This window comes from Calypte anna, chromosome 14 (assembly GCF_003957555.1).
Source record: "Calypte anna isolate BGI_N300 chromosome 14, bCalAnn1_v1.p, whole genome shotgun sequence".
Lineage (NCBI taxonomy): Eukaryota > Metazoa > Chordata > Aves > Apodiformes > Trochilidae > Calypte > Calypte anna.
Window position 1 is genome coordinate 7,445,096 of NC_044260.1, and position 122,676 is coordinate 7,567,771.

The 122,676-nt window shown below is 41.5% G+C and overlaps 4 protein-coding genes across 9 annotated transcripts; 2 read left to right on the forward strand and 2 right to left on the reverse strand.

Moving 5' to 3' along the window:
• The first annotated feature begins 996 nt into the window (after positions 1–996).
• On the forward strand, positions 997–48,283 carry ABAT (4-aminobutyrate aminotransferase). 2 transcript variants are annotated; one of them, XM_030459713.1, is made up of 16 exons: positions 997–1,141; positions 20,919–21,047; positions 29,117–29,217; positions 30,028–30,057; positions 30,503–30,620; positions 34,762–34,811; positions 37,691–37,771; positions 38,263–38,355; positions 38,668–38,730; positions 39,658–39,721; positions 40,417–40,565; positions 41,959–42,096; positions 43,325–43,492; positions 44,205–44,351; positions 45,499–45,610; positions 46,106–48,283. In XM_030459713.1, the coding sequence occupies exons 4-16, from the start codon at positions 30,034–30,036 to the stop codon at positions 46,225–46,227; spliced, it is 1,329 nt and encodes a 442-aa protein (XP_030315573.1). In that variant the 5' UTR covers positions 997–1,141; positions 20,919–21,047; positions 29,117–29,217; positions 30,028–30,033; the 3' UTR covers positions 46,228–48,283. The 2 variants fall into 2 exon arrangements, with proteins under 2 accessions (XP_030315573.1, XP_030315574.1); XM_030459714.1 differs by lacking the exon at positions 20,919–21,047 and having other exon boundaries at positions 1,041–1,141.
• Positions 48,284–48,614: 331 nt separating this feature from the next.
• Positions 48,615–51,716, reverse strand: TMEM186 (transmembrane protein 186). Its single transcript, XM_030459661.1, has 2 exons — positions 51,636–51,716; positions 48,615–50,777 (listed from the first exon to the last, which is right to left on the reverse strand). The coding sequence occupies exons 1-2, from the start codon at positions 51,636–51,638 to the stop codon at positions 50,031–50,033; spliced, it is 750 nt and encodes a 249-aa protein (XP_030315521.1). The 5' UTR covers positions 51,639–51,716; the 3' UTR covers positions 48,615–50,030.
• Positions 51,430–59,408, forward strand: PMM2 (phosphomannomutase 2). 4 transcript variants are annotated; one of them, XM_030459659.1, is made up of 8 exons: positions 51,722–51,852; positions 52,302–52,413; positions 53,469–53,545; positions 54,390–54,481; positions 54,999–55,098; positions 55,923–55,998; positions 57,089–57,204; positions 58,570–59,408. In XM_030459659.1, the coding sequence occupies exons 1-8, from the start codon at positions 51,784–51,786 to the stop codon at positions 58,672–58,674; spliced, it is 747 nt and encodes a 248-aa protein (XP_030315519.1). In that variant the 5' UTR covers positions 51,722–51,783; the 3' UTR covers positions 58,675–59,408. The 4 variants fall into 4 exon arrangements, with proteins under 4 accessions (XP_030315518.1, XP_030315517.1, XP_030315519.1 ...); XM_030459660.1 differs by having other exon boundaries at positions 53,499–53,545; XM_030459658.1 differs by lacking the exon at positions 52,302–52,413 and having other exon boundaries at positions 51,430–51,852; positions 53,499–53,545.
• Positions 59,409–60,475: 1,067 nt separating this feature from the next.
• Positions 60,476–90,364, reverse strand: CARHSP1 (calcium regulated heat stable protein 1). 2 transcript variants are annotated; one of them, XM_030460141.1, is made up of 4 exons: positions 90,217–90,364; positions 71,493–71,685; positions 69,424–69,546; positions 60,476–62,224 (listed from the first exon to the last, which is right to left on the reverse strand). In XM_030460141.1, the coding sequence occupies exons 2-4, from the start codon at positions 71,663–71,665 to the stop codon at positions 62,062–62,064; spliced, it is 459 nt and encodes a 152-aa protein (XP_030316001.1). In that variant the 5' UTR covers positions 71,666–71,685; positions 90,217–90,364; the 3' UTR covers positions 60,476–62,061. The 2 variants fall into 2 exon arrangements, with proteins under 2 accessions (XP_030316001.1, XP_030316000.1); XM_030460140.1 differs by lacking the exon at positions 90,217–90,364 and adding an exon at positions 88,898–89,014.
• Between the last annotated feature and the right edge of the window lie 32,312 nt (positions 90,365–122,676).

Consider the following 122,676-nt stretch of genomic DNA (forward strand, 5'->3'; position numbering starts at 1 on the left):
TCTGTATGTCACTGTCATGTGCATTGCTTCTGGCTGCTACAATCTACAAAAAAAAGTGAAAACTTGGATTTTAAGCTTAGCTTGACATCAGTACTAGGTGTATTTTGGGTTTCTTATGTGTGTTAAAAGCCCAGATGACTTTCCCTGTTGCTGTGTTTGCTAAATTAAATATGTGCCAAGGGACTGCAGGTAAATATTTAAAATCAGTGAAAGAACAGCAGATCTTTGTGAAGCTGTAATAAAATTCCCATCATGGTTAGCAAACAGGCTCCCCTGTCCTGCACTCAGGTGCATCCTGACCCACCGAGCTGAAAGCAACAGGGCGGTCCAAGAGAATCCCAGAATGCTTCTGGTTGGAAAAGACCTTTAAGGTCATCAAGTCCAACCATTAACACAACTCTGCTGAGTCCAGTGCTAAAACGTGTGGCACTAGTAAAATCTTAACACAAATCCTAAAAAAAAAAAAAAATAAATCCGAACACACTCTCTTAATCAACCAGAGTGGTATTGTCTGCATCTGCAGCGCAGCACAGACGGACGCCCTGGGGGCAGAAGGGATGGCGGCTGCGTGTTCCCGAGGGACAGCACCAGGTTTCTGGTTTCTCGTTTTCCCTGCCAGAGGTGCTGGGGAGCCGTGCCGGGCGATCTCTGCTGTGACGGGAAGCGCTGTCACCCCGGTTACCGCCCGGGCCCGCCTGCAGCCCTGTGTCGAGCCGCCAGCACGGTTCAGGCAGGGCCTGTCCTCGGGAGAAGGCCGTCACTGCCGGCAGCGAGGACAGGCCGCAGCCCTCAGCCCCTCTCGCAGCTTTTGAGCCCCGTCGGGGCCCCTGCTCCGCACGCTGCTGGCTCCGGGGGCGATGGACGGACCCGTCCCCACCGCCCGGCCCGGCCCGGCCCGCGAGGGCGAGCCCGAGGCGCGCGCCCCTATTGGCCTCGCGGAGCGGCGCGCGGCGGCGCGGATTGGCTGAGGCGCGGATTGGCTGAGGCGCGCGGAGCAGGCTGAGAGAGGCGACGGGGCCGCCCGCGCGGGGTCTGCGGCGGCGGAGGCGGTGGCAACAACCCGGCCCGGCCCGGCCCCGCTCGGCCCAGCCCGGCACAACGGAGCGCGGAGGCGGGAGGAGAGGCAGCCCCGCACCTCCTGGTGAGCGGCGGGACCGCGCTTGGCCGCCGGCCGCGACGCCGGCTGCCCGGGGTGGGGGGCTTGCGGGATCCCGCCGGCGCTCCCCTCACGGGCACCCGCTCCTGCCCGGCTCGTGCCCCCTCAGACCCCTCAGACCGGCCCGCGCGCCTCCATCCCCGCAGGCGGCGGGGCCTCTCCTCGCCGGGGCTGCGAGGGGCAGCTCCATCGCTGCTGAGGGGGTGACGGGCGGCCCGTGTCTTGTGTCCCCTTGGCTGCCGCCTACGTGTGGGCAGCGGAGCCGGTGCCTCAGGGGGTATCCCGGGCCCCGCTGCTCTCTGGGGATGCTGACATCCTCGGGGAGCCCTTTCTGGGGTTTTATGGAGTGTGTCAGACCTGAGCGTGGTCCCGGACCCCAGAAGTGCAGCCGTTCCCCCTGGGCTTGGGGGAGCATCCTGAACAGGAGGGTCGTGAGGCGTCTGCGGTGCGGGTGTTTGCCCCGGGCTGCTCTGCGGGATCCGGTCAGAGCAGCAGCTGGACCCGGGCGCAGGTCTGCGGGAAAGGGGAAAGAAGGGAGCGAGAAGGCACAAAATCCTTGAGAAAATAATTGCATACTGTGGGGAAAACACGACTGGATTTGCATATAGCTCTCCGCTTCTTAATGCGTGGCAGCCTCTGAGTGGAAATCTTCAGTGCTGGTGTTTATGGCGCTCTGCTGCTGCACTGGCAGCTGAGATTCACCAGGGCTTTTCAGTGTCCTGTTCTCTAGCTAAGGCTTCTGGAACAAAACCCTGACCTCAGGCTTTGCCTTGGGACCTCCCTGGCTTCACTTCCCTTACCCTCATTTGAACTTTATTAATAGAGTGGGGCTGTTTAGCCAGAGCTTTGCTTTTACCTGCCTTAGCTTTTGCCACCCTGATTTCCATTGTGTTTATAGCATCATAGAATCATAGATGCTTAGAATGGTTTGGGTTGGAAGGGGCCTTAAAGATCCTTTAATTCCAACTTCCCTGCATGGGCAGGACATCTCCCATATTATATAAAATATATAAAGTAAATAAATATATAAATAAAATATAGTGGAAAGAATGATATGCAACTAATGTGGGAGATTTCCAGGTAGTTTTGTAATCAGTAACGAATGTTCAGGCTTACAAATATCGGATTTTGCTCTGTGGGTTCAAAGGCATGGTTTGTAGGTGGGGGCTCTTAAAACTTTGCTCCTAGAGTCTGAGGCAAAGAAATCTGTAAAGAAGGAAAGCCAACAGGTATAAAAGGAGGGTATTAGTAGGGTTGCCTCCTGGAAGCTCTGCAGTAAGGAAATCACTTATTGAATCTTGTTATAGTCTGATTATTATATTGTAAATAGAAGATATTTTTTGCAGCTGTTTCTGAATTATTTTTTTACTGTAACTGATCTTCCTGTGAACGTGAATACTGTGAGTGTACAAATTGTGTGTGTGGTCAGCTTGTCTGACTGGAGTTACATGTGGAGACCTTGAGGTCAGAGATTCTCGTGCCAGGTCACAGCTCACAGTACTGACATGCAGCATATACAAGGATAATATCTGGATGCCATAGTGCTTCTCATCCTTAGTGTTTAAAGCATGTCACAAATGAGATAAACATCACTGGTCTGACTGTACTGATAGGGAAGCTGAGGTAGATACAGGGAAAGCAAGTTGTTATTGCAGGTAACCTGCTGGGTAGCCTTTTGGACACAGGATCTGTGTTCAGGTCTTCTGTGTCTGCAGTCAGCCAGTGCTCTACAATTACACTGTGTTGTACCTCTTGGACAGTCTGGAGTGCAACAGACTGATGCAGCCATCCCCACATAATGGAGACCCAAGACTCTGATATCAGTCTTCCAAAAGGCATCAGAGGGGGAAATGCAACAGAACTAATTTCTCCATGGCCTTTGATCCTTTGGGAATTAATGGTCTTAGAGGCATCCTGTACAGTGAGATGTCTTGTGCAGTCAGATAAAAATTAAACTAAATGCCTGAAATGGGATGTTTATGCCCAAGAGGCAGCAAGCAAGCACAGCATAAATACCAGGCAAATCAGTAGGTGTCCTGCTGGCAGATGAGCTGTCATTGGAAAAGGAAAATGTCCTGGTTTGGATTCTTTCAGAAGCAGAGAGGAATTAAGCCACTCACAATCCATGTGTGTATACATCCAAACCAGTTCTTGCTGCACCTACCAGCATCTTAGATGTCTCCAGGCAGTTCCCTTTGCTCTGTCTTGTTTGTTTGGTGCCTAACAGTGAAGCAGCAGAACAGTTTGTATTAAGCCTTGTACACCCTGCAGCTGTATCCATCACCCATCAGCAACAGCTGCCTTGTGTTTTTAGGTACAACTACACAGACCTTAGCTGGGCTGGGTGTGCTGATGGATCACTCCTGCCCTTGGAGGTGTAACTTTGGCTGCAGAGTACTTCTCCTGGTCTGTGCTCTGATCACTGGGCCTGAATTAAAGCAGCTTAAGTTATCTCCTGACATATACCTGTCCTGCTCCTTAACTTTACACTTGCAGTGATGATAATGTCAAGGGTCACAGAATTAGAAGATACCGCAGCTGATCCAAGACAAACAATCTGATTCTTGGCTGTCCAGCTCTGGTTTTGTGACCTCTAGGACTGAGAGTCCATTACAGAAAAAAATTTTAAATTTTTTTGCTGATTCTAGTACAAATTCAGATTCCTTTACTTTCTTACTAAAATGGAAACAATCTGTGGAAATGTCCTGGAAAAGAAGGCCTATTTAGTGGTGGTACATGTTTGTCCTGTATGGATAATAAAGCATTTATTGTTGTAGTGGGTTTTTATAAGAAAAAACCCCACAATACTGTTGTATTGTAAAATCTTATTGTATTGGCTGTATACCAGAAATTTTTAAGCAAATGATGACTTTGGGAAGTTGGATGAATTTCCTTTGCTTTTGGCTTTGGCTCTGTGAAATAGAGAAGTGAGAAGAAAGGGGTGTGTCTTGGTGGGGTGATTGTTAGTTATCATGTAAGACATTTCTCCTCCTTATTGTTTTCAAAAGAACATTTGATTCCTTCTTGTACATTGCAAATTATCAACCTGTGTGCCCCATTTTTATTCAAGTGGGCTTTTTCAGTAGTGCCTACTCTTCTTTCACAGTTCTTTATAAACTCTTTAAGAGTTTTTTGAGTATTTCGAGTTTGTCTGAATCAAACAGTGGAGGTTTCTGATCCCATATGAAAAGGTCAGTGAGAAAATATCTGGATTCTATCAGAAGGAGAGCAGCCAGTACTGATGTGTAGGAAGCTGTGAAAGTGTGGATAATAAATGCAAAAATGACATATTGGGAGCACTGGAACTTAAATAAACTTACACAGATAATTATCAATGTGGGCTTATAGCTATGGAAGTATGGCTAATACTTTAAAACTTATGTAACAGATTTATCTTTCAGGTGGCTGAAAAGACCCTCTTGCTTCAAACTGATCTGCTTTTAAATGCTTTTTTTTTTTCATGAACAGAAGAGGATGTGCTGGGGCTTGGAGCTGCTACCAACTTAAAGTAGATAATTCTACCAGCCACTCTTCTGTGTCTTGAAAGCCATGTGTCTGTTCCTTCTTTGTTTTTGAATTTTGTGATGTTTTACCAGATCACAGTTCTGTTTTCTGAAATGACGGCTATGGGCCAGGAAAACAGAGAAAGTGATATTTGTTAGCCATATGGTGTTTGTGCAAAAATAACAGTATTCTGGGGTTTTTCCAAAGCATGCAAACTGTATAAAACAGACTACAGTCCTCAAGTGTTTATGTGGGTTTCAGACTTCTGATCTGTGGGAGTAGGGTTGTGTACTGTGTCCTTGTATTAAATTGTTTGTCTCTTCTTTTTAAAAATATTTTACTTTTCATTTCCCATCTCCTAGCCAGATACTAGAAATACAGCAGAATTGTGTTTTGTTCATGGCAGCTTCTTGCAGTTGTAAATTCTGCAGGGGAAATGAATACATGGTCTAGCTTGGGCTAGATAGTAATTTAATTATTTTACTGAGCCAGCTAGCAGCTGATCTCTCTAGCTGCCTTTGTGAAGGTATATTGCAGTTCTGAAGCTGTCCTGTAAGCCTGACACCTGCAGTGTCTGCCCTAGTGATGAACTTACCTTTTAAAAAATAATAAAGCTGCACTGTGCTGCTTAATGTGGGAGAGCACTAAAACCATTCAACTAAAAGTACTGCCCTCAGTAAGCCAATGCTGCCAGCTTGAATAAAGGGGCCAGGAGTGTGAACTTAGTTGTTAAGCATTATGTGATTCCCCTTTGTCCACTGCCATTATTTTAGTGAATCTCTTTCAGTTTTAATGCAGGAAAAAAGCATTTGTGTAGATGAACGCTTAGGGTATTCTGCACTGAACTCTTTTTTTGGCCTCTGGATGAAAGGCTGTCTACTATATTACTCTTTCACTGGCAAAGTACAAGACACTTTAAAGACAATAAATCTTCAGACTTGGCCAGTTTCCCATTAAGATTTTATGATTTCACTCTGATATACAACTCTACATTGGCAGGGTGTAGAGCTCTCAAAGAAATGTTTATCTTCTTGTGAAATTCAGTAGTTCAGAAATTAAACTCTAATTCTGATGGTGTTTCTGGGGGCAGTTTAGAGTATGGCAGCCTGCTAAAGATTTCATGTAAAAAGTCAGTAAGTCTCAAGTACACTCAGAGTGACAGGGTGAAGTTCCAAGCTACTGGTTTAGCTATACAGCTGTCATTTTGAGAATAAATCAACTTCTAAGCCTGTCTTCAGCTTTGCTTATGTCAGACACTTAGAAGTATTACTTATTTCAGATAGAATTTTCCAGATAGAATAGAGTTTGAAACCTGGCTCTAAAAACAAATGGACTAGAAGACCATTATAGCTCTGTAGAAGGTTTAGCAGAACATGTGCTGGCCTATTGGGTAGAAGACCCACTCGTATGGAACAGGAAGCTGCAAGGGTGGACAGGGTAAACTGAAAGAAAAATGGAGGAGAGGTGCTGTCCTGCCAGTGATCTTTGCAGGCTTCTCAGCCTGGAGTACACAGGTTGCTTGGGTGTCAGTTGGAAGTATTTTAGGCCAGGTTGGATGAGGTCTTGTGCAACCTGGTCTAATGGGAGGTGTCCCTGCCCATCTTGATGATCTTTAAGTTCCCTTCCAACCCTAACCATTCTAGGTTCTTATGAAGACTAGAAAGCAGTGTGTGACATAGAATCATAGAATCATAGAATTGGCTGGGTTGGAAGGGACCTCAGAGATCATCGAGTTCAACCCTTGAACCACCGTTGCGGTTGCTAGACTATGGCACTGAGTGCCACATCCAGTCTCTTTTTAAATATCTCAGTGTTACCAAGGAGTTGGTTTCCAGCACAAGGTTTTCATTCCAGTTTGTTGAGGTGGTTTTTTTGAGGGCTTTTATTTTTTTCCTCCATTTGTAACCTTAGTTTCATCACTGTTTTTTTAACAGAACAAAACAGTGGGTGTTGGCAGAAGGAATGAATTAGTGATGATGTTTGCATGATGTCCTATTTTTGATGTTTGGCTCAATTTTGAAGTATCCAGCTTCTATCTGTAAGCCTAGTACCATGCAGAGCACAAGGCAGCAAGCTCTTCATGGAAATCTGTACCCTGTTGCTAGATTTCATGCTAGCTTTCTTGCCTGTAATCTTGGTATTAAATCACCCCTTCTTCTTTCTCCTTCCTATCCATCAAATGAACATTCCTACAGACTTTTTCACAAGAGATGTCACCTCTTGCCCTCCACCACTTTTCCTTTCTGAATGAAGCAATGCAACAATATAGGCTTGCAGAAGCCACTGAGGAAAATGAGGAGGGGGAAAAAATGTAGTTTGCAGGGAAAGGAAAGAATAATATCCCTCATTTGTATTTGTATAGCATCAAGCTCAGTCTTGATTAAAGCCTTTGAACAAAACATCAGCATGCCAATTTTGGCTTCCTTTTTAGCAAAGGATAGAGTGCGCGGATGTTCTTGGCAGTAAACACAACCAAAATCAACTTGCATGTTTTAAATTGGAGTGGAATTTGAACAAGTAATGTACATACCATAAAATTTAATTATTTTAAGTAAGCTTAGTGTAACTTATTAGCAGTCATATTTTTTGTTTGTACAGCGTTTCCTCTAAATCTGTTAGGCTTTCTTCATGTTGGATGCCAAATAACAGGAACCAGCCACCCTATTCTTCTCTGTCACCTCCCTTTCTGCATTTGGTATAAAGGGCACATTTTTTGTCAGGGGCTTACTTAATAGTAGAGTTGTGATGTACACTATAAAAAATTAGGGCCCTGGGAGTAGGACTGAGGGAATGAATTTGTATTGAAGCATTTTTAATAGCTCACTCTAAATATCTGATGATATAAATGATTGCCTCAGTGGGAATTGGGGAATACAGCAGGTTAAAAGCTGTTTAGAAACAAAACAAACTGGTCTGGCATGACAGGACCAATTTCAGGAATAAGATGCTTTCTGGCAACAGGCCAGAGTGTGATCCAACCAGAGTGCTGCAGACAGGCTGGCAGCCCTGACTTCCAGATTCTCACTGATTTCATCACTCCAGGAAAGCAGGTGCTGAGCATGCTGGCAGTGAGGGTTGGTCCCCAGACATGAGGGGTGTGTTTTACCTCTGGACCATGCTGCCCTCCACCTCACTGTTCTCTAACCCCAGCTCCAATGTAAAGGAAAACTTGTTATTGCTCCACGGCTGTAACTGCAATGCAGCTTCCTAGAAAGGGAAGTAGGATTACACAATCAAGAGTGTGCTGATGGAAGTAGGAAAGCTGAGGGTGAGCTGATGAACCCCACTCTCCTTGTTTGCAGTGCATTTTTCCAAGGTAATGGAGTTACAGGGCTGAAAATCTTTGGTTTGTTCCAAGTTTTGGGCATCGGACATTGTAAGGGGTTGACGTAACTGATGTGAGCAGCTGAAGAAATATGTAAAAAGGGCCAGCTTGTGTTATTGAGAGAGAGTAGAGGCAAATGGAGGTAATGACAAACAGTGCTAGAGGCTGAATTCATGATGTTATAAGCCTCTGACTGGGAAAAAATTCCATGATCCGAGCAACCATCTGTGTGTTGCAGTAACTGTATCTAAAAAATCTTTTTGTGCTCTTTTTCTCCTGATTATGAAATCTAAAATGCCGGCTCTTTTAGAAGTGCCTTTTAGCAACAGCAGGAGATCAGTGATTGTTTGCTTAAATTCTTGTCATTAATCTTTCCTTTTTCTTGGCCAGTAAGGTGATTAGAAAATAGTCCTTCTGATGCAACCTGTAAGATTCCTGGTGTTAATCTGGTTGTAAAAATTGGACCATTACATGATGATGATGAATGAGTTCAGAGTTTGTTGTTTTGTTTCTCTGTAGATTTTGATGTAGTGGGACTTCGTTCAGTTAAAATGATAGGACTCAAGATGAACATGGCTCCATGGGTAGATGATGTTTCAACAGTGAGTGAAGGGTGCTGGCTGCTCTGCACCTCTTGTTCCTCATACTGCTTGGTTGTTCTGTTTCATTAGTATACCTCATTTTTTTCTGAGCTGAACTAGTGACTACACTGAATGATGTGAAGGGTTTGGTGGTGTTCCTTCTCTACACTGGGAATCTTTCTGGTGTGGATGTGAGGCTGAGCCATGCAGGTGACAGGAGAGCAAGATGAAAGTGGGGCTGCTCAGAAAAGAGGCTAAGAAGATGCTTCTAGCCTTGCAAACCCAAGTTTAGTTGGATGACACCATACATCATTTCTAGATGCAACACTTGCATAAAATGTGTTTTCTTTGCAGAAAATGTGCAATGAAAATCATGTTCCAGATTGATCTGATAAGGAACCAGCTCATGTGTCAGGTTTTATTGTTCTGAATCGAAAAGGGAGGAGAAAGGGACTGTTTGTTACATCTGGTCAAAATCCATATGCAGCTTTGCATAACAGTTCCTCTGCTCTGGCTGGTAAGCAAGCTTACAGCTGCATTCCTCTCATCTGTTGTGAAACTTCAGACTCTTTCAGCTATTGTCACTGGTTAACAGCAAAACCAAAGGGGCAGATTGAGTTAATACTGACACAGTGCTTCAAAAGGTTAACAAAGCATGTGATACAGTAACTTCTGTGAAGAATTATCTGATTACTGATAAGTTCTGTAGTTCCATCCATTTGTTGAGCCCCTGGTTTTATGAAGGAGAAGACAAATTTGCCTCCTTTTTTTGGTTGTTTTTCAGAGGTGCTATGACAGTGTTTTCTTGGGGCCTACGGAGAGGGAGAGGTTAAGTACCACTGGAGGAGGATGGAGGACAGCACTTGGAAGTACTCCACTGTGCTAGTACTATTTATTTGCATGAGATACCTTTAGAAAGATAAATATTTTACTTAAGATTTTTTTGTTAAATAAATAAGCAGGCTTTTAAACTTAACTACTAGCTCTGTATTCCATACAGACTGTATTAATCCTGGAGTAACTTGTGGGAGCTTCTTAAAATTACACTGGCAATAGATTTACCGTCATCTCTTTTTGGTGCCACTGTCATTGCTCGTGTTTATTTGTGCCTTCATGGCTATATTGTAGTTCCAGGCTGATTTGTCTGACAGTGCAGAAAGGAAGGATAACTGCTGCCCTGTGCCTCTGGAGAGCTTACATTCAGATGCTTTTTTCTGTCTTGTGACATTTTTGTGGTACTTGACAGAGGGCACAGCGTCCTACCCATCCCACCACACTCAGGCTAGTGGCATTGCCAGCTGATATGCTACTTAATATTCAGCATTTTCCATAAAACCCAAAACATCCTTTATACCAATCTTGTGCTTTTTCTTGCGGACCAGCCTGGCCAGAATCTGATCTCCATTTTCCCCTGTATGATCCTATTATATTTCAGAAGGATATATGTAATATTGATACATTAAAAATATAGGTAATAGTGGAAAGACGTGCTTTTGATTCTGCTAGAGTGGGAGATTATTTTTTATCAGTGAAGGATTGTGTAATGAGTCTTCCTGGGAAAACTGCCTGTCAGTGCAGGTTTCTGCACTTACTTTCTTACTGTGGGTGCTTTGTCATTGGAAAGGACATGGACAACTATTTGACTAGATGTCATTACTGATGTTCTCTTGATTAAATCAAATGGAAATTCATAGCTTTCTTGTTACAACCCACAGATTTGTGAACTGTACTTTTTAAATACATCCTAAAGAGGAGCTTAGCAGTTATAGTTGCTTCTGATCACTGACGTAAGAATGACTGGGACTTGCACATTCCTTGCCCTGTGATAGGTCTTCCACAAATCACTGTCATCCTCTCTGTGCATCCAGCCTGTCAGGAAGGGTAATAATGGATATGGGGGCTGTGCTGAGGGTGAAGGGGCTGGAAGTAGCCATATGTAGCAGCAAGTACTTACAGCCTACCTAGGAAGTGGTAGTTCAGTGTTCAGCCATTTGATGCAAGGCTTAAAACAAACAAACAAACAAAAATCCACTACAGATAAAAGTCTGTTACTTCCTCTCTGGAGGATGTTTCCCAGCAGTTGGACACAACATGACTTAGCACAATGGGGTGTGTTGCTGACTGCAATCTCTAGATGATTTTGTCATACAAATTGGTACCACCACTGTGGCACTTTACAATAAGAAGTACTGTTCATCCAAGACAATTTTGTTTAATGAGTTTAGCATCACATCATGTAAGATAGCATTCAGCAGAGTCACAAGAATTTCTTTGTCATATCTTAATTTTCTTGAAGTGAACTCCCTTAGGAGATGTAATCCTGATTATTCACTGAATAAATTTAGTAAAATTAATAAAAAGCATTGCCTTTTAATCCAATGGGTTTTATGTGGTGAGTGCAAGTACCTATGTTTCTCAGTCCTTCTCCCTCTAGTTTGTGATGTGCCCTTGTGTTAGTTGTCTCTCTGAACAGGAATATTGCAATTTCTGTGGTGGATTATCTAGCTAACAAGTTAATTTACAGTCAGCACTTTGTTCTAATGTCTGGCAACCAGTACAGACCAGTTTAAATATGTCATTTACAGCCTGTGTAGTTAATACATAGGAGATTCTGAATATCAGTTATGAATGTGAGGCTTCAGTTTCAGTCTGTAATTTGGATCAGATCAACAGGAGTAGTATGGTATCTGTCTATAAATGAGTGCTGGTTTTGGCTCCTTTCTTGACAGCTGCTAGTACTCACCTAGGATCCCAGGCCATAGTTAGCCACAGCCGATTCCCTTCCTTATTGGTGTGTTAGAGGTGTTATCATTAGCAGTATGTCTGGATGTTAATCAATTACCCATTTTGTGTCAAAGAGCTGTGGAAAGCAACATGTCTATAAACCACGTACTTCTGCAATGGATATAAACTTCTTATGTGGATGCTGACATCGTATCTGTTGGTGTGTAAATTACCTGTGCCAGAATAATTTTAAAGTGGAGAGAGACTGCAGAGGGTGTCGGTCTCCCTGAACGACTTTCTGTTCCTGTGTTAGTGCAGTAATCACCTCAACACCCACCCCAACCAAACAAATACTGCTGCACTGAGAGGAGGTGGAAGAATGAAGTGTGGTGCAGCCCAGACTGGAGTCACTAAATTTCCAGGGACCTCATCTGCTTCCTATAAGCATTACTCCCTCTATCTGGTTGTTTCTGATCCCTGTCCTTCCCTCTGTCTGTCTCAGGCACGGCACTGTGCCTGTGCCGAGCCAAGGCAGCACAGTTCTCGGGATTGTTCTGGTTCGCCGAGGACCGGGCTGCTCCCTCGTCCCTCTCCGTGCAGCACGTGGGTGCGGGCGGTTCGGCGGCAGCCCTCGGGCCGGTTTCAAGCCCTGATCTTAGGGAAGCGTCCTGCCCAAATGTCGCAACTTGCAGCTAGGATCTGGCCCCTGGCTCCCTGCTGCAGTGCAGCCCTGCCTGCTGGGGGCATGGAGCAGCTCCGGTCGTTTTAATGCCCTGATTACTGAGGTGGGTAAGTCACCATCTTGTAATAATCACAGATTTCCTCTGTGATTTTTTCAGTCGTCGGTTGTCACAGCAACGGTGCAGTGGCTCGGCCAAAACACTGTCACAGGGATTGAAAGCTGAAGCGGTTCAGCCTTTTCCTGCACTCTGGCGCATCTTTCCTTTCCCCCCCGCCGGCACCATGGCAACCCGGGCGATGGCACCCCTGGCTCGGCGCTGGCACCCTGCGCTCACCCTCTCTGCATCTTTGGGCCTGAAGGGATGCTCAGTTATTCTTCGTGCTTATCCACGGCTCTCCCGTTCCCTGTCTCGAGCAGTGCACAGCGGGAAGGGACGTTAGGATATGTGCTGGTGTTGTACTGCCTGTGCACGACCAGGACGAGCAGAACTGAGCCAAGGTTACTTTATGACTGTTGTGTGCCTGAGTGTCACCCTCGGGATTTTTGCAAACCAGAGGGTTTTGAGTAAAATGAAGGGTTTTAAGGACAAAACCTATTATTCAGCTTTTGCAGTTCTTGAAAACTGATGGCACCATTTCAAACGTTAATAGAGTCTGGCTCTGCATCTCAGGAATTTATTTTCAGAAACATGCCGAGGGGGCGTTCAGGTGAACTCAGACTCCCAGGGGTCCGAGCTGATGGGCTACACCCACTTGCCAGAGGTACTGGAGTAGACTGGCAGCTGATCTCAGTTTGAGGCGAGTTGGGTATTACTCCCTGCTGGGTTTGGCTGTAGGAGGTGGTTTCATTAACCTTCATTAACTGGGGCAATCCCCCAGGCAAACCGCAGGGTCGCAGTCGGGCTGTCTCTGGGTGATGCTTCTCCTCGCTGTCGGCAGTCGCGAGTGGCTGCTGGAGGAGCTGACAGCAATGGCATTTCTCACGAATGCAGCTGGCAGCAGCCCGCTCTGAAGTGAAGGAGAGCGCGACGATTTCAACCAGCAAGCTGGCTCTGAGGGGGTTTCATCCAAGTCGTGTAAGTGCCTTTGCCTCCTGCCTGCGTGCAGTCGGGATTAGTGCAGACGCCGGCCGAGCCTGCCAGGGCTGCGCTCTGTTCAGAGGTGACTGCGTGTCTGTATGTACGTATGGGCATGTGTGATGTGAAATGTCCCTGTCATGCATGTGCATGGTTCTCTGCTCCCCGGTTTGTCTGCTGGACCCCTTGTAAAAGAAATCTCCTGCATGTGTCTGCTTTTCTGTTTTCCGCTGAAATGGGGGTCACCTTGAGAAGCCAGAGCTGCCGTTTAAGACGTTTCCTTTGGCTTGCTGCTGCAGGCTGCCTCCAAGTGAGCTATTTTATGACTTCAGGAGGCAGAAGAATAAATTGTGCTTTTACAGTACATTTTATTTGTTGTTACTTCTCTATCTATTTTCATGACCTCTGAGGTGGCAGTGGTAGGATGCTGAGGAATAAAATCTTTCAAGGAATATAACTGAATTTACTTGGAGGAATCTCCACTTGAGGGTATTCTGCTATACTTTAATTTTTCCAAAACTACAGAATGCTTGTGGAGCATCTAGTCTGAAAAGGGTGGCTGTGTTTAACCTGATATCGGGACAGTTTTGTGTGGAAAATGTGTGGATATTAACAGGCATCATTTGGATATGTCATTGCCATCTGCATGTAAAATCATGGATTAAAAATATACAATCTTAAAGAGAGTTTCTTATGGGTAGCTCACTAGGAAACTTCACTGAAATATCAAAGTGCATTTTTTTTTTCAGTGGGAACTACTAAGGAATGACAAACTAAGAATATTTTTTTTCAGCTAAGATTAGTTGTCCATAGTTTTTACCAATATTTATGTGTAGTTGTGCCATTTATGTGGGTATTTTTAGCTGAGGATCATGGAATTTGTGGAATTTCTAACAGATGCTTTTTAGACCCCGTTCTTTCCTTTCCTTAGACAATGTATTTCTTTCACGGGGAAGATGTGACCTTAGCTCTTCCAGTAGTTCTTGAATCAAAAATGAGCTGCATAGAAGTTTGGTGGGTCACTGAATCCCAGTGTGCTATAATCTTGATATTCCCACCTGTTCTTGTTCATTGGACTGTGGGTCTTACCTTCATCCACTATTTATTAAGAGAGAGGGTAAACAAAGGTGAGGGCAGAAAGATCTAAAGAAGAATGGAAAAGACCTATTCATATCCAACCATCAAACCCTGCTTAGAATACATCCAGAGAGAAGAACCTGGACACATGAGTGTAATGACACTTCTGAGTGTAGATAAGTTTTGAAACTTGATGGAAGATCTGAAGGTTTCTGTTCTAGATTTGCTCCTGGTTGAACTCTGATCTAATTGTTGCTGTCATTAGGCAGGTGGGTATTGCCATGTCATGATGGATACTATAGAGTAGTTTCAAGCTATAGACACGAGGCTTTTGTCTTGTGTGTCTTTTGCTGCAGTTTTCAGAACAGACTGACTTGAATGCCAGCTGCATGTGGACATAAGGTAGCTGTGCAAAAGCCAGTGTATTAGGGAAGACTGGGTGCAATATTTACTGTTTTGTCAAGACTTGAAAAGCAAAACCAGTCTCCCCATTTCTGTACTTCTGAGCAGTAACAGGAATGTTTGATCCTGTTGGTGTCAATAAATACATAAGCAACCATGAATAACAGACACTCGAGCTTTCCTTGTAACTATGACAACTGTGTCCTTGACAACTTAAGGACAATCATAGTGTTTTCCATTACATCCTGTTCTACACAAAGCCGTTAAGGTTATTAGAGGAATAAGCAGCAAAATCAACTGCCAGCTTCTGAAGGGTTTTCTGGCAAAGCCCATTCTGGTGGTAGATACACATTTCCATTTGCAGGTAGCTGTCACTTGTTGGGGTGTTGCTTGGTGGGAAATGCCTCAGTGAGCCACAGCCTGCAAGGATGAACTTTCTGTTCCTTGGTGAGAGGCATTCTTTGCTCCTGTTTTTTTGGCTGCTGCCTGTGCTGGATAAGTGTTGAGCTTCAGAGTGCTCAGGGGGCTCTTTTCTGATGTGAGGTTTGTCCTGTAGACCCATCAGACCTCTTCCATAGCAGCAGAAGATCATTGTAGTGATCCTGATACATGGCTTTGGTGTTGTGTGGTTGCATGTCACCACCTTTGCTTTTGAAGTAAGAGGCTGTAGTCTCTGGATGACCAAACTGAGTGAGAAATAGCTGGTTTTCTTTTCTGTGCCATCTCATAAGGATGATGCTAGGTTCTGTTCTTCCTAAAGCTGAGGTTTTCAGCTCTGTTTTGTGCTGGAAGGAAAGTCTAATGCCGGCCTAGAAAATGAACACTAGATGTGAATTTTTTTGCAACTACCTCCTAACAGGGCTTTCCTATTCCCACGATGGCTTGAGATAGCCTTAGTCTATCTGCCAGTAGAAATTCTTGGTGTTCATCTAAAAAATTTCTTTAAAATGCTCTTTTAAGCTAATTAATTTTTGTTCAGACCTATGCCTTTGGAAAACAACAAAATAAAAAATGCTAGAAGTAAAAGGACTGGTTGTATTTCATTGTGTGCACTCAGTCTTACATAAATAACTAACGGTCTACACTGAACTCACCTTGGCTTTTGGGACCAATTGAATTGCAGTTAAATAAATCAGTGCGCTGGGAGGCTTATTTGTTTATTTACTTACTTTGTTGTTCATATATTTAAGTGGCTAAAGCAGCAAGCCAGGATTTCTAATGTCACCCTGCACTCTGTCAATAACAACTGGTTAAGTCATTCAATTTTTTTCCTGCTTTGATCTGTTGGATGTGGATGTTCCTATTCTCCCCAAGGGAGAGTAGGGAGGTGCTCAGTGACTGCAGTGCCGTGTCAGCGACGGCTGTTTGATCAGATCTTTTTATGTAGGTAACACCATGCCATTAGGATTCCCTGTTCTCCCTCAGATACAAACTAAGGAAGGACATGATTACGTTTAATGGATGACAGACTTAACTGTCTTCCATCTCACCCATACTTATATTTCTTCTTGAAATTGCAGGGATATTTTGTACTCCAGCATCTCCTTCATCTGTATTTAGAAGTAAAATTCTTGAGCTGTATCACCTGAGTCATGAAACTTGCTTGTTTATGACCACTGCAAACCAGGAGACTTACCCTCCCTCCCCTTTAAAAATCCAAGGCTGCTTGTTACGTTTTTAAGATACAGCCCTTAAACTTTGTTTTGTGGACCCCAGGCACAGAACATTATCTGCCAGAAGTTGGTGAAAATAATAAAAATCAGTAACAAGGGACTTTCAGGAGCTTATGGGGTGCAGAATGTAGAAGGACTAGTTAAGATTCTTCCCTCTAACTTGTCACGCTGTTACAGAGTAAGTGAAGATAGGGCCTGGGCAGCATGAATGAGGAAGCAACTTTTAATTCCAAAGGAAAATCAACTTTGCAGTGCTTTCCCGCTTTCAGCACACCTGTACTGCCAGGCTTTTCAACATTATTCTGTTGTTTTGTTTGTTTTGTGACCTGACCTGTCAATTTGCAGTTTCTTCCACTGTTAAAAAATAGGTGCGGAAAATGCAGTGTCAAGGGGTGCTGAGCTGTGAACTGAAGAGAGCCTTTTCACCCTCTTGCAAGATCACCAGCAGCTCAGCTCCTGATTGCCAGGGCAGGCTGGGGTGTGGAAAAGGTGGATTTGCTTTCAGGCTCAGTGCTGGTGGTGCCTGTGGGCTCCCAGCAGAGATGGGAAGTGTCCCCCATGTCTGTGGGATGGCAAAGCTGCGCCCTGCACCCGCCAGCAAAGCAAATCAGCCTTGTGCTGCTTCCACCTTGTCAGGGATCCAAGCAAACAGGAGAAAACATAGTTTGAGCTTTTTTACGTTTCACAACAATTGAGATGTAGCATGCTGATCCCTCACCGCTGTGCATCACAGAAAAGTCAAACAAAGGGCAAAAAACAAGGAATTATTTTGCCTTTACCTCCCTGCTCCCCTGCCCCCCACGTACATATTGTGAAGACTTGAGCAGTAATTGCAGTGTGCAGCTTGTGCTGCTGTTTCTAAACCACTTAATTGTTCTGGTTAAATGGGTTCGGAGCAGCTGAGGGACAGATGAATGTGCCCCCATGAATTTAAAACAGGCTTCTGTAGTTGTAGCATGAGAAAGATACAAATCTGCAGCACTTACTTCTGATCCCTATCTTGCATTGTTTGTTTCACCTTTTACCTTTGCATCTACCCCCAGGATGCTTTTGCAAGGAAAGCAGGAAGGATTTTGCAAGGTGCAGTCTGAAATGCGGCCGTCATGCTGCATTAGCTTTGCTCCTAGCAAGAATGTTACACCAGTTTGTATATTTTCACTCATGTATCTGGACCAAACTCCCCTGAATTCTGGGGTCCCTCTCTAATTTTTCTTAATTTTTTGAGAAGTTCTCTCTTTAGAACTATAATCTTGATAGCTCACAGAAAAAGTGCATCTCTATATATTCACAATAGGCTGCTGCTGTTGCTGAATTACTTTTGTCATTCCTAGTTACTAATTTTGCCTGTCAGAAATAATCACTCAGTACAGAATCTGCAGAGCTGTTGCTCAAAAAAAAAAAAAAAAACGCATTCAATTTCACATTGTGTGCATTTAAAATACTCTTGTATCATTGTGTTTCATGCACTCAATACACTGTGCTGAACTTCCTCTTTGAAAATAGTTTTTCTTACTAAAAGAAGGCAGTGACTGTGACTTAAACTGTATGTGCCAGTGCATGTGTTCATGTAATGCAAAATTACATACTAAGATATATGCAAATATGGCTCTTTGGTGCAGTTATCTGTAATGATGGCCTTCACCAGTTGCCATTAGAGAAAAAATGCTTAGAGAAGAGTATTATTAATCTCTTTTTCTGGAAAAGCCTCATTTCTTTGAGGTCTAAGGTAATTTAATCACAAATATAGCCAAAATATTGTCCTTCATCCCCTTTACACTCTGATATCTGAAGCTGATGGGTGTATTTTGCCTTGGTTTTAAAGAAGCTGAAGCTGTAGGCAGCTGCTCCAAAGCAGCAGTGGTGATGGTGTGTGTGTGGTTTTGCTGCTGTTTTGACGTGTGCAGGAGAGCTGATTTCTGCTGCCTTGCAAGCTGTGCTGCTGCTGCTTGCAGTGCTAGAAGAAGCCAGGCCTGTGGGAATTGATGAAAAGCTGGATTATGGAGGCAAAATTCAATTGGTTATGATGATGACCAAATAATATGTGCTTAGACAAATACACCAATCACATCAGCTGATCTCCTGAGAAAATCTGTGTGCGAAGAGAGATGGAAAAGTTGATTTTACTTATACTCAGATGTGGTATTTACATGATCTATTATGACTTCAGGCTAGAAATGGTAAAACTTTATATAACAACTGTCAAGGAAGATTAGAACTAAGCTACTTTATTTTTAAACCTCTTGCAATATTTTTTCTGTATTTCAGTAAGCCAATACCATTTCTAAATATATTTTTGAACCTTTTATGAATATTATAAGTAAAAGATAAAACTCAGGAAGCAAAACCAGGAGTGGTTGACCAAGGGAAGGAAGACTAGATGCAGGGAAACCTGGGCACTGGTTGGTGCAAGTATGTAGTGTGTCTCAATTTGATTTGTATGTGAAGAGGTATCTCATATTTTTGCGGAAGGTAGACAAGTCAGTTTGTTGCAAAATGCCCACTGAAGGGGACTAGAAAGACAAAGGAAACCTCAGTGGGTTGTTTTAGCCTTCTGTCCTAGGTACATTTGCACTGCTCCATTTGTTCATTCCTCCAAAGCCATGTTGACCTTAGCTTTTAGCAGGCTCCTAGAGACTTTAAAAAAGAATGTTTTGCAGGGCAGACTTACAGAGGGAACTGCAGCCTGCAAAAGTACAGACAAGATGAATAGCTCTGAGCAGAGGACATCAATCAAGGAGGTTAATTATTGTGAGAGGTGCTGTGCTGATTCACCCTTTAAGAGTGGCAGTCTCACTGACAGAGACCTGCATTTGTTTTTTTCCTGGAGGATGGCCATGAGAACATATTTATAGTATTGGGATATTTCTTTTCACATTATGCAAAACTTATCATAACTAAAGAAAGGAGTGGACAGTTAAATTAATGAATGAATTATGTTAATCTGGTCTTATAAATGAAGTTACTCTTCTCTTTACAAAAATCAGATACTTCCCTCTACACTTCTCACCCAAAATCTTATGAAGCTAATCTAGGTTTTTCCTGTGTGTGCACTAATGTTGTGTGTTTGCTCACCTTGGCAGATTTCAAAATAGCTTGAATTGTAATTTGAACTCAGAACAAACCAATTGAAAACAAACGCTGTGTTGATTATCTGGGAAGACACAGGGACTTTTTTGTACCTGACTATTAACAGATCTGTGAATTAATAAATCTCTGTATGCAACAAGTTTTTTGTTTTCTTTTGCCAATTTTGAAAAAGCTCAAGCATGAAGGAAAGCAAATGGCATTTTTGCTAAAGACAATACAGAAATTAAATTTCTGATATACAAGTGATGGTTAAGAGATACTTCCCATCATGGATACTTCCCATCATGGTAGATCAACTGCTTCCCTGCATCTAGCCATCAACATCCATCTACATATTTTATTGATGATATAGAAATGACGGAAGCAGTAAGCTGTAACCTGGTTCTGCTGGAAGATCAGCACTGTTCTCAGAGTGTATTTGTTAAACAGAGTTCTTTGCAGGAGATTTATTGTGTAACAGTGACATTTCACTTGGACTGCAAGTCTCAGTCCATTGCTACCAGATGATCGACACCCAGGGGGGGTGAAGGGACATCCAGTGAGGTGAAAAATGGTCTCTGTACCAGTTTGGTCTCTGTACAGGCAAAAAAATGTCTCTAGTGTCCTACATAGAGCACAGGGTACCACACTTCAATGTGTAAAGTTTGAATTTAACCTGTATCCTGGTTAATAATTCAATGATCTGTTTTATCTATTTATGACTTGCAGCTAGGCTTTCTACACAGGTGATCCAGAGTGAAAGAGGAGTCATATTTTCATTCATGCTATTTGACTTTACAAGGTCATTTATCTTTAATGAGCTGAGGTAGAACCACACAACAGGTGAGGTTGAGAGGGACCTCTGGAGGTCATTGGGTCCAGTCCTCTACTCAAGAAGTGTCACCTAAAGGCTTCTTGTCCAGCTGGGTGACTCCATGTATAGTGACTCCACACCCTCTCTGGATGATCTGTCTGGGGTTTCTCTGCACTTAGATGGGTCTTACAGTATTTCAGCTTGTGCCCGTTCCCTCTTATTCAGTCACTGGACACCACTAAGAAGATCCTGTCTCTTTTACTCCCTCCCATCAGGTGTTTATTACACATTGATTAGATGCAACCTGAGCCTTTTTTAGGCTGAGCAATCACAGCTCTTACAGTCTCTCTTCAGAGAGATGTGATTAATTGGTAGAAACTGTTTTTTTTTTTTTTTCAGGGGATTGATTTGATTTTATTTCCTAGTGCATCTTCTGCTGTCTTTTTGTATTAGATGAGATTTTTCTCATAAACCTAGGCTGAATCAAAATAACAGTTTGGGTTGAGAAACTGACTGGAAATGATTTCTTAAAAGTTCAAACATAGATAAAGAAAGTAGAGAAAAAGAGCAAGGGAAAACAGATAATGATCTTTACCCCCTACCCCCACTACAACTGGGAGATCCAGATTTAGCTTAGAAGTTATTGCCTCAACCAGATCTAGCATCAGCCTTGGGTCTCAATCCTGAGACTGCTCTGAACATCAGCAGTGATCCATCAAAGCATTATTTCAGTTTCTTTGCATTGAAATTAGTGAAAGGGGAAATAGAAATGAATGGCCCAGTAATAGTTGCTGCATCTATAAGAACATGAGTGTTTGCTTTGCTTTTTTTTTTTTCAGAAAATCACGCAGAAAGAAATCTCTCAAGATTGAGTATTTTTGAGTAAAGAAAAGATAAAATGGCGTCAATGTTGCTCAGTCGACAGCTGACCTGCTGTCTGCAGCATAACTCCAGGCTGCTTGTATTTGGTAAGTATTTGGGGTTTTAAATTTTCTTGGTTTGTGCTCACTTCATGCTGGGGAGAAAACTCCAGTGTCAGCTTTGCTGGGGTCTGGTGTTGAGTCTTTCAAAACTTGAAGAATGCAAGGTCTACATCTTAGATAATGATGCAGTTGTACTCCAGAAATGGTTCACAAAGGTGCTCTGGGGTTTTTGTTGTGTCTTTTTTATTCTGCAAACAATGACTCTTTTAGTTAATAATTTGTGCTTTGAACTTCCTAACTGAAATAAAGCTCCTCAGCCTCTGGAACTCTGATCTTACACAGCTACTTTCTGACGCTACATGGTGCAGAGATGAAGCAATCATTCATCAAAATTAGCCTGTTCTGTGTTTGTGCTATGTAGCATGACCCTGCCTGTCTTCCCTTATGGGGAGGTTTTGTGTGACTGACATGAAGAGGAGGCTCTCAATGGGGATGTGTGCTTCTGCCTGTAGTGAGCTCTAGTATGAAATAAAAATCCACAACACAGTGTCAAGTTACTTTCTCCCCAGTCCATAACAAGCTGTTCCTAGACCCCAGCTTGTAATTTATATTAGGCCTGCAATCTCTGTGAAATAGATATAAAACATAGATTTATCATGGCTTTGCTAGAAAAAGCAGTGTGGAATGTACTATCTAGCATCCATTTCATGTGCTTTCATACTGAATGCAGTAAGGTTGGATGGATGTTTCTGTGACAGAGTAAATGTTAATTTTTCTTATCTCCTCCAGCCTTTCCTTCTGCAGTGCCACTGTGCTCCTTCTGCCACTGCCAGGCAAACACAGAATCCTTCTGTTTGCTCAGAAACTTAAACACAAATGATTTATTTCTAAATAATACACTTGGAGAGCAACTGACCTTTGGGCTAAAGAAAACAAAGTTTGGCCTTGTAACTATTGGAAAAAGTGTTAGGTCAGTGTTTCAGAACAGGATGCTCCTCTGGTTATGGGAGTAACGTGCTGGTTATCTGTGTGGTGCAAGAGCAATGATTGTTTGGTTGATAGTGAATGATGGAAAGTGTTTGCAGCAACCAGGCCTTGGTAACTGTCAGTCCTTTCAGCTAACCTGACATCTCAGTACCATTTAATGCTTCCTGTCCCTTGCAGTGTTTTGCATACTTTTATGCTGTTTCCTAACCACAAAGACAAATATATTGCAGTTGTACAAGATACTTGATGTCACTGAAAGGCAGAACTGCTAACTCACGCTGTTCCTTTCTCACTGTTGCAGTGAGGGGGTGTAGGTCTTCAATATGAAAGAGAAAAGCAACTCCAGGCTCCATGAATCAATCCTTGCTTTTAGGAAGCTTCTAAGTGGGAAAGCCTGCTAAAATATTGAAGAAAAAAATAGAGGGCCTTGGCTGCAGGTTGTAGAACAGATCTGTGGCCTTTGGGACTGAATGTTTGTGTGTGTGTTTAGAGATTAGAAAAAGATGGAGCAAGAGGAGAACCCCCTCACCTGAAGGAGCTGTATCCTTACAGTTTTCTAGCCTGCAACATTCCTGGCTGACAGGATAGTCAGGAGCTTTGATGCTCATAGCAAAAATCAGAGCTTCAGGCCAATTTTCTGGTGAGTCACAGCTGAAGTTGCAGTGCTGCTGGCCTCTGAAATGCTGAGAAATTCAGAGAAAGGCTGAGGGTGACACCCAGGAGCTCTCTTGCCCCAGTATGGTCTCCTCCCAGGTATTTTTGAGCACTCAAATTCAGAGCTTGACAGACTGAAAAAGGGACTTGTGCAGCCACAAAAATCCTGCAGTGCCATTTGGTCTGCTCATTTTTTCCTGTGGATACAAAATGACAGGTCTTGCAAAAGGGGGGTGAAGGTGGAGAGAACAAGATAATAGATTGCCTCTTGGTAAAAGTCTCTTACGTCTGTGGGCTGCTGTGTTCCAGTTGTGTGTGTGCATGAAGTGCAGAAATTCTGTTCAGCTTGAATCTAGGGTAAATTTAAGGAATGTGAAGCAAGAGGTAAGTGTCTGGTTGGAGAATCGTTTTTACTAAACATTGTTTTGCTCAGTTCTCATTGCAAACAGTGCCAGCCCATGACAGGGAAACGCTAACTAGACAGGGAAAATGAAAATCATAAGTTGATCAAAAAGCAAAAGCTAAGCAAACATATGAAGGTAGTAAGTTTGCATTTCCCCAAAATTGCAAAACCTGTAAGTACTTCGAGTCCTTATCCCTTCCTTAAAAGCAAGCCTTAACCAGGGAATGTTTTTTTATTTCTGTATGTATTCAATGTACTCGATAGTTTGGCTGCAAAGGTGAAGTTCAGTATAACTGAAGGATGGGCAGAACATGACAACAGATGAGTAGCTGGCCTAATCTTTTCTTACAAAGACCCATGTGTAGTGGCTATCAGTACAGTAGCCCAGGCAAAGCTGGGAGAGCTGGAGAAGTGGTGATACATCCCTGCGTTAGGCCTCCCGTGTACTGAGTTTTCAGTGTTGCTGTCAGCCCCTGTGCAGACAAGTGATTCTTGAATATAAATCTCACTCCACTTGGGTGCCAACTCTGTTTTATTGCCTGTGCCACAGTGGTAGGAAAGCTGTTTCATTTCCAAGCTTTGGAGGCAGATGAAGATGCGGTCAGTTGTTAGCTGGTAGGAAAGTACCCATAACTATGAAGACAGGCTGAGACTCCAGAGATACAGGTTCAGTTTCCTATCCATTTACCCCAGGGGATAAAAGTTGTCTTTGACTCTTGAATTGTAAAAGCATGCCAAAAAGTCAGTTTTCTGCCTTAAGGTACCACCAGGTTGCATTAGTGCATGCACATGCTCTTTGGGATGTTCTTCAAGGTCCCCAGCATTTGCAGCTTCTGCAGCCTTCAGAGGCAATTTGCTGTATTGCTGAGCTGACTTCAACTTTAAAACTTTGTTCTAATATTTAACCTAAGTTTCAAAACATAAGAAAACCTTAAATCCTTAGTGTCTTGTCCTGCACTCAAAGGACCTGGCAGCTGGAATGCTTTATTTGCAACGCCTTTACATATTGAAACCATTACCCTCTCCCTTTTTTCTCAGCTGGCTGCACGCTCCTACCAGGGCATTTCTGTGGCTGTTCATCTGTAGAGGTGTCCTGAAGAGCTTTTACTCTGTAATAGCAGCTGTTACTCTGGCCTGTTGTGCTGCAAATGAGGAACAATGTTATGACGGATTTGTATCACAAGATTCACAAGAAAACTATTCAGTTGGATTGCTCCTGCTGACTCTGCTGAAGAGTTTGATTTGGGTTTATGCTCTGGTGGGTGGAAACTGTTTCTTACTCTTCCCTACCAGAGTTTCCACTTCTGTAATCTGCTTGGTACCAGATTTTTAGTTCCTCTTTGGAGAATACTGTTCCAATAAAATCCCCAATGTGTATGTGGGAGTACCAAAACACATAAAATCTCATGCTGAACAGCTTCTAAACTTACAGAGTAAGCATTCTGTAAATGGCAGTCTAAGTTTTCACAATATTATGCAATAGTGATGTTCATTTTCCAAACATCTCTAGATAGCCTGGCCTTTTGCCATTCCGTTTCAAGATCTGTTAGTAACAGATTCTACTTGCAACACCTAAAAGAGGACTTGAGGGAAATCACAGTCCTCCTACTTTTGGCTGTCAGAGCCTCCACATTCTAAAAATTCTGTCTGGAAGGTCGTTTGATAGACTTGACAATTCAAGTGGAAGTTGCAGGCAAGTACAGGAGATTGCCTTTCTGTGCTTGCACAGGGCAGCAGTGATATGGCACACGTAATGTGACTTCCTGGGGGCTGGGGAGCTTTCACTTTACACTCTTTCACATCAAAACACTTTGATTTGAGAGATGTGGTGTGCCAGCACCTATTTTCACCTGTTTTCTGGTTTTTTTCCTTGGAGGTAGTTCCTCCTCTTAATTGCACTTCTGTAATTTCAGTGCCCCCACTAACAATATCCACATAACACCCAGTTGTTCTACACTCAGGAAATAATATATGTGTTACTTAATATACATATTTTTATGTTTAAGCACTTTCTTTGCCTAGCTCTTGTTAGTGAAGATCACAGCTTAAAATAGAGAGCTGCTACCAGGAGCGCTTTTTTGTGGCTACCAACATCACAAAACGTTTGCAGGGTTTTACTTATGTTTAATTATGTTGCTATAGCAATGTGGTACTTTAAAAATTGCTGAGACACCAAGGGAGTGATAAGGGCAGCATAGAAAAGAGAGGTTGAAAATGAACTTTTCTGTCTTCTAGCAAATGCTGGCATCCTGTTAGATGAAGGATATGATAATTTGCTGATATTACTCAGGTATTTAGAAAGATTGTGTGTTGCACAGACCTTTAAGGAGTCTGCAGGAAGCAAGAGAAGTGGAATTTAACTTACTGAACCCTCTTTTAAATGGGATAGGTGTAAAATTCTCTGCAATCATTCAGCCAATTATACTTTCTGATAACTAGGCTCATTAATAGTGCATATATATTTGTTTTCTTACTTTTGCCATAACGTGAAGAGATAGCTTTGTTTACCAGGAAAAAGAGGGTTCTTGGTCATATTAGCTAGATGTACTTTGGGAGCTTTCCTAACACTTCTTCAGAGATGGGCACTGCTGTAGCCCTAGCCCATTACTTCCACACACTTTTAAGATGAAAGCTGAGGTCATGTCATTTGATCCTGTTCTGAAGTTAAACTAATATAACACAAGAAACCCTTTTTCTGATGCAGTTTTATCACAGACCTAAGAGAAGGTCAGTGGATTGACTTTGTCAGCAGGCTCAAGAGCATAACTTCAGATAAACATCTAGGTACTGATAAACAAACATACATATTGTGGAGATTTGTCGGAGAGCTTCTGCTCCCCAGGTTGAGGAAAACCAGGTCTCACTTGTCCCTGGTGACATTTCTGAATTCTAGGCCCTTTATTACAAAGGTAATGCTGTTAGTTCATTGAAGGACAAGCTACCAGGGATTCTTAATTCCTGAAAATACTGTTCTTGGAGATAATAAGAATCTTGGTCTTTATCTGTTCCATTTCTGCTGTCTTTGGAGAGGTGAGTGCAGTTTTCAAGACCTGAAGTGTGGAAGTCTAAACTCATCACTATCAAATTGCAGTAGCTTGAGTTACAGGGTGACTCCAGGGTTTCTGTTGCAGAGTAAAATGATATTAAGTCAAACAGGAATACTTTGGGCTAAGTTGTGAAGTACATTGAGTACCACTCAAGATAGAAATGCCAGCTGAGCAGAGCACACTGCGGTTTACTTGGGGATGAAACAGTACAGGGAGTGATCTGATTTCCTTCCATCATTAGGAGAATGCAATAATTATACTTGGAGTGGGAGGGGAGCAAAAGAGATGGAGCATGGCATCCAGGCTGAAATCCTTCTCAAGGCACAGCAAAGCGGGTCTTGTTGTGGCTGCCACAGTGCCCAAGTGCTTGGAAAAGCCTTTGCAGGAGAGTGAGCTGCCTCTGGAGCTGTGCTGTGCGTGCAGGGCCTAGGGCAGCAGGAAGCAAGAGGCATCCCCTGTGTTCTGCGGTTATTTGGGGCCTCAAGAACAAAGTGTTACAGAGTACCCAGAGCGAGGAGTGCCAAAAAGCTGCCAAGTTGAGTTTTCAGGCAGGAGGTGGTCGGGTCATCCTTCACCAGGGCTCTGGCATCTGTGCTTTTGAGAGCCAGCCTGAGGTCCAAGCTTTGCCTGTACAATAGAGGCAGCCCGTGAGACCATAGTGACCTGGCCATCTGAAGGGGATGGGGCTGTGCCAGTACCTCTGCTCCTTAAACTCAGCAGCATCAAGCTGACCAGGAGTCCTTCACTAATAAAAGCTGTGGTTCTGCTTTTCATTTAATTTTCACAAGCATTTGGACAGTACTACACAAAAGAGGCTGTGGCAGAAACAGTAGCAAAAATTTGATGCTGATGATTTATGAAGTGGGCTGACCAGTTTTGAGCTTTGTTTGTTACACAGCCTACCTAATGGAAGCAACCTCTTCTTGATTTGAAACAAGTTAGGACAACACTAAATATTTTTACAATGAATACCTGTTGTACATCTGTAAATGTGTGTTTTCATAGGGGGAGACTGTTCCCTTTGCAATATCCACAACAGAACTTTCTTAGAGAAATAATTAAATTTGTGTTTAATTTTAGAATCCTCAACTGTTAAAATAATTTACATCCTGTCCTTTAGGCACATGGAAGAGGGAAAACGTTATCCACACTCAACAGGTGATGGCCAGCAAATCTGTGAGAGTTGGTCTCTGTTTCAGAGTCTTGTGGTCAAGCATCTTGCATGTTGATAGTAGCTTGGTTGTTAACAGAAGAGAAAATCTTTAATCACTGTCCAAAAAAGTGCATTTTTTTGAGAACTCAGTTAAAAAGACTGAGGAAGACAATGTGCCTGTGCGAGCTGCTGACCCAGATGGGATGACCCTGGGAGATGGATGTGGCTGCGTGTGGGGGGTCTGTGTGTGGTGGCAGAGCAGCAGGCAGGGCTGGGGAGGAGGAGGACTGTGCAAGCCAGTTGTAGATACCTGTCTTAAATTCACAGACATATTAAACAATTCAAAGTATGCTACTGGTTTTCCATTTCTTTCTTCCTACTGCTGACTACCGAAACTGGTCTTTATATGCTGTACCTCTCTTGGTGCTTCCTCTTTATCATATCAAGTGGCGCCCTGATCCTGGGGGCAAGGAGAGACACAGGAGAAGGAGAAACGTTTTGCCAATGGTTTGTGTGAGACAAACCATCAGAGGAGGAGAAGAGGGCACAAAGGGTTAATGTTCTCTTTTCCCCTTTTGATACTTCCCAGTCTACTAAATCTTCAGCTTTATTGGCTATGAATTTGCTTTTGATCCTTTATACACAGTAGCTTTTTTCCCAATGGAGCAGCTGTCATGTGGTCTCCAATTTACATGAATGCCAAACAGAATGACACAAAAATGAAGCGGTGTTGCTGTAACAAAACCTATTAATAGCATTGCAGAGGCACTGGCACATCTCAGAGATAACGCTTGGAATTAAATCTGAGGAGAATGATCATCTTTGTAGATTAAGTTTTCCCAAAATGAGCAGCAAGTTTAAGTACTTAGAGATGCTTTGAAAGGGCTGTGATTTTTTAAATAAAATTTCTCAGTTGGGCTTGCTTGAGACATCTCAACTAGGTCTGACATAAATCAAGCCAAATGGCTGTGTTCAAAACACTGCCAAGCACTATCTATACCTTCTGTTTCCCTCAGTAAATATTTGGTTTCTTTGACACCTGTTGTTTCCAAATGAAAAAAAAAAAAACAACAACACAAAGAATCCCAACAAAACAATCAAACAAAAACCAACCAAGAAACAAAAACTCCTAAAAAACCCAAAACTCAAAACAAACAAACAAATCCCAAAAAAACAAACACCAAACCCCCAGATCTAACACTTTGCTGATCAAGCACAGATCATTTTTCACCTTTTGGTTTCATTAGGATGCCGAGTGTATAATGGTTCCTCAGTGAAAACATAAAGAACAGCAAAGTCAGAGGAAGGATGAAAGGAAAACTGTCACTATTTTTGACCTAGATTTCCGTGGTGCAGTGTAAGATGCTGGATTCACATAAGATTTTTAATTCATTCTAAGCATGGCCATTTACTTTTGAGACATTAATCTTTCCCAAGTGGTGTTCTTTCAGCTCCTGCAGCATATCACAATGGTTTTTACCTGTGGATTCCTTGGATTTTTTTGGTTATCACAATAGCAAGCAAAACAATCTCTGCATGAGAAGTGGGGAATCATGGCAAAGTCTTGCTCAAGACATAATGGCAGACTGAGATGGAAACAGATGTGCCATTAGTCCTCCTTTACAGTAGGATTTGCCTGTTTCTCTAGAGTTGCCCTGTAATTTCACTTGATTTATATTTTTTTTAAACCACCGCACTGGTATTGGTTTTATTTTAACACTTGTCAAAAATGAGATATTTAATTCACTTCAGACAATACAATGTAGTTGGTCTCAACTGTCAAGTGCTCTCAAGTAAAGCATGGATATTTATTCTGAGATGAGAGCACAGGAAATACAGTCTGTATTCAGGTTTTCATTATGTTTAACAGGACACAGATATATCAGTCAAAGCTGCAGCTAAAATTGATGTGGATTTTGATTTATGATGGACCACTAATGAAGACAGAAGTTCCTGGACCAAAGATCTAGAGTAAGCATAATGGCTTGGTGTTTGGGGTTTTCTTTGTTTGTTTTTTTTCCTTTATCTGTGTTTAACTTGCTAAAAAAGCAAACTTCACTTGAAACTTAATCTATTACAAATAAGTGTAACTTCACAACAGTCTAGTCCACTTTTAACAAGATGCTGAGAATTAGAAGCTTATGAATGAAATGCCCCTGCTCAGAAAAGGACAAAACCCAATTTCTTAGAAGTCCAACGTAATCCACGTACTTAGGGCAGGTGGAGAAGGGCAAGGGAAAATAGATAATGATCTTTACCACCTGGCCACACTGAGGCTGGGAGGTACAGAGTTAGCCTAGAAATTACTTGCCTCAACCAGACACAGAAATAATGCTTTGATTTTGAAATGAAACAGTTCCAATTTGATGAACACAGTTTTACTCTGGCAGAGTCAATATTTATATATATGGTGTTTTGGTTTTTGGTTTTTTGTTTTGGTTGTTTTTTTTTTAAAAAGGAGTTGTCTTTCTGGAACCAATGTACCAGTATCCCTTCTGTATGTCTCTGATTTCTCTTACTTGTCTCTTGTTTTCTCGGTTCAGTTGATTAATGTAGAAGAGGCAGCTTTCTTTTTTGAAGCTTTACAATTAAGCTGTGTATGTAGCCCATGAAACTCTGTGTGTCACTGTTAATAATTTTTACTGTCATGCACTATGAGAGTTGCCTGGTAAGCACACAGGCCTGCAAGATCTGCATCTGATTTCTGTGATGATTAAAAAGAAACATATATTCTTCTTTATTATTTTGTAATTGCATACTTTGATGTCTGTTTTTCTACAGGAATTAATGAAGCAATTGAATGGAATTCAGGTAATTTTTCACATTTTCTGAATATGAGGAATGTTAATACTGTGATTTCAGATGGTATACATGTGCATTTGAATAAAATATTTTTAGTATATTTTGAATACTGCAGAATTATTTTTCTAGGATCATTGATTTTTCTTTAAACACTATGTGTGCCTTTTGTGTTGTTAGGAAGTGGCAGGTCTATTTGAGCTTGAAAGTATGTCAAACTGAGTGTGTGCTGCATTCCCAAGAATTCCTCAGTCTGTGCTTCACGTCTATAGAAAAATGGCATTTGCCTTTTTAACAGTCTCTCTTTATAAAATCAGCTGTACAGTTAATTCCTATGCAATAAATGTCTCTTTGCATATATCATTAGATACTGTTACCAGATTTTGCTGTATTGGTGTATTTTGCACCTTTGTACACACTCCTGCTTTTTAAAGCATTAATTGTTTTTTCCTTTAAGAATGCAGAAGGTGTACACTTCTTTTGCAATTATGAAGAGAGCCGAGGGAACTACCTTGTAGATGTAGATGGCAATCGCATGCTGGATCTCTACTCTCAGATTTCATCCATCCCAATAGGTAGGAAACAGTTGTACTAATTTTTTTTATTTTGTCATCAAGCTGTTGTTTTCTTATCTCAGCCACTACCAGAGAAGTTGGTTGATTAACTATAAAACCCAAAGTTGATGTGATGTATGCTTTGTTGTGATCAGGGTACACCTCACTGCTGTGTATTATGTACCGGTGTTCTTGGTATCTGAAGAAACTATAAATTCAGTAATTAGAGCTCACTTTAAGTACATAGTGGTGTTAGAATCTGTAATATTAATCTTAGTTTGAATATGCAAATTCCACAATTTAGGTTATTTTTGTTTGCTTGGATTTGTATACTTTGCAATTCTGTAACAGTATGTTCCTGTTTTAAACATTAACAAACATAACTTAAACATTTTAGCATTAAATAAAGTGCTTTTGTTAATATTTCTGTCTCAAATGGACTGAAAAAAGGAGTTGTCTATGTGAACTCTACTAGGATAAGACAAGACCAGTCAGCTGTGGTGCTGAGTGAAGGCCAATTGATGAGGGACCAAACCATGGACTTCTCAAGTGATTGGGAAAGTCAGTTGATTTTTTTTTTTTGTGAAGCATTTCAAGATGGAAAAGCAACAAGACAGAGATTTAGGCCCCAACTGCAAAGACTACAGGTTTCAGTAGTTCGGTTTGTTTCTTCTAGTTGCTTAAAAATACATTTCTGCAGAAGTGTTGGGTAATTTAAAAGGTAGATGTTGTGTTTTGTATAGAAACTGCCTGATACATTCACTCTACCATCCTGTCTCATATTAAGGCATGGGACAGTGGTGATTTTCAGAGTTTGAAAGGAGTGGAAAATTGCATAAACAAAGTTCATGTCTTTGCAGTAATTGTTCTAGGCTATTTATCTAGCTGTGTGAGTTTATTTTTCTTAAAGCCTGTGATTTAAAATAGGATTTTGACAGTTCTCTTTTAGTTCAGTTCATTCCCTCACAATGATAGCTAAACTTTTGTCAAAGCAAATACTCAAGAAGTAAAATGCAACCTGGAGAGGGAAATCTATTTGAAATACATTCTGGATGCTGACAGGTAGGAAGGGACATTCTCAGGAATGCAATATGCAGTCTTGTCAGCTGCTGATGATAATATAATGTAACTTAAAAGTGAAATTAGAATTGGAGAAGAGATGCTTTATGCTATATGATGAAACACTTGCAACCTTTGCTTACAGTGTAAGTGCAGCATTGACAGCAAAACTGCAATTCCTGCTAACATTTGCTTAAGCTGTGAATCAGAGAGAAGCTGAATTTGTAGTGTGCATACATTCATTCCCAGACAGCTCTTCCCAAGCCATGACAATAGGAATGCAGTTATTACTTTATAATGCTGATTTCAGTGAGTTTCAAAAGCATATAAATGTGTAGTGAAATGAGGCAACCAGGTGCCACTAATTACCAGGCAGTGGGCATGAGCTTGTGTTAAGCTCACCTGTGCCTGATTAGGGTGGGCCCCCACTGTGCATGAGCAGGATTAGGGGGACAATAAGAGCCCCCCCCCCCTTCCCCCCTTCCCCCCCTGCAGTTGGGGCCCGCTGTAATCAGGCACAGGTGGGCTTAACACAAGCTCATGCCCACTGCCTGGTAATTAGTGGCACCTGGTTGCCTCATTTCACTACATAAATGTATTGCCTGTGAGATAGAACAGAACCTTTAAACATTTAAATTGAACCTGCAACCCATTCCATGTGTGGCAATGCCTTCTTGAGGATAAACTGTATTTTCTGTCCTCCAGGACATGTTCCTCAGTCACGAAGGAACTAGTGTACAATGCTTAATGCAGCCTCTCAGATAATGGCTGTATGATGTGTAGAAATAAGAAGGAAATGGAAATTTCATACTTACGTGCTGACCTAAATCTAACTGAACATACAGCATTAATTTGTTTTTTTAAGTTGTACTGAATGACAAGGCTGACCATCTGAAACTGCAGACATTACTACTAATTTCCCTCTTGGCAACAGTTAGGTTCTAGACTGGGACACCAAAACAAGATCACAAGGTGGTTGCTAGTTATCTGTTGTTGTCTCTCTGATAGTAGATGCAATAAAACCTTTTATGAATCTCTCAGGACTTCCTAAGATTTAAAAACAGTGTGCTACTCTAGAATACACTTATGAGCAGAGGTTTAGATGTAGTAAGTACCTGTGTGGAAAGATAAGAACTAAAATATAAAAAATCACTAAGCAAAGATGTTCTGGCCTATTTCTTGCTGAAAAACAAAACTAAAACTCATTTTTAACACATTTGTTTTGGGAAGTTGTAGCACAATATACTCCTTTAAACCTATATCTAACAGAGAAACTCCATGAAACCAAATGCAAAAGGGGATTCTATTGATGTGTTTACTAGCACACATCCTGGAAGAGCAAATGGAACAAAAATCTGTTTTTCAGTGCTAGGAAGGTCTGCTTTTGTTTGGGGAGATGCAGAGAGCTGTAGTTTGGTGATACAGCAGCCTGCTACTCAGTTCAAATGGATTCTTTGGGATTTCTCCATCTCATCATTTGAGAAGCCTTCAGGCTTTTTTGATTTTGCAGACAAAAGAAATTCATGAGCCTGGAGGACTTATACTTTCCTGTCATGTTGATCTAGACACACAGCAAGAGTGATGAAGCAGGTGCCCTTTTCTTAAGAGCCAGTCCTGTCATTTCTTAAAGGAATGTGTTTTAGAGTGGATTCATAAAGCTACAAACCCTTGTGCTGGTCATGACAATGACACAAGTTACTGCCTATTTGCCATCTCAGCCTCGAGCTTTTTGGCTTTGTGTACCACAGTTATGTAACTGTTATTTAACCATTTAGTTCTTTCCTGGTGTTTGTTTTATGACTATGAACACATGGACCAGTTCAGTGTCTTTCTGCACACAGACCAACTCTTTCAGAAAGAGTCAAGATTTAAGGATTCGCTCTTATTTTACTGGGACCTGTGTGAGGATGCATCAGTGGAATAGGGAGCACCAGGAGGAAGACAGGGCCACATGGCCTATAGTGGATAAATGGTAGAGACATCTTGTGTAAGTTGGAAAGGAGAACTTCTGGGAACAGAAGCTTTAAATTTGTTACAGAAGAGAAGATGCAAAGACCTCTGTGTTCTTCACATGTCTTAACACCAGCAACATAATGACACCTTTTTACAAACAATACCTGAGTGAATAGTTAAGCTTTCTAAGCAATAGTAGCTATTGATGTAAAAACTTGAGTAAGGTTTAGTTTAGAGACTTTTAAAACAATATATATACTCTTAAAGGTGCTGTTAGTGACACAGCTTTCAACTGTGTCATTCCCTCTAGCCTAACAATTCTTCCCATGACAGCAGATGCAATGCAGATTTTGTTGTCTGTGTCCTAAGTAACCACTTGTATTATCTTAATAATAATTTTAACAGATTCTTTGAGGCATGACATGCAGTTAAAACTGGATATTTTCTTGTTTTGAACTAAAATATTCAAACCAAAATTTATATTTGATTTGTTAATGCAGGAGCCTGGTGCTCCATTGCTCTGACAGGATCATCAGTGCTATTGTCATTCAACAAGAAAGAGTTTAGAGGCATGAAAGGCTTTTGTAATGAAATCAGAGCAGTTGGACTTCTTGAGCGGTAGGGAAGATGAGTTTTCCAACTGTTTCTTCAAGGGGATAGAAAAGATGTTGCTAATATCTGGCTTTGGTACTTCATACATTTGAAATCAAGCTTAAAATGAAATTCTCTGGGCTCCTTTGGTGCAGATTTTTTTTTATCAGATATGGTTTTTTATCAGGAAGCAGGCAACTTTTTCCATAGAACATCAATGGGTATAAATTAAGCACTTTTGTTGTGTTACACCTGAAGCATCCTTAGTACCTTGATATTTCTGAGTAAAAAGGACACATTTGGGTTTTTTTTTCTAACTACAAGTTTTTCAAAGTAAAGAAAGTTGGAAGAAAAAAACAAAAAACAACTGGTCATGAGAGAGACTGAGAAGGAAAGATTTCCAGACAGATGTCTTGGAAGTTCTATTGTTAACATTTAAAACATACACAAGTTACAGAGAAGCAGTAACACATTCAGTTAAGGTCTGGATTATGCTTTATGTTAGTTTATTGAAGCCAGATAGAAGAAACTGTCTTCTGTCTTTGTTCTTTTTAATTAGGTTACAGCCATCCCTCCCTGATAAAACTTCTGCAGCAGCCACAGAACTTGGTAAGTGAATGAAAACATAAAGTACTTGAAAGAGTCATCTTCCTCCTTGTGGCAGTCTTTCTTATTTTTTATTAAACTGATAATGAATGCTTAATGACTCAATTTAAAGTATGGTAGGATCTGCTTTCTTTATTTCTGACTAGATAGAAAGAGAGCTCTGCAGTGTTTAAGAAGACGCCAAAACCTCTGTGAAGCTTTACAAGAAGGAAACATTTGGGTGATGCAAGCACTTGATATGTTTGCAGCCATCTATAACTGATAGTTCAAGCACAGTGTTTCCAAGTAATCATTTTAGCAATATTCTTGAAGAGGAACCCAAAAGCAAGCAAAAGTCCAAGAGAAAGGATACAGTATTTTGAATACAAAAATGGTGTCCTAATATGGAATGTTGTTGGTGGTTGGATTTTGGGGGGGCAGGTGGGTAGTGGTTGGTTCCCATACTAAGAACTAGGTTAACTAAGCCACTGACATGTTCGTGAAAAAATCATTACACTGGACAAAAGGATTTTTTCAAAACAGAATAACTGCTTTTTAAACAAAGGATGGATTAAATAATGAAAGTTGCTGAAATGAAGTTGCATCCTATTTCAAGCTTCATTTTTTCACTCCTTGGACAAAAATTGTGGATTCCATAATGATTTTGTGGAGTTTTAAAAACTGTAACTTGTATGGGCAAAGACACTTATATGTACAGTATGTGGATAAACTGAGCTCACTGGCTTTGGACTGCATACCAGTAGCTCCCTTGTGTACTGAATTTAGTGACTGAGCTCCTGGTTCTGCAAACCAGTAATGGGTGTCCATGCTGCCTGCAAGGGTAGGGCTTAACTGTGGGCCAGGTCCCTCTCATACCCGTGTTTCCCTTCCTAAAGAGTGTGCTGGCTCACTCCAGCAGAAAAATTCTGAGCCAGCATGGCAAAATAGTGCAGACCTTTGAGTTCTGTGCCCTAATTTGCTTTATGGAGTTCTCATTTTGTCAGGATGAAAAATTCCTTCCCCAGAACAAAAATACATCAGTTTTTTCAAAAAACATCAGAGCTAGAAATGCTGGAGTTATCAAAAGAAGATGCAGGTATCAGGAAAGCATTTATATTTCTAAATACCTATATTAATTCATAAAAATTATTTCCGAGGCGACAATAATACTTTCATTGTAATGCAACAACAGACAAAGTCAAATTTAAAAGCCAACCAATCAACCCCCCCCCAAAAAACAAACTAAAACCAAAAACAACAAACTTAAGAAAACCTGTTTTATGGCAGCAGTTGCTGATTTGTCAAGGGAAAAGGATGTTAACAGGCTGCCCACTAGAAGTCTGCAGCAAGAGCACCTGCCCCAGAAGTTCAGAATTACTGGTGTAACCAGGACTCCTCTCTCTCACACAGAAGCATCAAAGGTGTTATTGGTGCCTTGTTCCCATTTCTGAAACCTGTGCTAATTCAGCAGAAAGGGTGGCATTAAACCTGTTTGTGCATGACTGTGCCCTTAGGGTTTCTGGCAGGCTTCAGCCTGGGCACAGCACAGGCAGCGCGTGCCAAAGCAGAACTGTGCAAACCTCACTGCAGACCTCGCCAGGGTCTGACTGTAAAGTGACAGCTATATTGTGGAAGTTGGTTTTTTTTTGTTTTGTTGGGGTTTTTTTGGTTTTTTTTTTTTTTTTGTGTGTGTGGTTTTTTTTTTTGTTATTTTTGTTTTTGTTTTTTTGAGTAATGGACAGGGAGGGCTCTTTTTTAATGTTAACAGAGATTGGTGTTCTCTTCTAGGGCATTTTTGATTGTAATGCTCCATGAGTCCTCCTTATAGCCAGATACAAAGGACAGAATATGCATCTGTTCATTTGAGACCATAGCAGCTTGATGTCAGTGTTCTGCTGAGCATCTCATTAACCACAAAAGAAAAATAAACTTTCCTGTTTAATGGGAAATGTTGTCAGTTGACTGTAGCAGCCTATAAACAAATTTACAACAAATTTATGGACTCATATTGAGATAAAAAGTCCAGTGATGTTTCTTATACCTACTGAACAAAAACTTTCTGTTAATCTATAACATCCTTGCTTAGTTCTTAGGTTTTTTTGGTAATCTTGAACATGTTGAAACAAATATTGTTTTGGAAGTCATGCACTTGTACAAGTTATAAACTCCTAGCTCATTCTTTGTTATATCTTGTATGATACTTAAATTTTGATTAAGTGTTCTTACAAAGTACAGTGTCATCATTCACATCTCCTGCTGTGGTCCACACACCTGAATAAATGACTACTTATATTGAGGAAAAAGATTGAAAGATGCTGGTAAATGTGCAAGTTTGAGTTGCACTGAAAATATTAATATTTTGGGGGAGGCAGTCTCCCCTCTGGAGACTCATAAAGACAAGTCATTAAAGCTCAGCCTTTAATTTCAATGATGTCTTATTATAACAAGAAAAGTAACAAACAAAAAGGGGCAAATAATGATGCTTTGCAGTTGGCAGATTTATTAAGCATGTCCTTTTCTGAGCAAATTTAATTTTAAAAGTAGCACATGATGAATCAAACAAGATTACCTACAAAGGCAAAGAACAATGATAAATCAAATTTAATCCATGACACACTTAATTTAAATTAATTGCTTAAATATGACAGATTCATCTCCATTAGTAGACTGTAGAGATCAAGGGGAGATGGAGGGAGGGTCATCAAGAGCTGCTTTTCAGAAACACCTGTTTGGGCAGCAGGCTCAGCTTTCCTGGGTTTAAAACTCTTTGCACCATGACTACAGATTTCTGATGGGTATTAAAAATTAGTAATTTGTAGTTAGAATAAAATGTAACTGCCTTGATTACACAATACTTTTCATTTGAGTAAAGCCTAAAGATTTCTCTTCCTTTGTCTCTGTAGAGCACTTTTATCAACAGACCTGCCCTAGGGATTTTACCTCCTGAGAACTTTGCAGATAAGCTGAAGGAATCTTTGTTATCAGTAAGTCTTGAAACATAGGTGGTAAGTTACCATGTTCTATGTTTGAGAAATGGGCATATCAAGGGATGCTGTGGATTTTAGTAGCGAACACCTGCCTTCTGCTGCAAGTCAATGAGATTGAACTTTTGTCCCTGATGTAACAGCTGAATATAAGAGGGTGATGGGTCTGCTCTGCACAGATACTTCCTCTTTCATTATGGATTCAAGAACTAATGAGAAAACACTGTCAATAACTTCTGTTCACTGTGCTTTCATAAGAGACAGTGGAGTAAGTGGCATCTATTTGTCTTAAACTGGAAGATCCTTGGGACTGAAACTGAGCTGAGCCCTCTCAGCTGCAGTTGCAGTTGGCTTTCCTCATGGAAGGCATGGCTGCTATCCCTTTACACTGAAGCTCCTGATATTAAGGACTGATCAGTGTTAAAGTGATGACACTTTGCACTATATTTGTGCTTAATATTTTGGAGTAATTTTTCTCTCTTCATTGACAGGTAGCTCCTAAGGGCCTGTCACAGGTGGTGACCATGTCTTGCGGATCCTGCTCCAATGAAAATGCCTTTAAAGCAATATTTATGTGGTACAGAGTGAGTAAAATATTAAGTTGGGGTTTTTTGTAGGATTTTGTAGACTTGAGTATTTATTCATCATCAGAACTGTTACTGTAAAATAAAGTAAGGCTTGAGGGTTCTATTGTTCATGATGTTGTTTATATTCAGCTTAGTATAAAATCTTCATTTAAAAGTTTTCATCTATGATTTCACTTTATATTGACAGAACTTTGGAAATTATGAAGAAAATAAGAAAAATACAGATTGCAATTGGTATGCAAGAACCACAGTCAGTGTCTCCATTGGCTCCAGTTGTTTTTTTGTGTTTTGATTTATTTTTTTTTACAGAACAAGGAGAGAGGCCATAATAACGTCACAAAAGAGGAACTGGAATCTTGCATGATTAACCAGGTAATATTTGTTCTTTACCACAAGTACAGATGTGTCACTGGCTTGGGCTTATAAAGGAAGATTGGAAGCAAAAGCTTCATGTTGTAAGGTGACCAAAGATTCATAAAACAGATGATAATTTTTTGTCCAAGTTTATCTATCTAAACATGAAGATTCTTGTTTGATCTAACTGTTGTAGTTCTCTTTGCTGTTGGGGGAGTTGTGTGGGGATGGATTTTAAGTAGGCAACTCATCCCTCTTTTGGGAACCAGGGTGCTTCAGCATCCAGTTACAAATATTGTAACCTGAACCTTGTAGCAGAGTATGTGTTACAGGACTAAAGGTGTAAATGGAAGGTGTGAGTGGTGATTATCTTCTCACTTGCATAAGAGAGAAGGAAGAGATTTTGTATTTTTAGAGGGGCCAGGGGGCTATCCCAGTCCTTTTATTCAATTCCAGATAGCATATAGTTTGCATATCTTGTGTCTAGGTTCCTTCTTATCCTTGGCACAGCAGCTTATCAGGAATGCATGGGGCAGCACCAGCCCCTCCTTGCAGAGCCCCCGATGCTACACCTGGGCATGGCCACTCTGTGCCCACATGCTTCTAGTTCCTCCAAAGAGAGGCTCATTGTACTGAATGTTCAGTCTGTATGTGAGCTCATGAGTGAAGCGATACACAGTGTAAATGGCCAAGCACTCATCAGTATTAATGATGCAATTTAGGAAGTCAGGCAGTTTTTAGGAGACAATCAATGTACTTTTTTAAATGGGTAAATATAATGATTCACTGTACCCAATGACTGAAGGGGAAACAGCTCAGCATGCAATGAGGGGCAACAGCTTGGACCCAGCCCTCCCGCAGTGCAGTGGCCACGGGCTGTGTCTGGCTGCAGCAGGGCCACCTGCCTGGCACTGCTCGCTGACCACTGCTCTGCTCTGCTTGCAGCCCCCCGGCTGCCCTGACTACGCCATGCTCTCCTTCATGGGCGGCTTCCACGGAAGGACCATGGGTAAGCAAAACACTGCAGCAACACCTCCCTTTCCCCTCAGCCCTGCAGTAAGCTGCCATCCCACTGCCATTTCTGAAAAGGGTTTTTTTCCTTAATCAGATGTTACCAGTGGAGAAGCTGTAGGGCTATTGAAGGTTTGCCTGGGAAACCCCACCGAGTACTGAAAGAGGGTATTTGAGTTACAGTGGGAATTAATTGTCTATTTTTTTAAAATTTATTTCCAGGTGGTCTTACTTTCATTCTGAATTCAAGGTTTCCTGTCTATTCTAGTAAAAAGCTAACTCTTGGGGTAAAGTACAATACACAAATGAGATGTCACCCATTTTTACCTTTATATATCGGCTCAATACCTGGTCTAAGCAGGTTACACAAGAGTGCTCTAATTCTGAGCTTTGCAAGCAGTTGTCTTTGGACAGGTGAAACCATCTGGGCAAACCATCTCATCTGTGTTCAGATTGACAACAATCAATCTTCTGGAACACTGCATGTGGAAAATGAGGCTTAAAAGCTAGAGCAATCCACTGAAGCTTGACTAAATCAAATTACCCACTATTTCAGAAAAAGAAGTAAAAATATGGAGCAGTTAAGAGAATTCTACAGTTCTGGTGTCAGACAATTTTTCACCTCTTGGTAGCTTTTTTCCTATATTGTTTGTAGACCAGGTATTAATTTAATTTTTGCTTTTCTGGCTTTAGGTTGCTTAGCTACAACTCACTCTAAAGCAATTCACAAGTTGGACATTCCATCGCTGGACTGGCCTATTGCTCCATTTCCAAGGCTAAAGTATCCTCTGGAAGACTTTGTGAAAGAGAATCAACAGGAAGAAGCCCGTTGTTTAGAGGAGGTAAAAAACTCTGGCAGCTTTCCTCTGGCAGCGTTTGGGTGTTTTTGTTTTGAAGTAACGAATAGCAGTAGTAGGATTAGCTGTTTTCACTAAAAGAATGTTTCAGGAATTGGAACAGCATGTGACTAACATAGCATTCACTGTTGTTGGTTAGAAGTTTGTCCCTGCCTTTCAAAAGAAAGAGGTCTTTCTCAAGAACTCCAGCTCTACATGCATGGTGCCAAAATGAAATTTCACATGCAGAACATTGCTACATCACAGACAACTTGTCTACTAGATCTTGCTAAGGCACTTGGGCTGAGGAAAAGTGGGCAGAACAGTGTCTAAGGGAGGCAAATAGTCTCCAGGCACTGGAACCATGGGGTTTGCTGCTGGTCTCACTGGAATCCAGGAGATGTCACTTGCAAGAGCTCACTCTTGAGTGCAGAATTACAGAATCCCAGAATCATCCAGGTTGGAAAGGACCTCAAGGATCATCAAGTCCAACCCTTGATCCACTTCCACCGTGGTTACCAGAGCATGGCACTGAGTGCCACATCCAGTCTCTTCTTAAAAACCTCCAGGGACAGAGAATCTACCACCTCCCTGGGCAGCCCATTCCAATGCCCTCTGCTGAGAATTTCTTTCTGGAAGTGTGAGTGCCAGCTCAGTGTGGCCTGTGACTGGAAATGGAGTAGTGCACAGTCTGTAGCACCATAACCAGAGAAAGAGGAGGGGGCTCTGGTGTGCTGAAGGGAGCACAGCAGCACTCTGGATGGTTGTGGGGTGCTGGATCCAACCAAACTCTTATTCAAACTGACAAACTTGAGAGAAAATGGGAAGGGTAGCAACTTGTGTTTGCTCCACAACAGGGTGGGAGTGGGGATTGTGATACAAAAATCAGTCTGCAGGCTTGAAGCTGTTCTTTAAAAAAACAAATTTAAAAGCCCAACACTTTCTTTGCAAATCTGAGGGTTGGTTTACTGGCATCCTTGGGAAACCATTGCTTTACACAGCCTACACAGGCTGTAAGGGGTATTTCAAGTACAAATGAGAGTATTAATGCAGCAACTAGCACTATAAAGTTAATTAAAACTTCTCTGTAAGCTCCTGATTAGCAGCAGGATTTCTGCAGTATTTAATCTGATTAATTTTCATGTATGTGAAGTGGATGGTTAGAAAAAGCAAATTTACCAGATTACCTTCTTTATTACACTAGCTGAGTTTTGGTTTTTGACACAAAATCTATTTACTTCTATATTGCCTAGATGGAGTAACAGCAATGGCATAGCAAGCTACAGTGGCTTGCGATGTCTATGAAATGTTTAAGTTCTGTTTCTGAGCTTTCATTTTTCTGTGAGGAAGTGTGCAAATGTCCTGAAAGAAAAATGTGCCATAAATGTTTGATTTCCAGGTGGAAGACCTGATTGTGAAGTACAGGAAAAAGAAGAAGATTGTGGCTGGAATTATTGTAGAACCAATACAGTCAGAGGGTGGGGACAATCATGCTTCAGATGACTTCTTCAGAAAGCTACGAGATATTGCCAGAAAGGTAATGAAATATTTCACTCTTCACTCAGTGTTAGCTAAATATGCACATACTTGTTGGTGTATCCCCTGTCCCAGGCACTTTGAGCTTCACAGGCCTCCCTAGTAGCAACTGGGGTAGTTATGTACATGTGTACACCCCTTGTCAGTACAGTATTTCTCTTGCATTTGCTGCACATTTAGTGGTTTCCTTACTGCAATAAATTTTCTTCTAATACCTGAGATAGAAATTACTCCAATTCATTAACAGTGCATTTTGCAGTAATGTTCTCTAAATCATAATGCCTATTTACTGAGGGAGTTGAAACCATTTCAGAAGAGGTATGTTTGAAAAAGTAATTATTTGTTGACACACTTGTTTTTAATTGCAAAAAAAATGGATACACAAATTAAGTTGCAATAAAACAATGAAAAGGACAGATGTCTTGATATTTGGAATGTGAAGTTACCTGTTTAGAAGTGATGACTCTTAATAAGACCTACTCCTTTTTCACCCTCAGAGCATTTGTGCTTAGAGAAGAACACAGGTGATGTTTGAAAAATTCTTTTCTCCCATAAGAAAGCAGCTTTCCCTATTGTTAACAGCTGCTCATGCCAGGGTGATACAGTGAACATGATGGAAGTTTGCCTTGTCTAAAACAAGATGCTGACAAAAGTATTTGCCAATAATTTTTAAATAGAATATGATTATATAGCTTGATCTCCCTGTCCCAAAGTTTCAACAAATAATCTTTTACATAAAAAGACATGTTTACAGCTAAAATTAGTGGCTCTTTTGGCAGACTCATCTGAAGTCAGCTCTTCGGGGGCATTTTAGCCCCTGGACCAAACAGATCATTTTGCTGGTATTGTCTTTGTCCCATAAATGTCTGACTCAGATCAGAAGCAGAGACTTCTTTTTTAAAACAAACAAAAGTCCTAGAAGTGATGCTTTGCTTCCCTTGGAGGCTTCGAAAATGCTACCCAGGCTCCTAGCTGATGTTTTCAGGTATCCTTTAGAAATGTTCAAGACTATATAAAAACATGTACTTTATTTGTGAATTTAGGTGGAAAATATTTTTCTAGTACCTTTCTGGAAAAAAACCCGAATTTGTAAAATCTAACGCACAGTGGGTTGCACTGCTATGGGGGAATGTTGCATGTACCTGGCTTGTATTTACCAGTTCACTAAGGGAAGTATTTTTTGTTTGGATGTGTGCACTCACATTCCTTGTTCTTTGATCTCTCTGCAGCATGGCTGTGCGTTCTTGGTGGATGAGGTGCAGACAGGAGGTGGCTGCACAGGAAAATTCTGGGCACATGAACACTGGGGCCTGGATGACCCAGCTGATGTGGTAACGTTCAGTAAGAAGATGATGACAGGAGGATTTTTCTCCAAAGAAGAGTTCAGGCCAAATGCTGTAAGATTTTCAGTGAAACATGAATTCTGTGCTAGTTGGCCCATTCATGAATAATGGAAGAGATAAGATTTCCTCCAGTAATGCAGATTTGGCTAACTGGAGCTGCTCTTTCATACATACTTTGTGCTTACAGAAAAGTTGTCACTTCTTCACTTTGATTCCAGTTGCTGTCAGTCACAAAGGTCATAAATGTGCTGGGCGGGAGTGAAGAACTGGGTTTATCCTAATGAACCAACTCTCAGTATAAAATCCAACCACAAACTGTCACCTTTTTTCTGTAGGGAAACTTGGTGTCTTCAGAGCTTGTGTGTCAGCATTATGATTCTGTCTGAAAAATGTCTTCATTGCACTAATGACATTTTAGATGTAATAAATGAAAAAAAATTAGAGTTAAGGGGGAAAACATAAAGCCTGAATGTAAAACCCGTATAGATAAGGCCAACTTCCATGTCATCCATAGCTATGTTTCAGTGAGATGTCAGAGCAGCAAGACAGAATGTGCTCTACTTGGAGCATAAAGTAGTTGCCTTTTGTTTCTACTCAGCTGGATAGCTGTTACTTTGCTCTTACAAGAAAAAGGGGGTTGCTGAGGTTAGTGCATGCTTTTTCATACACCAGATGTTTGCATTACCAGTTTAGTAGCTTGCTTGTCTTTATTATGGTGATTTGCCTGCTAATATGTTCCACAACTCTCTTTCCACCTTTTCCCAAGCCCTTTCGGATTTTTAATACCTGGCTTGGAGACCCATCCAAGAACCTGATGCTTGCTGAGGTCATTAAGGTTATTAAAACAGAAGACCTTCTAAACAATGCAACCCACGCTGGGAAGGCACTACTGACCGGGCTGTTGGATTTACAGGTAAACATCTAGAAAGATTATTCATAAGGAGGAGAAACTTGCTGATCATGTAGGATCTGACATCATCCAGTTTAAACACTTGGATTAAGGAACTCCAGCTGAGAACTAAACCATAATTATAACTTGCTGGTTTAGATACTTCAATACAAGCCTGAATAACTGTGTCCCATTTTGAACTGAAGTAAACTTTAACTGTCTTCAGGATGCTGGTTTGATATAGCTTCATTCAAAATTAATAGTGAACCCAAAGATATCTGAAGGTATGAACTGCAGCTAGTGAAATTTAAATTATTTTGCTAGAAGTCTCTGTTATCACAAGAAACTAGCATTTCCTTGTCCCCAAAGCTCTTTTTAAAAGAAAATGCCTTCATATTTTGTTAAGAGTTTGGTTGGGCTGTTAAAACAAGAAAACTGTAACTTTCCTGCCTTGACTAAGGGCAATCCCTTCACAGCTTCAGCTGTGGTGTCCCAGATGAGAAGGAATATCAGCCAGGCATTAAAAGGCAGGCTTGGAAATGCTTACTTCTCAAAAGGCAGTTTGTGTGCCAGTAGCACTGGGTAAGCCCAAACAGTCTGCTCTCTTCACAATTTCAAAGCATAGCAGGCAGGAGACTACAAAAAAAATTATCATCATACTTTAGACAACCAAGTACAACTACTGCTATCCAAAAAAAGGTTATTCTTATAAAAGATGGAGATTGCAGCTGGTAGTAAGTAAAGCAGTTAACACTAGCAAGGTTGTCTTTATGCAGCATGAACTGGTTTCTAGCCCCATTCCAGGTAATTTATGCTCAGGTTTTCCCAGAGTGCATTTTATATGTAATGTACTTTATGCTCACTTCAGGAGGCTCCAAGTAAGATTTCACTTGACTCAGCTCTGGGGTGCAAATTCATTCTTGCTTCCTTCTCAGATGTTTATTTCCTTTGCAAGGAGAGAACCTGCCTTCTCAGCTGTTCAGCACGTTGTCAGGAAGGGGCAAAGGGGACTCAAGGTTGCTCAGAAATCCAGCAGGTGCAGCTCCACCAGCAGGGAGGAGGCACAGGGGCTTCCATGTGGCAGAAGACCCAGCAGGGCAGAGCAGAGCTTGCCACTAGGTGCCTTCTGTTGCAGCAGCTGCCATGCATCCTGCCTCACCTCTTTTTGCAGGCTCGTTATCCCCACCTTATCAGCAGAGTGAGAGGAAGAGGAACATTCTGTTCGTTTGACACTCCAAATGATGCGACTAGAAACAAGTTAATTACAATAGCCAGAAACAAAGGTAAGAATGTTTGTGTGTGGATTAGCTTCAAATGACAAACAGTCATATGTAAGCATATGTAATGCTTTACATTGCCCCTTTTTGTGTGGTCTATGTGTACTACAGTATCAGAGTACAGAAGTGAAATAATGAGCAAAGCTGTATTTAGACTGTTCTGGAGATACTTGTATTTTCAGAGACATCAGACCAGTCCATTCCAAGGTGTATGCATTTACTTTTCTCTAGAGGTCCAGTATTTCTGGAAGAGATCTATATAAGGCATAAGTTTTTGTGATATCACTTTCCTATTCCTCTGCAGTAACGTTAGGTGCACCTAGGGATAGCTTACTTCTAGAAATTGATCAGGAAAATTAGATCAAAGTTAACAGTTAAAAAGTTCCCAGGTAACACTGGGAGAAAAAATGATGTATTTCATGGAATACCTAATTATGAAATATAATGACTTGCCTACAATGACTGGAAATGACTGAAAAGTCTGTCCTCTTCTCATTTTAGGTGTTGTGCTGGGAGGCTGTGGTGACAGATCAATTCGCTTTCGTCCAACGCTGATCTTCAAGGATCATCATGCACACCTCTTTCTGAACATTTTCAGTGACATCTTAGCAAACTTCAAGTAAAAAGGAGTTCCCTCACACTGAACAGCTGATTATGAAATTAGTTTGCATTAATTCATGTCTTCTCTACTTACAAGATTAGTGTAAAGTCATAAACTAAAGTTTGTGTTCTGTCTGTAATCCTGCCCAAGGCAAGCTGCTCCATGCAAATTCAACCCAGGCAGAGCATTGGTACCAGCAGGTTCATGCTGCTGTCCCACACTGTGCATTGGTAGAAGCTATGGCCCTCCATCTTCTGGCTTGGGTTCTTTAATTGCAGAGTCCTCTCTACATGCATGGTCCTGACTATCTGGTTGTCCAAATATAAACTGGTACAGCCCCTGTTCACAGGTAATCCCAGTAGATAGATATACTCTTGCATCTAGAGACAGCAACATGTATGGCACGACACTCAAGAGCCACACGCCTGCCATACAGAAAGTGCCATTCTTTCATGGTAGCTTGAAAATAAGAGGAGTTTCAAGGAAAGCTCTGCTTTCCAACACTGCCAACTACGGTATTTTTAGAGAATAATTTCCAGCTTCATCTCCCTGAATACAGACATCTGCCACTCCCACTGGATTAAGAACCATCAGCTATACATTCCCAGGCTCCAGCCTGCTCATACTGCTTCAGAGGCACTAGTGCACTCAGCCACACGTGCAGCACTGTATGTGGAACTGATGTACTTTTTTTCCTCATCCTGGATTTTAACACTTTTGACTTCTCTTACAATCAGACTTGTACAATGAAAACTATACCCTTAAGTATGTAATTTTACAAATCTTACTAAATCATGTGAAGCACATTATTTCAATCTTTCAGCAACCTAGAATGATTTGAGATTATTTTACCATTTTCCCCTAACACTGTAGCCATGAATTTATCTATTAAGGCTCTACATGACTACTTGAGATATTTTGTACAACTACAGCAGAACTGCTTGACCTTAGCTGTTACCTGACATCAGAAACACTACAGTGAAGGCCTAGTCCTAATTGCACATTTATAATGCAAAGTAATTCTATTTTAGTTCTACTAGTTAAGTCTTAGTCATTTATACTTCAGAGATCTTTTAGTAAGCCACAGCATCAGAAAGTGCCAACAGTTCGTTAATTTGTTTCCCTTAGAGAATTGTTTTGGGTGTCTCTTTACTATGTACTCTACTGTTTGCTTGAGGCTGACTTGAACTGGGTCTCCTGCCCTTTTTTCCTTGGCTACCAAGAATCTGGATTTTGTTTATAAAGTTTAACTCTATTGTGCACCAAAAAACAGGGACCACAGTGGACTTTCCTGTTGCCCTATTAGGATCTGACCACAGTTTTAAAGTACCCAGTAAGAGAGCAGTTAAAAGATTTACGTGTTTATTAAAACCACCAAAATGTACAAGTTCTCTTACCTGCTTTGAGAAGTGTTAATCATGGTTTGTCCATTTTGTTTTCTGAATGCTGGTACTGGGAAACTCAAGTACACTCAATTCTAGCTTAAAAAGAGATTTCTGGAAACCTCTGCAGAAACCAGTATTCTGATACCATCTGGTCCAAATCTGAGCAGGTTTTTGAACAGAGGTTGTAGAAATCTAGAGGAAGGACTGGTGAATTGGTGTTGAAGAAAAACCTCATTGTCATCACTGTCCTCATAAGCCTATTATCAACAAGTGGAAAGTCACAACAAGAACTGTATTTTACAGCATTTTGAGAATTAGTCTGTTCAACATATCAGTGCAGTAGTTTTAGTAAATGTCTCTAGCAAGTCTTGTACTTTTACAGAAGCAAAGGTCCAGTATTACCACATGGTCACTTTTATTATGAATACTCTAGATGTTTTTATAATTTTTACTGACACTCAGTAACTGTAATTGTGTACATGTTGATGAAATCATGTTAGAGAGTACATAGAAAGCACTGCAGCTGAAGCATATAAAGTTAATATTGTTTACAGCATACTGTGGACAGTGCCAAATAAATGTTTAAACAAATACTTAACTACACTTCATGGTGTAACTAGTAACTGTACACAGATTCATTAAAAATGACATCTCATGTAATCAATATTCTTAAATAAAATATTTATAATTGAACTTCTCCATGGATTTTTATTTTACACCTAGTACAAACTGAATCATTAGTAGCCATGAATCATTAGTAGGCAGTTAAGCCTCCAAAAAACATGCTCCATGCATAGTCTGCGGTACCTCATTGCCATGATGTTTAAATGCAGGTACATTTTTCTTTCTCTTTCGATAATTATCTACCAGCCAAAATTTAACATAAGGGACACAAATAAATATTTGTTCAACACAAATAAATTAGGGTTGGCCTGTGCACTTAAACAGCAGCTTTACTTACCTGCATCTGCCAATCCATCAAGAAACCCGAGGAAGAAACAGGGAAAAGAACACTTCAGAGATGTCAGCTGGTGAGGGTCAGTTTATTTGCCATTACAAATGAAGTAACAGCTAGAAGAGCTGTGTAAGGAGTTCACTTTCTCCTGACAATTAAAAAGAAAGCTCTACAAGTTATAAGTGACCAGGTTTTCCTTTTTTGGAAAACTTAAAACCTGCCCCTCATTCCTGCTGAGGATGAGGAAACACACTAACACCACAGAATTTAATACTGCCCTTCAGGGACACAGGTTCTTAAGTGATCAGCCCTACAAATTCAACAGAATACACAGTAGATACATTGTCACCCTTTAGGTGTCTTACCTCTTCCTTTTCATTTCAGGTAAAGCCCAGACTGGGGCAGTAGGGAGCAGACAGGCTACTTGGCAACAGAGTTCTGGATACTGAAATATGCTCAAATCAGTAAACACAACAGTACAGACCACTTGCTTCCCAGACTATAGTAATCTTCACATAAGACTGCTTAATTAAAACACTCTTAAGATAATTTTTGGTAATATTTACTGGCTTTTTTTTCAACTCAAGTGTTACAGCATTGATTAAATGTCATTCATACATACAAGACAAACGTAAACATGAATATATGCAAATACAGACAAGCAGTTCCAAATTCTCACGTGCTCACTGGGATCCAAACTCAACAAAGGATCCCTGACTGTCCCTGTAACTTGCAGCATCATAGTTTAGGTATATTTCTCCTTTATTTTGATGGGAAAGCAATTTCTATGGGAGGCTACTGACATGCTGCCCAGCCTTAACTCACCCTGACAGCTTAACTGCCAATGTGTCCTGCAACCCACATCCCTTTTTTGCCCAGTGAAGTTCACATCCTGGAAGGCATTGCCAAGAGATCCCTCCAGGATTGCTCTTCACAGCTATTTTGATTTAATTAATGCATGAGCCTGTGTCGCTCTGGCATCCAGCATTATTTACCATACATACTTATGAGACAAAACTAAGTTTCGAGACACTTCTCAGCCAACCTCAGGCTCACTAAAAGAAATGATGAATCTGTAGTGAAGATGCTCTGGCAGAGTTACTGCATTTCACATCAAGAGTTTTTCCTGTTTCAAAACAATCTAAGAACAATCTAAGCTGAAAGAACCTGGGTCTGCATCAGTAATTCAGTGTCCTTCCACATGTTGGAAGCAGGACAGTTTAAACTGAGAACTGCTGGTAACAGTGCACTATGCACACACTGTAACCAGCACGGAAGAGATGCTGCTCACACTGCACACCTAGACAACCTGCAGAGACATTTCTTCCAGACGACTGTTCTTCACCATTTCTACTTTCTACACTGAGTGCACTCACCACCAGGCTTTGTGTAGGAAAATGACAGAAGTGTGTCAGTTTGGTAAACTATTTAAACCTCACAGAACAGTAAACATGATGAACGTGCAGCAAGGAAAGTCACTGGAAATCACCTGTTTTGTGACTCAATTTCTCCAAATATTTGAGCAAACTTCTGTCTATCTACAATCTGGCCAAACCTAATCGTAAAATATAAAATATCTGTAGTATTATAGCGTTTGAACTGGAGAAGTAGCTCCCCCTTGCTATCTCCAACTTCATCCAAAGTCATCACTGTCTCCAAGGGACAGTAAATGTCATTCCGTCTTCCCCAGAATGTCAAGTGGGCCACTCTGACAGTGTGGCTGTTTTCACTTAAGTAGATGAATCCAATAATGCGTCTGAAAAAGTAGCTCATACCATACAACATTGCACCAGCAAAGAGGGTAACACCAGTGGTATACAAAAGGACATTCTGAGAAACTTGATCTTGCAGATAGAGGTGGTAGATGGGAGGCAGCATAACCAGGGTGGTAGCAGTCTGTAACAGCTTCAGTCGGGACAGCACCCTGCAGTACTTAATCCCAGGAAACCTGTAGACCAGTTTGAACTCTTCTTTTTTCTCATTCCCTGCCTTCTGTGGGACCACAGCAGCAGGGGTGGGATGGTACAGACACACAGATGGCTTTTGCTGTCTCACAAGACAATTAACACCACTAACTTGCCAGTTTTGTGGCTGCAAACACTTCCATGTACCAAAAGAACTGAGTGTGTGAGAATCCTCCTTTTTCCATGACCTTGTCCAGAACTTGTTTTGTTGACATCTCCCAAAAGACGGTGCCATGTAGAAGCTAGTCCTAATTCTGCAGAGCATTGCCTATAAGTAAATATTCCCACCAATCATCGTTTGATTCTTCTTTGCAACCAAATGACATTTAGCTCAGCAGTTATTCCTTAGGCACCTGAAGACAGCCCACAATAAGCCTCCCCACCCCATCTCGCTGTAACCCTGCATATAAAACCAGTGCTATGTTACACCAGTATTTGTGTGTGCCCACCTCCCGCTACCCACTGAAAACACCAATACCACGGGCTGCTTCTAAGCAAAGTGGGTAAGAGAACCTGTGGCTGCCGGCCAGTAAATCAGCAGCGTGTTAAATAGCAATGCCAGGGAAAAAAAGAAAACGTGGACTAAGCAGCATAAAGCGGAGGAGGAGCAGGGGTGACACCGAAGGAGGGACCAGACGTTAGGGAGGTGCGGGACAACAGATACACGTAAGACAGGGAACAAACAGCACTCCTGCCCTCCCGATCCGCGCACACGTGGCGTTCGTCCCCCCACAAGGACGCGTCATTCGCGGACAGCAGCGCTCCCAGCCTCAGGCCAGGGGAGCTCCCGGAGCTGCCTCCCGCGGTGCCCATCGGCAGAGCCCCCGGGGTGCCCCCTGCCCGGCCCCGCCGCCAGCACCCACCCGAGAGCTCCCCAGGGCCGTGACGCTGCCCCGAGGACCGTTGGGCGCCGCGCGTGCTCCTGCCCTGGGCAGCGCCGTGGCCGTTGGGCTCCGCGTGCCGGCGCCTCACACTCCTCCCTGAGGCGGCCGCACCCCCCCCCCCCGCCCAGACGCGCTGCCGGAAGGGAAAGATGGAACAACCGGTGTCACGGCGGAATCACCGCACCCCTCCCCGGGGGCAGAGCCTCCTCGAACCCCCTCGGACCCCTTCTTCCCCCGCTCACCATCGCCTCAGCTCCGCCGTTCTGGAGAGCGGCTGCGCCACAACCTCCAACCGCCGCGTGCGTCGTCACGAGGGGGCGGTGCCTCCCCTTTCCCAGCGTGCCCCGCGGTGGGGGCGCGTGGCCTCCGTCACGTGCTCTGTCGCCCGCTATGGCGCCGCCGCAGCCCGGCGCTCTCTGCCTCTTCGATGTGGACGGAACCATCACCGCCCCGCGGCAGGCGAGTCCCGGCGGGCAGGGGCAGGGACGGGGATAGGGTTAGGGTTAGGGTTAGGGACGGGGGCCGCCTGCCTTTGCTCTCCCTTGCGCCATGCCGGGGTGCAGGCTGGGCTGTCCGGCGCGCAGCTGCGGGCTCCCCGCGGGCTGGGCTCCTGGCCCGGGAGTGGTTGGTGCTGTCAGCCCGAGCTCTGGCCTCAGGCTGCTGTTCGAGGGCTGTAGCCCCGAGGGGACAGAATGAAGCTGTTTGGGCTCCTGCATTCGTCTCCGTGGTGCTTGGCGTGCCAGCTTACTTTGCCGTTTAAAGCAAAACCAGTCCGGTTTTGTTTTGTTTTGTTTTTTTCTTAACGCTCTGCACAGGTTTGTAGGTTTTTAGTGATTACTGCGAAATAGAGATGCGGGTCTGGTGATAAAAATACTGACAAATCTAAGTCTTTTTATTTTGGAACCCAGAAAATCACGGCAGAGATGGCTGCGTTTCTGCAGCAATTGCGTCAGAAGGTGAAAGTTGGAGTCGTGGGTGGTTCAGATTTTGAAAAGATTAAGGAACAGCTTGGCGATGACGGTGAGGATAGTGCCTGAGGCAATTCCTTACACTGATTTGCTTATAAGGAAGTTGTGAAGGTTAAATGGAGGTTAAACCCTTTTCGTTCTTCTTCCTTCTAACACTTTCCACCTGTGTGGTCTTGCACTCAATGCAGAGCTGTTACAGGCATTTAGAAACCACACTCTGTGCTCGCATTTTACAGCTCTTATAGTGTCTTGTTCATAAAATCATAGAATCATATTAGCACATTATCTATCATATGTTATATTATTGTATTATTAAACGATAGAGAGTAATGGTGAAACCCTGATTTTGTGACAGTAGTTCAGGGCAATTTGATCTTGTCTTTTTAAATATAAGGATGTTTAAATGAAAGCAAGTTAAATTATATATTATCTTCTAAAAACAGAATTATGTGCCTATCATACATGTGTGCAGGCTGCTCATCCATGAAGCATCTGACTTGAAGTGTGGGATTACAATGCAGAGATGAGCTTTTGCTTTAGTCCTTTGGGAGAGATTTCCTTTTCTATACCAAAGGCTATCTTGAATGCTCTTTACTTAATTGGAGCCACTGATGCCCTTCTGTTAATGCCCAAATGAAACATTCAGAATTTGTTTGGCTTACAGATGGATTATAGTAATCCATATCATCCTGCATTGTAGTAAGATGGTCACAACCCAGGACATCTATTCAAGATTAGTTAAGAGAAAACAAACCTGAAATAGTAGGATTTGATTTGTTCCCCAGCCCATCTCAGTGCTAGGGTTTTGTAATAAGTGGTGTTCAGTCACTCCTTGCATTTATTGCAAAGAGATGTTTGCAGGAAAAGAAGAGCCCCTAAGCAAAAATGTGGGTAACTGAACTGAAAGACTTGATGTGATTTGAGGGATATAATAGTGTTGGGGAGAAATGAGTGTGATTTTGATCTTGTGCTCAACGTTGCGCTGTTGAATCTTTCATGGTTTATGATCTAATATTTGCTATGTATTAGCCTATTTTATGTGTGCAATAATTCTTCTTTAAATACACAGGGGAAATTATAACTTACTGTCTTCTTGTTTGATTGTAGTGGTTGAAAGATTTGACTATGTTTTTCCAGAAAATGGTCTTGTAGCTTACAAAGATGGGAAATTACTGAGCAGGCAGGTAAGTGTGAAATTTCCTTTAACATGAAAGAGGTAAGATCTTGCTTTGTTGATAGAGTACAGTCCTCTATACTCATCCTTCCAACTAAGGCCAAAGTTGCTGCTATTTTCACATGTTATTTCTGTAACAGATCATTCATCTGGCACTCTGATTGATGTAATGACAATCTACACCTTTGGAGTATTCTCAGCCCCGAGGGCTGTTGAGGTCTGGAGTGTCTTATCGAATAAGAACAGTGAAAATCACAACCCAGCCTTTCTTTCCCTCAGTTTATCTGTAGGGCATGTTTCTTGTAGCTGCTTTGTAGTATTAATTTAGAGTGCACATTCTTACGTGTTCCATATCAGCTAGAAGGTAAATACTCTAAATGAACATAAACGTGCAGCTGATTATAGAGACCTCAATCACCTTCATCAGTTCAACATGAGTAACGGAGGTGAAAAATTGAAGAGATCCAGGCTGAAGTTGCTGACTGGAGCAGGATTTTCCAATTTCCTGCTCTAACAATCTGTTTCTTCACACTTGGCTACAGCACATGTAAGCTGCAACTTTTTGTTGAGGTCTGCTCTCTTTGTCCCACTTTATTTCCTTCTAAAGTAAGAAGTGGTAGGGAGCATATTAAAGGAGAGTTTGGTGTTAAGGTTTGAAAAACACAAATTAATCAAAAAGAAAAACCAGATGCTTTAGATAGGACCATGTGTGCATCAACTGAGAGTTATTATTGAAGGCATGTTTCTTTGTGGTATGAACCATGCCTGATTATCCAATGTTTGTGTTTTCCATGTGACTTGTTTTTAGAAGCTCAAATTCTGGACCCCTGGTTGAATGGTATTTATTTTGTTAGAACATTCAGGGTCACCTGGGTGAGGACATACTTCAAGATCTAATCAACTACTGCCTGAGTTATATTGCAAAGATTAAACTCCCAAAGAAAAGGTATGTCCATACACATGTCTCAGTGTCACCATATTCTTCATGTTATAGTGGTGAGCATAAATATGTAAAGCAGTGTGCTCAGCAAAAAAATGAATTTGTGGTTTAGGAGCACTGTGCATGAAATAGAGCTTAAGCATTTTTGTTTAGGAGGGAAGGTGAGGCTGGCTAGAGACACTGCCAGGATTGCTTGAAATTTTGCCACTTCACCCCAAAGCTGACAAGACTGGCCTCTCAGGGTCTGAGAATTGCATTGACACAATGCTCCAGTCATACTGGAGCAAATCAAAACAAAATCATACTTTTAAAAGTCAGTAAGGATGATGTTGGGGTTTCCAGATTTCAGTATATTTCAAATGGACTTGATGATGCCAGAGGTATTGGTTTTTATTGCCAGAGGCATTGTTTTTTATGCATACAATGAGAGACTGAAGGAGACATCTGATTCCATTGTCTCCAGAAAGTTCTTTATGATCAATTTTTCATTTCTTTTGTGTCTCATTAATCAATTATTTTTCAGGGGCACTTTCATTGAGTTTCGAAATGGGATGTTAAATGTGTCCCCTATTGGAAGAAGCTGCAGCCAGGAAGAACGAATTGAGTTCTATGAACTTGATAAAGTGAGTTACAACTCTTGAAAAATATCAAGTTCTTCTGGGAGAGGCAGGTTATGATGTTAAAAAGCTTTTATAGTCTGTGAAATCTTTTTCATTTTAATCCTTTCCATGTGGTTTAACTAACTTCTTAGTTCAGACTTCAGGAAATACACAAGGTATATTTTTTTTCAAATCCTTAAAGCCATTCCTTTTCTTTTTAACTCATTAAAAACTTTAAAAGCAGAATTCAAAAGCTGAGGTCAAACTATTCACCTCATATTTGCCTTTGTACACAGCTAAACGTGTGAGGATGAAAGGAATCTGAGCCTGATATCAGAGTTCTGTTCCCTGCTACACCATAACCACTGTTTCTGACCTAATACAGAAACTGAAATCTAATGCCTCAGAAGCAGTTCTTTGCCTGTGACTCAGTTAATGGATGCTGAAAGAAATCTAAGCCTAAGGCATTCTGAAAATACCCTTTTTGGAGTATCAGACCAGTACCAGTTTTGAGACTCCCGTGCCTCAAATCTCATTTCTAAAGCTTTACCAGGAGTTCAATAGAATACTTGCATGCTTCCCTGGTATTCTAAGATTTTGAAATAGAAAAGCAAGTATCATAGCATCTATGTGAAGTTTTTCTCTTATTTTCTACAAATTGGTAGCAGATTAAAGTGGAAAGATTCTCTGCATGCCTTCAGTGAGGAAAAAACAGCTGTATTACACTAGTCCTGGTACTCAGACCCTTGGATATTTTCGGGGTGATTTTTTTGTGTTACCCTTGTTGATGAATTTTAACACAGCATGTAACTGATGTTTGGTTTGGTTTTGTTTTTTCTTTTAAACAGAAAGAACATATAAGAGAGAAATTTGTAGCTGATTTACGAAGAGAATTTGCAGGAAAAGGCCTCACATTTTCTATAGGTATCATATTTAAAATAATTTAAAACAATTTAATTTAAATTTCACTGAATTCATATCCTCTTACAGATATGACATCTGATCTCATTTGTATGACAGTTATCTCTGGGGGTGGCTGCAAGCATTGCATGCAGGACAGCCTCTTCTTCCTCTTAGGCTTTCACTTGGTACATTTTAATTAAAATCCATCAAAGAGAACTCATTGTCATCAGTTCATTGTCTTTTAATGTCAGTCGTGTGACTGATTCTGCTCATTTTGAAACATACTACCTGCATGTTTAGTCAGAGTTGTTGCTGTCAATCAATTTTGATGAGAAATACATCAGTACCCTGTTCCAGTAGTCCTTGGTTCTTCAGTTCTGTAGCTGCATTGTGTGGGAGGAAGGAGAGGAAATAAAAATCCAAAAGCAAGTGCAAGCTTGAAGAGAAAACTGATAAGGGGGAACTAATTCTCCATGCGTTTTTTCTTTTTTCCCCTCTTCCCAAATGTATTGCCATATGATTATTTTTCAGTTATAAAAAATATATGGTTTCCATTACTGTGGTAATAAACACTAAGGCAGAAAGGAACTGCCAATATAGGTCTCCTAAAGCATGTTGTAAATACCTTTTACACACCTGCTTCAACTGGGAACTGTGCTTTTATTCATGCTTTTATTCATTGGTAAAATCCAAGGGTTTTGGAACTGGAACAATATTATCCTTTTAGGTTGTGTTGCACTGATTTCCTCCTTTTTCAGTTCAGAAAGCTTAGAAAGTCTCTTCTCTAAGACTTTACAGCTCTACATACACAGATGGCTATACTAATTCGTGTTGTTTCTTTCTAAAAATGAAAAGATTAAATGTAAATTTTAAAAAGGTTCAGTGAGAGCAGTCAGTGTTTGGCAACATGCTAAGACTTTCATATTTGTTTAATGGGTAAATAATTGTAAATCACAATAGTTACCATATAAAACACTTTTAAGACTTTACCCCAGCACCTCAGCATTTCTGTGACTACTGCAGTGTTTCCTCAAAAAAAATCTTTAGTTTTTCCTCACTCTCCCCTCAGAAATGTGTTCTTATAATAAAACAAAGTTTGCTTCTGTCCTAGGTGGCCAGATAAGCTTCGATGTGTTCCCAGATGGCTGGGATAAGAGGTACTGCTTGGGAATCATTGCTAATGATGGATACAAGACTATTTATTTCTTTGGAGATAAGACAATGCCAGTGAGTATATTGTTTTGTAGCTACATTTCAGAGCTGCTGCTTTAAGCCACAAGCACTGTAGGTTCCAACCAACTACTTTATGCCTGACAAGAATTTAGTCAGAGTATGTGTCCACAGTTAATTGGCTGTGCAGTATGGTCAGCATAATGCTGGGAGATGGCTATGAGCAGAGATTTTTCTTCTGCAGTGAACACAGTGTTCTTGGCTGACTTAATACTGCAATATGTTTTTAAATTGAACTTCTATAATTTCGTTAAAACCCTAGGTGACATGGCTATATAAAACTGATTGTCCTGTTTGATTGCTGTAGATAGTTGCTTTTTGTTGGCTGGTGATTATTACACATATTTATTTTCCATTTAATTTAATGCTGTTCCTTTGCTATCCACTCCACCCTGTCTTTACACTGAGGAGCTGAAATTAAATATAATCCCTGTCCCTAGTCATTGGGGAGAGGCAAACAGCTCCACAGGGGGATTCAGATGCTTTTGAAAATACTGAGCAGAGACCCACCTAGAGCTAGTGAAAGCAACAGTAAACACAAGGACTTGGATGAAATAAAGGCTGTCTGACAACATTAGGTTAAGTTTTATAAGAAAAGGCTTAGTTCTGTAAGAATTTAGATTTACAGACTCTATATGACTTTTATAAACTTTTAAAAGGCCCCATTTTATAAGAAAAAGACAATAAAAGGGGTTTTTTGTGTGTAATGCACCAAGCTGCAGCTTTCAGGGTTCTCTGCCCATGCAGGTGGTAGTGCTGGTGTCCCCTGAGCCAGATGTGAAGGGGCTTTTCAGTGCTCAGGTGATCAGAACTCAGTTACAAATGTCACATTAGACCAGTAGGTAGGAATAAGGTACTGCATGAGGGGAGGATTAATAGTGTTAATGATTTAACTAGAAGGAAAAGAAATTGTTGGAAGGAAGAGGGCAAATAAGTAAGTTACAAATCCTGTGTGTACACTGTTCTGTAAAAAGCTTTGCACCTTAGTAAGTAAGCATTTTGAGAAGTCAATACTGGATTGCTATACCAAACCAGAAACATGGCTGAACTTACACTGAGTCTCTTACTTTTTCATTACCAATCCCAATCTGCAGGTCAGGAAGTTCTTACCCAAGTGTTTATGGCGGTCAGCACAAGTTTCAGCATAGGAGTGTTGTAAGCACATGATGTAAAACCTCAAAATCATGGTTTGCTGGTTTTTAGCCTTCTGGAAGACATCTCAGACATGACTATGTTACATCCCTTCTTTTCCATAATTTTCTTTATGTGTCCCTGTCTTACCCCCAAGGCTATGATTACACATTAAGCTAAGTAATATTAAGTCCTTGGATGCTGGTTTCCTTTTCCTTTTTTTTTTTACAGGGAGGGAATGACTATGAAATTTTCACAGACTCCAGAACACAAGGTCACACTGTCACATCCCCACAGGATACAAGGAGAATCTGTGAAGATCTGTTTTTTAAATAAGAGACTTTTAGAATTTACACTTAAAAACAGTTAAGACAGCTTCATTCTGTATTGTTCATGGTAATTGGACACTCATTACAGAAGGGAAGCTGCAACTTACAGGATGAATATTTTAGAGGGGTTTTTTTTAATCCTAACTTATGTTATAAAGACTAATTACAAGGCAGTTGAGATTATCTTTTAAAAAGGGAAGATGAGTAAAAGAGACAGATTTTATTTTTTTCTGGAAGTGGAAAGGCAGAACTGAAGCAGAATTCCCTGACCTCACACATGTTCCAGATGTGTTGAGCCAACCACCACTGGAAAGGCCAGACTGGTGCTAAAATTACCTCCTCAGTGCAGTTGTGCTTATGCACAGTACAGTTCATGTTACCTACACTTTCTGCAGACTGTTTTTAAATCTAAAACAAATTAAAAAAAGAAATTAATTAAAACAATTTAAGCATAGTAGCAAAATATATTTGTCATTAATTACATTTCTTATTTTCCTGGTAAGACATTAAGAGTAGATGAGATCTTTAGTATTAAGGAAAAGGACCTAAACTATGTTCCTATCAAAATTTAATTTGAAGCATGACAATCAGAGTAACTGCTAATATTGCTTTTCTCACTGGCATAAGGAAAGTAATCTTCTGTATGAACAGTGTAATTCAGTAAAGGAAAATAAAATTGTTTTATCGTGAAGAATTACTATTTTCATTTGTCATTTTGGTCAATAAAGTATGCAAAGCAGACCTGTTGTATGCTGCCTGTCTGTACAAAGAAATTATTTATTTGAATCTTTCCAAGTTTATATGATACTTACACATTAAAAAAGGGGAGAGTACCAGTGCAAGCCAAAATCCCCAAAAGGACTGACAAAAAAAGGAGAGGAAGCTGGTCTCCTCATTTATCAGAACTACCTAACACCCTTCTCCATAGGAAAATTCAAACTCAGCTGCTTTAATGGGAGCTGAATTTGGGCCAGAAGTGTCTGCCTTGCAGGGAGGCTCTTTTAATAGCTGCTGCTTTATGTACACACATACACAGTGTATCTCATTATTTGGTTACTTAGTGCCTGGTTGTTTCCTGTATTTGCAGAAAGTTACCTATGCAACACATCCTGTGCAGGACCCAAAACCAGATTTGTTTTCAGCCTCAAATATAACCATCTCTGCACATACCTGTATGTGTTCAGATCCTAAAAGTCAGCATGCTGTCAGTCTGGTGCAGCCACTGCTAATAGTACCAGCAGGGTGGAAGCCAACAGCCTGTATCTGTGGGAGAAGTGACAGAATGCAAAACAAAGCAACCCCCCAATGCTGAGTCCCTTGTTCCCAAGTGACTTTAAACAAGGCAGCATCCTTCCTGCTTTCAGCAGGCCCTGCCTGGGTTCTTCCCCCGAAGCCAGGCTAAAGCTTTACTGAAAAGTTTTTGGATGCTGGCTGCTCTGTCTTAGGAACCCCTTCTGAAATGTTATGGCCTTCCTCCAAGTTTCAGCTGGAAGGAGTAGGCTATCTTACACCTCCCATTACCCCATGCTATATTTTAGTATAAACAATAGCTAAATTAAATCCATAATGAAAATAAGTGTATTCAGAGGTAATAGTATATATTGTATGCTAACCTATTAAGCAGCTAGAAAACTTGCTAAATTACTACTTAATCTGGTAATACCAGTCAGGTAATACTACAGCACTTTTCAAAAAACCTTTAAATGTCACCATACAGGTATCAATATGCAGGCATCTGCATTCTCCTCTCTCTTTACTGCTAATCATTAACACTGACTATGCACAGAGCAGACTGAAGGCACATCAGGGCAGGATGATGGTCACATTTATTGTGAAGGAAGCAGTGTGTCACACCCCAACAAGCTGGATAGTGTTAAACCCATCACAACCAAGTCTCATGATTAATAAAAAATAAAATCCCAGAACTCTAGACTGGTCATTACCATGCACTGTAGTGTAATACAGGTACAACTAAGGTAAAACAAGCCATGGCAATGGTTACTGACCTTGTATCTGCTCTCCACTGAGCAGACCTCAGAACAGATCATTTGCTGGGAAAAAGTCTAAGATGTTCCAGAACAGCCAGCACATATTGATAAAACTGCCAATAGGCAACTGAAGTTTTACTGTCTCACAACTAACAGCAGAGTATCATATCAGGGTTTTTTGGTTTGTTTTTTTTTAAAATTTTTTTATTTGCAAAGTCAATAAAAATCCACTGTTAGGAACATAACAGAGAAAAATGCTTCATTTGAAAAAATGTGGAAGTAGTAACAGAACTAATTTAGTTACACTACATGGAATCTTGCAGGCAGAGGAGTTGGGGCAAGGGTGACCATATCACATCCTACCAAGCAAGTTTTCTGGGGAAAGAGCTGCAGAATCTACTTCACAGAGACAGCTGAGCCTATTAAGTAACTCATGCAGTATTTCATACACAGTCACCCGAACAGCATGGAACTTGCTTTTCAGAAGTACAGCAATTCTGCCTGCCCAGTGAAATACTGTGGCAGACATTCAGCTATATGCAATGATGAAGGTGATCTTCAGCTTTGTCTAAATTCAGAGGCTATGAAGTATCTGCTACTCTACAGCTTTCTACCACTTACCTTGAAGCAATTTTTTAAAATTTTGGTTTGATTTTTTGTTTGGTCAGGGTTGTTTTTTTTAATACTGGCCTATAAACTATGTTGCTGATCAACCAACAAGGCACGTAAGTAAATTCACAAGCAAGGCTTATTTAAAACCACAATATTCCACACATAAGCATTTGCAAATGGTGCATTTGAAGGGCACCCAGCCTTGCCCATCGGAGTGTAACCTCCAGATGGAGATTTTCCACCTGGCAGAAGCTGCTGTGTTTGTGAACTTCCTTCCATGAGGAAAAGAACTGCAGCAATGAACATCTCTCTCTCTCTTTCTCAAGCCAAGGCATCCAGGCACTGCTACCAGCTGTAAGTGTAACTCCAGCCCCTACAGAAGGGCATCTCAAGGGAACACAGTGCTCAGGCACTTCTAGAGCCTCAGAGTAGTGCCTCTGCTAAGGCTGTCTGCACTAGAAAAGCTCTTCTTCAAACCTCTCCTTGATTCCCCTGGGCATTTACTGGGATTAGTTCATATGATAAAAGAAAAACCAAACCTCCCCCCCTCCACCAAGCACACAAAATAGGTCTCTTCAAAATACCTTTTTTTGTAAACACATTACGCTAGATTTTTATCATTAGTATTTGAATTCTTTTTTTTTCCAGGCCAGCTATAAAAACTGTGATTTTGGCCTGCTTCTGCTTTATGAAGAGTGCAGTATTTCCTCCTGCACAACAGATAGAATATTCTTAGGACAGGTCCCCTGCAGCAATGGCCATGCAGGCAGTGGCTCTGCTCCCTCCAGAACACCTCAGGAGCTGACAACGTGCCCTGACCAGGTCTCGTGCTTGGTTCCAGGAGCCAGGTGGGTGATCACCACCTCCACTGCCTGAAGCTTCTCATTCTTTGGAGGGATGGTGCACATCTTGTAGGTGACCTCGTCGCCTGCCACAGGAACGTACTCGCCTTCGATACTGTGGAGGGGAAGCTTCAGTTAATCCTAAGTGACATAAACACTCTTACTCTTTTGCAGTTTATTTAAATTTCCATCATAATGATAAGATATTTCAGGATTTTTTAAAGAGCCCATCAGCCAAAGCTTGAGGTTTACTGTCTTGTAGCAAAATCCCATTAAAACATTATAAACAGAACCACCACCACAAGACAAACAAACAAACCTAATAAGCTTCCACACTTTAATATGCCTTAAAAAAATAATTAACTGAGTGTGACTTAAGACAACAGTCCTGTGAACCATGAAACTACTTCTTACTTGCTAGCAGCACTAGAGGGCAGGACTGGCACTGTTTGGAGGTTGTTTTTTTAAATTATAGGAAACTGATGGGTTTTTTAAAAATTTTTTTCCTCATCTCACATTTTTTAAGCTTTTTTTTGCCCCCCCCCCCTTTTTTTTTTATAGGATTGTATGATGCCAGCCATTGATACTACATTCAGGTTGCTCCACCATAACACTGTTCATCTGAGATACAAAATTAAAAAAAGGAAAAAAAAAAAAAAGACCCCAAGTAAGACAAAAAAGGGCTGTCACCTTCTGTCCAGATCTACGTACTGATGAAAGAGAGCTGCCAACAATAACAGCCTTCCTCACTTCTACTGCTGTGTTCAAGATTAGAGCTTTTTAATAAAGATCCCAGCATGAAGACAAGAGAGGTTCCTTCCAATCTGCATTACCTTGATTCTCTGTCCTTTCTTTTAATGTACCTACAGGATCCCATGCTAAGGTGCCCCTTCTCTGACAACCCAGGCTTTATATTTCTTGTCTGAGGGGTTTTGTTTTTCACTGTTTCTCAGGAACTCTTGTATTTGTGAACAGATAAACACCACTGAGTTTGTTATTTGCCTTCCCTGACAGCATACTGAAAACATACTCGTACCACCCAGGAATTTTACCCCACAGATGTTTCTATTACTGTAGGGAACCACGAGGTTGATTACTCCTGTTCCTTCTTCTAAACAGATCGTATTAGCCCCAATATCTGGACAGCCCTGAGAATTACCCAGAAAGATAACTTTTCTACTCTAGAAAGCACAGGACCAAGCACTATGCTCATAGCATCACATCCTTTATTGGATTTTTTCCTTATCCAAATTGACACTACAAGAGGCAGAGCCTTGTGATAAAACCTTGTTCAACCCCACAGCTTCTCCTTATCCCCTAGTTTGTCTTACTTATTTCTTGCTTGTTGAGGTGAGCTTATCTCATTAAGATCAGGCCTGTCTTTTGTACAGGTCTGTAAAAATGTTGCAGCCACACAAAGTGCTCAAATTTTTACTTTTGCCTTCAAAGTTGTCTCCCACAGATCAGATATTCTTTTATTTCCTGCAGCTTTCTGATAACCCATTACTCTTGGTGCCTATTGAGTATGAGATTTTTAACTCATTGCCCCCAGTGCACATGAAAAGCAAGGTAACAAAGCTTTTAGTTTGCAGCCTGAGCAAACCTGTTTGAACACTGCTCACAGCACAGTATTGTTCACCAAATGCTGCTTCTGGGACACATGTAGACTTACACCAGCATTGTTCTTGCTATGTGATGCTTAGAAGCAGGAACAAACAACATTCTGATTGTGCAGTACTACTGTGAGTATAAAGAAAGAACAAAAGAATGGCACTTGAAAGGTGATGAGATCTTGTTGCATTGCAGGGAGAGCCTCACACAAAGCTGCAGGAGAAGATTCTCTGTTTGGAAGCAATTGCCTTAAGCACTGGGAGGGAAATGAATTGGGGAAGACAAGAGAAAGGAAATAGAAATCTTGGAAAAGATTCAGCCTGCAACAGTCACTCTATATACATCATAAATTACTTGGAAAATTTGGTAGGGGAAGTTAAACAAGGAGTTTTTTGATGCCATCTATTGATTAAATATTTTTAGATCTGTATTTTTTACTTTTACCCTAGCTGTATGTTAAATGTTGATCTAGAGGAAAACAGGTTTTCACTGCTATTTAAGAGATTGGTATGAATGCTCTATTCAAAATAATGGGCATCTATGTAACCAGCATCTTTGAGACACTTCAATAAATTAAACTAGAATAGGAAATGCCTTCCTGGTGCTAGTGTCAGTGTCAGTGTCAGAAGAGAGTGAGTTTTAGATTATCCAGCAATTCCCATTTCCCAGTTCAGCGCCAGTCTGGTATGGTGAAGCATTTTATCCTGCACTATTTTTAGGGAAGTGGGAGGTTATTAGGAAATTACCTAAATAAGGAATGTTCTAGTTCTTTCTCACAGCTGCTATTCATATTTCAGGGCTCTAGTTAAACCTCTTGGGACAAAGACTAACTCACACAGAAACATTTTCAATCGAGTTTTCAGTGAATTCAGAGTCTTGCTGGTCAATAAGAGTGCCACAGATCACACCACACACCCACTTCCCATGGATAAAAAGACCAGATTATTTTGTAGCCTTCCTAAAGCTGATTTAACACCTCAAAACACCTCCCAGGAAGCATGTATTCTGGGAAGGTTTTGCCTTCCAGTGACCACAGGAAGTTGATTCTCCTCACAGATCAGTGCCATCTGAGATTTCTAAGCCAATCAGGGAATGTGGGGAACACTTAGGGAAACGCTATCCATGTCCTATTCATTTCCAGATTTTTCTTTAGTAAGATCTGGTATTCTGCTGCCTCTCCTCCCCACCACAGTTAATCTACTTCAGAAACTTCAACAGATGCAACAAGGCACTAGAAAGGGAGCATGTCAGGAAAGGAAGAGTGCAGACCAAAGCAATTAAGTCATCAAGTGCCTTAAATATTTTAAAGGAGATCAGAAAGCTCAGATACCCCAACAGCCCCAAAGCAGTCCGCTGCAGCCAGCAGAAACTGTTTTGCTGCTAATTCACAGAAAAAGCAGAGAAATCAGAAAGGTTCATTCTCTCAGCACAGATTCAGCTCTGTTTGTTTCTAATTATCAGTTAATTTCCAGCCCATATTGCTATACCTCATCAGGTGAGCAGCATTACAGAAGAGCCTGAAGGAGAGATGTGGCATTAATGGTTTGCATTAAACATGGTGATCTGGCAGATAATCAGAGGAAAGAAAGGAGCATGAAAAGATGATCTCTCAATGGACATGAAAAGTTCCAAGTCAGCTTGCTCCTCAATGCAGCAGAGAAGCAGCTGGGTTCCTCCCTGCAAGAAGATGTGGCTGACGGTAGAGCTACAGTGTAGGGTCCAGTGTAGCCAGAAACGGAGCTGCAACAGCAGAATGGGACTGTATCATCACTTGGGAGACCACTGAAAGATAATTTCTGTGCTCTTCAGTACTCCTGAGCTGGAGGCATTATATGCACAGTCTCCTGACATCATAACAATACACAAGCAAAGTGCCGTAAACGCAGAATCTCTACAGGGACCCAAGGGTACTGTGTGTCAATGTCCCATGGGAAGTACAAAGTCAGTTCTCCAAAGACATCACTACGCATGGGGTCAGGAATCCAGCCTGAAGGACAGCCTGAAGTCCTCTCTGCAATGCAGCATTTTCCCTTTCAGAGCTAAGCACTAACAAACAGCAGAAAACCCACAAGCACTGCACATTTCTTTCTGCTCCATTAAACCAGATGCTTTTGCAAAATAAAATCTTTAAAAAACCAAGAATGTGGTCATTCATTGGTCACTGTTCTCTGGTGAACTACCTCCTTGCTTTGTCCTTGCAGGTATGTAGGCTTCAGTCCAAATCCCAGTCAAATGCAAAGGCCCAGAATATGCTGGGAAAATAGAAGAGTGGGATTCTTATGCAGTGCTCTAAAGCACGTCATCTGGTCTGTGACTAAGATACCATTCCATCTCCTCCCACTCCCCTTGCTCCATGCCCTTGGAACCCACCTTTGGAAGACAAGCTGATACGAACAGGCAGCCCCAACCTCAGCACAAGGTGTGGGCCACAACAGCCAACACTGCAAGGATTGCTGGTCTGCTCCCTGGAAATGAGCCACATTTACAGGAAGAGTGGCAAGAGTGACACCAAAGCCACCACAGCTGTTCAGTTTCAGTAACCAAACTGGCTCATATCTGTGAGAGCTGATTTACTCCCACCACAAAAAAACAAACAATCAACAGAGGAGATGAAGATATCACATAGGATACAGTTCTCAGCACTGATGATACAATAACACCATCAATTTGGTGACAGTGGATCATGATAGAGGCTGGTGGAAATGAAAGCATGAACAGTACATGTCACTACTAAAAACATAATTAAAGGCTTTTTTAAATTTTCACTTGAGGCAAATGAGTTTGCCTTTTCTTCCAGCTTTTCAGAGACATTATCTTGAATTACCATCTCAGCAACTCCTCCATCCCCACACTTGTCAGCTAGGGTACACGTACTACTAGCAAGAACATTTTGTTTTCTGTTCTGGAGAAAGGTAAAGACTTAAATGGAGAAAAACAACATCTCGCCAAACTCAACAGCCATAACATTTTCCTAGCACAATTGTTTATACCAACTGGAGTAGTGTTTCCACTAAACACAAGGAAGCAGGACTCACTGTGCAAAAGGCAGCAGTGAGGCCATGGCTGGCTGGTAGGGGTGCAGCAGGTTTCTTGCTTCACCAAACCACCAGTCTGCAGGCTGAGCAGCTGCTCAGGTCAGTGTGCAGCAGCTGGCTCTAATCTGTTCATCTCAAGCACAGTAGTTGTGGCACAGGGTTTCAGCTGCAGACACTTTACCCCCAGACTGTCCCAAGAAGGTTCTGTCATGAAATGCTCTTCCAGGAAGCTACTGCCACCAGAGCAATCACCATGCCTCTATCTGCTGCAGAAGGATGGCTCTAAAAGGAAATGCTACCACCTGTGAATGATGTCAGCATTTCCAGAGAACTCAAGGCTGCTGTGGTTAACTGTCCAGTTTGGTATATTTTTACCTAATCAGTTAATAGATGGAAAACTATAGGATACAGACATCCCATTTCATGGAAGACATTTTCATTGATGCGTAACCCTACAGTTCCCCAAAGCTTAAGGAAGAAAAAAGTTTAACTCCTCAAATTTATTTTTTATGTTTAGAAATATATTCATCTGCACAAGCTGGTCCCAATGATCAAATCCTTCATTAGCCATCACATCTCAGTGATGAACACAGAGGAACAGTATCTTGCTGAATCCAAACTGGCATACCATTTTTTCCACATTCCTGAAAACCTAGCTGTCAGGAAAAATTGATTCAGAAGAAACAATCCTTTTTCATTTCACAAGTAGATGCCTAAACTGCACTGAGACAGTGAACAGATTGATGTCTCACACTCACATTTAGCTGGGTAAAACTGGTAGAAAAAAAGTCATATGGTAAACATAACCAATATCTGAAACTCATTAGGCAAACCAGAGTCCTTGGAGTCCCCTCCAATGCCAGTAACAGATGGTTACAGAATGCTGCTGTAATAAGCAATTCCCATTAGTAAAGAACAATGTTTCTAACTCACTGTAAAACAAACTGAAAAAAGGCATTATTAACTTGCCTTTCCAGTGCTGCCTTGCATCAGAGTTAAGACAGTGATACCACCACACTCTAGCAGTAAAAGCCATTTCCAACAATTCAAATACACTCAGAGTAATTAAAGAACACAATGTGCTGAAACCTTCAGTACTTCAATAATAGCACTTTTTACTCAGAGGTTGAGGCAGAAACATCAGCTATTTTTTACTGAGACAATATCTGCATTAGAAACAAAGTGAGCCAGTCCTATTTCAACAGAAAAAAAAATTCTGCTGGCTTCGAAGGAACAGAATTGAGCCTAGAAAAGTGGCATAAAGCACACACTTCAGTCTTGTAACTAGACCTTTGATCAGTAACTGTAGAGGTCAGATTAGATGTTCACAGTAAAATTTTAAAGCTGATATAATGATATAAAAAAACCCTATTTTTAAGTTATTAAAGAAATATGGAGAAAATGTGCATTTGCATGAGATGAAAGAAAGAGAAGATATAAATAACATTTCCTTGGTTTGAACACTTAAACCAGATCACTCAGCCTATTTCCACTTACAAGTCCTAAAAAGCATTGGCAAACCAATGCCCATTGTGCAGTAAGACTTCAGAAAAGTTCAAGAAGGTCAATATGCTCCTTCTCCAAGGACACGTGCTATACACACAAGCAGGAAAGATGGCTGTGGCAATGGGAGTAGCTGTGCTAAGACTTTTGTTGACTTACCACTGAATAACCACTCCAAGCAATTAAAGATTATACTGCTTCAACAACACAAACAGTATGTATACTGAAAACTGGTGATAGTTAAAAGATGTTATTGAAGAATAAATATTGAGTAATTTGAATACACACCCTTACAGATTAGTCAAGGGATAAATAAAGAAGACAATGCAGTAAATGAGCATAATCTGGATCCTCTGGCAGGCAGGGCCTGTTCGAGTAAGATGTGCTGCAGTACAATCAAATATGAAGTCATCCATCTAGGAACAAGGAATGCAAACACTGCTGTTGGAGATGTCAGGCTCTGTCTGGGACTGCACCAAACTAACTGACTCTGTAAAGGATGCTGAGGTTAGAGCAGATAACTCAGCAAAAGACTAGGGATGGGAGGGCTAATGTGATTATGGGATGTACAGAGAGAGAAAGAGAAAAAGCCTGGAGGAAATTTTATCTCCATATATTGAAAGTATGAGTACAGTGTAAATACTGATTTAGACTGGAGAAAAAGTACTCGGTGAGAGACTGGAAAAGCTTAATCTCTTCAACAAAGTGGAGGTACTAATGAACAGAGAAAGCTTTAGCTCAAAAAGAAAGCTAGGCAAATTCAAGGAAGAAAAAGTATGATTTTTCTTAACAATAAACGTAAATAACCTTTAGCTAATAATAGTACAAGCAGTGTAAAGTAAAAGTAGTGAATTCTCAGTGTTATAAATCTTTAAATTAAATACACCATAGTTATCTGCTTCAGGCAAATGCAAGTCTCTGGGTGAAACTGCATCTTAGTCTAAGATATTTGACAGGATCATCTTCTAGTTTTTAACTCAATAGATTTATAATATTACAGGAAAAAATAGCCTAATCTACACTGCAAGTAACATCTGCAGGACTCCTCTCTGCTGAGGTAAATTTGACAAATTATAAAACATTATTCTATCTGAAAAGTCAAAAAGCACTCAGTAATTAAGGCAAACCAAATCTCCACCCTTCCTCAGCCACCTAGATGACTCACTCAGAGATGTGTACGAAGATGTCAGGCCCTCCATCTGCAGGGGTAATGAAGCCATGGCCTTTGGAGCGACAGAAGCATTTGCAGACTCCTTTGTAGATGGGACCCTCTGATGCTCTCACAGTTCTGTGAAAGAAAGCACAAGAGTGGTCATTGCTGAGCAGAGATACAACAGCTTCCAGGTGTCAGCCACAGCACAGTGGCAGATTTAGGTAATAGCCCAAATACTCATTCCTAGTGACTATACTCTGTAACAACTGTTCCAATAGTGTGTTACACTGCATGCATTTTCCTGTAGCCTTTTTAAAGGAGATAATGATGTTTGCTAGCATTATAAATCCAACAGTTGCCACCTTGAATCCATCTCCTGTATCACCGTGACAAATTTTCTTTTAGACACTATACTAAACATAAGGCACTTTGTACCTTCAATGAATTCAGGAGTTCCAATGTGCACCTAGGTGTTGTATGTGCTTTCACAAACTTAACACCATGTGCATACATGTAGTATTGAAAAAATGCAGTGAACACAGACATGTATAAATGTGTACCCTTCTGCATGAAGCCATAGAATTATTTAGATTGGAAAAGAGCTTTAATATCTGTCTATATCCTGTCAGACTAGGAGCCAGTGAAGTCAGTATTTCACTTCCAAATGACTCCACCAGGCTGAAAAGCATAACTGGAATGCATAACACCAAGGCTCAAGACTGATTTCCTCCTCCACTATCATGGGACCTGTATTTTAAAATGAGACAGATTTGAAGACAAACCTTTCAGGTGACTTACTGCCATCAAGAAAAGTGACTTGCATGAACTATTACCCATCCTGAAAACTGAGTGACTGAATTATTTTCCTCATCAAATATGCTGAGATGAATCTCCAGGGACACAAAATCACTTTCATTAATGAAACCAACTGTTTTAGACATCTTAATGTGGTTAACGCAGACACGTTACTAGATCAGGAGCTTCTCATGCCATGACTACCCAGTAGGTAGCTTCTCTGTTACGAGGACTTTAGTGTGATTCTTCAGACTCAGTGATTTTGTTGCCATTTGGTTACATGTTTCATGGCAACTTTGGCATAATTTTCCCAAATGTTTAAAATTTACTGAAGTCTGAAAAAAAATCACTAAAAATGTGATAAAAGCTTTGCACCTTAAGTCAAACTAACACTAAAGAAATTTAGTTGAATGTGTTAAAGAAAGAAGAAATCTTCATTAAATCACTTAGTTTCCAGCTCTGTAAAGCTTATGATTACACAGGAAAGCACTCATTGCCCTAAGTAAGCTGTCAGAGTTCAGCTGCATCTTTCAAAGAGATAAAGCACTGTGGGGGATAAGGCCCAACACTTGCAATGAACCAAAATTAAATGATGTCACTGAATAATAAAAGCACTGCTTGTCTCATTCATCTTTCCCACACAACTGTGAAGCCAGAGGTCATAAAGAGTTCCTCTTGTTTAAAGAGAATACTAAAAAAAAGTAACAAAAATTTAGAGCTATTTTGGTTTTCAGGGCAAATTAATACAGCAATCCCAATTATCAAGTAAATTATGTTCCTTCTAGCAATGTATTTCCTTTACAAAATTTAAGGCATTTGAAGGCTTACGGAACTAATATAAATTTTTCTGCTGCTGTTCTTTTTTTTCTTCATGGCAAGGGTTGAAAGAGACCTTAAACTGGGAACTAGATGACAAGGACAAGGACACCTACCACTAGACCTGGTTGCTCAAAGCCTCCCTTCCAGGGAAGGGACATCCACAACTTTGCTGGGCAACCTGTTTCACTGTTTCATCACTCTCAAAATAAATAATTTTCTCCTAATATCTAATCTAAATCTCCCCTCTTCAAGATTTAAACCATTGCCCCTTGTCCTCGTGCCTTTTGCACACCTGTGCAAAAAATCCTACTCCAGCTTTCTTGTAGGCCCCCTTCAGTTACTGGAAGGCTGCTTCTTCCAGATACAACCATCGCCCTAACTCCCTTCATCTCAGCATGGGAATGAACATTCTGTCCAAAGGCAATGACTTGGTTGTGTCTCTGAACTGCAGGTTTCCCAGTACTCACGCTGAAAATGTCCTGGTCCGTCGGGTGGGCAGAGGACTGGGGATGAGGTACCCTCTCATGGGTGATGGGGAGCGATCTCTCCCCCTGTGGTTTTCAGGCAGATGGAGAGAACTGGGTGAGGGTGGAGAGGTGGGAGACTGCTGGGAGGCAGATGAAGCGGGTTCAGAAGACATTCCTGATGCCTGAGGAAAACCTAGAGAGAGGAAGAGATCCGGATTAGCCCAAAATGGGAACTGTCATAAAAGTCACAAACTCTTCCACTGTTGATTTTGTACGAATATGACTCACTTCCCACAGACATACACACGGACACAGTTGCACGAAATGCTCCTGCTTTGTATGAGTGAGGTGGGGTTTTTTTGTTTTGGTTTGGTTTTTGGTTTTTTGTTTTGGTTTTGTTTTTTTAAGTTTGTTTTTTAAAACTTCACAGCTTTTGTAAGCTGTACTAAGAAGCTCCACTGAAAACAGATTTCTCTACAGCTAACATGTATTTGCTTATTCCTGCCTTACAGGCTCCTGAAACAGAACTCAGTCTCAACACTCGATTCTGGTGTGCCCCCTGCAGCTCCCAGATAGATGGAATTGGGCCACAGAGCAGCTTCCTGCATCTGCACACAAACATACATTACAAGAAAGAAACACCAGAACAAGAAATGCTGAAATAAAGGCTGTGCCTCCACTGCTGGAGGTTAATTTTGCTGTGCAATCACCAATACTAAGTTCATTGCTGTGGCTCAACTATTGGCAAGGCTCTATCAGAGGTCAGTCATACCACGTTCACCTTGGCTGCAAGAAGAATGAGTGCTACTTAATTCACTTCAGGCAGAGGCAGACAGTTTATTTTCTCTGCCAACAAAAAAAGCCGGGAGGCAGTGGCTGACTGTGAGGAGGTGACCTCTGCAGCTTGGGGAGACCTGGCAGACCCAGCTGTCCCCTTTGGTAGGGCTGAGTCTGCTACAATCTTCCAGCAATGAGGAAGCCAATAATCCACATTTGCATTTAGAACCCCAGCAGTCCATGTCAGATTTGTTCCTATACATGACACACAGCAGAGGAGGGAGAAGGCCCCTTTCTCAACACACCAACAGCAATACAGGTCTTATAACACAACAAGCAAAACTCCCAAAATACATTGAAAGAAGGCTGATAAAAAACAGCAACACTTCTCCATACAAGAATGCATGGCTTACAGGTACAGAAGTGGCAGAAAGAAGATAAATCAGTCAGCACTGCTCTGGTATTATTGTGCAAGTCCTCACCTGCATTGGAAGGGGAGTAAGTGGTATAGAAATAATCAGTAATACACCACACTTTTACTTAAGAAAATCTAGAAATATCAGATATCTGGATGAGTTAGTGAGGAGTATGGCTATCTGGCTCAAGAAAATATGAAGGTAAAAAAAGAAAGCTACCTCTAAGGCCAATAATTTCATTGAACTGAAATCTCTCATATCTATTACACACCCTCCTTTTAACACCTACATTCCTCAACCCATGAATTATGGAGTGGATCCTTCACATACACCCTTCTTGTCAATGACAAATTCCTATTATTTCTTCCTGAAATTAGGGACTAAAATTAAAAAGGCCTCTTAAGAATCAAGTCACCAGAGAATAAAGGCTTTTGTGTTTAATTGCTCAGGTTGCTGAGCGGATAAAAGTGGATAATCATGTTCCCTCCTGTACCAGTTTGAGCTTTCAACACTATTCTCAAGAGTAACAGTTCAGCTGAAAACAAAACCACAGGTTTACAGATTGTGTTTCAATAATACAGATAATGTTTGCCACCCACAGGATAATGCCCTGCCCACCAGCGTTGCATGTCCAGCTGAGACTGAGATGGTAACACCAAAGGGACAGGATTTTCTCTTCCTCCAAAGAGATCTGCTGTGATGGTTGGTACAGAGGAAGCCTCCCCAGATTTGGAAGACCTCTCCTTTGGGTGCCTTGCTTTCAGGGAAAGCATGTTTAACATAGCAGGACTATAGCTCAAATAAGTCACACGAAAAATAAGAGCAAACAATTAAAATCTTATTTTGATAACTCAGCACATACGAGCTGGTCTTTGCCCAAGTGAAAATGCAGCTTTCAGAGCTGCACATTTTCTCTCCTAATCTAAATATATACCAGCTTGTCAGGTGACAATGAAAATGCAGAGCTACTCATCCACCTACAGCAATACAATAGAACCACAAAGTAGTGCCTATCTTCTTCCTCAAACAAGGGTAGAGAGACAGTAGAATTTTCCCTTTCTTTAAAGCACAGATGAACCACAAAGCAAGAAGGCTAAATGGAGTTAGACATGTGCTAACGTATGCTATGATTCCCATTTATGTTACTTTTGTGCTTTCAGCTCCGTAAACCTAAAATAAAACAGTAATGTAGAACATTCAGTGCCATTTCACTGTACAAATCCCCTTTTTATTCTCTGCCTATAGCCAAAGTAGATGAATGGCCTCGACTCTCATAATTTCTATTACACGAGTTCTAAATCATGATCAGAGCTCAGTGAGAGCTGATACACAAAAGCACACAGCCGGAGGCACCCAGGAGCTGCTATGCTGCTATGCTCCACTTCACCCCCACTGCAGCAAACCAGTACAGCTCAGAAGAGGAGTGGATACAAGTAAACAGCAATAGGAAGCCTGTGGCTACACTACAGCTCAGCAACCCCTATACTGCATGTGTGTTGTGCCACTGCACATGCAAGTGCATCAGCACATCTGTTTGCCTCTTGGTCTTCTCCAGCAATCATAAAACTTGGATTCAGTGAAAAGGATTGGACACTGAATTACCAAGTTTTACCATGTGCACTGCATAAAGTGGAATGACAGCAGCTCCTGCCTCTTAAGAACCCCATCTCAGCTTGCCCAGGGCAGAAGGGCACTTCATCTGAACATTTTCTAAGGCAAAGGTGGAGCTTAGCTATTTCAGTTTGTTCTGGTGTGGCCACTGTCTTGACATTGTACAAAGATTAGTTCATCTACCCTGGCAGCACCCTGAAAGCAGTAGAAACTCTATCCCCACCTGGAGGCACAGCTGGAAGCACTCTGAGGCTGGGCAGTGTTTACACAGGAAACCTCCAGCAAACAAACTGAAACCCCACACCCCCACCCGTGCCCTCCCACTCTTCCCCTTCACAGAAGTTTTACCTTCCAAGTGCAGTTAATGGCAGTCTTCAAAGACGCTTTCCAGATGTTATCCTGGGTTCTGAACTGATTCTCTGCAAATCGAGTCACCTCTGGGACTCAGACAACTACCTACTGTCCCTTCCTCAGCAGCCATGAAGATCTTCCCCTCTACAAACCTACTCTCTTACATCTCTCATAAGCCCACCGCCTCACATCCTGTCACTCCAGTCCAGCCACCACTCTCCACTTTCCCATGGCAAGGAGGATGCCACATGAACCCTAAGCAGTGCTAATGGAGCACTCTGCCTGAGCTCCCCATGAGTGTCCTGCTTGCTCTGCCTTGGGAGGGCAGCCAGTATTTCATAGCAGCAAACCATAGCTACAAAAAGCCCAGCAGCATGAGATTCCAGGTATGACAGAGATGAGATACAATACAGACAGTATCTCTCTCCTGCTTGAGCCAGCAAAATATTTGCCTTTAGGTATTCTCAGGCTCTTAAGGAAACTCCAACCACATGCCACTCTTAAATCTCCCCTTACATCAACATGCATCATTTATCTTCCATCAACATGATTTATTTAATTTGTATGTATGCACCAAACTAAAATACAAATAAAGCACAGGAGTATCATTGAAACAATATAAAAAATTAACATTTTTATATTAGCACAATTAGCAAAGAAAATTTTATATGAAGCAAAAATATTTTATCATACCTTTTCCGTAACCATTGTCCAATGTATACAAAAAGAGACCACAAAATGTCATTTGTAACAGGTGGCCTACAAAGCACAGTGTGTAATACATTCTGGAGAAACTTCTAAAATTCTCCATAAAACACTAAAAAAAAAACTATCGAAGTAATTAACGTTGGGGTTATGTAAGTGCCACCATCATTTCTCTATATCCGTGCATTCTTCTTCTAGTAAATCTACCCCATACCTCTAAAAATGCCTTAAAAATAACTGGTTTGGGGAAGTTACCCATTCTGACCAGCAAAACACTACCACAGAAACTGAGTCTCAATTTTAATTAAAGGAAATGCCTAGAAAAAAGCCAGAACGGATAGGGCAGGGTGACAGACTGCAGGAAATCTCCCATCTGAACAGTTTCTTTTGCACACAACAGATGCTGGAACAGCTCCAGCAGGCACAGCACTCATCTGCAGGAAGCATCCCTCTGCTTGCTTTGTGCTCCAGCACAGAGAAAAAGCTCTTTCTGACCTCCTTAGTCTGGACATGACACTGTTTGGAGGAGCCACTTTGAGAATGTGCCATGATGGTCTACAAACTGGGGAGCACTGAACACATACACTTGGAAAGCCAGGACTTTCCTCAAAAAGAGAGCAAGGTATCTGTACCCCAAGAGCAGCTGCTTTGAGCTGGAAGCGATCTCTTTCATTTTAACCTCTTAGAGGACTGCTGACATCTGAAAATTTGTTTTCTGGGCTATCCTTGGATTTAGAAACAATGTCAAGAACTCTTTTTAATTGATTTACTTTTAAATGTTCTGGTTTACAAACTTATTCCATGTAGTTGCATTTCTTTCAGTCTCTAAGGAAACTGCAGAAACAAACCCTGAGCCTTGCCTTGTCTTTCTGCTGAAAGCTACAAGCTTTTCCCAGTAAGGGAAAAAACACGGCTCGATGGTACAGGGCAAGTGCTGCAGAGACTGACTCTGCTCCAGAGTCACACTTTCCCAAAAGTATGTCCCTTGCTCTCATCTACTGAAAGACTGAAGGTACCATGACCCCTTCCATGACCTCCTTACTTTTAAAGTAACTGCCAGCTCCCTGCCACCTCTCCAAGGCACCCAAGCACCCGCTCAACCCCAATACTGCTCCCACCTGCAAGTTCCTTTCCAAAGCACTTTCTGGCACTTAGGCCCTGGTGCAAACAAGGATCCCAGCACCACAGAGAATCAGAGCACTCCTGTGTCAAACACTTACAAAACACAAGCAATTACGAAAAAGCTGGTCCAAAAAGCTTCCTCTTCCAGCTTAATATGCATGACTAACTTTCCACAATTAGTACTGGTATTTCAATTAACACTGAAACTCAGAGGAGTTGCAACACGCGTGTGACATGTCAACACAAAGGACTATGGTATAAACATGACATTCTTAGAGGCTGCAATGGAGTATCCACATACTGTAGTGATTTAGCAATTAGTGGAGACCAGGACATTGCGCAACCATCCCCGAGTCCAATAAAAGCTTAATTATAAGGTAAGCAAAATACAAGGAGGAAAATTCTTCTTGCTTGTCTGTGCATACAAATTAATTTGGATTAAAACAGGGTTGACCTTAAGCAGCAACAGCTGTTTCCCAACAGTCTCAGAGTGAACACGTTTTCTGCAAACAGTGTGGTTGCCCTTCTGCTCCTCTAGTGAGCAGTTTGCTTTGTCTGAACGCAATCCTGGCCACTCAGCACAAACCAGCCCTGCACAGGAGGGACCACAGAAAGGGGTGTGAGGGGAACTAAGTCATCAGCAGCCTATAAAGTATGTTGATAAATATCAAGACTTCAGACAGTCTAGTATTTTCTGCTGCTTATGTAAGCTGCCAGAAGCACTTAAGAAAATGCATTTAGGTTAAGGAAAATAGTGGCGAGTTAGATTAGGTACATGTTTCAACTGGTTTATGGTTATACTGAAGAATATCTAGTGGTACCTTCATGGTTATACTGAAGAATAGCTGGCGATACCTTGTGACTCATTCAGTGAAAAATACAGAGGAAACAAGACCCTCTGCTGCTGAAAAACAAGTATTTGCCATGACTGATGCTGCATAAACTTCTTGCTTCCAGCTGCCCAGAACAGAGTAATCCAGAGTCCCTCACTTGTAAGCAATCACAGGAGGCTGTACCTGGATGGGGTTTGTTACCTGTCACAGGTGACAGCACTCACGAAAGAGAGAATGTGCCCAGTAATATGAGGAGGACCATGCTCAATCTTATATATTGTCCATAATATATTTCAGTGGAAGCAGACACAGCATCACCCGGCAGTAAGGACTTTGGGACCATGCTGGGCAGCAGTCATCAAGCTGGAAATGGCACAGAGCTGTCCTGAGACCAACATACTTCTTCTAACCCTCAGCACAAGTCGAAGACTTCAGCCTGCTTACAATATGTTGCTTACCTTTTTGTTTAAACAACATTAAAAGCATTAGAGCATTTAAAGAGATTAAAAGGGATGGAAATCTCATGGCCAGCCTGGACACGCTATGACAGCTCCAAGCAAAGGTTCCTCCTCTGGGAGCATTTCCCAAGTTAGGCTGAAGATGATGGCTGACTATGATGGCAATAATTAGTGCATGCTAAATGGGTGCGAATGTTGCCCAGTGACTCAAGTTCCCGTGCACATACATTACTGTATATATGTTACACATATCAAGTATTTAAATTACTGTCACCTGCAGTGCTGTTCACCTCACTTTGGTACAGACCAGAGTCTACAAGGCATGGAGGGCAAGAACCAGAGGGGTTCTCATGAGCACCCCCATGCCCACACTGTCACGGCTACAGGCACAAGGCCATAACAACAGCATGAGAAAGTCATGGAAACAGCATGGGGAAAAAAGCTGCCTCGGCAGCTCTGAGGAACCCTGCCCTGTCAAAGAGGGGAAAAGTCTGCAATGCTGTGAGGAGCAGGCCCATAGCATTGACAAGGCTCAGACTGGAACACACTGAGCTGTGCTTTGCACCAGAGCTGCCTTGTACACAAAGTTAGCTTGTCCTGCACATTGAAACCCATCCTCATGGGGTGAGCATGGGCATCTCCAGCAACAAGCCAAATGGTACAGTGGAAATATAACCTCACATGAAATGCAAGCCCATGGTAAGTCAAGAAGACTGGGTGTACAGCTTTGTTTCCTTGCTCGTGCAAATCCATAAGTTACAGAGCACCACACTTGAAATAAGTCTGGGAGACAGACCTGCACATCAGCCCTTGCATTATCTGCATCCTGACAGAACACAGCACCCTCTCACCAGCCAGGTACAGTGGGAGCCATCACTGTGGTGACAGATGTCACACCCATCCAGGTGCTGCTGGGGCAGCAAATGGCCCAGACCTGAGCCAGTCTGAGGCATGGCTGCAGGCAGATCATGAATCATCACTGCTGAATGTACAAAGTACGGAAGAAAACTTAATGCCTTTTAAAAACACATCTTAGGATTTCTAAATCACTCCCCTGATTTGTCACTTGAATGGCTGCCTTAACTCATTTTTAGACAATAAACCCCACTAGTATCAAATATTTATAAAGTTTCAGCCTGTTTGGGCCAGAAACCAGATATTCTCTGTTCATTGTTTTATGGTCTCTGGCACAGAGCCATTGCACTGATCACTACGGACTTCTGCTCCCTTCATCACACCTCCATTAGCCAAGGCTGGCTGGCTGGAACTCTGCTATCACACATCAGAGGCAGTATTTACTGCATCTCATCCTATTCTTGCTAAAGAGATTCAAACACAGGAAGCTTACCTATTTCCCAGATGAAGTACCATGTATGACTAAACAGGGAGCCAGCCCTTGCTCTTGAGCTCTGCAACTCAGCTCTTCCTTCAAGGCTTTTGTGAGTGTGAAGGCCCTCCCTCTCTCCTCTGCCATTACTTCCAGGCTGACACATCCCGTGTAAATTTATTCCAGGGTTTACTTCGTTTGGGGAAAATACATTTATGCCAAAACATGAGAAATTTCTCAGGTGTCCAATGTCTAGGAACTTTTGTTCTCCTTTTTTCAGCCTCCTCTCACATCACAATTCAGCCATGATTATGGCTAAGTTTGTTCCTGTGCAACTTGGAGTGTTTCAAGGCTACTGAAAACCCCTAAAATATTTATGTAGCTTGACTGTTACTTAGAACAACTAGTTCATTGTGTTTCCTTCCTAATAAACATTTTCAACAAGGGAAAACAGTCCACATTACAAAAATCTATAACCATGGAAATTTATGAGGCTGCAAGCATTGTCAAAGAAAAAAATAAACCTCTGAGGATATTCCATCTGCCAACATTACAGCAAGTGGCAGATGGCAGGGTACAGAGTCAGAAATCACTCACAAATAACTTGATCCTCACACCAGCACCACAAGACACTCACAGACCCCAGACTCTTTTTTGCCAGGCCTGACTCTATTTTCTGGGTGTCCCAGTGTACAGACTATCTCACAGTCTTGATGCCTGACACCTCCCATACATACTGTAAAGTACCCTAGTCTGATAACCTGCATATGTTTTCATTAGATCTCTCAGAAGTCAATTAAACAGAAAGTTTGTGATTGAGATGTCATCAGGAACCTGCATCAATAGCATTTAATGACTGATAGATATATACAGTTCACTGATATACCTTAGGAAACAGAATAACCTCTGTATCTGGCACAAGAGTGAAGAAAATTCTCACTTTCTATAGAGCAACAAAGAAAGGGCTCTTGATTTCTACTAAAGCCTCCTCCTGTCCTATGCTGTCCCAGTTTCCTACCTGAATCCTGCCCAGGTTCCAGCAGCACAACTGCTCCCTGTACAGCTGGGCTGCACAGACAGCAAGTTTTTCTACTACAGCAAAGTTTTAAAACTACATTTCACATGTATGAAACCTTAGAGACTGTCTTCACTGCTCTGACAAAGATGGCTTGATGAAATGTATATTCAGCCTGTGCTGAAAGAGCACTCAAGAGGCAGAGAAACACACAGTCCACTAAAATCAAACTGAACATTTTTACACATACACATGTAAGATAGGAGAGGGGATGACAGACCTGAATTTTAATGGAGAAAGTTCATATAAATATATATAAATATGCTTATAATCACTGGCCCAATTCGCAATTGCATTTATTTTTCTTCTTTCCTCTACTATATTTCTCAACCCAATCTAATGTATATCTCACCAGCTCAAGCTTGTACCTGTCACCCTGAGACTCCCTCTCAGTGTCCTGATTTCCTCAGCTCTGAAGCAGAGCTGTAGCAGCCTCCTTTGCAGCAGCATAGTGAGGTCCAGCATTGTCCCTGCCTTTGGATACAAAACCCTGAGAGAGCCACAGAAGTTCATCAGGCTGACAACCACCAGCCTTGGCTTCCTGCTCACACCCAGAGTCTGTCTCTCACCAGTCTGGATCATACCTCTGGAGAGGAAGGAATGGTGAAAACAGACTTCTTGCAAACCAGCCCAACAGAGGGAGGGCCCTTGCTCCCCTGCTTTTCTCTGCCAGTGGGCAACAGTGCTGTGCCTCTTCAGCCTGGACTTCTAAGCCCTTGCCAGCACCTACCCCTCCTGCAGCCCATGTCTCTGACCCACAGCAGCAAGCTGAGACACAGCACACACACTGCCAAGGTGCCTGTCCCAATACCAAAAAATATCCCTACAAGGCATTTTATTCTTCTTTTGGTGAAAAGGAGATTGAGGCAATAGATCTTCAGGCTCTGCATTCATGAACATTGTCCACAAACAAGTCATACACTCCACCAGGAGGCAAGTCCTTCATCAACACTATAAAACTAATGCATAGTTCTTGACCCTGAAGCTGAAATTGTCTTAATTTTTTTAAAAATAAAGTCTATAGGGCAAGTACTACATAAATATACACATTGCACAAATCTATTGTTTCTCAAACACTCAAACTACTCAAAACAGAGAGTAAATAAGCAAACATACACAACTAACCTGAGAAACAGAAAATGTTGCCATTTTACCTTACCTTATGTTAGACCTCCCCTCAGCTCAGTCTTGGCAGCACAACTATCCCTACTGTGAGCTGCTGCTTTACATAGATCCATGTGGTTTGCTGCACTGACAAACACGTAGACCCTACATGGTGTAATCAAATCTGTGATTGCGTGCACAGTAATACAGCCAGAGCACACACCCACAGCTCCCAGCCCCTAGAACTCTTTCAGAAACAGCAACCACTGCACTAAACACCCTAAACCTGTCAGAAACTACATGTTATACAAACCCACCATCACATCCCTTTGGCTCTTTTCCAGTTTGGAAACCATCACTGATTATAGGCTTCCAGGAAAAAAACTCCTTTTAGTCTCAGATATGGCTTAAAATACCAATAGTCCAACAGGTCTACTGAAAGCAATGCATCGTTCTTAGCCAACTAATGAGAAAAAGGACCTACAGGGAGTTTGATTGCTTCCCCTGATAACCATGTGTGCACAAACAAGTCTTTCTTGCTCAGCACATCCACTCTGTGTTCAGAGCCAGTTAAATGGTGAAAGGATTCATATTGTGTGTTACTGCCTGCAAAAGTGCAGCGCCAGCACAGGCAGGCGTGTGAGGCTGGATACTTACAAACATCAACAAAACAATTTCCCATGCTGTGGTTTGGAGATTCATGCCTCCACTGATGTGCTGGAAGTGTATGGAACAGGGCAGAGCTGATCAGAATCACAGATGCTGTTGTTGTTATTATTTATGTCTACTGTTCTAATGCTCAAAAGCCAATCAAGACCAAACCAAGTGAACAGGCAACATAAGCTTTTCAGGGAAGGTAGAAATCAACTGTTACAGTTGGAAAAAAGCAGATGAATCTTGAGGCTTGTCTGTTTTTCAAAAATAAAAATAAAAATAAAAATAAAAATAAAAATCAATATAGAAGCACAAGTTTGACAGCAAGATGCATAAACTATTGTATTACAGCAGTTTCTGCCCCAAAGAGCTGTATCTACTTTAATTGCAAACATGTAGTGGAACACAAAAAACCAACACATACAAACAAAGCAAACTCTGCACACACCAATGGCAATGTGTGCCTTGGTGAAAGGTAATTTTTATTCAATTTATGCCTTTGGCCATGTGCTAATAGTTACATGACTAAGAAGTTAACATTTTCCAGATTTGCCTGGGAGCTGGTATCAGCCTCCCACATGCACGTAGCCACCCAACACCAGCACAATGGGCTAACACCCCTCCTAGCAAGTGCCAGGGCTCCTGCACCAAGTCAGGTGGAAGGAACCAAGAAAATGGCTACACTTAGCAGAACATATGTACTGAGGGCAGGCATGTGGGGGGCACTGACAGCCAGCTGGCAGTCTTGATGGGGATGGGTGAAACCCAAAAGCAAGCTGAGATTCTGCCTGCCACACACACAGAGCACAGGGCGAGCAGCCCAGCTGCAAAACGAGCCCTGAGCACACACCACAGGACATGCCAAGGATGGAGATGCATCTTCAACACACCCTCACACAGGGCTCTCCAGGGAAGAGTCTTCATATATCTGAGATTCACAGCCCAACACCCTACCCACAGCCTTTCCTGTCAAAAGCAGGCAGGAGTCATGCATGCAGCCAGAAGGAAAAGGCTGCTGAGGTGCTCCTTCCTACAGCAGCCCCCCCAAACTCAGCATGGGGTGCAGTCCTTCCCACAAGGCTGTAGCAGAATGCACAGAGGGTCTGTATTGGAGAGACACAAAGCTGGAGCAGACCCACAACCAAGAGAGATTTGAGATAAGTGAGAAAATGGAAGTCAGGGAAATGTGTAACACCGCCTTTGCTATTTTTATCTAGATCATTTTGCAAGAAGCCTCAGGTAAGCTTGCATACCTGTCTGCCTCAGAAGCGAGACAGAAGTCCAGAAAAAGTAAAAAGTAATGTCATGACACTAGGAAACCAGGTGCATGCACATCTGGTGGGTTCACCTTGGTCTTAGTGGCCCGGAGAGTCCAGGCTGCAGAGCTCCACAGCACTGGAGTACCAGAGAAGAGACAGCACTGTAGACACACTGAAGCATTTAAGAACAAATTCAGTTAGGCTCCCAGACCCCAATTAAACCAGCCTAGCACATGTCCAGCATTTTTCCTTTCCTTTTTCCACAAATATTCACTGTATTTACTCTCTCCAGTAAAATGAAAAACCTGCCATGTGAAATGCTCTTAAATACTTCAAGAACTCTTCACACCAGTCTCCACCATAAATCTATGAAAAGATTATTAGAATGTTTCATAATTCTCATTCTTAGATTTTCTTCAAATATTGGAGGAAATAGAGTCACAATCTACACAGCCGAGAGCATTCCGCTTTTCCTGGTTGCTGTCTGGAGAGCTCCAGGTCTGGATATGATGCTGTACAGCCAAGAACCACCTTCCTCCGCAGGGTGAAAAAATCCAAAGAATTTATTTACACCACTGTAGCAGGTGTAAACTTTACCAAAAAGCAACTTAAAATAATTTTCTTTTTACAATTTCATTTACCCTTTTAAGTAATTGTCAAAAAGTTGCAATCATGAGCAAGCTTACTTTAATCAAGTCACTGACACAACTGAAAACAAGCAAATGACTTTGACCAGCCTTCTGAAATCATACCATGAAGAGAAAGTGACCAAATTATAATCACTGAGAAGGCAAGAGCTCAAAAAAAATAAGAGTCCCTATTCCTAGAGTGCCTTGGTTAACTTGGCTGGCTGGTCAATGTAAACAAGCCAAACTTCGAATGAGTAGTAACATGAAAAGAATATTCCTTCCCAATAGGACAGGCAGGATTAAATGTTTATTTCCTGGACAAAGACTACTCTTTGTCTGGACAGTCCCTTAAATAGAAAGTGGTGAAGAATTTGAGAACTTACGGAAAGCAGCACTCCTGGAAAAGTTTTAAGATGCAGAGTTGTGTTTTAAGGAAAGCAGAGAAATTTCCCATGGCAGAGATGCCCTCACAGAATACCCTTCACCCTGCTCAAAACCAGCTCTGGGAAGGCGAGGTGAACCCAGCCTGCCTTCTGCCACAGGACACACATACACACACCCACAGACACACACACACCTCTGCTGCTGTGATGTGCTACACGGGGCTGAGCAAGGCAGAGCCCTGTGGCTGCAGACTCCCAGAGCACAGCATGGGAGCACCCCACTCATCAGCCACTGCAGCACCCCTGAGTCCAGCTGGGCTTCCCACCCCTTTCACAGGAGTCCCCAGCCTGTTATGTCACAAGCTCCCACTCCAAATGGCACCAAAACATTTTCTTTTTGCTTTCTTGGCATCAGCCTTAGCTCCTAATGCTCTGCCACTTCTGAAGTCATGTGCTGCTCATAAGGCATGGCAAAGGGCCAGCATGGTTTAATATTCAAGAGGAACTATCAGGTCAAGGTTCTCCATTTTCCTTTCTCCCTCACAATGCAGTCTGTGATCAGATCAGGCACAGGGCCATGGGAGCAGGAACATAGCTGTGAAACACAGCACACGAAGGCTTACTTGCTTCTTCCAGAAAACTCTAACAGAGCCCTTCCCTGCACTGCTGCTCTTGGTCAAAAACCACCCAGGAATTTAACTGCAGGTTATTTTGTTTTCTCTGTGCTTTTATCCCCCCATTATCTCATCACCTTTCAAAGTGAGGCTGCAACTCAACCCTAAGTTGACCTTCTCAGACCCAGCTATACGGTGAAATGCATGGCCACAGGGCACAGAACAGAATTATTGCCCAAACAGCCTGGCAAGAACCCAAGGCCAAATTCTCATTTGTGTCCTTGATGTATCCTAGTTTTTAAACACCTGTTGAGACCACCACCCTTTCTCCAGTTACTTTCTGAAGAAACACGGAATTCAAGACAAGTTCTAAATTATCCTGTGAAGCTTAACACTCACATAATAGATAATGGGTCAAAAACTTAATGTTCGCTTCCTTTAGACTACTATTCAGTTTCCAAATTGCATTAATAATGCAGCAACCTCTTAACGTGAGTGTCCTTGCACCCAAGATATTAAATCATTATTTTAAAAGGATTTCTTAGGTTACTTCATTATTTATCTATATTTTACATCAACCCAGTGAAAAAAGGAGCTGTGCCACAGCCTCAAACTAATGGCAACTACAGAACCATCAAGCCTCTGAAATCAGTCAGTAAGATCATAACACCAGAGGAACAACACAAATGAAACCTGACTTCACTGAAGCAGAAGGGGATTTTCCAGGCTGTTGAAGCCCTATCCATTAGCATGAGGTCAGGTTCCCAGGGCAGAACCCACACCCCATTTACTCATAAGCCCTATAGCCAAGCCTGAGAAGATATGACTTGACTCGCATGGCATTTTACAGCTTCCCTGGGGGAAAGCAAACAATACAAGCACATTTTAATGTACTCCACATGCCGCAAAAATGACAGAAAGGAAAGCCAATAAGTGTTTTTCTGCACCATGCAGAGACAAAGAAAGTGTTCGGTTCCTCTCCCAGATGTGTTTCACACATGCTGCCAAGGCAGGAATGGTTCTCTGAGGTGCCACCTCATTACAGCATGATTCCCATTTCTGCATCTTCAGAACCTTAATGTCTGTTTTTCTTAGTAGCTAGCTGAGGGGAAAAAAGCAAAGTCTTCCTCCAAATTGATCTCACTTTTTCTTACTTACAAAAACCAAGGGGCAGCTGTTTATTCCCAGAAAGGAGACTCTACAAGAAGCAATGCTTCAACAGGGAGATCTCAACATCATGTATGCAGCACCATCTGTGTTATCTGCACAGACAACAACTGCCTTGCTTGGTGATCTTCCTGCAAACATAGGTTATATCACATCAGCTATATCCACATGTATGTCATGAAAAGGAGAACCAGCACAAAGAAAAAACCCTGAAACTGCTACCTAGCTAGCAGAGGTCATCTCAGAGGAACAAAATGACAGAAGAGCAGAGTGCAGCTCAAGGATACAGCTGCTTCACCCAGGCTTGAGTTACCCCCTGCAGCACTCAGAGACTATCCAAACAAACAGCCATGAACGGAAATGAACAGAGATCAGTGTGGAAGAAAGACAAAATGAAGATTACTGATCTGTCCAGGGGGCTACCTCAGACACGAGGAAACTACAGTATTAGACTGAGATAAAAGGAAGCAAAACAATTCTACCCTGAGAGAAAAAAGAAAGTGGTTAGTCAGATGAATGCTTTCTATTTTTCAATTTATCTGAACTATGCTGGGGAGTGACACGTCATGCAAACCCAAATCACCACTCTGAGTCGCTTGTTTCTCTACACAGTGTTTCACCTGTTTCTTATTGTTTGGTTCCCAACACCAACCCGTTGCAAAAAGCAGGATTTGCATTAGAACTGTCATGCAGAAAAAAGCCCCAACAAGCATTTAATTTAATTTCTTTTTTCCTCCTTAAAGATTGCCACTCTTCAGCTGTGCAGAGTGCTGTTCCCAGCCCTGTTGTCTGCCAGCCACCAAAGAAGGCAGCTCTCATCTACAGGGAAGGGATGTGATCCCAGCTCCCACCAACTCACTTCCCTGTCCTGCTTCAGTGTGGAAGTTGATGAGCTCTGCCTTGCTCAGCCCCGTGTAGCACATCCTCAACACTTGCCGTCCAAGTTTCAAACAACTATTATCAGTCCCTCCAAAGTCTACCTAATGATCAGTGATGCAAAAATGGTTCTTGATAGAAACTAGAGACAAAAAAACCCCAAAAGATTAAATCAGTAATATCCTGAAGCCACCGTAGCCATAACCTGGAGGCCTCAACTGCTTCTGCACCCCACAGCCCACTCGAGTTGAAATGAAAGCAGGGGAAGACTTAATTTAACTTCTGTCACTGACAGGTTTAGCACCAAGAACAACCTTGGGCCTTGCCTGCTGGTGCTATCACCTAGAAATATACCCTCACACATGTTCTTTGATACAAAGAACCACATCTCGCATACTGCAAGACAAACACAGTCTACTAGCAGTAGATACATTCATACTCATGGTGAGTTTAATTCTTCAACTGTGTAAAAAGACTGGATTCACCAAGAGTACACCACTACCCAAAAAGCAGCAGTCATGAGAGAAGACAGAAGTCAGCATTATCTGGATACTTTCAGATTATTTGCTTGCATGTATTTCTGTGTTACACACATGCAAGTAAAGGAGGGGATGGTGCTGGTCAAAATACGTACAACCACAGACAAACCACAATGATAGAAGCACAGGGCACTGGAGACAATATCTATAGCCAGAAGCAAGTGCACAAGACACAGGGAGGACAGAAAGGCAGCACTCCCATGCAGGCAGTCATGTCACACCTGTGTGTCACAACACACACGGGGCTGTGGGATGAGCTGAAGCCTCAGCTCTGCCCCTGCAAAGGCCAATTGCAAGAAACGTGTTTTCTCTCCTTTTACACCCCCATGTAGCATGTGAAAATATAGCCTTTGCCAAAGAACAGTCACATCTTTCCTACATTTTCTTTGGCACACACAATTTTTTTCTGTAAACACGAAGTCTTCACATATGCATACTTTAAAAAAAAAATAATTATATATATAGTTAACTATATGTTAGTTAAGCATGTTTAGATTAAACAAAACACTAAGCTGCCTTTATGAAAATGCAAGCCCTCCACCACTACCTTCATGGAACTTGCTGTCTTCCATTATTAATAATCAACAGAAGGAAAGAAAATATGTTTGCCAAACATAACATAATACTCAGAAGGTGAAGGTTAAGAAGAGCAGTCAAATAAACCTTTCTCAACTTCACACAAAATAATCATCAGGAGGGTCATGTCACAGCAGCTTCAGAACTTATTTGGACTCTCCAAGAAATCAAATCTGGCATCACAGAAGGTTTTGCAAACAGCAGTTCCAACAAGAACCTTGAAAAAAGAACTTCAAATCCCCTCCTTAAAAGCCAAATTCAGAGCCACAAACGCAAAATTAACCCCAGAGGCTTCTCTAAAATGGCAAAAAATTACATGCATACACATCCAACATGCAAAGAGGACAGGAAATAAGGGTTGTTTTCCCTAGTTTTGATGAACAGAGGTGCTGACTCTAAGATTAAACCGTTCCTCTCACAACAACAGACTCTAGCAAGACTCTAGGAAGTTCTGAAGTATCCCCTCTAAGCAACCAGTGCTCTTGGACCTTTTTCTTCCTAGAGGGGACAAATTCTTATCTAGCATGCCTTGTCTTTTTCGTGATTTATAAAATAAGCAATTGTGAGCGTAGCAATGAAACATCCTCAGTTCCTAAAAACAAAGGGGAGGAGGTGTGTGTGTGGAAGTAGCAAACTAGCCCTAATACTTCAATAGAAATAAATCTACTGAAAGGAGGAGGCGAGAGCAGAGCACGACACACCTCCCAGCAGGCACACCCGACCTGCTTCCCTCCCCTGTGCGGGGTTCCAGACCTGAGAAGCACTGCCCGAGCCGGCCACGCCGCACTCCCGGCGCACAGCGAAACGACCTTCCCTCGACTTTACTCGAGGACAAAAACCCACAACCAGCCACAAAAGCATCCCGCAGCCTCCCTGCCCCTACACTTCCCCCCCATCCCGGCCGCCGCTGCCGGCCGGGCCCCACTCACCGAGGGCACGAAGGGCTCGGCGGCAGCATCCGCAGCGGGCCGGGCTGGCGGGCGGAGCGGGGCTGCCGTGCCGAGACCCGCGGTATAAGGAGGGGGGCGGGCCAGCAGCCTCACTCCTCCCGTCCCACTCCGCTCCGCCCTGGTACCATCGGCAGCCCCGCTCCGCTCCGCCCCGGCCACCGCCTCCCTGCCCCAGTCCCGGGAGTGCTCCCTGCGGGCACGGCAGCGGGATTGGGGGGGGGACGCCTGGCTCGGGAAACAAAGCCGAAAGTTGCTGTCTTCTGATGCGTCCTACTAGGCTGGGAGCTTTGGGGGTTTTTTGGTGGTTTTTTTGTTTTGCTTTGTTTTGCTGTGGTTTTTTTATTTGTTTGTTTTTTTGTGCACATTTGCCTAGCTGATGATAAACCAAAGTATTTTAGAACATGGTTTTAAGAAGAGAGCTTATGCATGAATTCTTTCTGGTTCTTTTCCACTTACAAGTGCCAAACAAAACATGTCCTCATGTTTTGACACAGGTAAGATTTATAGAAAATGGAAGTATAGACTATTTTAACCAATCAAACCCATGTAAGATACAGCAATGTGCAACTTCTGATAAACTTGCTTCACACAGATTCTATCAGTGCTTTTTTTGCAAGAGGAAAACCAAGCACACGATGTTTGATCTGAGACAGGGGATCTAGAAGAGGCTGCAGAGTATGATGTAACCAGCTTCCTGTGTCAATCACATGGTCAGCTTCCAGCATAACTCAGTGGACTTTGCTCCACACAAGATACCTTTTTAACCTACATAGTAATGGGGCTGATGACTTTTCTTGCTTAAAACATTAATTTCATTCCTGGAGCCTTTTCTCTATTGCTTTGTGTGGCAAACGTGACCAATTTTTCGAGATGGAGGAGAATGAAAGGAAAGCACTACGTAAGCAAGCATTACTCAGAGCCATCTCCCTAGTCACAGGGCCTGGGACTATAGCTGTGCAGATAAGAGCTCATGAGCCATCCCTCTTCCTTTCCTCTCTCTTCCTCCTCCTTCCAAACATAAATCCATGGCCAATGGGAGACCGGTGACAACATATGTCTGCAGTCACAAAGGCTGGTTTTCAATACTCTGTGGGCTTGGGGGATCCTGCATTGGAATGGGCGCATGCCCCACCAGTTATCCCAGCTAGGAAATGGGATTTTCCCTGCTGCTTTTTTCACCACCTGCTGAAGACCAGAGAGGTCTCATTTTCCCACTGCACTCCAAGTTGTCTCCCCTTCTCCTTTTCCTCAGTACAATTACTAACAACTGGTTCTTCACCTTCAGCACACATGCCTACCTTGCTCTCCCGGTCCCTGGTGGCAGCAGGGCGGTGTTGGCTCCTTCCCAGGATGCAGGCGGGGCTGGGACTCTCCCCGAGGCCACTGCGGCTGGGCCGGGCCTGACGCTCACGGTCCGGAGGTGACCGGTACTCTCCGGCTGCTCTGGTTTCCTGTCTGTTTGATCAGGCACCGAGCACTCCCCTCAGGAGTCCTGACAGGGAAAAAGCAGAAGGATTTCTTGATAATATAGCATCATTATGCCACTTTTCATTCATTTGAAGTTTTCAAAGTGCAATTACTTACACAATTTGACTCAAGAAAATGAGTGTGTAGGGGGAAAACGTATCAACTAATGTGATTCATTAGTAAAAGTGGGTGATACACATCCCTGCACAGCAGCAAGGATGAGGTGGCCTAAACAGCTCTGAAGTAATTGGATGAGTACTGGTACTCAACACAGGGTCAATACTGTCCACCTCCATTAGAAAGGCATGAATTAATCTAGGGCTGCTCTACACATTGCAAAGACAAACCTACTTTCCAGTTCTAACTTCTGGACTCCTTTTTGGAACTGTTGAATCTAAAAGATATGGCTGGCACAAGCAAAAAGAGCATAGGCTCGACATGAATGGACTGTAAATTAAATTAGAAGCAGGCTCTTAATGATCAGAGTAATCAGATTGTAGCAGAGAATAATAGGAGGAAAAATACCCTTAACTCCTTGAATGTCTGGCATATTAAATATGCTTGTGTCCAGAGTGCCCCATTACACTTCATATTCTCCTGCCCAGTCACAATGCTGACTGGAAATAGAGCAGTGCAACACCAATGTGCCAAACCAAAAGCAAATGATCTGCTTTTACTTGAAGCTGTTTACTGTGCAACAAGATACAGTCATTCTATTTTATGAGATAATTTTCTTTTCATACAAGGTATCTGACAAGTTATTGTAGGCTCTCACTATCTTAATCATCTGTAATTTTGAATCATGCTTCAGATGAGTTCTGTTCAGTTAGCTAAGCTTAGAAATTGAGAACATCTTTGCTGTTCTCAGATAAATCATAGCAGCAAGGCCAGGGGAAAAAAATTGTCTTAAAAAACCCCCAGATCTCCCTGTGTGGTTAGAGTCTAGAATTCAGTTAATGCTTGTTACAGATACAAACAACCTTGCAAACCCTTTGCAGTTTTAAAATAACAAAAACAAATCTCTGTATGGTCATCAATAATATTGTGTAGTAAAAGTAGCACTAACACAACCTTCTCAACAAGAATGTTGTCAAATATCTTTTCACTTTTTCCGAGGGGAGGATTTAGCCCCCAAACTTAGTTATCAAATCCAGAGTATTCCTAATAGCAGGGTGAGAAATGAGTTCCAGACCCTCACTTGAGACTCTGTAAAGGACAAGGAATAAGCCAGCTCCAGGCTGTAATTGCCTCCCGTTTATACTCCTGGAAGGTGTACAAAATCCCTGCCAAATAGGTATTGCTTAACTCTAAATTTTACCAGTTGGCTATTTCACTTGGCCAGTGAAATAATGCAGTGGCATGGGCTGGTCATTAGCAGGCTTCCTATGTTCATTCTTCCTCTGTTATGCTAACCAGTTCCACGCTCTTCTTCCCACGATTTGCATGTAGGTGAAGTTTAGTTGTCTTTATTAGAAAGTAAGGAACATCATACCAAGGCAAGAGTTTCAGCTTGCTAGGGGGCATAATTCATTTTGTCACTGCAGATCACTTTTTCTCATGGCTAGTGTGCCTTCAGCTTTCACACTTTCTAAAGAAACACGTTTTTCTTGAGCAGAGAAATCATTTAATGCATTAAATCAGACAGAAGACACACAGCTATCAGATATTTTGGCATCGTCTGTCCATTGCTCTTGAGGCCATCCCTCATGTTCAGCTCTCAAACTTGTTCTTCCATATTGCTTGTCTTCACAGTCAAAACGATACAGTTTTTTACTCCAGAAAAAATAGTGTGTATGAATTATGCTGAAGTAGAAACACTGAAAAGCTGAGCTTTTCAGCATGGTGAGGTCCAAGGAAATTGCGGTGTTACAAGACCAATACTTCTCTTGTCTTCTCTGTGGTCTTACTTCTTCATAAGCAATAGGCATCCTTAAAAGAACACTACTAGAAGAAGGAAAAAAAACCTTAACTATTTACTCTGCCATTTGCTTTTTATTTATTAAATACTGAATACCCGGCAGATATAAAATATTTTCCCCTAATCTCTCTTTAGAAAGCATCTTCTACTCCTTACTCCTGTTGTTTATGTCTTGATCATTATCACAAGTTGCCTCACTGACCACTCTGCTTGCTCAGCTGCTCCATGGAGACTCACATCCTGAAGCCACCTCAGTCCTCCCTAAAAGCTTAACCTGTTTTCAGCTGATGCCTTAGCAGACTCAGCATTTCATTCACAGTGAAGCCTGTGTGCTCTGAACTTGCCATAAGAAGTCAAGAAGCCAAGTTGATTTCCATTCATTGCAGGGATCTACACAGGAGCCTATGCCAAGTTTTGCACTATGCATGCTGGAGGGTCAGATCAGGAACTGATAGGCAAAGGGCATTAACATTTGAGGACAAGATGCAGCATCCCAGCTGAAGTTTCCCTCCTAAGGTACAGCATATTAAAAGGAAATTAATCTACAAGAGCAATGGAGGGCTATGCTCTTTCCAAATGAACACATTGTGAAGCCTTTATCATGAAAAAGACACTAGAAAACAATCCTACCGTGCAAGTGGGTTGGGTTGTTTTTATGACCTGCTTCAATAGATGGCAACTGCCTGGAGGAAAACCACAAACATCGAACGTGTAGGCAGCAGCATCACTTCAGCATATGACAGCTGCAGCTGTGATGAGCTGAAATACAAAGGACAGCAATTTTCATGAACATATGAATTTTCATATGGTAAGTTTCTATTCCCTCACTCCCTGGCCATCTTCAGAATACACACCATTCTTCTCTTTTCTCAGTCTGTTGTGTTTGGATTCTAAGCTGCATATAGAGGTCATGTTTGTGCTTAAACTTTACATCCTGCAAAGAGCTCTGTTGATTGTCAGTTGATTCTATGTGATAGCTGTGATTAAACTGGTATAAATATCTTTACATCCCTAGGGCTGAAATTACTATTTCTTTTGGAAAAAAACTGTCTCTTACTAGCAGTATGTCTTGAATGAGATTCTTCCAAAACTGTTGTAAATGCAATATCCTCCAACCGAGACTGGATTATATTTCTTGAAAAAAGTATTAGGTAAAGATTCCCATAGTGCTAGAATTATTAAGTGAAAGAAAACAGAGATGGAAAAGAATACAACGGAGAAAGATATCAGAACAAGACTCCAATTTCCTAGCATCTAGAGGATTTTCTGTACTTCTGTATCCAGAATTTTGTAGCAGAAACTGCATTCACAGTCCATGTAACAAGATACCATTTCCTGTATTTGTGATCAGTGTGATATATGAGTGAGACTATTTGTGTTTGTCTCCTTTTGGGCACTGATCCCATTAGTGTTTTCACTCCCACACTAGGGAGAGAAAAATGCATTATCCCAGCTATATTTCTTAATGCATGATTACTTGTTCTGATCTACCAAACACAATTAAAGGCACACTCCATGTTTGCATATCTGTCCTCATTTTCTCTTAAAATCACCAGATATAAAATTACATATGCACATTACCTCAAGTTCTCTGAAAAACAACAATGGCAAGTTAGATCTGGCAAAGCAGTGCTGTTTTCACAGGCTAGCAAGCCTGCCAGGTTTAAATATTTGATGATCAGACTTGACATTCACCCTCCTTATCAGTTCTTTTTTTAGATACAAGTCTAAAGAGTCTCAAAAAGTGAAATTAGAAAGTGAAACTCAGAAAGTGCTGGAGAAGTCGAGGCTTCTCATACCAAACAGAGAATAGCTACACTTATTAGGAAATGAAATGGGAAGGCAGAATTCTCTGCCTATTAGAGGAATTCTCCTCTATTAGAGGAACACTGAAGCCATAGAAAGAGTAGTTTGCTTTGAAATAAATTGTTTTTTTATAAAGCTTTTTCTTTAGGTACTTCATGTTTGAGGCATTTTAAAATTTAGAATTAAATGGAATGGAAACTTTTACAAGGTTGAAATAGGCAAAATTCCTTCTTGGAATGCAGTGAATGCATATAAATTCAGCACATGCAGAAGAACATACAAGAGATATCTGCTTACAGACCTGGCACCTGTGATCTGTGCAAGGAGTGTATATGCACAAAAGTGGGCATGGGGCTTGGCCAGGGAGTACATTACACCTTTTCTTTTAGAACCATATGAAGGATGTGTAGTCTGATGAAACGTAACAAGTATGAGTGACAGAAAGTTAGAAAAGTGCATCTCAAGTCACCAGTTAAAAAGAACATAGATACTTTCAGCCAATTGCTCTGACAAGGATTCCTAACCCTCCTTCCTTCAGGAACTAAATACTGATTCCATTCCTGTTTGAAAACAATAGCCAGAGAAAGATTGGCATTTTGCCCCTATTTTAGTAGCTGGATGGAGAGGACACTCAAGCTAAACATGGGAAGCTTTAACTAAGGCAATGCTCAGGGGAGACAAAACTGTTTTTCAGTACCTCTCTCTCAGATGGACTCTCTTGGCACAAGTAAACTGTGAAAGGCATCTAAGTGGGTCTTGAGTACTGGACTCTACTCCTCCTGAAGATTCCCCTCATCAATAGGTGATACATCAATAGGTGATTCCTTCACAACTGGGTTAATAAAAATCAGATTATTCTTACCAAAAGGAACAGAATCAACAAAGCACTCCAAGACTGATGACCACAAAGAACCACAAGAAATACATATGCCTGATGTAGGCTCATATCTATTCAGATAAAATGGGCCAAACCCCACTTCTCCCATATCTTTGGTGAAGTGTTCAGTTCTATGACATCTCTAATTGCAAAGAATATATCCTTCGAATTATTGTGCTCTAAGCAAATAATAAAATTTCTATTGTCTCCCAGTGTGATTTGAGCAAGGCTCATAATGCATTCAACAACTAGAGAAAAAAATTGTGAGGATGGTAAGGTTAACAGATAGCAGTGCTCCTTACTCCTGCATTTCTCTTCTGGACCCCATGGAGGTAAGTTTAACTGCACTGCTTCCCTTTGGATTCAGAGTTTTGCACTCTGCTTTTGATGCAAATACTCATGTCTAAACAACAGAAGGGATTCATTATGTGGTGACTCAACAGGCATCAAGAATCGGTTTGAAAGAAATTCAGTGAGAATTCTGTCTTACAGAAAGAGGGGAATGATGTATACAAGGGTAACAAATTCTCCTTACAGAGCAACAGGATTGATCTGGCTTATTGTACAGCACCCAATAAATAGTGACTGTGTTGTTTTTCTAAATGCAGCTTGTCCTTATGCAAGAAGCTTGTTTGTGATTTCCATAATCTTCCAGGTTCTTTTTATGGCACTTCATGTTTCTCAACTGTACAGTAGAATAGAGACTAGGAAACAAATGTAGTTGTGCTTTATTTCAAAGTGCTACACAATAAAGACTATTCCACTGTCCTTAGGGTGAAGTTCAGGGTAGTGATAGCTGATGGCACCTTCTTGCAAGGAGAGGAATAGGATGAGCTGATAAAGGTGAACATGCTGAAATATGATTGTCCAGTTCTCAGAAAGTGCTTTTATAGATCACATGCCTGGTAAGAAAGTAGATATTAGTTTATTGGGATGGAAAATGCATGGGGACATTAGCAGTCATGTTCTTGTATAACTGCATACTTCTTGACTGAAACTGCTGCATTCACCTCAGAGGAAATCCTTCTAATAATTGCATAGAGAAGGTCCCAATATAACAAACCACTTAAGTTTGTAAGTCAGTATTTAGTTGAATGCATGGGACTACTGCACAGGAAAATATAAACAAATCTTTATGCAAAGAATTCAATGTCCTTTCTGCAAGTCTGTGTACAAGATGAGACCACACTCTGACAAGGAATTTGGGAATTAAAAAACTGATTAAGAAGCATTAATCTAATTTTGTATCGTCATCAAGAGATCAAATATCAGAAAAAGTGTCACAAAATGTTGGGGGTGGAGGGATGAAGGACGAGTCAAAATCTGCTATATAAATCTGGAGAATGGGAGTAAATGTTGCATTAAGTAAACATGCAAATAAGATGTAAAATTTTCAGGCAGTGCCATCTCCATCAGACAAATGTGTATTGCAGCTGCCCCTAAGTCATTTCTGGGGGAAGGATTTAGACCAACTGTGAGGGTGCCACAGCTCACCCAGGAAACTGATCAGTTACTTGAATTGGTGCCTGCCAAAGTCAGTGCTGAGTTCCACTGTTTTAGTGTGGCCTTGATTCTGCAGAGGCTGCTAGAGCAACCAGTATACTTTGTAGCACAGGGAGCAGATAACAGTTATTATCGGCTCTGATTAGCCAAAAAGGCCCTTTTGATGCCATTCAACACATCAGGTTTCCCAGCAATGACTGTGATCTCATCATTAAGAGGAAATAACTTCCCAGCCCTTTTGTTTCGAACAGATAAAGCAAACAGGAAGCGCAGTTAACCGTGCTCCCAAGTCTTTTGCCATGCATTTAACTTCTTCCTGCCTATTGCCTCTTTTGGGAGAGAAATGTTGAAGAAAATTGCTTTTTCAAAAAGTTCAGGTTTTGCCTTTACACTGGCAGCTCAAGCCTTCAGTATCTCACTGGCTTCTTCTTCCTTCTACCCTTATGTGTGGGAGAAAGGGAGGATTAAAACAGGAGTGTTCACAACATCTTTTTTTTCAGTTATTGCCTTTCCTTCCTTTTAACCAATGGCTGTTTTTCACAGCACAGAGAAATGGTTTGGGAATAATCTGTAGTGACAGCCTGGAATCCTTTGACAGTGGGAACCGGGCATGCAGGAGCAGCACCACAGCAGGCTTTTTACTGTTGAAATTGACAATCCAGGTGTCTGATTTCAGAAAGAATTTCATGCAGTCCCCAAAATTTTCTGTTGTTTTCAGAAAAATTTGAGATATTAATTAAAACAAACAAAAAAGAGGAATTCTTTTTTATGTGATTAATGTGAGGACAGAAGGATTTTTGTTTCTGTCACACTGGTGTGTGAAACAAGGGAAGGAAAGGGAAGGGAAGGGAAGAAAAGTCATAGTTTTGTTGCTTTCTTAGGGATTTTTTTTTTTTTAATGCCAGCATCATGGCAGCCAACAAGGAAAAGGCCAAGATAAGGGTGCTTTGATCAGGGAATTTTCTGTACTTACCCTTTCCACCAGTCATATTTTCCCAGGGGGAAAAATATAAGTGGGAAAGTATAAGAAATTTCCAGACACATCGCGTGAATTACATTATATTTATGAAAAGTAAATCAACTAAACACTTCCAGCTAGTTTAGTTCCAACCCCATCTCTCTAATTTTACAGCCACATAGCTGTCTTCAGGTGTTTAATTTGTTTCCATTAATCTCCATTTATCTTTTGACACTGGAAAAGATTTCTTGGTAAGTCTATAGATAATCACTCCTTTATGGTAACATTCAAGAGTAATAACCCCATAGTCATTCATACTCGGTTTTATATGCATTAATGACAACAGTTTTGAGAGGTATGTCACATTCTTAAGTCCCTTGAAAACAGAGAAAATACACATGAAGCAGAAACACCTACCACCTCTGTTTCTTTTCAGAATAACATGGTGTTCAGTTCAGCTACAGATTAAGATGACCCCAGAACAGACTCCAGTTGCAGCTGAAGTAAACAGGAATACTCTCACCAGGCAAATCAACATCACACATTATAAGCACCAAAGAAAGGTTTCTCTGTGTATCAGAGGTGTACCCATGTGACAGCAGTAATGCACTACTAGTCTATCTTTTTTTTTTTAATTTTCTCCTGTTGAGGACAGTAGCCTTGTGTTTTTCCATTAATCCTCCACTTGCAGCCTCAAATTCCAGACTGACAAACTAAACTTTGCTATGTGAAGGATGCTTTAGTAATCATATAAATCTTTGTATGTGGTGCAATACTAAGCCCAGATAATGTTTCAGAGGCCATAAGAGAAATAAAATCTTAAGGCTGACATAGAAAGAAGTGCTCACTGAAGTCATTATAGTGAGCAGTGAGGTGATTCCCCACTGTAATGTTAAATCTGCTGCAATTCCACCAATTCAACAGCCCCTGGCAATACCACTGCAGTAATAGGTTTAGACTGCTTGATTTAATTATTATGAGTAGCAGTTTGTGAATGTCTTAAATTCTGCATCATGGCAAAGATTCTTTTATGCCAAATACAATGTCCTATTTGGTGCAATCTGTATTTTTAAATTCAGTTCATGATGTGTTTTGAGCCAATTCAGAGTGAAATTGTTTTCAATTTTTCATTTTAGCCAAGCAATTGAAAAAACAGCTCTTCAGCCTTACCACTCTGTTGCCAGGCACCAAATTGTTCAGTGATGACTTACAGACTCTGTTATTGCTTTGAAGAAATTGGTCAGGCTCTGAACTGACTCTTGTTTGAAGTTACTCTATTCATGTCAAATAGAAAAAGAGAATACCAACCATATATTAAATACATTTTAAAATCCACAATTATTTGCTCAGGTGCTTTCGTAACAAAGGAAAATGTGCTGACAGAACCAACATTCAAATAAAGATATTTAAGCATGACATGGTTTAGATACTGCAGCAACAACTGCTCCTTAAAACCAGGAATCAGCAGAAACATTGCATGGCCATGGGTTGCAGCACTCATTCTCCTAGTTTTCCTTAATTTGGTAATTTCTGTATCCCATCTTTTCAGACCATCATGAGGGAGAACTCAGAAGGAAGATCTTTCACCTTGCATAGCAGAGGTGTTTGAATTGGCCAACTCACAGCTCATTATCTAAGGAACAGCCACGCTGAACTCCATGTCCTTGCATCCCAGGCCACAGACTGATGCAGCTTTTCCTTCTTAAACTACTCACAGTTCTCTGCTCATTAAGTACTCTGCTGCCTCTCAAGCAGAAGACCCAGGGGCAGCCAGTTGTTTGGCACACAGAGTAAAAGAATCAATGTGTTTTCTGTGGAGCAAAAGGAGAGTGAGAGGGAGCACAGGAGAAATAGCCTTTTGACAAGTCAGCTTCACAGCTTTTGCTTCCTCTCTCCTTTTTTTAATTTAGCTACATGACTACACTTTCCACAGTGTCAGAGCAACTTTGGTATTATCTGTGGGCTTCTTATATTGCTGCATAACTCCAGTCTATACCAGTGCTCTCCAGTCTGTGGTCTGCAGAGATACTACAGACTATTTCTTAATTTGGGATAGTGGAATGTGGAAAACTTGAGATAGTAGAAACCATTTCCTAAGGCATTTAATGAAATTAACATATTATCAGTTGTGCAGATTCACTGTCTCAGGTTTAAGAACTCAGTGATCTCCCAGTTGCAAGACCAGGCAGGTGGATATCTCCACTTCTGCTGATGCCCAGCTGTCAGACCTTTTGTATCAGTATCACCCAACAGGTAAACATCTACTTTGCAACTGTCACACACCATGTTTCTGCCTTTTAAAAGATTTAAAAGCTCACTAGCAGACAATGAATTTTGTTTGAAAAACACGCCTATCTTCTGGCTCCATTCTTGACTGAGAAACTGCTTACATTGGTTTTCCCTCAAGGACTCCACTTACTGTAAACACAATTAAAGCTAAACACATTATCTGCTGTATATCATCATTAGAAATTGCCTTTTGCTTTTAGCTTTGCCTTTGGGTATAGTCTGTTCTAGACACAAGCCACCCCTCAGTGGTTAGGATGCTGTACTGCTATTGGCTGGCACACCAAGTTGGCTCAGAGGGGGACAGGATGGAGATTCAGGGTCCCACATTAATGTAGAAATACATCTTTGCATTTTCCTTCTGCATCAGCCCTGGTTTTACAGTCATGGTGAGTGGCTTTGTCAGGAGTATGTGTAAAAGGCCTAAGTCAACATTTCCTGGCTTTGTCCTGGAAGTGACTTGCTCTCAGAGGATGGCAGCAGGACAGGCTACTGATAAACTATCCTTCCAGATTAACTGGAAGTGTGCTTGAGTGTGTATGCTTGAGTAAATAATGGTTTAGCTACACTACTTCCTCAGCAAAATGCTGGTTGTGGAGACAGACATGTGCTATAAACACATCTGCCAACAGAGCTTGCTCCAGTCACTCCTCGGTATGAGAGAATGAGAGGGAGGATCCAAATCTGAACTCTCCAACTCTGGATTGCTCACAGTGTCTCCTCCCTTACCAGACTACTGAAATAAACCACAAAAAAGATCTGTCAGGAGCCTTTTTGGATCTGTAAAGATACTCTTAACTTTCTCAAGCTCTCTTGTCCTTCTCTCCACACTCTGTTTCACCCTAGCAAAGCCCCACGAAATGCTCTAATGCAAGAACATTGTATTTAAGAGCAGAGCAGCCAGCTGACGAGATCAGGCAGAATGTGGCTGATCAGCCTGTGCAAAAAGCAGTGATGAAGCAACATCTGGGTCTTTCTCTGCCCTCAGTCATGTCATTTGGGTTTTGTCAATTCTGCTGATTAATGCTGTTACAACAATCCACAGACAGGGTGCAGGGGCAGATGGGAAAATGTAACTCAGCTGACAGACTGGGGGAAAATAAAAAAAGAAGAGAAAAGAAAAAAAAAATAACATTTCTGGGCTTCTCAATGCACTGGCCTATCTGATTGCTATTAGACATTTTACCATTAGCCATTGAGAGCAGCACTGAAACAACAGCAGATCAAGAGAAATACTTTTATTTGCTCTGCAGAAAAATATATGTATTTCAAAACAATGGCACTGGCTGATAAATTAATCATCCATGTTACTCTTTGCTGAGAAATAAAATTAATTGGAGGCCAGGGACAAATGGGTCAGGCAAAAAGACTAGATTCAGCAAGGAAAGGATTTTTTTTATCTTGAAATTTCTTGCATAATTTCTTTGTTACTGTCCTAATTGATAAAGGCATCAGGAAATGGATCCATCATAAAATATTGCTCTGACCAGTATTTTTGCAAGAGTTCATGAGAGATACAGTAATGCAAAGCATTACCAGAGGTATGTAGCCTAAACTACTACGGCTTAATTTTTATTTCTTTTTTTTTTTGAGAATAAATACTCCCACCACTCCAAGTGGGGATGCTTGAGCGAATGAATTTAAATGAACCACAACATTTAAAGCATCCTGTGTTTAAATGAACCTGCTCTCTGATTTGTCACTTGCACGAATTCCTTAATGCTCCAAAAGTGAAACTATTTGGTTAGAAACAGCATCACTGGATCTCTTGTCTGTCAGAAATGTCTGAGAAACAAACAGAGCACCTCATGTACAGCAGTGAAAATTCTCCTAAAAGCAGTACCTAGTAAAAGACAGATCTGGGTATGCGCAAGGCTGACTGTGCTCTGGCATGCTTGCTGCCATAGTGTCACAGTAACAGCACTGTTACTGAGTGTTCATATTTTCAGTCTTTTAGAAAGGACTGCTCACGTCAGTAACATCTCTTTGGTGAAAGGCAAAGAAATTATGAACCTCTTCACCAGGGACAGAATTTGCCACTTCTCTCTGCATACAATCCTTATTTGCCCACAGATACAAGGCAGGGAGCAGAGACAAACTTGATCAATTTTTACATAGAAAATACTGCTCTCTACAATGATCTTTAAGTAAAAATTTACTGAAGTGGTGTGTTAGTACCTAATTCCCATTTAAAGTAGGAAGCATATGTCTATACTGGGGTCATCACATAAACATTTCCTTTTTGCCTGATGAGGTGTCAGAAGAGGACTGAAGAGAGGTTTTGAGAGTGGGACTGGGATGCTCAGTGGTGATGCAAAGCTAAGGAGCCCTTCTCCAGACTCTGCTTCAACTCAGATCACTTCTAACTGAGTAACAGTTTCAACCTCTGACGTAGCACAACGTGCTGCAGGTAACTTATGTCAGAGTTTCATGCTTAAGCAGTTCCCTGTATCTTCTTTTCTCAGACTAACATTACTCAAAAACACTTAAAAAATAAAAATGGTGTCATAGAGTTTCAGACTTCAACACTAAGCTAAGCTGCATAACTAAGATATTCAACTTGTGTTCAAAATACTCTATTCCTGGCACAAAGACATCTTAATCTCTCTAGTACTGCCTCCTAACAACGCTGACACAAACCTGCTAGCTGTGCTACACTGGTGCTACCTCCCTCTGCTGGGTCCAAAATTAGAGGGAACTTCTAGAAAAAACCCAAGGACCTTAGAGCACAATGACTCTGGCTTATTTTTTGTCTTCTCTTTTTCTTTCTATACAGTCTCACAGAGTCATCCAGGACAATCCCCAGCTCCTGCTTACTGGACTATTTAATCTGGTCAGTTTTTAAGGGTGTATAATTTCTGGTCTTTAGCCAGTGATTTCAGTTATATTACTATCACCAAACAAAGAGCTGTTTAATGGCTCTCTCAGTAGTCCAGAAAAGTTTACTGTCCAGGTGAATGACATAGTTACCCAGCCAGCTAGGTATCAATGATTGTACACTATGCATGGGCAAAATATTTGCCTCTTCTTGCCAAAAAAAGAAAGTGGATCAGTCTGGTTTTCATTTGAACATAGTGATCACAACTAGCAAATCCTCCAGGGTATGTGACTGCTTTTTCATGCTTTAGTATCTACAGAATAAGAACTGCATTAAAAGGGGTAGAATTTCAGCAGTTATTTAGGATTGAAACTCGAAGTAGTAGAAAATTGCTTTAATGTACTCCACTGAGAACAAATGACTTGTAAATGCAAAAGGGGCATATACCAACAGAAGAATGTTTTCACAGCCTGACAGGAGAGCATTAAGCAAGTTCTATAGTACAGTAAGTACCTTAACAACCATCCTACTTACAGCTGAATTCAGGATAATTGCCTCTCTGATCTCCTGTACTAGTCATGCACACCTTTAACCATCTGTAAGTCACTCTTGATTTAGTTCCAGACATAGATTGATAAATACATGAACATTCCTGAACAACAGTTTCAGAGAACTGTTTCAGGCAGAGGACTCTAATTTTCTCCACAGTGACCTATCATGTCTTTTGTTGCCACCAGGTAAAGCACTGCATATAAAATAAGTGGGATCATTTTAATTAGAGAGAACTTGATAGCTGCTCAAGGCTAAACAACAGTCATTCAGATGCGAGAGGGCTCTGGGATCAAGCCCAAAACTAACTTTAAAGGTACCTAACATATAGAAAACAGGATTGTGGAGGACTATAGGTTCTGGCCCAAACTTCAGCTCCACAAAAAAACCCACTTCATTCTGAGCCCACATAGATCATTTAACACATAGAAAGAAGAGATTGTGGATTAAAGACTTTTTGTGAGTGACTACTAAGAGACAATACGGTTTCTCTTTATATTTTTGGTGGTATGGGTGGTAAAAGATCTAAGTAGATAGCTCTGGGTTTTGGGAAGGGTTTGTTTGTTTTTGTAGTTCTAGCTAATTATTCTGTCTTGCCTGGTTTGTATTTGTTTAGTCATCTGCTGAATCGGAGCGCTCTGTAGGACTGCAAACTGCAGGTGGCAGCATCCAGTAACGCAGCTGCAGGGGGAGCTGAACGCAGAGGAAAGACATCACAGGGTTTTGCTAGGTTTAAATCTGTGTCCTATCCTGCAAGTGTTTTGGTATCTGTACAATTTCAGTCTATCGTTTCCATTTTAATACAATATTGATTCTAATAATTAATGCATTGCTAACGTGTATTTTAGTTTTTGACCTTTATGCCTTTGCTTTCTATATATTAGTCTCACATTCTGATATAACTGTAGTTGTGTAATTTGCAGGTAATTTGCATATATTACTCTTTGACCAACACATCTTCACCAATACCCCAGCCACACAGAAAAGCTGTTTTGTCTTTCCTACCAAGTACAGAGGAACAGGAACTAATCTTCTCCCTAAGTGGAACCTCTTTTCTGGCAGATTTCTGTTAGGTGCTCTGGAAGCTCAATCAAGACAAAGGTCTGAAAAAAAGAGACGTGATCACCTACTGTAAAAAAGAGAATATATATATTTCCTTATACAATCTAATTTTATACTTACTGAGCAGCTGAACTAATCTTCCTAAAAGTATCAGCATAGGAGTTTCAAGAATGTGGACCAGTTGTATGATCACTGGTGTCAGCAGCATGGGCTTTGTCCTCACTCCACAAAATTTCTCAGTCCTGTATTTTTCCAGTCTGAGTTTATTCCTCCCTGGTTCCGGCTCCAGCAGTTGTTGAGGTGTGATAATAACCAGTAGATGCAATTTCACTCTTATAGCAGGATTTCTCTGTTGTAGTTTTCGTGCTGTGGTCCATTACTGCAAGGCATGATGAGCTCAGTAGTAATCTTGCAGCTCCCAGCTTGACATCCTGGAGCCTTGTCTGCCCTGTCCAAGCCAAACTGTTTGGTGCCAGGTTGGAGGCACAAATATTACTGTTGGTAGCAGGGATGTAATAGCATGAAAGTAGAATTTGTTGTGAATGTGAGGACTTGACTTGTCAGCTAATAGGACAGAGTATCCCCTTGAAAACCATTATCATCCAAGCTTGTCTAAAAGAGCAAAAATTAACATACTTTAAATAACTTCTCCATCAATTTTCTAAATCAATTTTCTAAATTGATGGAGACTTTTCACTGGAGCAGCTTTCCCCATGACACTTCCCTATATCTGGGCCTTTGTAGTGCCTGAAATCCAGAAGTGCTCTGGCTCCACCATCAGCTATGCAGGAATCCCTGAGTGAGGTTTTAAAGTCTGTATCACACACAATGATCCTTGTGATCTCAGCTGCTTGCTTACAACATCCACAATCAGAACTAAGGCAGACAATCAACTGCACAGAGGAAAAAAAAAATCTTGAATCCAGTTGTCCCATCATATGATAAGACAGGAGAGAAGCCCCCAAATAATCATTAGTGTAGATTCTACATGGACAAGAGGCTTTCCTTTTACAGGAAAAGCAATCAGTTCTGATGGACTAATACATAATAATTGTTACACCCTTGTTTATTTCTGATAGCATACATGATATTCAGAGGACTGATAATTATTCGAGGGGACTGATACTGCCTTTCTCTTTGCCAAATATCCTACTGATCCTCTTAGAGCAAAAGTGTAGTTAAGTTTGCAAAAGAAAGCCAGAGAGAGAGGCATGCAAACAGAAGTTTCATACCACTCACTTGCCCCATAGACTGAAGGATCACAGTAAAATTGGTGTATGATGGCAGCAGGGAGGTAGGCGTGTATGGCAAGAGACAAGAGGATCTCTGTATCCTTTCATCTCACCTGTAATAAAGGCTGAGACATGTGCATGCCCAGTGCCACCTGGAACAGGTGAAATGGAGCTGGCTTTCAAGTTAGTGCCTGCCTCCTGTATGCCTATAAACAGCCCTAGGAGTTACATAGCTTGAGATCCTTTCACAAGTGTCAGATTGACAGTATGTTCAACACATTAAAGCTGGTCTAAATATTTGAGTACCTAAGACACCTTATACCACAGTAATTTCTTGCACACAAGCTCTTTTAGATGCACACATGCTTTCATCACTTTTTTTCCTCTACTTTTCAGGGAAAAAAAGCCCTGAAATGGGCCCTTTGTCCCACAAATCCCTTTCACATTTAATGGTAGTTTCTCTGATTGCAGTGTTACAGTCACTGAAAAGCAAGGAATGAAAGATTCTAGGCTAGGGATTAGCATCTTCACAACATACTCAAGAAGATTACACATAATCATTAAATTAACATTTTAATACATCAACAGAAAAGAGGCTGTGGCTGTGGCTAAGCCTGAACTCTGTGCCCTCCAGAACATTCAGTAATGTTCAGAGAAAAAAAACAGACTTCTGAAAACTGTATAGTCTCACAATATCCTGCCATAAAGGAATAGTAATCTGATATGCAACCACAGCCATCCTAAAAACTATCTTTAACCAACTTTATCAGATGTTTCTATGAGCTAATTAAAACCCAGCCTGTGCCCAGACACACATACATGCTCACATCCCTATTGCTGAAGTTCAGATTGCAAGGGACTATCTCACAAGCATAATTTCACAGATATGTAGCTATCATTTGTATATAAATAATACAAATAAGGGTACTATCCTTAACTCTATTTTGTTCCACAGGTGTCACTGTTTTGGCACTTCCTTCTTTTCTTTCTTCAGTATGTAGTGTTTTCACTAGGCTCTGAAACACCTTGTTAAGGAATGGCATGTTGCAGAATGAACACACAAGGACTAAATCTGATCCAACCCCTGTTTATACTAACTTGTGAGTTCTACCATGGAACTCCTAAAAAGTTAAGATAACATGATGTGTTTCTCTCAGGACAGCAGGACATTCACTAACACAGATGAGGATAGCCAAAGGTGTATTCTGACACTCTCTATATATTCTGTAATGTTCTGTGGTTTTCTCTGAGTTCCAGATAAATTCACAATACATCAGTTAGAGCCTCAGAAGGCTCACTACTCATTCTATTAATTATATTATTCTGTTCATCAACGTCATTACTTTATTCTTGATTTTCATCAGTGCAAAGCTTGTCATGATTAAACACAGATACGAAGTTTCTGATAAAAACTTAGAGATGTCTCTAATGTGCTAACAGAGGGTCAGATTTTTAAGGATGAATTTGTTGCTGAAGAATTTGAGGCAAGTTTCAACTGAAAAACTTAGGCTGAAGTTTATATCTCACAGGATCCATGAGTTGCTAATGACTTCATCCACAAGGAACAGAATGAGTAAAGACACGTGTAGAGTGAGAGTCTGTGGTGAGTTACCTTTGCTAAAAGCCTAATTCCCACCCAGCCTCTTGCTTGAATTAAAAATGAGAATAACAGTAATGAGAATGCTCCTGGGGTCAAGATGAAGACAAGGGCATCACTTACCAATTACCATGATGGGCAAAACAGACTTAACATGGAGAAAAATGAAAATAATTTATTGCCAATTAAAAGAAATAATTTCAAGTAGTGGGAACCAAAAAGACAAACTGTAAAACACCACCTTTCCTCCCCCCTCTCCCAGGCTTTGCTTCACTCCTGACTTGTCTACACATCCTAAGTGCTGCAGGTTCTTCTCTGCTAGTCCTTCTTCCTCACAAGTTTCCTCTTCTCCACCATGGTGTCCTCCAGTACAGTCTCATTCCTTTTACTTATCCCAGACTTCTGCCTCTTCAACATACTTTTACTACTTTTACTATTTGTTGTGTATATACATTATAGTTATACCTCTTGACCTTTAATTTCATCTATCCCTTCACATTAAATCCAAATATCCTCCATTCCTTACTATGGGAGTGATCTCTCTTCCCCATCAGAAATGACTAGTCAGTCCTGAGAAATAAAGTCTTTCATAAGAAATGTCAAAATAATGTATCTCCCTAATATCTCCCCAAAGCATTTCAGCTTCAATCAAGCAGCTTTTTAACATCTCTGTTAAAATTAAGTTGTGCAACAATATTATGATGACTCTATTTTCCCCTTTACACAGAGATAATGCAGAGAGGTGGATAAGTTGCCCAATATCATACAGGAAACCTATGACAGAGCAGAAACTTGAAATGAAAAAAAAAAATAGGATTAGCCACAGTCTGTCATCCTCTCATATTTTTGGTTTAGACTAGAGATATGCCTCTTGTCAGGGGAATCTGAAAGTCTTTTGATGGTGATGGAATGTAAAACATAGTGTGTTCATAGTGTACGAAGTGCTGAACCTTTGTTCTTGCCAGTGAGGCAAATTTGAGCAAGTGCTGTGTACTTGGTCCTTCAAGTCCAGATGGGAGAGACAGGTGATGTGCTCCCAATATAAACATCATCCATTAGCAACAAATCATCCATTAACAAATGAAAATCTCTCTTACCAGAACTTTCCATGTTATGGTGACAAAAGGAGGATGAAAAGTTGAGGCATGAAAACTGTTCACTTCTTCCTTTACCCATTGACAGTTTCTCAGCTGTACCTGAGTTCAAAAACTATTTTGCTAATTATTGTGCAATCCTGACCCCTAAAGGTCAGGGGCTTTCTGCACTGCTGAAGGTATTTCTTGAGTAAGACTTTGTTTGCCCAGGAGCCAAGGAAATGGCATGTTTTGAGCCAGTGATGCAAGCCCTGAAGGCAAACCTAAGGCATCATGCTCTTACCTTGGATTGTGGATGGGGTCCTCTTGTGGAGACTACTCATTGTGCAAAACAGTTCTGGAGTTGGTGTGGATGAAGCGAGAATGACTCTTTCATCATCTTCTGTGATGGTTTGTGAAGCACCATGGGTTAGGATACACACTTTTCTCTCCATTTTCCTCAAGTTATTCCTGTGATGTTTCTAATCATCTCCATCTAGCTTTCAGGCTAGCACAAAATAAAATTTCTGGGATATTGGAAAACTACGTGTGAAAAAACTGGTGCAAGCCTGTCACACAACATTCCTTCTGCTGCAGAGCAGGTGTGAGCTGTAGGCTGACGAACTGGGGTAATTATACACTGCCTACCAATCTGACTCGCTTGCTCTTCAGCTGGATACGCTGCTGAAGCACGACAGCAGATCATGTCACTGGTCATGTCTGCTGCTTTCTTTCATAGACACAGCCACATTGCAAAGACCTGGATGAAGTGATCAACTTTTGAAGCGCTCTTGCTCCCCTGATTTGCCACAGCTACCTGAAGGTAAGAGTTTTCAAATTACTTGATATCAATACTTTGTTTACTCCTTAGGAAAAAAGGGAGGTGGCAAGGACTAAAAGACAGTGAGCTCAAGAAGTGTGACTGCTGTGACTCTCGGTCGTAAATGCTAACTCTTTATGCTTAAACTGTCAGGCTTTCAAAATCTGCAAGCTCCTCTCATGTTCCTAAAATCTGGAGGCAAAGATTTTTCTCAAGATATTTTAACCTTCTCCTAGAACAGACCAAAGATGGAAAACAGGAAAACTAGCTTTCTGATAAGGTGAAGATGAGAACAGTAATAAGAATGAGAAGTCAATCCAATGCACCATAGGAAAGGGCTTAGCTCACACAAAAAAGTAGGGCACAGACCTGCTTTCTTCAAATGAATGTTCATTCAGAATAACTTTTAAAATGCTGCCAAACCAGGTCCAGATGCTACCCAGCATGTTACTTAAGCAATTCTATCAATTTTCAACAGAAGAACAAGTTATGGACATTATTTTTAAATGGGTACAAATTAACTGCTGGCTACCCACGATTCAATGCTGTTGGTAAAAGGGTGCTAATCCATAAAAGAATTAAATTGAAAGATTGCAAACATCAAATTTTAAGGTAATGGTGAAGTGCTGGAAACAACTGTGTAAGGCTGCCCTCAATTCTGACAGCTAGAAGGGAACATGAAAGACAAAATTGTGTCAAAAGATGACAAAGGCTAAACCTAAACTCATAATTTCTTATCTTCTGCTTTTTGCTCAAGTTTTAAGCCAAGACAGAACCAAATGTGGACCATGTCACTGCAAAGTGGTGCAGTGTATACAACAGTGTTAAGCAAAACCAAGACTAATTAATTTGTTCATTGTCATTGCTGCAGAACAGGAACTGAGCCCATCATTTTTTCCAGTCCAGGTTAATGCACAAACCACTGGGCAATACTTCCTTTTGGTGGTTAGTACTCTATTTTTGGAATGGTAATTGGGGAGGGACAAATTCTAATGCAATCCCAGGGCCCAGCTGTGCTCATCCTTCAGAATAAGGGCCTTTTAAATGTGAAGGAAGGTGGCTGTCTGAAGGAAGCAAAGGATTATGCCTCAAACAGTATATTAATGAACAAAATTTAAGACATATGTTTAGTTTGCATCAAAGGTTAACAGAGAAATCAATGATGGAGGTTAGTCAGTATTTTAATTAATAACCTTCACTGAAATTTAGAAGTGGATAAAAAAATGTATGAATGAAGAAACAAATTACAAAAACTGAAAATATATACACAGAATGAGAAAACCTAGAGAACTGCTATGAAAGAATTTGAACGTATTACAATATTGCAAAGCAGTGCATTTAGAAAATTGTATCAGGAATTTCAGCTACAAGCTGAGAGTTCATTAGAACAAAATGACATTAGAACAGAAAGACCCTCTGCTGGTTAATGACAGCATAAATACAATTAGAATGATGTGGCTGTGGAAAAAGTGCTGCTAAATTATTCTAAAGACAGTATTTCCATTATACATGACAATCATACCATTATATAGGCTAAGGACAGAGATCACTGGCCACTCATGGCCAAGAAGGAAGAATTCATTGTACAAAAATAAGAAGGACACAGCCCCGTGAAGGAAAGGCTGCAAAGAGACAGGAATATTCTCCCTTGAAGGGAGAAGGTTTTTCTATAAAAGTGTAATGCTGCCATGATAACAAACAGGGATAAACTCCTATAATGGATTTTAGGCTAGTAGGTTTGTGAAAGTTTACAGTAATTTCAACTCTTTAGAGGCAAGAGAAACAGGAGCAGTAATTGTACTGAATTATAGACTGGAGTTCCCTTCTGTAAGGAATAACCTAACATAAAAATGTCTGACCTGCAACAGGACTGAAAAATCCAGGGAGTCCCTGCCTGTCCAGCAGCCTTTTGAATCCAGTAGGCAGGGCCAGGATGCTCACCTGTGTGCACAAGTGCCAGTAACCAGGTGAGCAGCCCTCTGGGTACACATCACAATAAATGAGCACTGGGATGCACTTTAAAACAAAACAAAGAAATACAAACCACCACCCCCAGAACAACCAACCAAACCAAAATCAAACCTTCAAATCTTCCAAATCTCCAATCTCTTCTCCCAATGAGGGAAAAGGTTTTTCCTCTGAGGAGCTGTGTTTCATTACTAGCTGAAAAGTAGGATTAACTGATTCAGAAATTGAAATAGTCTCATATATGCAGCTGGAAGGGCTAAATGTACAAGAACTAAATGAGTGATGACAAAACAAAACACATTACAACAACAAGCCAGCAGATCACTGGTAAAAACTGCGTGAAATCTGAAGGTCACTTACTATAATGTTTTACATTTAATCTTCCAAAACACTTCCAAAAGCTAATCTTCCTAAGTTTTTGAATGTATTACTCTATCTTATTCAAATACCTGAATCACTTATTCTTTCCTCCTAAATTCCACGTTACCTTTTTTCTGCCTTTACTGAAGTCAAAGGCAGGTCCCACACTAACAACAGTAGGAGCTGAAATAGAAATTAACCATTTTTCTTATAAAGTTACTGCTTCCTGTCTTGCCTGAGATTCTGGCTGCCATCCTGCTACATGATGCTATGGCCAAATATGATAAACTCCTGGCAGATGACACCATACCTATCTGGCCCTTGTTGCCAGCTGTAGTTCAGACAGGGCAAAGAGACAGATCTTTGCCACTTCAGTCCCTCTGTCATATATCCATATTGTCCCTTCGTTTTCTCCTCCACTCCCAGAACTCTTAGGTATGGGATGCTGTTTCGTCCATGTCTGAATCTTTGGAGCAGCTTTGTTGCCTCAGTTGGAGGCAACAAATGGAATAGAGAGAAATGGGAGACAAATGGAACAGAGAAAGGCCAGTGCCAAGCACTTTTGAAAACTTTAGAAACTTCATTTGGAGTCTGCAGTATAAGGCAAACATTTAAGCTTCTTGCTAAAAGCTTTCAGTTAAGAAAAGAAAAAAAAAAGATTAGTAAATCCTGATCAGCTTTCCCAGAAGTATCACATGATTTTTTTAACTGAGCCAATCTACTTCTGAGTAAAAACTGCGACTGAATAGAATACTGAGGTAATGGAACTGTTACCTGGACTTGAAAACACATGCACCAGCCAAACCCCATCTGCCTCTTCTCATTTTCAAACTATAATTTCTGATTCTGAATGGTGATTAGTACTGCAGCAAACTTCAGTTTTCAAATGAAATTGTTAATACTTCATTGGCACAGGCTCTTAAGACTAAAACAATGATGTATAAGCACTCAAGTAATGAGATTTCTGAAATGACTGTCAAATACCTCTCAGTTTGTGTTCTACTGAGCTATATCTAAGTCAAACCAGACATGAATCCCACAGGACTTTCCAGTCTCATTAATGCTTCTCTTTCAAACACCACAATGTCACCTCTGAAAAAATGTTTGTGGGAAAAGCATATTTATAGCAAACTTGAAATAAAAATGAAAAAAATATTTCTGAAAAGTGAAAAATTCTTTTATAGATAGGACTCTCCTCTGACCACCACTGCAAACATAAAGCACCTGAAAAGCCTTTCTGAAAAATATCACAAAGAGGGGAGGAAAGTCATTGTTCTCTTTGCAACTATTTGAACCATGCATGGGAGTCCAAATGACCAGTTTGTCAGAATGCCTGAAAAGATTGGTCTTACATCTGTCTCAGTTTCCCATTTACAAAGCATCAATGACAGTGCCTGTGCCTCTCTGCAGGCGTGCCTCGAACTCCTCTTATCCATAGGATTATTTAGGTGTCAGAGCCGTTCAGGAAAGAACATTGAGAGGTGTGGGTAGAGCCAGAGAGCAGGGCCCTGCTGTGAAATCTTGCAGTTCAGCAGCTTTGCTTGGCTGCATGATGACTGCTCTTCACACCAGAACACAAGTGCCTGGAGCAAATCGAGAGGAAGATGGAAACTGCCACTGCTGCTCTCCCCTAGGATATGTCCTTCCTATAACATAAAAGCTTTGTCATTTCCACCTGCTCCCTGAATTGGCTGTTTGTGTATATGCCTTAGAGTGTGATCTCCTTTATTTTTATTTAAAAGTAATTTTCATAGGAATTAAAGTGAGCTTTATTTTCCAGTGCAACCTGGATGATACCCATATGTAGAAGGGACTGAGACTTCAGAGGAGAGAAGGCACAGACTTGTTTCAGTGTCCCTGGGACTATACATTTCTGCTTGCAAATCAAGCACTTTGCAGTTGCTTGAGTCAGTATTGAGTGCTTCAGATAAACCAAGCCACCACCTCAGATGTGCAGAAGCATCTGTTCTGCCCTCACAGTTTGCTCAGTGTGACTGCCAAGAACACAACTTACACCAACTCTCTAGCTGCTAAATGTAGCTGCTCCTAGATGTTACTACTTTTTGGAGAGGAACTTATAGGACATTTCCCCTGCTCTTCAGGAACTGCTACTTGATAATTCTCCTTACAACTTTTTCCTGCAGGGCTGCTAACACTGTTTTCTCAGGTACCTTCCTCTCCAGCAGATGATCCTATCTGAAAGAAGAGAGGAAAGTCTCTAGCTCTAATCTATGGCAATAACACAGATTTGGGGATCACAAGCCCAAAGAGCTCTCAGGCATGGTTGCAACCAAGAATTGAGGGTAAACACTTTTATGTCAAATGGAAGTGTCTATTGAATTGCATAGAGCACTCAACAGGATGCCTTTTATGGACCTCTGGACTTGCAGTGTTCAGGCTCTAAGGGTATCCAACCCCCTGGTGCTTTGTCACACACAAGTTGAAGAAGGTCCTGCAGAAGAGGAGGGCCAGTTGCCCACCCAGTTCTCCCAGCTCATCTGCTCTGGGACAGGTCCTCCATCACAACAGACAGAGCTAGCCCTATTAGAAGCTCATAACAAGACACTAGAAGTGAGCAAACCCAGAACACTAACTAAATCAACAGCCCATGGCCTACAGCTTCTCTGCTTGTTGGCTCTAGTAGATCAAACACAAACCTTTCATCCAGTGAGGCTCACAGACTTTTTTCTGTCTCTGATGCTGATTCACTTCTGCATCTCTTGTCCTATACATTTAGCTGGTGATATTATACTAATACATCCCTGGGTGGAGCAAGGATTAGTCCGTGTTTGCTTACATTCAGCTGTTAACTTGCAACACTCTCACCAAGTTAACCATTATTATTATTCCCTCCCACTCTGTGCCTCATGAGAGGCCTTTTGTCATGACAGGCCCTACAGTTAATGGATGAAATTCAAGAACCCTTTCCTCTTTCTTCTGTTTCACAGTGAGAGATATGAATTCAGCAGAAATGTCACTCTAACTGACAGCACCCAGTATTTAGCATATGAAGTACCAAGATAGCAATAAGCCAAAAAAATCAAAATACTCCCTATAATTTTGCTCACTGATCCTTGCCCCAAGGAAACAGCCCTTGGTCAATAGCCCTTGCAATACTGTCAGTCATCCCACTACTGATCCCGCAAGTTACTACTGACACTCTGTGTCTGTAGATCATTGCCCTCCTTTGGCTCACATAGATTCATCTTACCCAATTTCTCTTGATTTCCAGCTTTTCTGTTTTTTTCTCAGTGGGATCCTCATGGAGCTTTGACAATGACCTACCTCAGACGTTCCCAATCACCTCTTTTAGCTTCTTTATAACAAGTACACTGATATGCTCCTTTCCCCATCCCTCCTCTCACATCTATGTATTAGCAATTTCCCCCATTATTTTTGGCCTTAACATGCTAATTAGCTAATATATGATTTCTATTTTTTTCTCCACACCACTCTACCTATTCCATTTAATAGTCACTCTGTCACTATTTTCCATATTACTTCCCATTCATCCAGGTTTCTGAAAATTACATCATTTCTTCCCTGGTGATATTTTTAAATTCCTGCTTTTCTTTTTTACTAATTTCCCCCTCTTTTGGCCTCCTCCATACATACTGCCCTCCAACATACCTTGGACTATCTAACCTTTTTCAGAAATTTCTATCCTACTCCAGTTTGACCCCACATATTCAAGCAATTTGTTCCAAGTGTTACAATCTGCAGTCTCTATTTGCTTATCCAATATAATCACTTTTGCATCACCAGTGAGTAGGTGAGATGGGCACAATTGTGACATGAAGCAAGGAAGGCATCTGCACAGCAACACAGGACATTTAGCTGGACTTGCAAGGAGCTATGTGGAGTTACCTAAGCAGTCAGTAAACCTGCACCAGACTCGCAAACTTTGCTCATTTTTCCTCCAAAACTGCCCTCCCTTGGTGACCTTCTTGTAAGGCTGTAACTTTCTTCTTTAACTCCTACCGCTAAGGTTATAAGGAAATTAAGCAGTTAATACTGGTTCAAAGGACAGCTAGGAATAATTAACACCATTCCATTTACAGCAATACAAACACATCTCCTGCTGTGTCCTCTTCCTCCCACTCTCCTGTATTGCAGAGAACAGTTCTTGCCAACACCTGCAAAACACACATACTTTGTGGCCTGATCTTGTTCAGAGCCTCAGGCAGTGCAGTCATATTTAATAAAGATCTTGCCCAAGAGAAGCCTGTCACACTAGCAATGAGACAATAGTTTCACAGTCCCAAACTGGTCACGGTGATGATGATGATAACGTTGCACAATAACCCGATGAAAGATAGATCCTAATTGCCACTGGTTGCCCAGTTGCAGGCTCTGACTTAATGACACATGAAGGTTTTTCACAGATCCTCCAAAGAGTTCTCTTCCCCTCTTTGACTATTCTGACAACCCACAGAAAAAAAAATAGGTTAACTTTTCTGCAAAGGTGACACTTTCAGTCACATATTTACACACTTTAAGTGTGTTTTCTGAGGGAGCATTTTCAATTCCTCCTTTACATTTTCCTCATCACAAAGTGGAACAGGAACTAACTGCACTTCAGTCTATATAAAAAACAGAATATGAGAACTGTTAATTTTCCTTTAAGTAACAGCTGAGTGTGAAAATTAGGGACTGCAGTAGCAAGCACTGACACATACGGGGAACTGCAAGTGACTTACAGTAGATTTTATTTTGCACTACTTTTGGCAGGCAGACTGCGGAGATGGCCAGTGAGAAGGGACGTGGGGAAATTCCTATGATCATGTATGAACCACACCGTGGAGCCTACTCACAAGAACCCTCTGCGCCAGAGTACTGCGGCCAGGAGGGTGAGCATGCTATGCCAGGACGGGTTTGGAAAGAGCAGCCTCGTGGTGGTTGTGTAGCAAACACTGATAGCTGGTTTCCGGACTGTAACTGAGCCAGCTCACAGCTTTGCCAGGATGTAATGGGTTAGGAAAGTGCCTGTGCCAGCATACAAAACCCAGCGTTGGGGTAGGCAAGTTGGTAGGATCTCCTAACAGAAGCATCATTTAAAATGGCAAAAAATGGTGCTGGTGGTGGTTTAGTTAGTATTTTTTTCTAACAGCACATGCTTCATTGGAAAAGGAATTGCTGTTGTATCTTGACAATCATTTCATATTCCTAACGAGTAAATGTTCAGACAGCAAACTTTGCACATGGATGGGATAGGTTTTGCTTAAATTATAATCTAGTTCTTGAGAGGACTGGTCCTTTCCCAAATGATCCTGCTGCCCAGAGCTGCCCTCAGCAAATGAGCAACTTCTGTAGGGACAAACAACCCTTCCCCCCTGTTGCTGCCTCATGGGGAAGCATCATGACTGAAGTGCTGACAATTCAGCTCAACAACAGCAAGTGGGCACTGACAGCCACTGCTCTGCCAGGTTGGCTCTTCCCTCTGAAACCAGGCATTGCTCTCACACCTACACGAGTATCTCACAACACTCCTTTGTCTTCTGCCTGTTCCAAGCCTACACACATTGAAAGACACACTGAGATATCAGTGATTTTGTTACCCTCCTGCTGTTGAGGAAATTGCCATTCAACAGACAGGACAGGAGAAGAAAGCAGAATGGGAAGTCAGATGGTAATTATAAGGCTAGATTTGTCAGTGCTGTGTCTCTAAGCATGACAAATTTTCAGAGCATTTTAGTCTAATCAGCTCTCTCTGTAAATATTTTTGTCTTCAAAGGCCTCTCCAGACTTTCTGAACTCAGAAGAACTTGCAAGAGTTTTCACTTCTTGTGAGCTTCTCAGCCAGTCAAGAGAGAGGCCCTCAACACATCTAACACTGAGATGATCACAGCAGGTCCTTTACAAAAACACATTGAGTAATAACTCAATTGCACTGGGCACATTCCTCTTCTAGGCTGGAAGTTCTTTAATTTTAAATTTTTTTACAGGTTTGTTTTTACACAAATAACAGTGCTCTTCTCCAAAACAAACAAACAAAAACCCAACAAACCAAACACCAAACCCCGAAACCTAAATATCCTCACTCCCACTATTAAATCCAAATGCTGTTGCAAATCTCTCCCACTTCTGGCAAGCCATTCAAGGAAACATCCTTTCAACTTTGCAATTAAATTTTGTCTGATCTGGAAAACTGCAGTTTTGTACTCCATTGCCCTGTGGAATTATTCCCTGATAGGACTCACATTGCTTCTGAAAGGCTCAACAGTACAGGCTGGACTTAGATTCAGGGCTGTTCTGCTGAAGGGTGAAGACTTCTCTGATGCTGTGTGGCTTCAACCAAATAAGACTTCTTGCATGCACTGTCCTCATGCTGCAGACCAGTCTGGTAGTTTGAAACCACATCCATGCTACCTGGCTGTAAAGTTTTATACAATAATTTATTTTGAATGTATTAGTGACTGCATTTTTAAATACATTTATTTATTTCATGCTCAGCCAGGTGGGTTGCAGTCTTAGTTTGCAAGATCATTTAAAAAGCCTAAAAAAAGCATGAATCTTAGTCACCAGCTTCCCTTCTCACTAAACCACAACAAAAGGAAAAAGATCTTTATTTTTTTCTAAAATAAAGATCCACGAATAAATTCAGTAGTATTTTTTCCCTCTCCTGTACTTCACTAAGTCATGTGAGGCCTTTCTTGCAAGACACCTCCCTATGAAGTTTCTTGTCAGACTCCAAACAGCCCTCTCGGGGGGCACAAACTGTGTGTGTGCATTTTTATGTTTTGCTCTGTTTTTCTTTGCACAGGGGGTTATGAGTATCCTTCTCCCCCACCTTACTCCTACCGAGAAACAGTCAACGTTGAACCACCAGGTAAGTGCCACTGCTGACAAAGTTTGTGGTTCTAGAGGCTAACACACTGAGATGCTTTTAGTTTTAAAATCTACAGAGAACATGCAATTTTCTGACCCAATCACAGTCTAGAAGGCTGGAAATTTCCCTAGAAATGCTGGAATCTTATACTCAGACTTGTTTTTCCAGCATTAGCCAGTCTACAGAAGCACTCCTTTTCGCAAATCAGCTGGGAGCTTGGGCTTTCAGAACAAACAATAATAAGTCCAGTTTATTTTGTTCCTGTTCTAGTCACCTTTGTGGAAATGAAGCAGCTCAAAGGAGACACTCAGGAAAAGCTTCAAAGAACAGTGAAATAACATCTCCTACAGGAGGCAAGGAGACTCATACATTTTTAAAATCCCTAAGATTAAAAGGCAATTAAATTCAGATATGCTATATCCTGTAACAGACAATACCTTTCCACCCCTGAAGTTTTGCTTCAGGCTACAGTGTGAATATGCACTAAACTTGTTTCAGGATGCTCAAAATTTTATTTTTCACTGAAAACATTTCTGAAAAAATATGCTTCGTGCATCTATAAGGGGTCCATGCCTCACAGAGTATGACTGAAAAAACATAAGGGAAGCTACGGAGTTTACTCAGGACAGCATCAGCACCTGATATTCATCTACTTCAATACATTTCCTGTAACTACTGAAAAGTTTATCCAGAAAGTTCCTCCATATCCTTCAAATATCTTCTTCAGGGAGAACATGCATTTTCACACTATTTTAAATATCAGAAGATAAATTCTCAGTATTAGAGTACATCCATCACTGGGTGGTGGAGACTGTATATGTCCTTACTTAAGTAACCATTGGCTGCTGGTAGAAGCAGCATACTGGCATGCACAGCACAAGCAGGACAGTGGTTCTTATGAATATTCTTGAAATCAATAATCATAATGTAGAAGCCTCTAGAGCAGCCATGTTAAGAACCTACATTCTCCAATTAAGTCATTATAACCTGTAAAAGATTTCCTATGCTTCTAATTTTGCTGCTTCTCATTTCCTTTTGCACTCAGTTTACTTGGTGTCCCAGCCTCCTATCATTGTAGCAGGAATCTTCTCAAGCAAACCAACATCCACAATATGCCCTTCCTGCCGACAGCACATCACCACACAGGTCACCTACAGACTGGGCAGGCTCTCTTACCTTCTGTGTACCAGCTTGTGTATGGTTGGGTAAGCTTTCATATGTATTTTGAAGAATTTTTTCCCAGCAGGTTAAAAAAGAGCCATTAAATAAAAAGTTCTAGCTAGTGCTGATATAGGCAGTTTGATCTTCTTCTCTACTTGATAAGAAGTCATTCTGTCCATACTAGACACTGCCATCATGGCTACAGGGGGTGCAAACTTACTAAATTTAACCAAGTATGTTATTACTTTCGTAAGACAAGCAAAAATCAGTACAACGTCTGCTTCCCTGCTGTAATTTAGAATCAGTCTCAGAATCAGACCAATGCACAAGATGTCAGCAGTGAAGATGATTAATCTTTCAGAAGATACTTCAAACAGTAAGAACCTTGGGAAAGAAGTGAATTCATGCAGTGAAAAGGCAGACAGATTATGGCAGAGAGAAAGAACAGATGTAGCCAGCAGAAAGAAAAGCAAATCATTCCATGTGTATCCTTCTCTTTGGCTGTAGGTGCTGCTTTGGATGCTGCTTTGTACCTCTCTTTGTGAAGTTCTTCAAGGATGCAGACCACTACTGCCCATGCTGCCACTTTCATATTTATAGATACAAAAGACTATAGAAACAAAGTAGAACCAGACCATGTCAAGTTTCTGTTTCCTAATGGTGTAAGATACTACATGTAAAAGTACTGTTAGGAAACCTATAGGAATAGGCTTACGTTCTGCACCTCCCTTACTGGTGAATCCATCCAGAGTTTACCATCAAATGGTAAATTATGCTCTATTTGAATCATTGTCCTGAGCTGTGAAGTGACCAGCTGGTGCATACTTCAGCACTACTATTACTCTTCTCGAATCTCCAGCCCAGCAGGGACACAGACTCTTCTGGACTTTTCAGGCTACCAGTAACTGTTCAGACATGCACATTTTAGAGACCCTTCTATGCACTGCAACTGACTGGCTGGGATTTTATTTCTCTCTGGTCTTCTTCACATGCGACCTACCCCCTGCAGGGCTGTGGGTAGTGCAGCATAGCTGATTATTTATTAACAAAATACTAAGTTATGAGATTGTCTTTACTGTGATACATATGAGGTAAGCAAATAAACTGTTAACAATGCTGGCAAAACATCTTCTGTCTGCATTGCTTCGATGACCCCTTGCACCCAGAGCAGAGACACAATGTCACTGGGGCAACACCAATTAGATTAACAAACCAAGAACCAAAAGGTAAATGTGTAAAGAAGAAAAAATAGCAAGCACAGTTTGAAAAAAGTCACCAAGATCACAACACAAGGCTCTTATTTTACCTCTGTCTTCCTACTGCAGTGCATCATCTCCCAGAGAAGGACCTACTAGGCTTCACACTTTACAGAGAACTTGTCCAGTTCTCATCCAAAGTCTTGTAAAATCAAATCTCCATAATTACTTGCCCTGCTCACTAACAGCAGCAGCAGCTTCTGCTGTTTAGTGCTGTCCAGGAAGAAGAAACCCCTGTATTTCAATATTTTGACATCATAATTATTTTCATGTTACTACCATAATTACTGGGGTCACCGGGGACGTGTGGCTTTCATACTCAGGCTGCTCCCCAGCCATTGCATTTCATCCTGACAGAGAGAGGTATCCTGCCCATGCTCAGAGGGATCTGCAGTTAAAACAATTTTAAAACTTCCCACCTACCCTGACACTAAGCTCAATCAAAGTCGTTTTGGTCAATTTAAGCCACAAAAAGTCAACTATATCCCTAAACAGCTACTGGTAAGTGACTGCAGAATCCTGAAGACCCTCCTGTGGCCACACCAGAAGAGTTTTGCTGTTTCCTTGTACCCTGAAGCTGCCACCACAGGTACACAAGGATCTTCCTCAGTGGGTGCCACAAAAAAACACCCAAAACCCAGGCAGGATCTGCCGGCTGCGCACCCAGAGCGGGACGGAGGTGGCCGGGGACCCTATGGGAAAGGACGTGGAAAGGACCAGCGGCAGTGAGCAGCACGCAGCCCTGCGCCCTTACCGGTTATTCTGGAACAACACACCCCTCGCCTGTACAGAACCACGTCCCATCCAAGCGTCCAGAGCCGGGACGGAGCAAACCCCTGCGGGCCGCCGCCGTTTCTCCTCAGGGAGCAGCGGATGAGGGAGACGGAGCGCGCGCCCTTCCCGCCCCCTGGCGGGACAGAGCCCACGCGCCCGCCGCTCGCCCGCCCTCAGAGGCTGCCTCAGCGCCGGCACCCGGGGAGCTGCGGAGGGAAAGCGGCGGGGAAGGAGGGCAGGAGGGGCATCCCCCGAGCCCGGCCGCCATCCTGCACACCCCCTCCCATCCCAGGCACCATCCTGCACACCCCCTCCCATCCCGGGCACCATCCTGCACAGCCCAGCCCGGGCTATTGAGGTGGTAGCGCATTTGAAAATGGCCTGGCTACACCGCACTGGATGCGTGCACTGCCTTTTGCTTCAAGAAGCACAAAAAATGCAGTCTTTAGTATTTAGACAACACGAGGTGAAAAAACGTGTAAAATCAAAGTAAAAATCATTAAGCTACTACTTCCAGGCAAACCAAACCAATGCACAGAGCAAGCTGACAGCTCTGAGCAGCAGGCAGACCTTCCAGCCTGGCAGAAATCACAAACTCAGACCCATTGCCCTGCTGAAGATGAGAACAGAAAACCCAAGAGCTACTGCTGAGGAAAACTGCAATTGGCAAAGCAGAAGCTGTTTTTAAAGCAGGCACCGTGTGACTCAGCACCCCACACATGCAAAGCGATGCTGATCAGCATCACCAAGCCTTAGTGCCAGAAGGATCTCATGTAACAAACCCTGGGCTCACAGCCTCAACTCAGCAGGTGGCCAAAGCAAACCACTTGGAAACAAACTATCCATTAGCTCCATTGGAATTTTTATATATTATATATATATTTACAAACTTGCAACCTCTGTGAGGATTACAGGCTTGGTAGCTCAGTTTCTTGAGTGAGGTATTTTTATAAAAGGAGCTTTTATAAAATACCCATGGGACTGCACGAAGCCCAGCCAACATCTCCAGCACTCCTCACCTCAGAGGTGCAAAGTGGTGCACTTCCATCCCAGTACCAATGCCAGCAGCTCTCCCTCCTCTGATGTCCCCAACCTATTTTGACCTAAAGGGAAATAGCACCTCAATGATGAAAACCTCAAGCAGCCAAGCAGGTGCCAGCCCAACAGGTTCTATACAGCTTTTTAAAATATCTTACATTTTTTCTCCATTGTAATATTGGGCTGCGAAATAGCAAGCTTTGCTTCATAGTGGTAAATAATGCACCAGGCTGGATAACATGTAGGAGGCAAGGTGCACAAGCAAAACCACATGAACCCGTACCAAACGAAGAACATATATTTGTGGTTTAATATTTAACAGAAGCAGTTAAACCTTACTACACCCGTATTACGAAGCACAAGAGTTTATACAAATATTTCATAGAAAATAAAGGCTTCCAGCTGC

Coding starts and splice junctions, on each gene's coding strand:
- ABAT (XM_030459713.1), top strand. CDS start 30,034: ATGAAGCAATTGAATGGAATTCAG. Junction 38,356..38,667: donor CAATATTTATGTGGTACAGA/GTGAGTAAAATA, acceptor TTTTTTTTACAG/AACAAGGAGAGAGGCCATAA. Junction 40,566..41,958: donor AAGCCCGTTGTTTAGAGGAG/GTAAAAAACTCT, acceptor TTTGATTTCCAG/GTGGAAGACCTGATTGTGAA.
- PMM2 (XM_030459657.1), top strand. CDS start 51,543: ATGGAACAACCGGTGTCACGGCGGAATCACCGCACCCCTCCCCGGGGG. Junction 51,853..53,468: donor CCATCACCGCCCCGCGGCAG/GCGAGTCCCGGC, acceptor GTTTGATTGTAG/TGGTTGAAAGATTTGACTAT. Junction 53,546..54,389: donor GGAAATTACTGAGCAGGCAG/GTAAGTGTGAAA, acceptor TTATTTTGTTAG/AACATTCAGGGTCACCTGGG.
- CARHSP1 (XM_030460141.1), bottom strand. CDS start 71,665: ATGTCTTCTGAACCCGCTTCATCTGCCTCCCAGCAGTCTCCCACCTCT. Junction 69,547..71,492: donor CGGACCAGGACATTTTCAGC/GTGAGTACTGGG, acceptor TTTCTTTCACAG/AACTGTGAGAGCATCAGAGG. Junction 62,225..69,423: donor ATCTTCGTACACATCTCTGA/GTGAGTCATCTA, acceptor TCCCCTCCACAG/TATCGAAGGCGAGTACGTTC.